This window comes from Lepidochelys kempii, chromosome 21, assembly GCF_965140285.1.
Source record: "Lepidochelys kempii isolate rLepKem1 chromosome 21, rLepKem1.hap1, whole genome shotgun sequence".
Taxonomy (NCBI): Eukaryota; Metazoa; Chordata; order Testudines; family Cheloniidae; genus Lepidochelys; species Lepidochelys kempii.
The window spans coordinates 1761927-1906105 of NC_136400.1; the positions used below are offsets into that span (position 1 = coordinate 1761927).

The window sequence follows — 144179 nt, forward strand, 5'->3', positions numbered from 1 at the left end:
ACACCTCACTGAGATGAGAGGGGAAATTCACCCTTGATCTTTTTTTGCAGACTAAGGTCTTGTCTGCACTGGATATTTCAGCCATCTGTGACCAGTCACTTGTGCAAACACCTCCTCAAGACAGGAAAAAATGCTATAAGCCATGATTTGTACACCACTTTCAAGTAGGGAGAAAGTTGCACTGGTGCAAATAGTTGCCAAGTTGTCGGTCTACACTAAGCTGGTATTCGCATTGGTGCAGTTTAACTTTACGTGAAAGTGCATGACACTAGGTGCCTTTATTGGTGCAGCTGATGGCTGGCCATTGCTGGCTGTAACCAGGGCAAACTGGCCCTACAGGGAGACCTAGGGACCAGTAGCAGAGTATCAGGTCATCCAGCCAGAGCTCTGCCATATATAGCATAGAAAGGCCTTTCTATGCTATGACATTTTAGATCTTGGCAGAGGCTAAAGACAGTAGCTACTCAGAGCTCATTGATTTTTCACACCTAACACTACTTTCCCAGAGGACTATGAAGAAAAGTCATTTTGTATATTCGGGACATTGCCAAGGTATGTCACCATTTTAATCTTGTTTTGCTCGCTGCTTACAAGAACTCCTGCGAAAGTAGAGATTAGGCTCTGGTTTTTTACTTCATGGTTTCTCTGAAGCTTCATGCTCCACGGAAAATGGAAGTAGTGTTTCATACAAAGAATTACAGAACTTTTCAAACAGATGTAAGTGGGTCACACTTGGGGCCCAAGAATCCTGACCATGTAACGAAGAGGGAGCAGTTTACATGTATACTGTCAAGCCAGAGGCATACACAGCTGTATGTAAATGAATGCTATTCACTAGGGTCACAATTTCACTGACATGCCTACACATCCACTTCTTCCCAACATGAAAGGATAGATCTATCCCTGAAGAAACAAGCTTTCAGATCCACAAAACCAAATCAGAACAAATCTTTATGGTTTGATAGCCAGTTCTCAAGATTACAACAGGATGTTACAGTATTTTTGGCATAATAAAAAATATTTACATTACAGCCAACACATTTATGTGTGTCGTGTATACAAAATATTTATAAATGCAAATTTATTTACAACTAGAGCAGCAGTTCTCAAACTGTGGGTCACGACCCCATTTTAATGAGACTTGCTGGGGCCCAGGGCCAAAGCCCAAGGGCTTCATTCCTGGGCAGTGGGATTAAGGTTACAGGCCTCCTGCCTGTGGCAAAGCCCTCAGGCTTTGGGTTTGGCCCCCCGGCCTGGGGCAGTTGGGTTTTGCCCCCCCTCTGGGTAGCAGGGCTTCAGTGGGCTCAGTTTCGGTCCCCCCTCCTGGGGTCCTGTAGTAATTTGTTGTCAGAAGGTGGTCATGGTACAATGAAGTTTGAGAACCCCTGAACTTTACTCATAGGAGCACTACTTTACTCATAGGAGAAAAAACAACCCTCCAAAGTTACCCGTCTGACAATGATGCAACTCCTGCTAGCAGACTAAAGGAAGAGAAAGCTGGCCAAGAGCTGTACGTTTGCAATTACTGGAGAATTCTATGGGGAGCATGAAACAGCTAAACCTTCTGGATAGAATTTTCAAGACAGAGACAGCCTGTGTTGATAGGACATCAGAATGCTCATGCCTTCCAATACTCTTGTAGTGGAGTTCACTTCATTCACCAAAATTGTCCAACCATAATATAATGCTGTGGATCCCCATCTTTCCAACACAAGTAAATCCAAGAGACAAAAGTTTGTGCCATCCTCCCACTCCTAGCTGAGAGAGTCTGTCTTGGTCCACTCAGCTTATAATTGTAGATGTGTATACAGCATCTTTGGGCAAGGGGTTAATCCTGAGGTAGAAAATACAAAGTCAGTTGACCTGAATTTGCTTCCAAAGCTTCACTTTGCTGTTTATGTGGCTTCACCAAATTCCTGAATGTTCTGAGTCCTGTTAAAATCAAAGTTATGTTCACGTAACCTGTGGCAAGGTCTGGGTGAAACAGCCTGTTCTCGGTCACCGTCAATGGCTCCCTCACTTCGGAGAGCTTGAGGGGCCTCCTCATGGACTGACTGCTGCTGTGGGAAGCGTGTGCGCGACAACCCTACGTCTCTGTTTAGTCCCCACAAGGGTAGCTGAAAAGGTTCTGAGAGAGAAGAAAAATGGGTAGGCATTTGAGTTCATGATAAATGCACCAGAATTCTAAACAAGGATTCTTTAATCTCCATGTGATTTGGCAATATGACATTCTTAACAAGATTATTTTCTATTTAGCTTTGAGGGCACATTTTACTGGAAGCCTTCCCACTGTAGCAATCTGTTACTATAACCAGCTACAACATGTCTGCAAGTTTCTCCAAAGGTTCTCTGGAAGAGTCACAAAAAACCTTGATTCTATTAAAATCGACAATGTATTTTTTTCCTCAGGTGCTTTGAAACATTAGGAATTCTATTCAGTAAACACATAAAAGTGCTATTTGGATTTCCTGAGGGATATCTGTATGACTCTAAAGCAAAGACAATGTTGGCAGAGAAATATACTTGATAATATTATATATGCACAAGACATTAAGTCTCATGAACTTTAAAGAGAGGAATTATAGGTTCAAAGATGCTGCTTTTATAAACAGGGAGTAACCAGGAGCATTTGAACATTTGGTGCAAAGCTTCAGATTTCTCTTCATTCAAAGTGCAGTCTGGAGAGGAAGTGTTCAGTGATTAGATTAACTACCCCACACACAACAACTTGACCAGAAAAATTGGATTAGTCCACTACCAATATATAAGGTAACAGGCAGGCCAGTATCTGGCTTGTGCCGTTGGACTGGAAGAAGAGGATGAGTCATGAACTTACCATTATTTGTCTGCTGGGCTGAGAGTTTCTTCTCATTTATTCTGTCATGATGGGTAAGAAAGGCAGACATTTCTCTGTCTACTAGAAGACGATCCAGAGTGCTGGCTTCATGTTGTGTGAGAGATGGATAGGTCTCCTTGGGCACTTGTACCATGAGACTGGACAATGTATGATCCAGTGAGTCCTCTTCTGTGATGTATGCATAAGGACAGTATTCACGGGTCCTGGAGTAGATGTTTGCATTGTCATAACAATCTGAGCAGATCACTAATGGCCCTGTGCCACCTGACACAATGGGGGAAAACAAAAAATATTCTTTGTTTAAAAAAAGAGTAGGGATGCCTGGTCTCTACAGTTGCTTTTATAGATAGGTATGATCATGCAATATCACCGTGTCATAGTGAGAAAAACACTGACATAGGATTGGTACTGAACTCCACAAAGCATGCTTGCTTCTTTTGAAAAATAAGCTGCAGGAGAAATATGCCATGTTCACATGCATAGCTACCCAAATTCATGTAGCCTTGTAACTCAGAACTTGCCTGGGAGAACAGAAGCTTAATGTGGTGTAAAGCAACCTCATATTGCCTTGTAAGTTCTAAGAGCAAAGGGGTTCCACTATCTAACTAACATGCATGTCTTCCTAATCACATTTGTATTAAAACAGTTCCTTACCCTATAATTACTGTGGTTCTTCAAGTACTTGTGTCTATTTCCCATTCTTGACGCGCATGCTACCCATGTTCTCCAGATCAGAAGCTTTTAGCCAGGTTTTGTTGGGGTCACACCTGCATCCTGAGTGCCCTTTGCGCCCCACCCCCCAAAATCTGAGAGCATGACAGGTGGAGTGGAGCCAAACATCTCTCAGTTCCTTCACTAAAACAGAATACAGGTCTTGTAGTAACAGGGCTGGAGGACAGGCCATGGAATAGGCATATATGGACAACATCTTGAAGAACCATAGTTACTGTAAAGTAACTGCTTTTTCTTTGAGTGCTTGTCCATACGTATTCCACTAGTGGTGATCTTAATTCCTATCTAGCCTCCTGTGCTAGTCCTGTGAAGTTTGACACTTCATGCCATTTTATAGACTCAGACTTGGCAAGGAGTGCCTGGTAATTGGCAATCCTAAAGTGGAGGCTGACAGAGGGCAGAGTAGCTCTTGGTTCAGAGGAGATCCAGGCATTTGAGCTCCTTTAGGTGTTGCCTTGCAGCTCTTCTGTTCTGTCCTCTCCTGAGGAGCAGTGAAAACAAGGGACCCTGGTGTAGGATGAATGTAAAAATACTAGAATGCCAAAGATGGTACCTGGGACCTTCTGTCTGCCTCTTTGGATGCTGGGGGAAAGCGATGCGGGTATCTGCCTCAGGAGCTGCGCAGCTGCTAACTGTCCCTTGTTTATGGCATAGCTGGCACGGAGGTGTACAAGACGCTTAAATTTGTGGGATATCTCCTGCCCTATATCAGTTAGAATCTCTAATGTCTCTGCCATCTGATGAAGGAAGTCAAATTTTTAAAATTAAGATTGAATCCTATTCTAAAAGATCTGCTCTAGGAATGGTTTCAAGGAAGTTCTAGGGCCTGGGTTATACAAGAGGTCAGACCAGATGATCGCAATGGCCTCTTCTGGCCTTGGAATCTAAAAAAAGCATTGTAGTCATCAGGGTGTGATGGAACAGATGGGACAACAGCATGATGGGACAATGAAATGGCAGCAGGGGCAAGTTCAGCTGACTGATGAACTTCAGAGACTTGCAATTGTTGAGAGTCACTAATTGACACCTGCAGGCTGATGCTGTTGGACCCTCCTGGACCCTATCAGAGAGGGAGATCTAGGCTTAGAGGGAGCCTAGGAGTGATATTTCTTGTCATGATGGAAATCCCTCGGTGCCCAGTATAGCCATGAATGAGGGCTATACACAAAATGAATTGGGAATCACAGCAGAGTGTAGCAGGAGGGATGTCTCTGTAGATACCTTGTATTTATCACAGTAACCACAAGTCCTGGATTCTCTATATAAGGATCTTAGAAAGAAGCCTTGGAGTAAATAGCTGAACCGCCCCCACTATGGAGATGAGAGGAATATTCCTCTTCCATTGGTGGAGCTGATGTAGTAGGTGTCACAGAATCATAGGAATAAAGGAAGGGACCTTAAGAAGTCAAGTCCAGTCCCTTGCGCTGGGGCAGGACCAAGTAAACCTAGACATCCTGACAGATGTTTGCAAAACCTGCTCTTAAAAATTTCCAGTAATGGGGAATCCACAAGCTCCATTGGAAGCCTGTTCCAGATTGTAATTATCTTTATAGCTAGAAAGTTTCTCCTAATATCTAACCTAAATCTCCCCTGCTACAGATTAAGCCCATTATTTCTGGTCTTACCTTCAATGGATATAGAGAATAATTGATCACCATCCTCTTTGTAACAGCCCTTAACATATTTGAAGACTGTTACTAGGCTCCCTTCAGTCTTTTCTCAGGACTAAACATGCCCAGTTTTGGGTTTTGTTTTTTTTTATTAAAACTTTCCTCATAGATCAGAGGATAGCAACAAAAGGTTTAGAAAACCTGAACTCTCTCCAATTTGTCCACATCTTTCCTCAAGTGTGGGGCCACGCTTGGACACAGTACTCCAGCTGAGACCTCACCAGTCCTGAGGAGAGTGGGACAGTTACCTTCCGTGTCTTCCATGCAACATCCTGGTAATACACCGCAAGATAATATTAGCCTTTTTCGCAACTGCATCACATTGTTAACTGATTCCATTTGCGATCCGCTGTAACCCCCAGATCCCTTTTAGCAGTACTGCCACCTAGCTAGTTTTTCCCCATTTTGTAATTGTACATTTGATTTTTCCTTCCTAAACGTAGTACTTTCCATTTGCCTTTATTGAATTTCATCTTGTTGAATTCAGACCAATTTGTCAAGGTTGTTTTGAATTCTAATCCTGTCCTCTAAACTGCTTGCAACCCCAGGCAGCTTGGAGTCATCTGAAAATTTTATAAGCACATTCTCCATTTCATTATCCAAGTCATTAATGGAGATATTGTTTAGTACTAGACCCAGGACTGACCTCTGCAGGACCATACTAGATATGCCCTCCCAGTTTGACAGCGAACCACTGACAACTACTCTGAGTATAGTCTTTCAACCAGTTGTGCACCCACCTTATCAGTAATTTCATCTAGACCATATTTCCCTAATTTGTTTTTATGATATGTCATATGGGACTGTATCAAAAGCCTTAGTAGGTCTGGGAAAAATCTTTTGTCGGTACCCAACACACACCTTGTGCCGAAGAAACAACAGTGATTAATATAGCTAGGGGAATGTTTACTGTTATGATAATGGTGACTCAGAAGACAGATGCTACTAGATCTGGTGCTGTGTATCTCAGCATCGAAACCATCAGTACCATAAACAGCAACTGTGAGGTGGATGGGACAGAACATTTGTGCTAACAGAATCTATACCAAAGTAGCTGGTGCTGGAGCAGAAAGCCTTGGTGTCAGTATGGAGTGCTCAACAAGCAGTGTTGCAGAGAGAGACGGATAAAAACTGCTTGAGGGTGCTCTTTGGCCAGTACTGGTATATGAAGAACAGCGTGCAGAGGAACCCAACTTGGGTCCTGTGCTACCCTTGTGAGAGGAAAGTTGCAGTAATCATGCCTCTGACAGGTTCTCAGACAGAAAGCCTGTTCTTCTCCAGAGAGAGGATGACTGCATCCTATTGCTTTCAGCAAATGAAGACTATATAGAAGTGGAAGCAGTAGAGGAGTCCTTCTCAGAAGCTGGGGCTCTAGAGGCAGCCATAACATTCACAGTCAACTGAGTACTTCTGGTGGAGGACTGTTCAGATCTGGGTGGATATTGTTTACTCTGCTCAGAAGCTGATCTCACTAACTTGTCTAGAAGATAAGTTTTAGGCAAGCTTCCCTTGCCTAATGGGTTCTTTTAAAAAAAGATACCAACAAATGGAGCATTTATCAACACTATGCCTCCCAAGGGATACAGCATACTTACATGAAGGACAATACATGAACATCAAAGATTTTTGCTCAGCCATAAGGGCTGAAGCCCAGTACCCAGAAAAGCTATCCGGAATAGAACCCTAATACATGACTACCCAAAGCGAATCACTCTCTGATCTACCCTGCATAGATAACCATGTACAACCCATGCAATTTGTATGATTGCAAGGGACAGGAACATTGCTCTCAGTCCTGTTCCGCAGCCATGGGCTTCTCCACCCTTTGTGCCTCAGGGAGCCAGGAGGGCATCCAGACACAGACACAGTCCCAGTGAATTCTGATCTTGAGAATGTGACAGATTCTGATCTTGAGAATGTGGGGAGCAAGCACCCCCAAAAGTGGAATATATATATACACACACATGGACCAGCACTCTAAGAGGTAGGGTTTTTAAATTTAGAGTATAGAAAATTCTAAAATTTCTAGAGTCTTCTAAAACATTTAACCTTCAATGCTAATGCCATTACCTATTACCCTGCTTTGTGTAATGCTGCGATGCAAAGGGGCATACTTACCATCTGTTCCCTTGTGCACATAGCCATTTGCAGGAGGCATAAGCTGTTGATGGCTTCCTGCCTCTGAGTTGCTGTAGCCTTCCTGAGGTTCAGAAAGAGTTCCTTGGGAGGATAAATAACTGGGAATATCTGCAGGTAAATTCATCTCCTCTGAAAGAGAGAGACAGAGATTAACATTGACTACCTCAACAGTAAGTGATGCTATTCAGCAAACTAATGCAAACATACTGAGAAAAAAGAAAAGGAGGACTTGTAGCACCTTAGAGACTAACCAATTTATTTGAGCATGAGCTTTCGTGAGCTAAAGCTCATTTCATCGGATGCATACTGTGGAAAATACAGAAGATGTTTTTATACACACAAACCATGAAAAAATGGGTGTTTCTATCCCCCCACCCTATCCCCCCACCCTACGTTTTCTATCCCCCCACCCTACTCTCCTGCTGGTAATAGGTTATCTAAAGTGATCACTCTCCTTACAATGTGTATGATAATCAAGGTGGGCCATTTCCAGCACAAATCCAGGTTTTCTCCCCCCCCACCCCAAAACAAACCCACTCTCCTGTTGGTAATAGCTTATCTAAAGTGATGGTTAGTCTCTAAGGTGCCACAAGTACTCCTTTTCTTTTTGCGAATACAGACTAACACGGCTGTTACTCTGAAACCTGTCATTATGCAAGGCACTGCATTTAGCCGTATGGAGTAGAAATCTATTAACTGCATGAAAAAACTCGTACAGATACAGACAGACATCATCTTCCTTTCCAAATGCAAACAGATGGACATCGTACCAAAAGGACTGAAAGTAAAAAATCCATTACAATCTACACACCACACAGACTATGCTGACAGCTTGTGCCACACACTCTCAAAGAAACTGCGGAACCACCTGATCAACATCCTCTACAGCAAACAGGGAAAGATAAAGAATGAGCTCTCATAAATGGATAATCTCTAAAAAAACCAACCTTCCACACAAACTTCCTCGTGGCTGGACTTTACTAAAAATAGACAAGCCATTTACACCACACACTTTGCTTCTCTACAAAAGAAAAAGGACACTAAACTTTCTAAACTACTACATGCCACAAGGGGCCACAGCAATGGCTCCCTCAAGCCACCCAGCAATATTGTTAACCTATCCAACTATAATCTTAGCCCAGCAGAAGCAGCTCTCCTATCTCGGGGCCTCTCCTTCTGCCCCTCCACCCCCACGAACATGAAAAAGTTCTGTGGTGACCTAGAATCCTATTTTCGACGTCTCTGACTCAAGGAAAATTTCCAACACACCTCTGAACAACATACTAATCCACAGAGACCTCCCTACCAACACAACAAAAAGAAGGATTCTATGTGGACTCCTCCTGAAGGTGAAAACAGCAGACTGGACTTCTACATAGAGTGCTTCCGCCGACGTGCAAGGGCTGAAATTGTGGAAAAGCAGCATCACTTGCCCCACAACCTCAGCCGTGCAGAACACAATGCCATCCACAGCCTCAGAAACAATTCTGACATCATAATCAAAAAGGCTGACAAAGGAGGTGCTGTTGTCATCATGAATAGGTCAGAATATGAACAAGAGGCTGCTAGGCAGCTCTCCAACACGAGTTTCTACAAGCCATTACCCTCTGATCCCACTGAGAGTTACCAAAAGAAACTACAGCATTTGCTCAAGAAACTTCCTGAAACCTGAAAAAGCACAAGATCAAATCCACACAGACACACCCCTGGAACCCCGACCTGGGATATTCTATCTACTACCCAAGATCCATAAACCTGGAAATCCTGGGCGCCCCATCACCTCAGGCATTGGCACCCTGACAGCAGGATTGTCTGGCTATGTAGACTCCCTCCTCAGGCCCTACGCTACCAGCACTCCCAGCTACCTTCGAGACACCACTGACTTCCTGAGGAAACTAAAATCCATCGGTGATCTTCCTGATGACACCATCCTGGCCACTATGGATGTAGAAGCCCTCTACACCAACATTCCACATAAAGATGGACTACAAGCCGTCAAGAACACTATCCCCAATAATGTCACAGCTAACCTGGTGGCTGAACTTTGTGACTTTGTCCTTACCCATAACTATTTTACATTTGGGGACAATGTATACCTTCAGATCAGCGGCATTGCTATGGGTACCCGCATGGCCCCACGGTATGCCAACATTTTTATGGCTGACTTAGAACAACGCTTCCTCAGCTTTCGTCCCCTAACGCCCCTACTCTACTTGCGCTATATTGATGACATCATCATCTGGACCCATGAAAAGAAGCCCTTGAGGAATTCCACCATGATTTCAACAATTTCCATCCCACCATCAACCTCAGCCTGGTCCAGTCCACACAAGAGATCCACTTCCTGGACACTACAGCGCTAATAAACGATGGTCACAAACACCACCCTATACCGGAAACCTACTGACCGCTATTCCTACCTACATGCCTCCAGCTTTCACCCTGACCACACTACATGATCCATTGTCTACAGCCAAGCTCTGCGATACAACTGCATTTGCTCCAAGCCCTCAGACAGAGACAAGCACCTACAAGATCTCTATCAAGCATTCTTACAACTACAATACCCACCTGTGGAAGTGAAGAAACAGATTGATAGAACCAGAAGAGTTCCCAAAAGCTACCTACTACAGGACAGGCCTAACAAAGAAAATAACAGAACGCCACTAGCCGTCACCTTCAGCCCCCAACTAAAACCCCTCCAACGCATTATCAGGGATCTACAACCTATCCTGAAGGATGACCCAACACTCTCACAAATCTTGGGAGACAGGCCAGTCCTTGCCTACAGACAGCCCCCCAACCTGAAGCGAATACTCACCAGCAACCACATACCACACAACAGAACCACTAACCTAGGAATCTATCCTTGCAACAAAGCCCGTTGCCAACTGTGCCCACATATCTATTCAGGGGACACCATCACAGGGCCTAATAACATCAGCCACACTATCAAAGGCTCGTTCACCTGCACATCCACCAATGTGATATATGCCATCATGTGCCAGCAATGCCCCTCTGCCATGTACATTGGTCAAACTGGATAGTCTCTACGTAAAAGAATAAATGGACACAAATCAGATGTCAAGAATTATAACATTCAAAAACCAGTCGGAGAACACTTCAATCTCTCTGGTCACTCGATTTCTGATCTCAAAGTGACTATCCTTCAACAAAAAACTTCGAAAACAGACTCCAGTGAGAGACTGCTGAATTGGAATTAATTTGCAAACTGGATACAATTAACTTAGGCTTGAATGGAGACTGGGAATGGTTGAGTTATTATAAAAAGTAACTTATTTCCCCTTGTTTATTCCTCCCCCCCCGTTCCTCAGACGTTCTTGTTAAACCCTGGATTTGTGCTGGAAATGGCCCACCTTGATTATCATACACATTGTAAGGAGAGTGATCACTTTAGATAAGCTATTCATAGAATATCAGGGTTGGAAGGGACCTCAGGAGGTTATCTAGTCCAACCCCCTGCTCAAAGCAGGACCAATCCCCAATTAAATCAATTAAATATTACCAGCAGGAGAGTAGGGTGGGGGGATAGAAAACATTTTGTAGTGATAAACACCCATTTTTTCATGGTTTGCGTGTATAAAAACATCTTCTGTATTTTCCACAGTATGCATCCGATGAAGTGAGCTGTAGCTCACGAAAGCTTATGCTCAAATAAATTGGTTAGTCTTTAAGGTGCCACAAGTCCTCCTCTTCTTTTTACGAATACAGACTAACATGGCTGTTACTCTGAATACTGAGAAAAGGATTTCATTCATGTGTCATCCCCTTTCTCTTGAGATTAAAAATCCACATACCTGGCTAAGAGAGACTTACCAAAAAAGCTAGCAGAACCAATCAAAATCTTACTCGAAGCCTTGCAAGTATTCTCACTCAGACATAAATTTCAAATTCTTATTTACTCTCAACTTTGTGAACTTCATTTGTTTCCCTCATTTCAGAAGTGCACCACGATTGACAAGGTAAAACGTGTTTAATGTTAAAGAATGCACATTTGACAGACAGACTCGAAACCCTGCATATATCCAGTTGACCCTGTACGTAAACCAGGAGGCATTCTGCTGTGACAAACAAAGGCTTTCCCCTCCATTAGGTCTCTTACTTTAAGAAATTATTTCAGTTAGTCATAGGTTAAAACACAACAGAAGTAGAATCATAGAATATCAGGGTTGGAAGGGACCTCAGGAGGTCATCTAGTCCAACCCCCTGCTCAAAGCAGGACCAATCCCCAATTAAATCATCCCAGCCAGGGCTTTGTCAAGCCTGACCTTAAAAACTTCTAAGGAAGGAGATTCTACCACCTCCCTAGGTAACGCATTCCAGTGTTTCACCACCCTCTTAGTGGTAAAGTTTTTCCTAATATCCAATCTAAACCTCCCCCACTGCAACTTGAGACCATTACTCCTTGTCCTGTCCTCTTCCACCACTGAGAATAGCCTAGAACCATCCTCTTTGGAACCACCTCTCAGGTAGTTGAAAGCAGCTATCAAATCCCCCCTCATTCTTTTCTTCTGCAACCTAACAATCCCAGTTCCCTCAGCCTCTCCTCATAAGTCATGTGTTCCAGACCCCTAATCATTTTTGTTGCCCTTCGCTGGACTCTTTCCAACTTATCCACATCCTTCTTGTAGCGCGGGGCCCAAAACTGGACACAGTACTCCAGATGAGGCCTCACCAATGTCAAATAGAGGGGAACGATCACGTCCCTCGATCTGCTGGCTATGCCCCTACTTATACATCCCAAAAATGCCACTGGCCTTCTTGGCAACAAGGGCGCACTGTTGACTCATATCCAGCTTCTCGTCCACTGTCACCCCTAGGTTCTTTTCCGCAGAACTGCTGCCTAGCCATTCGGTCCCTAGTCTGTAGCGGTGCATTGGGTTCTTCCGTCCTAAGTGCAGCACCCTGCACTTATCCTTGTTGAACCTCATCAAATTTCTTTTGGCCCAATCCTCCAATTTGTCTAGGTCCCTCTGTATCCTATCCCTGCCCTCCAGCGTATCTACCACTCCTCCTAGTTTAGTATCATCCGCAAACTTGCTGAGAGTGCAATCCACACCATCCTCCAGATCATTTATGAAGATATTGAACAAAACTGGCCCCAGGACCAACCCTTTGGGCACTCCACTTGATACCGGCTGCCAACTAGACATGGAGCCATTGATCACTACCCGTTGAGCCCGACAATCCAGCCAACTTTCTACCCACTGTATAGTGCATTCATCCAGCCCATACCTCTTTAACTTGCTGACAAGAATACTGTGGGAGACAGTGTCAAAAGCTTTGCTAAAGTCAAGGAACAATACATCCACTGCTTTCCCTTCATCCACAGAAGCAGTAATCTCATCATAGAAGGCAATTAGATTAGTCAGGCATGACCTTCCCTTGGTGTATCCATGCTGACTGTTCCTGATCACTTTCCTCTCGTGTAAGTGCTTCAGGATTGATTCCTTGAGGACCTGCTCCATGATTTTTCTGGGGACTGAGGTGAGGCTGACTGGCCTGTAGTTCCCAGGATCATCCTCCTTCCCTTTTTAAGAAAGCTGGCCCTGTATTTTACCTACCTGTGTTAGTGATGCTGTAGTCTTCACTTTTCCTTCGCATGTGATATATAACTATAACCCATACTAGAGAGGTGCCCACAACGCAGCAGACTACAACAATAATCACAATGCCAACTGTCGTCCAGCCATCTTCCTCATGCAAGATACCACTCTGGGAGGAATCACAATTTGGGGAAGATAGAACATTTAGGTAAATATGGCCACGCTCTGTGCCAAGTGTGTTGGACATAGTGCATGTATATTTCCCAGCATCCTCTAACCCAGCATCCACAATGATAAGGAGTTGATTGGCAGCAGCAAAGAAGTGTCGTTCTGTTACTGTCAGAGGCCCATCATCTTTAGTCCAGTTCAGGCGAGGGGCTGGACTGCCACCAGCTATACATTGCAACACGGCCGTTTCTCCTCGGGTTACTGTCCTGTCTTCTAGAGGCCTAACAAATGAAGGAGTTTCTGGATATGGTGGAAAGGAAGAAAAGTTATTTTAATATTGTAAAGTCAAATATAATTAAAAAGATAATTGCACAGAATTTCAATTGCAGCCTTCCTATGTGTATCAAATGATATTTAGAATCCAATCCCACAGTTTGAAAATAGAGATGGGCAAAGGAGAACAGTGGCCAGGAAATACTGTGACAGATCTGATGTGATGGAAGACACTTCCATGAATGGTGGACTCACTAGAACTGATCTGGACAGAGCCTTGCTGAATACACCAAAGGTAAGACTGTATGGGGTGATATGAAGTCTTTTCCATTTCTATAGTTTATATATGACCTTAATGTAAAAAAAAGGGTAGAGGATCTTCAAAAAAAACAAAAACACCACACCAAAAACAGCCCTTCTGGTGGTATTTCCTTCCTATACCAGCTCAGCATAGTCCAGGTCGCCTGTGATTAAGTTCAGCTCCCTGAGTTAAAGCTGGAATTATCAAATCTATAAAATCAACCTAATCAAGAAGCGTTCCCATAATTCTCTCTTCCCAAACCCATACCAAAATGTACAGTAAATGAAGCTGCAGACTAGCTGCGCAGCGAGTGACTGATGAGAGGTTATTTCATGATGCAGACTGATATGGACAACAGAAGAAGGGCGCAGCATTAGAAACTGTTTCCAAGTTTGGCATTCAACTTCCCCAAGATAATGCAAGCCAACAATAGGGAACTCTGCTGTAGCCACACACATTAACAAAATACATTTCTTCCATTGTTCTTTACCGCAAACCACCACCTACAACCAGGTAAGTCGAACACTGGTCCTTTTATAGCTTTGACCCATCTTGAAAAATGTGATTAACTGCTACCTACAATCAGAGAAACATGCCACTCTGGTAGCACATTAACTCACATCCAATTCATTTAGATTCCCTAGCAACCTCTCATGTAAGTCAGCTACCATCATCACAAAGAGAGATAAGTGAAAGGATCTGTACAGTCCCAGAATTGTGCTTTGCTTACCTAATACAGTCAATGTGGCATTTGCTGATAGACCTCCTGCGATGTTTTGTGCCATACAGCTATAGATTCCCATATCTTCTATTTTTACATTTGCGATGAAGAACACATCGTCTTCAGGCATAACATGCATTCGCCTCTCTCGTGCTGCAGGGAAGTCTGTGCCACCGTCTTTCTGCCATGAGATCTGTGGAGGGGGGTGGCCCTCGGCGGCACACTCAAGTCGGGCCATGGCCCCAGTACGGATAGTTAGATCCATGGGGGTTTTCAGAAAGGAAGGCAGCTCTGCAGTGGAGGAGACATTATGGACTGAATGTGAAAAAATTTTCAGTTCAGGGCATAATTAAGTTCTTCTCTATACTAGAGGAGTCTCTGAACTGCAGCAGATCTTACAGACTGCTACAATCCTTTTAAAGGATTGTAGGAATGATACAAATGCAGTATATTCTTTTATTTAAAATTCTGTAATGAAATAAAGAAAAGGAGTACTTGTGGCACCTTAGAGACTAACAAATTTATTTGAGCATAAGCTTTCGTGAGCTACAGCTCACTTCATTGGATGCATTGTGAGCTGTAGCTCACGAAAGCTTATGCTCAAATAAACTGGTTAGTCTCTAAGGTGCCACAAGTACTCTTTTTCTTTTTGCGAATACAGACTAACACGGCTGCTACTCTGAAACCTGTAATGGAATACTAAATCTGCAATACTCCATTAAGATCATCTTAGTGGGGGACAAATGTCCCAACCACTACCTCTCAGTAACAGGTGAAAGCAGGACGGCTTAGCTTAATTCTCAAGTCTTTATTTGCTCATACTTTTCTGTCCCCTGTAAAAGAAGAGGTGAATTATAGCTTAATAGCCAACAGCAGTATCATACATGGCTCTGCTAAGAGCTCACAAGCTCTTTACTCATGAGGAGTCAGCCAGTGCCTCTGGAGCAAGCCAGACAAACTCGTGTCTCCTAGAATGGATTTCTGCTCTGGACGGACAGTCCCCTCCACTTATCTAGTGTTCTCTAAAGGCTTGGTTTAACATGGGTTTCTTGGCCACCTTCTTTCAGATCATGACAACAGAAGGCTTAAATGGGGCTGAAATACCTCAATACAATGGTTGTTTCCTCAGTTTTATGTGGTAGATCTACTTGTGTCTGTGTCCCTCAGCTTTGCAAGTGTTTATAGGGGAAGGGTGGGTGGCTCACTCAGCCAACAGCGGGAGCTTTCAGTTTAGAAACAGTAACACTGCACCCATTTTGCTGGACTAGAGAGAGAATTACACATATTTTGACTAGAGCTTGGTGAAATGTTTTATGTTTTCAAAATTTTATTTATTTTTGCCAAAAAGTGTTGCCAATTTTTACCACTTATGGAACGGATAGGTTTGATAACTATGATAAATGCTGAAAATATCATGCAAATTTTTCAGCCAGCTCTGGACATGACTCCTCTCCACAGACCCATTATAGGAGTTTTGTTCCTGCTTTTCTGAGCCTCTTTATGGAGTCTGAACAAACATTGGAACAACTTCAGTGAGGAGGAAATCAAGCTCTTGTAAATCTCAACTAGCTTCAAAAGCATTTTTCTAGATAAAAGTTTAATTATAACCTCAGATGAAAAAAAATAAAGCTTCTCTTTTGTTAGCATAGCTGCTTACCATTGACAGTCAGTTTGGCTTTGTTGGAATAATTGGAACCAAAGTGATTAGTGACAATGCACTGGTATTTCCCTTCATCGGTGAAATTCACATTGAAAAGATGCAGGACTGTGGTGTATTCAAGGACCTCCCCATCTTGCTGCTGATACCTGGCAAAATTCTCAATGTCTGCATCATACAATACTTCACTGTCTTTACGCCATGCAGTGGATATTGGTGAATCACTGGTGCTTACTGCAGTGCAAGTCAAAGTCACATTCATGCCTCTTAGAGCAATTGTGCTCTCAGGATGTACTCTTATCTGTGGTTTAGGAAAGTCATCTGAAAAGGGATAGCAAGATTAATCAGGTTTTCCCTTCAGCATGCAGCTGATGTTGCAAGAAAAATATTGAAAAGTATTTTATGTGGAAACAAACAGTGCTGTTTGTATCGTAGGTAACATCTGCTTCCACTGCTTATTCCCCGCATTAAATTATCTTGAGTTTGACATCAGTCAGCTGATGGAGAAACGAAGCTGTGAAACAAACAGGTGGGGGCCACACAGAATAAGCAACAAGAACAGATGAGGTGAAAGACACCTCAAGGTCTTCACCAGGAACCTGTATTTTCCATAGTTACCTGGATTTGTTGCAGATTTTATACACAGATGCATAATTGTGCTGCATAATCTAATTTTATTTTGTAAGGGATAGAAATTCTCATGGCAGCAAAGACATCTTTACAGGCATCACACGATGTAAACTGATGGCTTGCTGCAATATGTCTGCATGCAAACAACCTAAAGAAATCTCTGAGAAACATGAACTGTCCCATTCCTCCCTGAAGAGTGTTGACTGATGACAATTTATATGTCAACATACCTATTTCAATGCTTATTGTTTTTAAGCAAAAAGCTTCAGTTGTGCTAATCCATTGGCAGATGTTAGGTTGGGAGCACTGAGGTAGGAATGAGGAGCTTAAGACCCACCAAAGATTGCTACCGACCAAAAAAGGAGGTAGGGTGTTGCGGAAAACAGACATGTGGATGGATAAGGATGGCCAGGTGGTTAAGGTGCTAGCCTGGAACCCAGGACACATGGATTAAATTCTCAGATCTTCCACAGAGTCCCTGTGTGGCCTTAGACAAGTCACAGTTTCCACCTCAGTTTCCCCATCTATAAAATGCAGATAATAGCACTTTCTTATCTCACAATTCTTTTGCAAGGATTAACGCGTTCAAGTTTGTGAGGCACTCTGTAACACTTATTTGGGTTCCTTTGTCATAATATCACTCTCCAGGATGCCCAGACTATCCTGTGCATACAAAAAATTTAAGCTACCCATGCCCTCCTAGGTACTAAGAGAACCACTATTACAGGGTTCAACACCTTCTACAAAGCAGACAATCAAGAATTTGAGCCACATCAAATTTTTATAGTAAATTAAAGGATCTTGTCATAGGACTTCCCCTCTTATATAATCACAGGACTGGAAGGGACTGTGAGAGGTCATCTAGTCCAGTCCCCTGCACTCATGGCAGGACCAGGTATTATCTAGACCATGCCCGACACGTGTTTGTCTAACCTACTCTTAAAAATCTCCAGTGATGGAGATTCCACAACCTCCCTAGGCAATTTATTCCAGTGCTTAACCATCCTGACAGTTCGGAAGTTTTTCCTAATATCCGACCTAAACTGCCCTTGCTGCAATTTAAGCCCATTGCTTCTTGCCCTATCCTCAGAGGTTAAGAACAATTTTTCTTCCTCCTCCTTATAACCACCTTTTATATACTTGAAAACTGTTATATCCCCCTCAGTCATCTCTTCTCCAGACTAAGCATACCCCATTTTTTCAATCTTCTCTCTTAGGTCATGTTTTCTAAACCTTTAATCGTTTTTGTTGCTCTTCCCTAGACTTTCTCTAATCTGTCCGCATCTTTCCTGAAATATGGCACCCAGAACTGGACACAATACTCCAGTTGAAGGAGAATCAGCATGGAGTACAGTGGAAGAATTACTTCTTGTGTCTTGCTTACAACAATCCTGCTAATACATCCCAGAAAGATGTTCACTTTTTTTGCAACCGTCTTACACTGTTTACTCATTTAGCTTGTGATCCATTATGACCCCCATATCCCTTTCTGCAGTACTTCTTCCTAGGCAGTCATTGCCCATTTTGTATGTGTGCAACTGATTGTTCCTTCCTAAGTGAAGTACTTTGCATTTTTGTCTTTCTTGAATTTCATCCTATTTACTTCAGACCATTTCTCCCGTTTGTCCAGATCATTTTGAATTACAATCCTATCCTCCAAAGCACTTGCAACCCCTCCCAGGTTGGTATCCTCCACAAACTTTATAAGTGTACTCTCTATGCCATTACCTAAATCACTGATGAAGCATCTCTTACAGTAGACTATACAGTGCCTCAGTGCAACAGAAACCAGGGAACTTGGGAAAAATATATAGCCATGGAAAGAGCCAAACCAAAAAGCAATGGTAGGCCAAGTGATGCATGTACACGCAAATTAATTCTTTGTCTCCATTACTTAGCCCAATAATCTCCTTCAATTCAACATGAATGTCTGGTTTCCAAGAAGGGTGCATTTCTACTTAGGTACTGCCATACCCCTAAGTCAAAGTCATTAAGAATACAAACCACAGACAAAGTCTTCAGGATTCACATTGAGAATGCTTTGTCCAGCTAACCATTCAGGGTAAGCACAGCTAACATTTACAGCCTGTTGTAAATGGCTGTCAATGAGCCACTGAAGCAGCCATTTCAACTGGCAGTCACAGAGTAGGCTGCTGGTGTTCAACATCCTGCAGAAACAAGGTTAAAAAGGAAGAGTCATTCATTTTATTTACTTATTTCACATCTCTGATATTGTGGTGACAAAGTAGCTGAACACCACTGGCACATACATACAAAGCACCCACCACCATTGTATCCGGATCTTAGGAGATCTATCGGCTGCTGTCAGTAAATGCCATATCAGGAAGTCTTTACTGGACTGAAAAAAATTATTCACTCCTTCCGGAGAGTGAATCTGGGGATTAGTGAGTTAGAACCAGGAAGGGCATGTACCAAAGAATAAAGGGATTCCTTTCAGCAATATCCACTCTTGTCCATGAACAACCACCACCATTTTAAAAACATACAAGATAGTGAATAAAGTCTCACATGGGTGCCTAATATAGAAAGCATGTCTCACTACCTTCCTTCTCTCAGTGAAGCTTATGTGAAACTCAATAATGGCCCATCTGGCCAGGATTAACTAAATTGATAATTTTTTTTAAAACAGATTACATGATATTCAGACCTCATCTTCTATAGAGCTATGAATTATATACTCCCATCGAATATCACTAGGTGTGTGGGTCTCAACATTATATAACGTTCTACATGTTTGCTGAAGTTTATACAAGGCCGGGGGGGTCAAAACATGATGCTAGTCAAGCCCCCTGGAAAGATTTGTTTGGCCATTTCTCCTGTTCACTGGCCAAGTTCCAAGATGTTTTGAATTTTTTATATGGGGAATATCATCTGAGGCTTTTCGTCTCTTAATTGTCTGAAAACCAGGCTAGATTTTTGAGCAGACAAGTCAACAGCTTTAATTTAGTCTCAGAGGGGCCACAAGAAGCGTTTAATTTTGTAATAAAGGAGTGGGGTACTGCTAAGAGCCACATTAATGACCATAACATCATCAGTCTGCATGTTGGACCATTAAGGAATATAAAGACTTCCTCTGTGTTCTATTTCAAAGCAGACATGCAAATATTAAAACCTTTTTTTAAAAAAAATTCCCCCATTCTAAAATGTTTTCAGAACATTCCTCCCTTTACATTTTTAGTATATATTTTACAGCAGAGAAATTTGATACCACCAACCCTGGTAGAATACAGTCCTGATTTGCAACCTGGTTCCATGCATCACAAGGGATTGTCAAACAGAGAAATGCAGATAAAAATTTTCCAACACTAAGTGACAAAGCCAATTATAGACGCCCAGGAAGTCTTGGCTCCTGACATTGTGGGGATAACAAAAGCTAACCCCAGCTTTTTATTAATCAGAGCACTGCTTTAAACACCCAGACCCCGAAGCAAGAGTTCTCATGAACTGCTCTCAAGATGAAAGAGCAAAGGAGTTGGAAAATCACTGCAAGGAAGTATTGTAGTTTATAGTAATTATGTTCAGGAAGAGAAGATATAAAATTTTAGCAGGCATTAGATAAACCCTATAGCCATGGATAAAAATTTAATTTTTACATAGAAATTACCACCACTAATGCCTACTTTGTTGTATTGATATTTTGTAACAGAGGTGGAACATATTTAAGCAAAACTGTAGGGAAGTCTATAAGGGACACAATATAGTCTAACTTGTAATAAAGAAATATACTTACAGCTCAGTAAAGTGAGTCTGAGCAAAAGCATTTTCTTGGATAGACATTATTGCATTGTTGTTCAAATCTCTGTAAATTAAGCAAGAAGAGTCACAGTGGGAAAACTTCATTTCATATTCTAACTCTGAACAGTTGTGACATTTGCATGTTTGAAGAAGAGACTTGTCTGAGATTGCTCAACAGAAAAAGCTACAAGAACTACAAGACAAAGTACTTACAGATGTTCCAGTGCTTCAAGGCCAGAGAATGCTTTCTTTGTAATTGATTTGATCTGGTTTCCTTGCAAGATTCTGAAAGACAACCCCCCACCCCACAACACAGAAGACTTTAACAGACAAAATATTTTAATACAATATAATGTGGTGTAGCGTCGGCCAATGTGAACAAGGGTTGCTAGGTCTCTCCTTATCTGGATGTAAGTTTCCCATTAGTATGAAGGAGTTCTGCATGCATACCAGTGACACCCCCTCCCAAGAACATGGTAACTGCTTTTCCAAAAGGATTTTAAAATAAAGTCAAATATTCTGACAAGAACCTGCTGAAGTGAACCAAAGGGCACTAACTAGTAGCCCTTTCAAAGGATGAAATCTTTTACCTGAAAATCTACTGGCACTTAAAACTTTCCTTAGGTATAGCCCAGACAGTAATTTTAGAAAGCATAACAGACTTCAGGTCTCAAATCATGTTTTCTGAAATGATACCGGAAGTGATTTTATCCTACAAGTACTTCCATCATTCTCAATACTAGATCAGAGACACCCACTCCTGAACACTATTGCCAAGCAAGAGTTCAATTTCCTAGCCTTAGTCTAAGTTACTTAGTACAGGGACGATACTGAATACAAATGCTCTTAACAGAAAAGGCTTTTCTCAGACTTAATTATATTTGTGTTCATACTATGCACTATTAAAAATATTTCTGGCTTCACTTCTATTCTAATGCCTTGGAAAGAGGTCACTTCCAAGGCTTGTAATACATACAATTTGTTGAGTCTGCTGAGACCTGCAAAGGCTTCATTCGAATCTTCTATGGCCCAAGAGATCTCGTTGTTCCGCAAATCTCTGCAAGAGTAGAAAGGCCTCATTTACATGCCTGGGAAAAATTATATTCATCATTGCTAGTTACTAATGACTGGGGATACAGAATTTCTGTGCGTTTAAGTAGTACTGTGCTACTGCATAGTACCTTCCAAAAGATTCTTAAAGTGCTTTACAAACACTGAGCCTCAACATCCCTGTAGAAAGATAAACACCCCATTATACAGATGGGGAAACTCAAAAGGTTCAAGGTGGGTAAGTGAATTGCCTGAAGTCACAGCATCACTGGCTGAATCACAAAGAAAACCAAGGTTTCAGAGTAGCAGCCGTGTTAGTCTGTATTTGCAAAAAGAAAAGGAGTACTTAATTTGTTAGTCTCTAAGATGCCACAAGTACTCATAGAATCATAGAATATCAGGGTTGGAAGGGACCTCAGGAGGTCATCTAGTCCAACCCCCTGCTCAAAGCAGGACCAATCCCCAATTTTTGCCCCAGATCCCTAAATGGCCCCCTCAAGGATTGAACTCACAACCCTGGGTTTAGCAGGCCAATGCTCAAACCACTGAGCTATCCCTCCTCCTTTTTTCTTTTTTTTAAAAGAAAACCAAGAAGCTCTGAGGTACAGTCTCTCGACTGGCTATTAGGTAAAGACCAATAGTCTGGCTAGTGATCACCATGTGACATTGACTATTTACTAGAAACTGGAAGGGGCTCCTGAAGTGAATTGGTTTGTGTAAGTAAATTAAGCAATATGTTCATAGTGTTAATCTTCCAAGTGACAGGCTTGTGATAACATTAGCATATTAAAAGATTACATACAGGTTGTAAGCGTAGGGCTGCCAAGCATGAAGTAGTAGATTTGCAATACAGTGCCGTGTTCTGCTCACAAATCTTGTTACCAGCTAATGGGATTTTTGCTTGACCCTGGCACAGCACTTCTGCCCTTACAACTTAGTCTGCTGTTCTATACTAAAGCCAATACAGCACTCCCTGGTTCAGGAGGGATTATTAAATGATTCACTGAGGGGTGGGGGGAGGATAATAGATTCAGTAAAGTTCCTTTTAAACTAAAAGTCATAGATTTACCTGGAATTTTTCCTTTAGAGAGAGACTTCTCATCTGCCTTTTAATATGGCAGCATATAAAGGTATTTGCAGATATACCACTGAGTTGTGAGGGAGAAATATTAATGCAAAACAATTGATGTTTCATTAAAATATAAACATTTATCAGTCCGACAGCGCTCATGTGCAATAGATCAACTGCCATAAGAACACTAAATAAAATTAAGAACAATAGTGAATAGGCCTCATTTAATATAAAAAAATATTTCTTTTGCTGTATTTATGGTGAAACAGAACCATTTTTAGCATTGCTTAGAATGGAAGTTTTACTTTATAGACATTAATATACTGAAACAGACCAAAAGTCTACCTAGTCCAGTATTTTGCCCGTGGCAGTAGCCATTCTTATTCATTTTGTAATACTGAAGTAATTGGTTCAGCACCTGCAGAAACACGTTCCACAAGTATGAGCCATCTATTAACTTTCCCTTTTAATCCACTTTAAACTTAACTTTAATTCAGGATGCCCAGAATTCCACCATTACTAACGAAGAGCTAGACTGTGCAACTTTACTTACACTGACGAGTGCTGCTGCACACAACAGACCCACCAACTGCAATGGGTAGCAGGGCTCACCACTGGGAACAAAGACTGCATAATCTAGACCCAAAATAATTTTGATGCTAAATTAGAGAATTTCCCTTTGAAGACTTGTTTAGGGGTAGGCAACATACACATCCCTAAAGTGAGGTTCTAATCAGAAAGTTGTACCAAGTAAGTGACACTGTGGTTACATGGGAATAAATGTAGCACAACACAGTAGTAGAAATACTTACTTCTGGAATACTCTCTAGGTTAGCTGAGTTTACAGCTTTGGATGGTTAATGCCCAGTCAGACATAATATTATAAAGTAAACAAGGTGATAAGATTTAAGACTTTGGAACTTTTGTTCTGTTTTTAGATATAATCTGATTTCTATTTTGCACATATTCTTAATCCATTGAATTTATAACCCATATATCATCTGCAGTTTTTGTGTGGTTACCCTACAAGTTTACTATTTTTAGAAGAAGCATTTAAGAGCATAGTGTACAAAGAATAATACTTAAGTCAATCTTAACACTAACACACTGGATAGATGGAGGACTAACAATGGAAATTATTTTAACTATTAAATTGTGTCTTGGTGACCATATACCTGTGCTATTTGGACCAATCTGGTGTTTTGTTTTTGTTGGTAAAGCATCAAGAGGGAAGGGAGAGGGGAAATAGAACTTCATTGTATGAGCTGATAGAATTTGCTCCTCATGCTCGGTGAGGCATGAATGTTCAGAGCCTTGTTAATCACCATTGCTCCCTTGTCTGCGACATTCCTGACCCTGAACCAAATGGCCTGCCTGTTAACTGTTTGACGCCCCTTAAAAACCCAACAAAACCTACTAATTAATCTGCTCTTGTTCTTTTTCATGCTACTCTAAATCTAAGAGATTAGTTTTAATTGTTTCATTAAAAGGTTGCATTAAGGTTAACAGAATATGACTGCTTACATAAGTGTCCAGTGATTTCACCTAAATAGGCGCTTTCTTAATGAACTGACAGAAGAGTTATAAACTTGCACACTTTTCCAACTAGTTTTGTGTGGAACCATTAGAAGTGTTCAGCTTCGAGGATGTTTTTAGCAAGAACCAGGATTGAATCCTTTTTGCTGGATAAATCCTGCCATAGTTACATGTATTAATGAAGCTCTTAAAATACGTGCAGTTATACCTTAGAACAGAGGTGGCAAATCTTTCTGCACTGTTATGTTATATATGCATTGTGAAGTGAGCATATGTGGAGGGCAGAAAAGGGGGAAGGCTTAAACAGTAATTTTTATGGCTTACATGTTTACTCCCATGGTACCCAGTCACTGTGAACTGAGTAAGTTACAGGCAACATTTGGGCCCAAGTTGACAAGGCATCCTCACATCTGATACTTGTGTTGACTTACTGAATGAAAAGGAAAAGGAGTACTTGTGGCACCTTAGAAGCTAACAAATTTACTACAGCATTAGCTTTTGTGCACTACAGCTTACTGCATCGGTTACATCCGATGAAGTGAGCTGTAGCTCACGAAAGCTTATGCTCTAATAAATTGGTTAGTCTGTAAGGTGCCACAAGTCCTCCTGTTCTTTCTGCAGATACAGACCAACACGGCGGCTACTCTGAGACCTGAATGAAAAGGGTGATTAGACCACCTCCAGTGGCCCCGGCCGGGAGGTAGCGTCTCCAGAGCAGGTTTTCGAGCAACCTGGTCAGATGGTGTGCACTGACTCTTGCTGTTGGTTAACAGGATATTCTCCAGGGCTAACAAGCTGCTGCCTGCCACCAGCTCTAAAAAGTCAAGCTTTTAAAAAAACAAAACAAAAAAAAACCACTAAGTCTCTGGGCAGCAATTACTCGTACAGACAAACTGCTCCCTCAATCCTCCCATCCCTTCAAAGGCAAGATGGCAGCACAGCAGGGACTAAGGCTCCTATTGAAGGCTTTACAGGCTCCAACTGCCAGTAGCAATCACAGCCCTTGCTTTACAACTAAGGAAGCTAGCAGAAGTAAACAGGAGTTTTTAAATTGGAACCTTTCTGCACTTACAGAGTTTGAAGATTTGACAGCCATTTAAAGACACCATCGGCAATGTGAATGATTCTGTTGTCACCCAGATTTAATTTCTCCAATAAGCCAAGTCCCACAAAGGCAGACTCATCCAGGCGGGTCAACTGGTTGTATGACAAGTCTCTAGAAACATTAAGTGTACACAGTAAGGAGAAGACACAAGAGAGACTTACTGAAGGCAAGAATATCAGACGATGAGGTCACCAGAAACCAAGACTCCCTGTTCAGATTTATTTTCACTTAAACATTCTATTAGAATGTTTTGACAAAGGCCTAGCAAAAAGAGATGCAGCATTTTGTATGGATGTTCTAGCCAATCTGTTCTTGGTAACATCATGAAGTCCCCACTGAAATGCAGCCCAGCACTTACAGTTCAGAAAGTCTTTGGCAGAATTCCCATGCATCTGGACTGATCCTGTTAATGGCATTTTGGCTAACGTAGAGTTGTTGCAACGTTCGCAAGCCATACAACCAGCCCTTGTTTATTTCTGTCAGGTTATTATGTTCCAGTTCTCTAAAGATTTAGAGAAGAAAATGTTTTCTAAGTAGACATTCAATGAGGAACACATTTTTACAGCACTTCCCATCAGTTGATCTTAGTGATTTGCTAACATTAAGCCTTGTAGAATGCATGTGGGATAGACAAGATTATACCCTTGTTATAGAGGCCAGAGGAGTAAATGGATGCCCACAAAAAGGGTAAATGACTGCCCACCGTCACAGTGAACCAGTGGAGGAGTCAGAATCCTGGCTTCTATCCTTAACTCAAAATTCTCTGTTCTATCCACTAGAACATACGGCCTCTTGTTTTAAATCAACTCTATTAAAATCTCTTGGTAGCACTGCTTAGGTCATCCAAACACTCAGACACCTAAAAGTCAAGACCTTATAGTTAAGCCACTAACACAAAGCAAGTCCAGGATTATTAGCACTCTCACTTGTACCTAGGTATTGTAAGAGACTCCAGGTCGCTCCCCTGCCCCCCCCCCCCGTCCTCACTCCCGTAACATGCTATGGGAACACATTTTTAATGAAGTAGTTTGCACAATTTCATTTCTTAGTTCTGCATATGATGGCAAGAGTAGTAAAACTGAGTGAGTCTGAACTTGAGATTCCCTTGGAAAGTTTCTGGGAGACTTCTCAATGGACACTGAACTTACGGGGACACCAAGCTTTAATATCAATCATACCTTAGTTGGAAGGCAGTCCTATCTGTAATGCCATCAGATACCCAATCAGAAATGATGGTTTCATTTCTATATTCTTTGGAGAACAATGGTTCAGGGATAGGTTGGGAAGGCAACATGCATACCTAATCATAGCTTTGACACAGCACCAATAGCTGGGGCCACAGGAACAGGTTGAGGCTGTCAGGATTGATATGTAACTGCCATAAGGATACAGTTTACTCAATAGCTGTGCATTACAGTGAAAAGACTGGAGAAATCTTAATATGGAAACAGATTCCATCAATGGAGTAGCGAGAGCGTGACACTTTCTGAATCACCTTGGTGGATGGAGCTAAGCTGGTAGAAGGGAGAGAGACAGTAATATCTTTATTCCTCTTTGGAGTTACCATGAAAGACGTGAAGCCGTAAGCTTCCCCAAGGAAGAACAGAAATGCAAACATTTTCTGTACTTCTCATCAACTATTCCAGTGAAGCCTGGCATCATGAGAGGCACAATGAGGACCCACTTTCCCCGTTGGTGCCTGAAGAGGATATCTAACAAAATGCCATGAGCAGCCATACTTACAGTTCTTCCATATTATCCAATCCAAAGAATGCTCCATCCATTAGTTTGCTAATACCATTGCGCTGCATTTTTAATGATTTTAAGGATTCCAGACCCTGGAATGTAAGACTTTCCACTATTTTAATCCGGTTCCTTTTAAGTTCCCTTAAATAAAATAAGTTAGCCATAAGTGTTTAGATATCTTTCACTAAGAACACATTCTCAAGCAAATGATACAATTTTAAACATGGTTCATGGAGTTTAAGGGACATCACTTACAGGAACTGCACATGAGGCAATTTGAAGATCTTTGGTGGAATCATACTAATTCTGTTTCTGTTTAGTTTCACCACCACTAGAGAACTGGACAAATTATCAAAGCAGCCTGCTTCTAGGGTAGTTATTCTGTTGTTACTCAGATTCCTAAGAAAGGAGGAGAAAAGATTTTCTCAACATGGAAAATTCTACTTTAAAATTGCATAAGAATGTCTAACTAATATTTGTATTAGAACTAATTTCTTGTAAAGTTATTTGGTCTCATCAAGTCTCCAGTTTCAGGAATTCAAGTTCTGGTTTCATAGTTTAACCTATTTAATCCCAAAAGGACAACAGGCAAGAGCAGGCATGACAAAGACAATCAAATGACCTGGCCAAGATCAGCAAAAACTAGGGTACACTAGGAAGTAACCCAACGCTGGCTGTCAGACACAGGCATGTTAGTGTAGGAAACAGTCATTGCTAGTGTAGATGGGACAAAACCCTTTTCAACACAACCTGAGAAAGCATGATTATGACTAGGTACCATTGTGTTTTAAGTGATTTTGTCCCATCTACATTACCAGTTGTACTATTCAGAGGGACACATTGCTGTATGTAATAGGTCAGTACCCTACTATAGATGGGACCTTTCAGTGTAAGGCTCTTTGAGGCAAGAGATCGTGATTCCTATCAGTTTGTAAAGTACAAACACGTTTATAACATTGCCTACATAAGCAGCACATGGCTAGTCAACAATTCAGCCTGGGTGGGGAAAAAGAATCCTTCTACTCTCAACCCCAGCCACTGGTTCTCATCTTTTTTTACAGCGGGGGAAAAAGGTGATGTTAGGTTGTACTAAAACTATGCACTTTTAGCACACTACAGATCAGTTACCTCATTATACTTACAGGTACTTCAACTGCATTCGTGGGAACGAAGAAGCTTTAATTTCTGATATGAGGTTAGAGCTAAGGTCTAGGTTCTCCAACAAAAGGTAAAGTTGGAGCTGCTCAGCATTTATCTCTGGAATTGTATTGTGAACTCTACAAACAAAAGAAACAGCAACATGAGGACGATCACCAGACCATCACTAGGGATGAGCACCACAACTAGCTATAATTGGGGGTCCAAGGATTAGGATTAATAACCCATGTCTGAGTTAAAAAAAAAAGTAACGTACTGTTCTGGGTGTTAAGATCGATAAAACCTTATTTCAGGTCCTGGCAATGTTGGAAGTCCCCTTCCCACAACCATCTTGACAGTAAAGGTGGTTTTTCCAACAGTCAGATTTTAGCCCCTGGGGGGCTGGAAGTAAGCGGTTTCCTGTGTGAGTCCTTGAGTCTGGAACAGACACCCTTCCCCTTCACCCCTCCCTCTTCAAAGAGCCTCAGGGCTGTTTATAAGAGTGCATGGCAGAAATCCCCCACTTTCTGCTCTCCCCACCCCCACCCCGCACTCCCAGTAGCTTGCATTCGCTGGTGAGTTACAGTTACCTTTTGGTCAACTGTGTTACTAATGTCTTTTGTGGGGACGTGTGCTTTTAAAAAAAAATAAAAAGTGCTGTACATCTGCCTTGAAGCATTTTAAACAAAAAGATATTTAAACAAGTTTAGCTTTTAAAAAATTAGCTGCTTTCAATTCCTTTGAGACAATCTTTTTCACTTGCTTATAAGAGAAAGCAATTTTTTCAAGTCTTTAAATATTTACTTACAATGAGAGAACAGTAATATTAGAAGTTGGTTCTCCAAAGTAGGGAATTTCACTTAGCTCATTGTAATTCATCTTCCTGAAAAAGAGATTTCTTTACTGACACTTCAAAAAGGGAAAAGCCATTCTAAACAGCTGAACAACTTAAACATTTCTCTTGATACTATAACGTTGTGAACATTTTATCTACATTAATGACATTTTGCAGTGGACAGTGCTGGTAGACTCCCTAAAAGCTAGTTTAGTAACAAAAGTTTGGAAGATTCAGCAATCCAAAACACAGAACTGCTTTAGGTAGTTAAATTAATGTAATGGCAACTAAAAATTAGCTACATTCAAAACAAAGTGATGCCCTGTTTCTATTTTAAAATAATGGAATGAGTACTAGATTTCTATGCTTCCTGCTGAAATGTGGTTCTGAGGGTTGAATATATCTCTGCCTTACATGTACTGTGCTACTAAAATAGGACTGTCAATTTCTGCTACCTTGATTCAGATATTTTTTAGTAATTCAGACAATCCTGATGTGCCTTAGGAGCCAGAGCTTAGAAATTGACAAGTTAAAATCCTAAATATGAACATGTAAGAACTCTGCAACAAAATGTTTAAAATAAACAATGATGACTTAAATTAACTTACACTTCTTGCAGTGTGTGAATAGACAAACCAATACTCCAGTTAGAGGACTGTAAGTGATTATGACTTAAATCCCTGGAGAATAAAGAGAAATAAGAGATTATTCTATAGTCTGAACCCAAGTAGTTGTGTACTCTACATTACAAGTTGTTTCATCTAAAATTCACAAGCATTTTGAATCCATTTTCATAGTTTTTGGAACATATTAGTCATATTACACCAAACAATAAAAAAGGTTTCCTCAAGCTTACTATATTAACTACTTGGGAAAATCTAGCTCTTTATGCCACTAATGGACTACCTCTGTTTTAAAAAAAAAAATGGGTTGACAGGTTAAGAGATCATATGAAATATTTGCTAGGAGCACTTTTTGGAAGTTTAATGGCAGTTTTCCAAAGCTCACTAGGAAAGGCTCCCCATACCTTCGAAAGATGTATTGACAACACCCTTTTAAAATTCCAGCAATGCCTCTGAGAAGGTTTTTGCAGTAGTGACCCTGTTTTCTCACCCTCCCCAAGGGTAAAACCCTTGACAGATTCATATATCTTAGCAGTTAAGGGGAGTTATTTTAAAGAACAATCCCTGCACAAAGAGCACATAAGCAGGAGTCAAACAAGAGGTAGGAAAAAAGGAACTGGGGCACACTCAGAAGCACTTTTTAGCTCCAGTTTGTTTTCGTTTACAGAGGACACTAATGATGAAAAGGGAGGACAAATGGAACAGTAGGAAAGGAATGTAAGAGTTTGGTAGATAAAGAGACAGGAAAAATTAAGTCTTATCCCAATTCACCTCACATTTTGTAAAATGCTCTGCTTTTGTCTCAGACCTAACACGTCAATTGTTATACAATGGGGCCTACAAACCCAAACTGACATTGCAGCCCCATCATGCGGGACATTGTACAAGCATATAGTAAGACTGTAAGCTCTTTGGAGCAGGGACTATCTATTTTGAGGCTGAAGAAACTTACAACGGTTACCAAAATCATGCTGACAAAAGAAATGTGGTTCTAGCCTTAACTATGGAGAGAGAGAACGGTCACTCCATAATAAGGTTGTATTAAAATATTTTTTTTAAAATCCATCTCATTAATGCATTTTGGCTTCTATCCAGGGCAAAGATGAAACCCAGGTGGCTTGTGCTGACAGCCCAAACACGGTATATTAGAACAGGGCTGGCAACAGCAGCATTTTTGTGAAACAGTAAAGATAACAGAAATGGGTAACGGTTTATCTCACCCTAGCAAGCACATCAGTGACATATGCCTACATGTTTCAACAATGTCTTTACTAAAATAGAAAGTTCTGTTTCACTTAGCTTGAGTCACACCTGCCTATCAGGGAAGTATTGGATACTTTCACCCTGAACTTTCATTATAGCTTTACCATGATACAGTTAAATTAAGGTGGTATCAGCAATAGCAGCTCTCCTTTTGTGGAGCTCCTCTGATATAACACACACAGTCACACTTTAAGTGATTAACAGAGGCTACAGATGTATTACAGACATAGGCTGTATGAGTTATAAGCACATCAGCAAGAGGTGGCGCATATGGTTATAAGCAATTTGATCTATGGAACAAGCAACTGCTTAGTTTATAAATGGTGGTCTAATGGCTATTTCTAAACAGAACCTTAAAGTGCAATCACACATTCCATGCTTAAATTAGGCTTGCACATTAGTAGCTAAGAGTGGGTTTTGTTTTTGTTTAAAGAGAAAGGATGATTCTCTTTATAAAATACCAAATTTGAATGTAAAATTATTTCCACCATTAAAGTGAATTCCATGATTTCACAGTCCTTTAGCATTTTAACAACTTTCCGGTTTGAGTGAACTCACATCTGAAAACTCATTTGTTAACTTTTCCCTACATCACAGAAGATAGTTGTCGTGGACACTAACCTTATTTCCATCAATAAAGAGAGATGGGATAAACACCGGATGGGATCTTAAAATCCTTATTGGATTCCCCAGAAAGAACTTCTGTGCTTAATTTTATGCCAGAATCTGGGAACAATTTTTATGCTTCAACAGTGAATGGGACACACTCTAAGATGCGTGTAAGAGATGCATGCACTTGCTTGAAAACCTGGTTCTCTCTCAACTCAGAATTTAGTTGAAGACAAAAAAAGGCATTATCTGAAATTATGCAGCTTTTTTTGAATGATTGAGACTGCTGCATCCAAAGACAACAGCTGGCCTTAAATCATATGGGTACCTGCTAGAGAATGGGGAGGGCAGGGCATGGTGCACACAATGTCACTAAACACTTAACCGTAAAACAAGCACATATCACATTATATAGAAATATTAACAAGTGTGGGGGACGTCAGAAAGACTGATAAGTGCACTCAAGCAAATGGATTTTTCTGGCGTGCAAGCTTGTCAGAACTTCCTACACTCAAGCTAAAACAAGTGCAAAGATAAGTTCCAGTTGCCACACATGGAAAAACTGACCACATTTTTGCAGACTGATCAATCACATAGTGATCTTTACCATTACTTCACTTCAATTTTCTCATGAACAGAGAGTGAAAATGCCGTAATCATTGAATCAGGAGGGGCCACAGCAGTTACAGAATAATTTACTTATTCTAAAAGGATAGCCTCTCTCTCAAAACTGATGTTTACTGGCTGTTTGTGCTCTGACCATCAACATCACATCCCCTGTGGACTAAAAACTTCCCCAATTGTTTGCTAATTCAGGAAGTCAAATGTGCCAGAGGACTAGAGATTCAGGATACTCAGCTAGACTATCTATTGTGAGTGGCCAGTCCCAGCTGCTTCAAAAGAAATTTCAAGGAACACCATAAATGAGAATTATGAATAACTGACTCACATGGGACATTACATCCCAAATCCAGGTGCACAGTGGCTGTAACCTGAACCGTGATGGTGTACATCTCTTACAATGTTTGTACTCCTATCTAGTGTAGCCGTGGATGTTTCATGCCAAATTTTTTTAATCCTGCTAAATTCGTGGCCACGACACCTTGTAGTCATGAGTTCCATGTGCCCGAACTCACCACACAGGTCTCAGCACCCTTATTTAAGCTTCTAAGTATGCTTGACCTGCCATAGCTGTCTCAGGCATCTTCCTCGTCAAGAGCTCCTACAATGTAATCAATATCCCTGATGAATTTAGTCCTTGTAACAACACTAGATTGTTGCAACATAGACACTAAGTTACTAATGAATCTTAATTTCTTTCACCACTCCAACCTCTAGAAACTCTGATGCTATTCGAGTATTAATAGAGTGAAGAACGAAAACGTCTTTGTGAAGAAAAAATGGATTTTAGTGTTAAGAAATCAACTCCTAATCATGCTAAATCATCTATAGTGACACAGGTGTAAAAAAAATGACTTCTAAAAATTCTAGATATCATGCAGTCAGACATGCTGTTAATGTCGCTCTTTAGTATCATTGGGATGCAAATAATTTAGATAAGGCATGCAGAAATCCAAACAGGTTTGTGAACGAGAATTTGGTGCTTCAAAAAAATTCAGAGATACCCTCAGAAATAGATGAACAATACAAGTGATATTTTTCTCCTTCTGCAGAGCCAGTGAAGATGAAATACAGGTGAAATCCTGTCCACATGGAAACCAGTAGAAAGACTCCCCGTCAACTTCCATGGGGCCAGGATTTCACTCTTCATTTGTAAGAGAATTATAGACAACACATCTGTATCCAGCATTTTGTAGCATTACTTGAATACTAACTGAAATGCCAGTGGCTCCTGTAAGAGAACTCTCCTTTGCAGAATTGTTTTCACATGGAGTTTCTGCAACACATATTGCTTGTCAATAGTAAGAGTGAAGCCGCCACCATTTAGACCTTTTCTTTTAAAAAAAATTTAAGCAGCAAAATATTAAGAACTAGATGAACTGCCTTTTCTTCCATCTGATTTGTATGGAGTGCAACGCTCTCTGGCACTAACAGGTATGCTCATCACAACAGTGCTAAAAACAACACAGCAGATGAATTACGAACATTTTGATCATGGCAATTACACATACAATGGAAGAACAGCAGAAAGCAGACAAATTCAGTCCTGTAGGTTTATCCACTCATCAACCTTGTACTCATAGGGTGAAATCCTACTTTTCAAATCCAGTCAAGAAATTAAGAATAGTCTGGAAATTGGATGGTTTGAGCAACTGATACTGGGTTAGAACCTGTTGCTCAATTCCAGCACAGGTCTGTGGTCACCTAGAGCTTTATGAAACGTGTTCAGTGTCTGAAAGAGGTCTTGTGGCTTCAGTCTGCTTCCAGACAAGCAGAGTTGACACACAAAAGCCACCACTTGAGTGGCCATCAAAGACAAGGAACCAGGAATTGACTAGGTCATGGGAAACTGAACAAGTCTTGTCCCTTAATTTCAGGCATATTTTAGCAGTCATTACCATTAGTTTCTGAAGTCAGAGATTATGTTTAATGTCATTTGAAATCTGTGCCTCTACACTTTCAGGGAGGACATAACAACAGCACTGGTTCATAGTGCTAACAGCCGGAGATAGTGACTGGCACAAATGATAATCAGAATGATGTGAAAAAGATCCTACACCTTGGAAGCACATTATTTTACAGCAGAGTTTAAAATTTACTCTTTGGGCTACTGGTGTGTAGAGAGCTGCCTGCTCACATGTTGCTACCTCTGCATTTCCATGCTGTAACTAATATTAGTAATAAATAACTTTCTAATATCACCTTTCCATGTCAGCAATTGTTGTAGTTGCTCTAGAGAAGTTTTTCAGTCTTAAGTAGGATGGGAAGAGGGAGATCACCACAACATAATCTCTGTATTAGAAAGAGGGCTACTTTATGAAGCAGTTTGAGTACACTTGTCCTGATGGTTTACTTCAAGTCTTACTGGTTCCTCAAACTAGCAGTGCTTTCTTGGCACTGACAGAACTGGAGCAAGCTCCAGACCTTGTATTTTTTTGTTCTCTGGGGCATTCATGTGTTACCATGGGAATGTATGCTAATTTCAGTTAAAAGCTACTCTGAAGCTGAGACTCTGTTAGATCAGTACATGGCATATCTAATACTGTGCTGCAGCTAAATAAAATCCTCTTCCGCCCCCCCCAAAAACCCCAACCCAAACCCACAACACAGTTTCTGTACTCATCTTACACCGTACCTACAAGCGTGAGAAATTCTAGGAAAGCCACAGTCCAAAGGAAGCTGACGAATTCCTAGTGACTTAAGAAATGAAAAATTAGGATTGTCGCCCTAAGCCCACCGCATTCTAAAAATACAGATCTTTATTCTGCACTTGAGGAAACCTGTGCTGTAAGGAGCATAACCTATAGTTACCAAAGACTAATGGATAAGGAAAGTAGAAACCAAATTTCTGGTCTCATAGGAACCAGCTTACATTTCCATTGAGCTCCTGGCTGCAGATTCAGTATCCTTGTTCTTTTAACATAGACTATTTCACTTATTTTCAACCTTTGCCATTGGACCATTGAATTCTCCCAGTCTTGGACAAACATGCCAGTCTACAGCAGATTTTTTTTGCTTTCCCATCAGGAACCATCAACAAAATCCCTTGTATTCAGGAGATGTGAAAAGAGTAAAAAGCCCCTGAGATGGAACAAAAAATCTAGCCAGGTATAATCCAGTGTATCAATCTTGTGGTTCAAGAGTCCAAGGTACTTCCTGAGCTTTCAATGCCAGGATGCAGTGGATTAATCATTTAGAGTAAGCCAGTTCAAAATGAACATGGGCACTGCAGAATGGCCTGGTTAATTAATAGCCACAACTTGCAAGCAAGCTAGAACAGTTCATGAAATAACCAGGCATTGAGAAAAAGCATCTAGGAAAGCATCAATGTGGATTTACCCCGCTTGGCTAGGCTGGAAAACTCTAGCCCTTCTATAGATTTGTGTAGTTCATCAGTGACTAAATATGTGAACAGAGACTTCTCACCTACTGTTATGCTATCAATGATACTAGCTTGAATCATTCCTCACTTCATTAAACTCCCTTAATTTTTATATTTGATTAAACTAATTAAATGAATCCTGGAGTGCCAAAGCAGGAAAGTTTATGCTCATAAAGTTATAAAATTTAAGGTAATGACACATTCAAATGTTTAGAATAACTATATTCCAGCAAATAATTCAGAAGATATTGACTGCAGGAATACGTTGGGCCTTGCAGCAGGACAATAAACTTGCATTATAATGGGCAGAGGAGATTAATTACAGCATAACAGCAAATAGTTTATCACCTTGATTATTAATATATGATCTGACACACAACAAAGCCCATAGTTTAACTAGTCAAATTCTAATGTCTGATTTGTCTACCAAATGATATTATGCTGAAGCCTCTCTCATTAAGATTACTGTGAAGATATAAATGTAAAGTTCTAAAGCAAGGTGTTTTATTAAGAAGGAGATCCAAATTGCAAAATAGGTTTTCACTGACAAGATACTGAAGTAAGACTACCTGCTTTTTCAAGAACTTTTGCATTTGGTGCATTAGAGCATAATTTTGGACACTGTTTATAACTAGTCACCAACTATTGCTTATGCCATTCATTTTCAAACGGATCATTTGGTTTTTCTAACATTTTACATTTAGTGATCAAACAAGTCTGACTTTCCAAACAAGGGGACAAATTATTCAGGCACACAGGTAAGACTTTCTGCTTCTTTCACCCTAAACTCTAAGTATAATTTGTATTTTCTTGTCCTGAAAAAATCTGCTTGGATTTGCACTGTGAAGTTCCTGTTTTGCAGCATGCACATTGCTCTGTGTAATCACTGTATTTTAAAGTTTCATCTTGTGTGGTATATAAGTCATCTAAACATTCACTGTGAGCTGAACGATTTTTTATCTGTTAAGTAAATAAGAGGAAACGCACATACCAAACTGAAAAGGAGTACTTGTGGCACCTTAGAGACTAAGCAATTTATTTGAGCATGAGCTTTCGTGAGCTACAGCTCACTTCATCAGATGCATACCATGGAAACTGTATCCACGTGCAGTTTCCACGGTATGCATCCGATGAAGTGAGCTGTAGCTCACGAAAGCTCATGCTCAAATAAATTGGTTAGTCTCTAAGGTGCCACAAGTCCTCCTTTTCTTTTTGCGAATACAGACTAACACGGCTGTTACTCTGAAACATACCAAACTGCTGCCTTTATAAGCCCTGGAGAACGGTCCAAATCCAATGTAACTGAATAAGTAGATGCTGGAGTTTGATATGACTACAATATTCCCATTGCTTAAGTGTATAATGTTTAACATCTAATATCATTTAATGATATATCAAGATACAGTCTAAAGTCCATACAGTGTGGAAACTGTACTGTAAGCTCGATCTGATCACAACTATATGAACACGCTATACTTTAGATTCACCCTCCAGAAGTGTAGTCTCCAAATCTTCTCTCCAACAATAAAATGGATAGGTATGTCAGTTCACTTGTCGGATGTCAAATCTGGATTACCTGTCAGATGCATTCCACTAGATGGCAGCTCCATGGGTGCCTCCCCCAGCCCCCCCAATAGATTTTAAGGACAGAAGGAATCACCACTGGGATCATCTAGTCTGACCTCCTGCATAACACAAGTCATAAGACTTCACTTAATTAATTATTGCTTCAAGTCCAATAGCTACAGCTGAACTACAGCACATCTTTCAGAAAACTATGGATGCTCTTATAAATCAGGTTTTAAGTAATGGAAAAACCACCACAGCCCCTGGTAACTTACCTTGACTTAAAAATGTGTACCTTATTTCTTAATATGTAGTCTGTTTGTCTAGCTTCAACTTCCAATCATTGGATCTTGATATATCCTTTGTCTGTTGGATTGAAGGGATCGTTATCAAATTTCTATTTCCCATTTAAGTTCTTATAGACTAATCAAGTCATAGAATCATAGAATCATAGAATATCAGGGTTGGAAGGGACCCCAGAAGGTCATCTAGTCCAACCCCCTTAACTATCTAAGTCACCCCTTAACGTTCTCTTTGATAAGCTGAATGGACTGAGATCCTTGAGTCTTTCACTATATGGTATGTCCTTTAATCTCTTAAACACTCTGTGGCTCTTTTCTGAACTCCCTCCATTTTTTCAACTTCCTTCCTGAGTTGTGGGCACCAGAATTGGACATACTATTCCAGCAGTGTTTTACCAGTGCCATACAGTGGTAATAAGATCGCCCTGCTTCTATTTGATAGTCCCCTATTTATATATAATTCTTTGATGTTAGTCCTTTTAGTCAGAGTCACACTGGAAGCTCATCTTCAGCTGCTTATCCATCATGACTCCCCCTTCCATCTTCTTCAGACTCTGTCCCAGGATTGATCTTCCCCCTCCCCGTACATATGGCCTACATTCTCTGTTCCTATATATGACCTTGCATTTGGCCACACTGAAACCAGAGCTGTGAGAAGAACCAATTTTTTAGCTTGCTGGCAATTCTGAAAATTCTAAAATAAGTTGTTTCAAGCTGAACTAAAAAAAACAATTAAAAAAAATTCAGTTAACTGAAGAGTCAAAAAATGTGTTTCAAGTCATACAAAATGTTTCATTTTAAAAACCTAAATGTTTTGGCTTTGACTATTTTTATATCTTGATTTTTAATACAATTAAAGAAAATTTTGAAGTGAAATTCATTTCAAGTCCAAAAACATCAAAATATTGTGTTTTGAAAAAAATGTACAAATATATCCAAAATAACATTTCCTTTTTTCCAGACAAACAAGTCATTGAAATCGATAAAGACACAAAATGTTTTGGTGTTGCCAAACCTGCATCTTTCTCCCAAAACGTTTTGGCTGAAAAATGTTACTCAGCATTAATTGAAAAAACCCTTTAAAAAAACAAAGCCAAACCCTGTTCCCAGTTTACTGAGCAGCGACCTGTCTTCATTATTTATCACTCCCTCAGTCTTTGAGTCATCTGCAAACTTTCAGCAATGATTTTGTCCCAGCTCATTGATTAAATAGTGTAGGGCCCTACTAGAAACATACTATCCTAATGAGGATTCCTCATTTGCCGTTATATTATGAGATTACTGCATTGTCCAGTTTTTAATTCATTTACGGTGTGTCTCATCTCTAGTTTCAGAGAAGCAGCTGTGTTAGTCTATATTCACAAAAAGAAAAGGAGTACTTGTGGCACCTTAGAGACTAACCGATTTATTTGCGCATAAGCTTTTGTGAGCTACAGCTCACTTCATCGGATGCATTCAGTGGCAAATACAGTGAGGAGATTTATATACACACAGAACATGAAAAAATGGGTCTCTTGATTTTGTCTCATTCTAGTTTCTTAATCAAAGTGCCTCACGATACCAAGTTAAATGCCTTACAGAAGTCCAAGCATATTAAATCAATACTATTCCTTTTATCAAACCTGCAATCTCAAAATGTGATAGATCTTATCAAACTATTTCCCATAAATCCACATTGATTGACATTATATTACCCTCTTAATTATTGATTAATGGAGTCCTGAATCTGCCATTTCATTATTTCCCCCCCTCCCCCCCCGCCGCCGCCCCAAGATAGGCTATCAGGCCTAGGTAGCTGACCCTGTTTATCCTTTTTAAATACTGGCATAATGTTAGTTTTCTTCCAGTCCTCTTGAACTTCTCCAGTGTTCTGAGAGTTCTAAATGGTCCCTACCGCTCCTCCAGTAGCTTTTAAAGCTCTTTGGTAAGAGTTATCTGGACATGCTGATTTAGAGATCTTTAGCTTTAGTGCTTGTCTTCCACACAAACTGTGGAATCTAATCAATACTAGGGATATTGCATCATTGGTAACCATGTTTTTCCTCCCTTATGTCCTAAGAGAAACATTTGGAATGATGGTTTTCTGAACACTTTATCACAAGCCCACATTTTAGGACTGACCCACTTACCCAGGGAAAAAAAAAAAGCAGCCTACTGGAAGCTATATCTGCCAATAGTTTGCATAAATTTTTCCCAAAGAATAAGATAAGAATTTCTGGTCCTTTAAAGCAATAAGGGGCAGAACTGATGTCAAAGTGCATGGGTGTTGACATTTATTTCGTGTTAAGAGATTTAATTCTTAATTTACACAACAATGCAGGTAAATAACTGAATAGTAAATGGCTTTTGTGCATTATAGCTTTTTGTTTCGACCAAGAACATTTAGAGTAGTTGTGGAAGTAGTTATGTTCCCCACCCCAGATGCTTCTTGCGCTAAACTCCTGAAAACCATAACAGAGAACATATACTTAATTATTGTTTACAGCATTTGTCAGATTGCACAATCTTGCAAAGGAGCCAACAACACTTCTTCCCATTGCATTCTGTATGAAAGTTTTAAACACACCCCTTTATCTGCTTGGAGAACGACATAAGTACTTTCATAAGCTAGAAAATCTGCCCTCATTAAATAAAACAGATTTTTTTGTTTTGTTTTTGTGATTAGCTACCTGATGAACTACAGTTATTCTTCAGGAATATTTTCCTTGGAGAAAGTCTGAGTTAAGACATTCCCAAATAACACTGGCAGAGGTTTTCAAGGTTTGTTAAATCTTATAATAGCCTGGTTAGCAGGCTGTATTTGCGCGCTGAATTCAACTTTGTAGCTTCCCTTTATCAGTTCTTATTGTTTATGGCAAGGAGGGAACATACCTTTTGTGTTGCATTACCCACCTACAGGATAGTGAGCAGAAGACAGAGCATGTTAACTGAGACATGCCCTACTTTTCACAGTTCAGATCCTTGTTTCCTCCCAAAGCTACAGCTTTTCACAGGCAATTCCTGTTTATGACTATATACATAAGCTATGGGATTCCAGAACTTGGGATTCCAGTTATAAATATCTGAATATGGGTTTTGCATTTATCTTCCAAATGGATGTTAAACAGTTTTGAGCATCTGAATTCTCCTTTCATCAATCCAATGCAAGTCAACTGGGCCTAATCTACATAGGGAAATACATAGAGATGGTTTTGGTCCAAGATAAGGTCTGCCCGTTCTTTTATACACAAGGACATTTGATTTCCCTCAAACTCAGTCCCAGATCCACAAAAGTATTTAGGTTCCTAACATCCACTGATTGCAATCAAAGTTAGGAGCCTAAATACTTTTGTGGATCTGGGACTTTACCCCTTCTCTTCCAAATAGCAGCAAGTGTTATGCAAAGGTTATTAGTATTTATGTTTAATACAGTGGTGTCTAAGGATAAGACTTTCAAGGACATAACAGAGCAGTCCCACCCACCCCCAGTCTGACACATTCTGTGCTGTTAAGGAGGATGAAAGTCATGTGGAAGGAGAACATTAATCTGGAGTGGAGGGAAACCATCCCATAGTTGGGACCCTCCTTAAAGATGATGTGCTGGTACCCTCTCCCACTAAGGATACCCCTCCTGGGGAGGGAACCCTAGTTATTAGGAAGACCCAGGTAATAATAATTAGGGATTTGATCATTAGAAGTATAGATAATTGGGTTTGTGATGACCAGGAGAACTGCATGGTAAATTGCCTGCCAGATGCAAAGGTTATGGATCTCAAGAGGCATCTAGACAGATGTGCAGTGCTGGAGACGAACCAGTGACATAGGGAGAGGTAGGAGAGAAGTCCTGGAAGCCAACTTTAGGCTGCTAGATAAGAGATTGAAGTCCAAGACCTCCCATGGGAGCATCCTCTGAACTGCTTACAGCTCCACATGCAGGGCCAGAAAGACAGGCAGAATTGCAAGGTCTAAATGCCTGGAGGAGACGATGGTGTGGGGAGGAGAGTTTTAGATTTATTAGCAACTTTTGGGAAAAGGAGGAGCCTATTCAGGAAAGATGGGCTCCACCTAAAAACAAAAACACAAACACAAACAGATCCAGACTGCTGGCATGTAAAATTGAAAAGACTGTAGGATATTTTTTAAACTAGGGGAAAGCTGACAGGTGTGAAGGAGCATATGGTTCAGGCAGAGACATCTCTTGGAGAAGAATTTATTAAAGGGGGAAATCTGAAGTAAATATGAATATGAAGTAAAGAGGATAGGAAAGAAGTTGGTAATGTACAGGTAGAAGATAGAGTGGAACAGTCAAAATGACTGCAACACCACACCTATGATTGCATATGTTGCCACCTGAAGTGTGAAATCCATGCAAATTTCATATAGTCATATAATCTGTCTAGCTTTATAGAAAATTTATAAACTCTTACAACCTATACCAGGGGAATTTGACACTTTTTGGCTTACCTAAAACTATCACTTTTAAACTAATCACAGATACTAGCAAATACCTTGATTAGCCAAATAAAAAATTAAGCAGTTACATTTTCACTGCGCTCAATATTAGCTGCCCGTTAAAATCTGTAGATGTCCAAAGAGGATGTTCCAATAAAGAAGTCAATTGCATTTCTATAATACCTTTAAATCTACAACTCACAGGATCTCAGAGCTTCACAAAACATGTGCATTCAGCACCACTGAATTGCAACCACTAACTAGCACAGGTGGTGCAGGGAGAAGAAATAAACTGGCAAAGAACAAGTCAAATCCAATTCTTTAGAAAGGACCAGTAGCTTTCTAATATATTCACATGGACTACACTGGACCCCAGGTTACAAGGTGATATTGAAAAGTTAACTGCATGAATCTCAGTTTCTCTCTTTCCAGAAGATGAAGGGCAGAATCCACTGGGATCAGAACTGGTGTTTCAAATCAAGTCATTACCTCATACCATGGACTGTGAAAGAAAGATGTTATTAAACAGTTTGGAGCATTTAAATTCTCCTTTTATCAATCCAATATAAGACAACTGGGCCTAATTTACATCAGGAAATTGAGACAGTGTTTTGGTCCATGATAGGGCCAGCCTATTCTTTCACAGCTAATGGCATTTATTTCCCCTCAAACTTTGGCCCAGATCCACAAAGATATTTAGGTTCCTAACGTCCAGTCTTTTCTCGGTTAGACTAAAACCAGAAACTTTGCACAATACACCTCTCTTGGCAGTCAAGGAAAGCAAATTTGCACTTTATACCAATAAAATACTATTGATTAGATTCACTTTCTCATCTGCAACAATACAATGATATTGTTCCTTTCCCCCAGATACCAGATTATATACGTTGTGGTTCAGTTTCTACGAAAGCATTACCTCAAGACATCTCTTTCTATTGCTAAACTATTCTGTAGTACATACTCTACAAGAGAAAAATTGCAGTTCCATTATATAGTTTGGAAGATCAGCTGTCACTTAAAGTCAATTTCCAGGCTAAATAAAGATCAAGAAGCAGGACACATCTGAAAATGACAGCTTTCAGAAAAGGAAGCCCTCTAGAACAGGGATGCTTTCCCAAAACACATCCTGCTTACTAAAGTTTATTTCATTTCAATCAAAAGGACAGAAACAGCCACCTGCTTTAAGAGCGGACCTATTCAACCTAACATGCAGCAAGAAAGCGGTCTCCTGCCGAGCGCTCAGCAAGCCCTGCCCGCCCATCAGAAGCCGCCGACAGGTTCAGTCCAGACCCGGCCAGCCGCCGGCCCGCCGAGCTGGACAGCGTATCGTCCACCCCGAGGCGGCCGGAGCCGGAGCCGGAGCTTCCCTTCGCACCGCACGGGCCAGGCCCTCCAGCAGCTACTGCCCCCGACCTCAGCGACCGGGGCACCAGGCGGCTGCGTCCCCTCGCGGGCTCTGAGCGCCAGGGCGGCGGCGCCGGCGACCCACCGGGACGGGCTCTGCCCCCGGCCTCGGGGCCCAAGGGAGCCGGCCGAGCTCACCTACTTCGCCACCCCAGAATCCGCGGGCGGGAACGACGGGGCGTCGCCAGGCGGCCCGGCCCGGCCCGGCCCGGCCGCCCCCGGGACTGCAGCGCCTCGCCCCGGCTGGGGCTGCGAGCCCGGCACCGGCACCGCGCCCCGGGGGCGGCCGGGGCCGGGCCGGGGCCGGGGCGGGCCGGCTGAAGCCCCGCGGGCCGCGCCCCAGGGGGCCCGCCGGGACCGGGCTGTGCGGCGCCGCGAGCCCCCCAGCCGGGGCGGCCCGGCGCGCAGGGAGGCGGGGCAGGGCCAGGCGCCCTGGCAACCGGCCCCTAGCAACGGCCGCCCCCCCCCGTACTCACAGGCCCGTGGTGCCGGCGGGCAGCGGCGGGATCCTCCGGCGGCCCGCGCCCGGCCCCCCCGGCAGGCGGAGGCGGCTGCAGTCCAGCAGGCCGCGGCGGCAGGAGCAGGGCGCGGCGCAGGCCTCGCCGGGCGGCCCCCCGGCCGCGCACAGCCCGCACAGCAAGAGCAGCAGGGGCAGCGCCCCGCGCCGCCGCCGCCCCGCTCCTCGCATCCTGCCGGCCGCGGCCCTGCCCCAGGCGGCTGCGGGGCGCGCGCAGGCCGGCGGAGCCGCGAGCCCCGCCCACCGCGCGCGGCGTCCGCCCGGCCAGGTGACAGGCAGCAGGGGGCGGGGCTACGAGCTGGCACCTGAAGGGGGAGGAGCCAATAGAAGGAGGTGAGGCGACAACTCGCGCGCTCTAAGGGGTGGGGCTAGAGCGTGACCGCTCACGTGGGAGGAGCCAGCCTGGGGAGGGGGTGGGGCTTCTGTCCCTGGGCGGGTTCTTGGCTCCCACGTGGGAGGACAGTGAGCCAGGCCCCTCACAGTGGGGAAGGTGGGGGAGCCAGAGCGCTGGGGAAGATGTGGCCGTGCTGCTGCTCTTGCTGTACCTGGTCCGGGGGTAAAGCTCGCCAGGGCTCGTCCTCCGGCCCGCGCACCAGCCAGAAGCTCCTGGGACGTGTGTCATTAACACGCCATAGCAACCAAATGTAAAATTAAAATTGAATGCAACTTCTAAAGCAGGGGACAGGGGAAAGAAAACACAAGACTCAGCCATTGAACAAAGCTCTTCTTAAAACCCATCCAGGCAAAGGGATGGGGGAGGGGGGTTTCTCATAGAGCAGCTGGGAGGGGGAACAGCATCTGGAGTGTAGGAAGTTGTGATTTATTATTATATTATGGGCACATCCAAAGGCCCAAGTTGCTACCTTTAAAATGATATTTCATTTGTATAATGAGCAATAATCTCCCCCGCAGAAATGCTGAGCTGATCATATGGTTGAAATGCAATTCAATCAGTGGGATATTGTCAACTTAAAAACCGCATTTCCATCTGAAAATTTCCTTCTATCTGTCGTTACAAAGAACCCCTAGGATTTCTATAATGAAGAAAGGTCAGAGAGACTTCTCTATTTTTCCCTACCTTTTTTCAATTTGTTTACTTTATGGATGGTCCACTACACTGTTTTACAGATGGTCAGTTGCATTTCCTGTCTCTGAAGTGGATTGGGGCTGTGCCTTTAAGGACTGTGGTTCCCAGACTGGGAGTCTGGGGGGTGGGCTGTGAAGCTCTTGCTTTTATGCACAGTCAGTTGGAACCAGACTCAGAATAATGCAGATCTCTTGCAAGCATTTTAAGCATAGTGATCACTCATCACCACCTCATACAGTAGCACCATGGCATCACAATACTCATGCTCTGTGTATGTTCTTCCTCTGGCTGCGCAAGCGGGTGTAATCAGTAATTGTAGGGGGCACAGTGCCCATCTATAAAAAGGGAAATAAGGCCAACCCAGGAAATTACAGACCAGTCACCTTAACTTCAGTAGCTGGAAACATAATGGAGCAAATAATTAAGCAATCAGTTTGCAAACATATAGAAGATAATGAGGTGATAAATAGCAGTCAGCATGGATTTGTCAAGAACAAATCATGTCAAAGCAACCTGATAGCATTCTTTGACAGGGTAACAAGCCTTGTGAATATGGGGGAAGCTGTAGATGTGGAATATCTTGACTTTAGTAAGGCTTTGGATATTGTCTCGCATGATCTTCTCATAAACTAACTAGGGAAATACAACCTAGATGGAGCTACTATAAGTGCATAACTGGTTGGAAAACAGTTCCCAGAGAGTTTCCACTGAATGCATCCGATGAAGTGAGCTGTAGCTCACGAAAGCTTATGCTCAGATAAATTGGTTAGTCTCTAAGGTGCCACAAGTACTCCTGTTCTTGTTCCCAGAGAGTAATTATCAGTGGTTCACAGTCATGCTGGAAGGACACAATGAGTGGGGTCCCTCAGGGATCAGTTCTGGGTCTGGTTCTGTTCAATATCTTCATCAATGATTTAGATAATGGCATAGAGAGTACACTTATAAAGTTTGCGGACAATATCAAGATGGGAGGGGTTGCAAGTGCTTTGGAAGATAGCATTAAAATTCAAAATGATCTGGACAAACTGGAGAAATGGTCTGAAGTATATTGGATGAAACTCAATCAGGACAAATGTAAAGTACTTCACTTACGGAGGAACAATCAGTTGCACACATACAAAATGGAAAATGACTGCCTAGGACGGGATCTGGGAGTCATAGTGGATCACAAGCTAAATATGAGTCAACAGTGTAATGCTGTTGCAAAAAAAAAGCAAACATCCTTCTGGGATGTATTAACAGGAGCGTTGTAAGCAAGATAGGAGAAGTAATTCTTCTGCTCTATTCCACACTGATTAGGTCTCAACTGGTTGCCAGTTTTGGATGGGCATATTCCTGGAGGTTTCTTCAGATGACATAATCTTTAATTAAAGATTAATCTTTTCATTCCCCTGGAGATGCCAGGACAATCCTGGAAGGCTGGTAACCCTACCAGTTGGCTGCAGCCCAGCCCTGCAGGGAGAAACTAGAGCTTCTAGGGGTAACCCACACTGAATCCGGCAGTTGGATCTCAATACAGTTTCCTGTAGTTTTACAGGTTGTTGGGCCTTATAGGTCTGCAGCCATTATATGTTGAGATGCCTGTATAGTTCTCAGTCCCAAGAAGGAAAATAAGTATTTGTTTATACAGCAATGGGCTATAGTTAAGGGGATAGGGAAGTCTGCTGCTTGCCTACAAGGCTGGTGCCTTCCTCTTGTTATTCTAGGAAGCAAGTTTAGAATTAAATAAGCAGGGCAGTTGTGTTTGTATGTGTATAATTGAGATACAATGCAAACAATTCATCCGAGTGCAGAGAAGGGTCAGTTAATCTCTCAGGGGAATATGTCTGTCGGGTATTCAGAGATAAACACCATCCTCCTGTAGCAGAGGCCCTCACTTTCACCTCTCTTTAGGTTGAGGGTACATCATGAAGTCTGTGCTAATCCATCTGTGTCCTGAGCTGACTCCTAAGAATGGAATGGATTATGTTATCACTGCTCCTGGGATATGTCTATCCTGCTGTGGCCTTATTAGCCTGATGGTGGTATTGGTGGTAAAGACAAGAGTGCCATCTAGTGGCACAATTGGAAAGCTACATCTTGCATAGAGCAGTGCAATTAGAAATCATTAGTACATTCCCTGATCTGAACCTTGCTCCCCTTGAGTACGGTGCAAGATCAACCCCAGGGTGAATTTAGTGCTGGTGAAATTGGTAGCCCACGAGACTGAATCCTCTGTTTATCCAGAGAACAGCTATAGATGGACAGTGGCAGTGCAAGACTCCCACATTCACCTTCCTTTGCCAGTGCCTCTCCCTGCCCTGCCCTCCAGACACTCATTCCATCTTTGTGCCTCATTCATTCACAGGCATTTCAGCAGGGGGCTTACCAACAAATCAGCACCAAATTAGATGGTGGCATTTGTGGATGCTTGGCCACTAGGAATGGTACTGAGCGGCCCATGGTGCTGCTGCTTGGTCACTACAGACTTAGGCTGGATTTGAGGTGCTGTATTCCATGATCAGTTTGGCAAACTCTCCCATCCCCTATAAGGGATGCTCTTTAATCTGGCACCTTTTGTAACACTTGCTGAGTTCTCCCCTGGCTCTGAGCAGTTGCTGCTGCCAGCTCGTTTTCATACAAAGTGGCAGTACAGTCTATTTTACTCATTGCACACACACAGAGTCACTGTCGTTAGCAGTTACACATTTTATCAGGCAGCCTGAGAAATAAGTGCTTGTGGCAGGTTCTAGTGTGAAGAAAAATCAGACCAAATAACAGTTCCATTACGATATTATTTCCTAAATGGACTCATTTCTGCCCACGTATGCCGGATACATGTGTTGTGTTATTGTTTTTTTTCCCCCTCACATCTTAATTGGAGTGCAAGCTGACTACATTTATACTGTTTATGTTAAAACAAGAACAAATCTGCTTGATAACAAACCCACACAAATGGAGATGTTTCTTTTCCCAAATCTGTCTTCTGCCCCTCATTTGAATGATTTTTAATCTAGTTATTTACAGTCTAGGAGCAGGTTTCCAAAGGGGCTCAGTACACTGGTACAGAGTACATATGAAAAACTGGCCCCAGCTTTGCTGAGCATTTGAAGATCTAGCCCTGGACTCTTGCAAAATTGGACTCCACAGACCTGATTCTCCACTGCCTTGTATTTTGTGTGGTCACTCACACCTGTATAAAGTGAGTGTAAAATGCTACCCAGTCAAAATAGCTGTGTTTGAAAACAACTTTGAACAGCTGTAAATGAGTCCTCAAAGGGCCAAGGCAAAGGAGAATGACACCATTGACTTCAATGGGAGGCGGGTCAAGGCCTCAGTTTGTAAAATCAGGAAGTGGCTGCAATCTGCAAAGAGCTATTTAATAAACTGATGATAAAACCAGGGACTTTTTTGAATGCATCCGATGAAGTGAGCTGTAGCTCACGAAAGCTTATGATCAAATAAATTGGTTAGTCTCTAAGGTGCCACAAGTACTCCTTTTCTTTTTGCGAATACAGACTAACACGGCTTTTACTCTGAAACCTGTTGTGAAGAACTGTTTTTCTTGAGAAGAATACTATTCTTGGGAGAAATTTCCCAACCCAGAGAATGAATTCCAGCTCCTGACCTCTTCTAGGACTAGAATATGGAACTCTTCCCCTAGGGCCAGTACTGGGTGGGCATTTTGCTTGATCATTGTTCCCTGAGTTCTCTTCTCTAAGTCACACAACACAATGAATGCACCCAGCCAATCAGAGCCATTGAATTTGAAGAATGGGGCCCGCCTGTTATATCATATCTCCAAATTATCTCTTGGATCCATGTCCACATCTGACACAGTGATTAGCCAATTCACCATGAGCAAGTCTCCTGAACTGCAGTCCAGTCTAGGGCTAATTCCTAGCCCTTAGAATGGCAACCAGGCAGTCCTTTGTCTGCATTCATGCCGTTCATTTTTCGTTGGTGGTTTTCCCTTTAATTTCATTGGTTTCTCCCTCCATTTCATATGGGAATAGTTATGAGAAAAATATCAATAATGGGTCGCACTAATGACAGCATCCTTCCCGAGGAAGCCGGGGGTATGTAGGCTGCTGTCTGCCATCAGTCTCCTTAATTAGCTTTGCTCTACAACCCTGGCACTTTCCAGCCATCTTGGAGGAGAATAATGGGAGCTGTCATGGAGCTTTGTCCATGAAGTACCTTACATCCAGTTTACTTTAAAAGAGTCATGATTCCTTACAGTTAGGGTGATATGTATTTGCTCCATAGAACCTCACCTACTCCTTGGAACTAAGAGGCTGGACCCTGGCATTCCACACATGTTCAGTCTTGGCAGGAAGCTCTTCTGAAAACCTGGCTAGGCCCCAATGGTGGGTGCTGGGAACTTCTGACTGGCCCATGCCTGGGAGTGTATGACCTAGCAGCAATTGAACCCACAGCTCACAAGTCCTAGTTCAGGGCCTTACCCACAGGAGCAGCTTTGGCTGGCCCTGCTTTGGCTGTTGCTATTGCTTAGGCTTTGGAGGCAGCCACAGTCCAAGAGGATGCAGAAAGCTCAGGTTCAGGGATTGTAATGAATGTGCTGCAGGCAGAGGGTGCCTCTCACATTGTTCGGGGCACCCTTTGTCATGTGCCCTAGCTAGGGAGGAGCCCATCCTGGCAGGCAATAAAAAACATTAAAAGATATAAGTAGAAATAGCTGCACCATCATTCCTACAAGGGCTGGGAGTGTCTCTTGGAGGTTGGTCTCGGTTGCTGTAGCATCGCAGAAGGCAGAGATGGAAAAGTGCTAATCACCTCTCCCCTCTGCCTGGAACTCAGTGCAGGAGTATCCCCTGAAGTGTATTTTCTAAGGCTTTCTCCAGGATAGTGTTAAGGCCAAAATCTTCAAAAGTGGCTTCTGGGTTTTGGGTGCCTCCATTTTTGGAAAGTGCAGAACACCCACAGCCCCAAACCCATGCCTAGTGCTCAGCACCTCTGAAAATCAGGCCCCAAACATATCCCCAAATCAGCGGTCACTTCTGAAAGTGTGGTTATGTGTCTAGCAATTAGGGGGGGGGGGGGGGGCTGGGGAGGTTCCATGCCCATGCCTGAACCGCCACCTGATGGTCATTTGGAAACGACAAGCTGGTGAGTTCAGGTGTGTTTTACAGTCGGGGCCTGATTCTCAGGATGCTGAGTACCCACGGTTCCAGTTGAAGTCAATACATCTGTGCTCAGCACCTCTGAAAATCACGCCACCTGTCAGTTGCTCTCAGAGACTGGCATATTCACAGCAATCTCTGAACATGAACAGGGTCCGTAGCTGGAAGGGAGTTGATTCTGCTAGTTCCTCTCTGGTGCAATGGACAGGTGGCTGTTGTAAACAAGCAGGCCTGTGTTGTCAGTGTCCCTGGAACTGCCAAGGAGAAGAACTGTGTTTACAGAGCCTCTGGGCTCTGCACACAGAACTTTGGACAGGCAGCAACCTTGTGATTCACTGTTCGAAGGAAGCAGGGTATTGTCAACCACAGCCCATGTTCAGCAGAAAGGTGGTGGGGTAGTGCTGGTAAAAGCTCCCTTCCTCCTTCCAAATGCTGTCTCCAGGGATTAGGAATACAAGAAAAACAAGCCCTGTCCTAATGCCTCTGCCAGTCTGGACCCTGCTGCTGACAGAACACCCACAGTGACTCTTTGCTCAGCCTGGTTTTGCCCCGTTCTTGCAGCCCACAGGGTGCATGATGGACAAACAGCACCTGCTCTGGGTGCCCCTGACGAAGGGCTGTGCAATGTCCAGACCCATAGGATGCAGTCCCCGTTACACTGCTCTGCTGAGTCTCACCCACCTGAGATGGAAATGCAAAGATATTTCATTTTGGGGGTTCTTCTGGCTCCCTGAATTTCTGTGATTTTCACACCCCTGCCCTTACTTCCCTTGGTAGCTGAGCACGAAGTGTCGAGGTGCAGATCACATCAGCACCTCTCCAGGCTGAACATGCTTCTCCCACAGCACTCCCTGCTCCTCCAGCCTGTGCAGCGAGGATCTCCCCCCAGCTCTGGGCACTCTGTCTCCACAGCACTCCTAGCTTGCCTGGGATGCAAGAGGCACACTAGAGTTCAGGACTGTGGTTCCCACCAGCCAATGCACACACCTCTGCATTCACCGGCCAGTGATGCTTTGTCATAATCCCCTGGCTAGCACCTTCTACTGGAGCTCACTTGGACTGTGCCAGTCTGGGTGAGGGTTTACACTTGATAAACTCTGACTCTTCCTCCAGCCGCAGGAGCCATTCAGATTTCTGCTTCTCAGAGCAACATGAAACACAACACTGGCCATTCCCCGCGTGTAGGTTATGGGTCGGAAGACCATGATCTGAATGGAAGCAACCCTGAACATTCAGAGAAAAGTCACTGCAGAGGGTGGTTGAGTTCATTGCTCCTGGCAGGTATCCTAGATCTATGCAAACCTGCAGATCATATTGCAAAGGCAGGAGCTGCTCAGGGAGGGGCAAAGTCTTCTCTGTACCAACTAAGGAGTTGCTGAAACTACTTGGCTAATCATTCCAGGTTTCTCAGGCTGTTGGAGTCTCACAGAAAGAGCCAAGTGGGGAGGAACCAAAGCACAAGGAATGCAGGTCTCTTTAACAACCCTTCCCTCCAGGATTTGCATTCACAAAAGCATTGCCGTGGCAGCAGGAATCTACATCTTAATGGAAACCCATTCCACATGTTCAGCTGGTCCGGACCTGCAGGATGAGAAATGGGACTGCTCTGTTACACCAGCAGCTTTAGTCTCAGCTAAGCCAGTTGTCATCAGAGGCCCTGCCTCTACACAGGAGTTTTTCAAACAGAACAAGCCTGATTCTCCTCTCACTTGCAGTGGTGTAAATCAGGAGTAGCTCCATTGATGTCAGTGTAGTCACAGCGGCATGAAACCTCCATGGGAATTTTGCAACTCTGGCTTCGCTTTTTATGGCAGGCACATTGGTGCGTAGGATGCAGGGTTGGGGAAAACCAGCAGCATGGCTGGCTGAGGATGTGCTTCCCAAGCCCCTTGCTCCAGATCTAGTCCAGTGCTGAACTTCAGGAATATCTAACAGCCCATGCTCAATGTATAGGAATGAGGGGCAGAGCATGGAAAAGCCAATCTAGCCGGGAGTGTGTCTTCATGAGAAGAGGTGCAAACTGAGCCCTGGTCTATACTGCAGATTTAAACTGATGCAAGGCAGCGTCTGTCACCCTAACTCTGTAAACGTCTACACTAAAATGTTGCTCCCACTGACATAACTTGCCGTGTAGGCCGACTTATTACTTCCACCGCTGTGAGAGGTGTGGCGCTTAGGTTGGCGTAGTTAGGGTGATGCAGCGACTTGCTGCCTTTTGGAAGCCGTCCCACAGTGCCCCACACTGGCAGTTCAATTGGTGCCTGGTGAGGACACGCTCCGCCAACACAAGGAGTGTGGTGTGGACGTGCAACCGCGATTTAATGACTGCGGTGGCTGGACGTTGACAGAACTTAGGTTGACATAATTGTGTAGTGTTGACATCCCCTAAGATAACCGTAACCTCACCCGAGAAGGACCCAGCCTAGAAAGCTCTGTGACTGCGCAGTGTTAAGGGACAGAGCTGCACCTTGGGCAGCAGCTGCTGGCTTTGCTGGAGGCTCCCTGTGTAACCTTGAGCCAGGCACCCGCTCGTCTATTCGTTATTCTCAAAGGGAGCTGAGTACGTGTGGAGATCCAGCCCTTTCGTGAAGGTGTCTGTGTTAGAGCCGCGCTCTAGAGCCAGCTCTGAAGCGCCCCGCCTCAGTTTCCCCCATCTGTAATGTGGGGATAATGCTCCTTCCTGACCTAGGAGGGCCATTGAGAGGATGAATACCATGACACTGTGAGTGCCTGCGGTGTGGGACCATGGGAGTAACCAGACAGAAACCAAGGGTCTGATTCTCCGCTCGTGCTGACACTTGTGCAGCTCCGTTGGCTTCAGTGGCGTGACTCCTGATGCACAATGATGTGAACGAGGCTGTGTTTCAGAGGTATGTATCTCCTGGGAGGGGACCTGGTTTTTACATCCAAAGGCGGCATATGCGCTGCCCTTGGAGATGTTGGTTAGCGCCCTGCTGGGCCAGGTGCTCAGCTGGTGTGATCGGTGTAGCTCCAAGGAAGTTGACAGAGCTACACCAGTTCACATCAGGTGAGGATCTGGCCTGATAACTGCGAAACCACTGCTCTAGGGCAGTGTTGTGAAGAGTTGGCCCTTTTAAATAGTTGATCAGAAGTCCAGCTGACCCCTTTGTGCCCCCCCATGACTGTTCCCTGCCCCTGTGTCACTGTGGCCCAGGGTTCTTGTTTTTTCACTCCTGATCCCCTCAAGTGTTTGTGCTGTTGCCGGTATTGACCTGTGCACATATCTACTGGCATCTCCCTTGTGCAGGGCACTCTTGTCACAGTCTGTCTGTGGTTGCACCTCCGCCCTCAGCTGTTCTATGGGGCCCTACATGAACGTGCATCTTGCTGCCTGCCTCGGCCAGTTGGAATGACAGACAAGGCTGCACTAAAGCCCCCGGCAGCCCATCTCTGCCTTTGCTCTGGGCCTGGCTTGGTCCCACTGAGACGCACTGGGTGTCCTGCTTCCCCTGTCTCTGCCCCAGCCGTACCTTCCTGGCTTCCCTCTGCTCTGGCTCCAGCCTGCTGTGGTGGGGGATGGATGGAAAAGGGACCAGGAGGCATCCGTTGCTGGATTTGGGGGGTTGTTTGTGTCCCTCGTCACATTTTTTAAAAGTGGGAGCTGCCATCTGTGTGACTTTCCACACTCAGGACCCTTGAAGTCCCTGTTCGTGTGAGATCCTGTCGACCTCCATTCTCCCTTTGATCCAGGCTGCTGTCAGACGCGCTGGTGTCAGATTGGTGGTGGGCACGCTTCCTTTGTGATAAGTGGGGAACTGTCAAGGTTATGAGGTGAGCCCACATGGGGGACCCAACACCCAGGGTGCCTTGGAAAGAGAACCTTCCAACTGACCTGAACATGGCTCGTTTTCCTGCCTCCACTCAGGATGTGCGCTTTGGATGAGGACTGTGCATTCTAGCTACACACAAGAATGAGCTCTGAGTGACCAGCCATCACCTCAGGAGGTACGCACCTCCCACACTCATGCTTGGGAAGGGGCAGACTCCTGAGGGTCACCGAAATCTCCGTCCTAACTGATAAGCGAGCTGTGTTAGAAGAGCTGGGCAGGTGATGGAAAGAAGGGCTTGTGGAATGTTTTAATAGGGACACTCATCAAATTAATTATTTAGGTCAAGATTTCCAGGAGCAGCTACTGGCTCCAGGCATCTTACGGGGTTTTTCAGTGGTGGGTACTCAGCACTTGCTTGAAATTTGATCCCTTTCAGATGTCTCAAGCTGGACACAAAAACTGAGACTTCCAATCCACTGGTCACTTTAGGAAATCTTTACCTTGATGCTTTTTATTCAGCCAGCTCTAGTGAGGGCTGCTGGTTTACTGAGGCTCTCGGCAGATGAGATGCTTGCTGGGTTTAGTGGGTGGTGGTGGTTGGTGATGTACAGGAGGTCAGACTAGAGGATCTGCTCGTCTCTCCTGCCCTTAAACTCTGTGACTCTCTATGGACTCCCCACAGCACTGTCCTGGAGTATTGTTGGACATAGTCTCACATCGATAGCTAATGCATGAAGCCAGTCACACCTGGGGAAGTGATGAAGTGAGCTGTAGCTCACGAAAGCTTATGCTCAAATAAATTGGTTAGTCTCTAAGGTGCCACAAGTCCTCCTTTTCTTTTTGCGAATACAAACTAACACGGCTGTTACTCTGAAACCTACTAGGAACTAAGTGATACGTTGCATGTAAGAACACTGGCCGTGGACACATTCCAGTTAACAGCGGCCATGCAGTCACCTGGCTGTGCCCAAGGAGGCTAAGGTAGGCTCCTGTAGGAAATATGTGAGTTCGAATTTCTTTGCTTATGGGGATTTATACTCTTAGCCTTCTGGAGCCAAATCAAGTACAGAAAATGAAGTATTTGTTGTACTTGACACTTCTCCATTCCTCTGAGCACCACTAGGTGACGGTAGCATGCTAAAGTTGATGGGGTGCGTGAGGCCATGCAGACAGCAGCTGCCTCATACTGGCCTAGTTTATTGCTATGCCCATTATGATGAAAGTTAGAGAAAGCACTTTCCATCATCCACAGAGCCTGCAAACAGCCCTTTGACACAAAATAACAAAGTTCAGTGAAAAGAACCTACGTGTCTGAGAAGTGGCAACTGCCTGGCAGGGGAGCTAGTTAACTCTTTTAATTAAAAACAGCACCAAAATATGAAATTTGTATTATCTCCACTTCTGATCCTGGGACTTTTAAGAATGAAATTTGGTTTAAAGGTCACAGAATAAAAACATCCCAGTGCCTGAAATGTCTGGTCTCAGTAACATATGCAGCAGTGGTGTGTGTAAAAAGAAAAGGAGTACTTGTGGCACCTTAGAGACTAACCAATTTATTTGAGCATGAGCTTTCGTGAGCTACAGCTCACTTCATCCGATGTGTGTGTGTCTCTACACATGCGTGTGGGTTTCTTTACAGTACAGAAGCTTGTGACTAATTTGAAGCACACTTTTTTCAGCTGGATGCAAACCTGAGGCCCTGATATTTGTGGGCAAGAAAGTTTCCCTGGCATTTGCTGCAACAGTTGGAGTGTTGTGTTCCGGACAGATGCGGATATTAGTGAGATTGAGGGAGGCAGAATTGTAGTTTAGAATAGATATTTGGCATTCTTGTTCACTTCTTCTGCTAAATGGTTGTGTACCCTGTATGCTGTTAATCAGCTTCCAGCTCAGTAGGGTCTGCATTTCAGTGGTGGGCCATTGATTCCTGTGCATAGTTTGTATGTTGATTTGGATCCTTTGGGATGAACGTGTATATTATTAGCAGTAATTACCTGTAATGAACGAGAGGTTATGAAGGAATCAACCTGCCTTGCTCGTTTTCCTGCTATGTCCCAAGTCCATTCCTCGACCCTTCCTGATTTTAGCTTAGCTTCTTGTACACAAGCCACCCACATGCTGAGATCAATACGCTTTACAATATCTGCATTTGCAAATTGGATACTATTAATTTAGGCTTAAATAGAGACTTGGAGTGGCTAAGTCATTATGCAAGGTAGCCTGTTTCCTCTTGTTTTTTCCTCCCCCCCCCAGATGTTCTGGTTTAACTTGGATTTTAACTTGAAGAGTGGTCAGTTTGGATGAGCTATTACCAGCAGGAGAGTGAGTTTATGTGTGTATGGGGGTGGGGGGGATGTGAGAAAACCTGGATTTGTGCAGGAAATAGCCCAACTTGATTGTCATGCACATTGTGTAAAGAGTTGTCACTTTGGATGGGCTATCACCAGCAGGAGAGTGAATTTGTGTGGGGGGGTGGAGGGTGAGAAAACCTGGATTTGTGCTGGAAATGGCCCACCTGATGATCACTTTAGATAAGCTATTACCAGCAGGACAGTGGGGTGGGAATAGGTATTGTTTCATATTCTCTGTGTATATATAAAGCCTGCTGCAGTTCCACGATATGCATCTGAGGAAGTGAGCTGTAGCTCACGAAAGCTCATGCTCTAATAAATTGGTTAGTCTCTAAGGTGCCACAAGTACTCCTGTTCTTTTTGCATTGATTTAATCTCTCAAATGTTGCCCATATGCTCAGGATTCAGCTGATCGCCATATTTGGGGTCGGGAAGGAATTTTCCTCCAGGGCAGATTGAAAGAGGTCCTGGGGGTTTTTCGCCTTCCTCTGTAGCATGGGGCACGGTCACTTGCTGGAGGATTCTCTGCACCTTGAAGTCTTTAAACCATGATTTGAGGACTTCAGTAGCTCAGACATAGGTGAGAGGTTTATCGCAGGAGTGGGTGGGTGAGATTCTGTGGCCTGCGTTGTGCAGGAGGTCAGACTAGATGATCATAATGGTCCCTTCGGACCTTGGTATCTATGAATCTGTGTTTGCTCATTGTCATTCACTGTGTCTTAAATTAAACATGACAGTCTCAAATCCTCTAGCCTCTACCATTTTCTCTGGCTAATGACCTAGCCACTGGAATCCCTTTCTGTGACTAGCACCGCCCAGCCCTCAGCAGTGACTAACCACTGCTCCAAGGCACAGTGTTCCCAATGGAGTTCCGGGGCTGCTTTTCCCAGAGGATCATTGCAACATGCAAGTGTCAGCTGGAGCTTTGGAGCCCAGCTTAGGGTTTGCAGAGGTATGGTCTCCCACTCCAGGAATGAAGTATGTTCACTTCCTCGAGTGCTTGGCATTCACTGACCACCGTCAGCTAGAGTCAATGGAGTTGTACCACGGAAGAATATGGTCCAGCATTTTTCCAAAAGGCACCGGTGCCGGCAACAACATACTGAAGAAAGGCATCTAAAAGCAGAGCATCTCCCCCAGCAAAAAGGCTTAGCAATAAACCGCATTGGTCCTGGACATGGGGGACAAAGTGCCTGTCACAGGGCGCTGCTTCAGCTACGCTGCCTCGCCTGTTTTCATGGCCCCAGTCACAGACGCGCATGGGGCTTGTCTACACTCAAAACGCTGGCTGTCGTGCTTCAGCGCAGACGCCACCTACACGGCCGGGAGGGGCTCTCCCATCGCGTGGGTAACCCACCTCCCCGAGGGACAGTAGCTAGGTCGATGGAAGAGCTCTTCTGACGAGCTAGCGCTGTCTGTGTGGGGATTTAGGTCAGCTTAACAGTACCACGCAGGGGGTGGATTATCACTCCCCTGACTGATGTAGTTGAACAAATCTAATTATCGAGTGTAGACCAGGCCACAGTCTGTTACTTTTCTACCCCATGTACCTTTAATCCTCTGTTTGCACACAGGGTGGGACTTGGCACACATATACAGTGGGAGGGGTCTTCTGCACAGGTTCGTTCCTCCACCCACCTCACCCTCTGAGCCTCCCGTTCCTCCCAGCTCTATATCCCCCCAGTTACTGAGCCAATGGTCCATCAGCCCAGCAGTATCAGGAATTCCCCTCTAGGAACAGGTTAAGCCCGCAGCCTTCTTCGTGTTGCAGAACCTTCAACAGCCAGCACCCTCACAGTGCCCACGATCCCACATGCAAACCTCCGCTCTCCGGGCACAGACACAGGTGAGGCTGTGAGGACACCAGACGTACACCCCTTCCCTTCCCCCCAGGCCTGCTCCGAGAGGGTATGGTGCCCACTGGAGGAGGATATTTTTTCCCTCTTAAACAAACAGGCAGCTCTGAATTAGTGGTCTAGTTATTTTTAATGGTAGGGACGGCCCTCTTCAGAGACTATGAAATTAAGCATTAACGATCTGCCTAAATTAGATTTTATGAGCAATAAATTAGGAACAATTTAATATTTATCCCAGTGCTGAGGCCAAATACAGTGATAAATTTAACAGTAAAACGTGGCCATTATTTTGTAATCTTTAAACGATATTTAAATTCAGTGGCACTTCAGGAAATTAGTCTTTAAAAATTAAAAAAACCTTTCATTAAAATTTGCATTTTCAGCTCCAAATCAGGCAAAGCATCTTTTAAAAAATTTATTTTACGGTACTTTTTAGACTTCCGTACATGGTTAGGACCCATGGTTCTGTGTTTTTGAGAGGCGTTCACCCTCTGACACATGGGATTGTGTTTTTGACCTACTAGGTTGTTGCCATGTGCCTTCTTCCTCGTTATCAAAGATGATTTTGGACTTCAGAAATGGCCCTTCCCTACCCCTTCCTCCCCAAATCTGCTCTTTTGATTGGATCCTGCAGTGAAGTCAGAATGTTGGATTGGTGACAACACAATCATTTACATAGCAACAAACTGTGGTGTCATCACAGGATCATCATTCATCGCAGGATCTGGCACGGGAAGGAGCCTAGTTCAAGGGAGACATGCCCTGCCCGGGGCTTTGCTCGTTGGATAATCGTCTCTCTTTCCCCATTTGCCGCAGTCTGAAGGTCTCAGTGTAGGGATACAATGACTGCAAGCCCTCCACATGTCTCAGCTGTGCTGAGGCAGACCCTGCAGTTTAGGATTTGTTGGGGATGCTTTGAGATGTGTTTCAGACACTAGCCCCACTTCTGACAGGTTGTGGATGAGGGCGTGTGGGACTGGTTGTTTCAGGGAAAGGAGCATTTAATCTTAACTGCAAACAAAGGTGGGCTTTTTGAGGGGCTTTTTGTTAGCAAAAGGCATTAATCCTACTGGCCCTGATCCTGGTCCCGGGGAAGCCAAGGAGAGTTCTGTCGGCAGCCTCCGAGGCAGCAGGATCTGTGGTTTGAAGTCGCCTGAACCTGGAACCGGATCCAAAGGCTGCACCTTCCTAACTGACATAAAAGCTGGAGCAAAGTCCAGCAAAACAGAGCGTGGGGTTTGCAGGGTAGAAGGCAACAACAGAAGCTGTGTCCATTATCTGCTAAAGGACAGGGCAGCACACACAGTGCTGGCCTGATAGCCTCTGCTCCTCCCACCCCTCTCTGGGCCTCAGCCTGCCCTTCTGGAGAATGTGGGCGGCACTCCCACAGGGCTAAGCCTTAGCCAGGGAACAGCAGGTTTGCTCTCTAACCCTGTCCCTGCTGGTGCTGCTCAGAGCCAGACAAGCTTGCAAGGCTTGTTCAAAATGGGTGTAGTTCTCTGAGCGCAGCAGAGCTGGGCTTGCTTTGCTGGGAGGGGGATTCCCCTTCCCCGGCCAAAGGAAAGCTCCTTGACCTGACCTGGCAATTCACAGGCTGCAGTGCCCAAGTGCCCACTTCATTGACATTTTCCTCCACTTAGAGCACTCAGACACTGGCAGCAGCTGCCTCCTGCTCCCAGTGACTCCCACATCCAGCCCCAGCTGCAGCCATGGGAAGCAGGGCCTCTCCACTTTGCTTCTGACTGCTACCGGAGAATTCCAATACCAGATGAATCTTTACACCCACAGGTCAGGGAGAATCTTTACAATTCACAGGCAGGGCCAGGCAGGAGGCTGGATCACCTTTTGCACCTTTCTTGCCTCTCTCAGCTGAGGCTGGAGCTGAAATAGATGTGTGGAATATGGCAGGGAGCCTCCCCCAAATGCTGGAGTTGATAGTGCTGGAAAGACAGATCACTGGACCCAGTGGTTTCTATCATAGGGTCTTATAGTGCTGCCCATCACCATAGTATCTGGGCACCTTCCACATACAATCCATAGTAATAGCTATGTTCCTAATGAACTTCATAGGGTGTCTCACTCTTCTCCCTTCTCAGGGTAAAACCTCAGCTTGGGGCAGGTTGGGGTCAGTGGGTGAAAGAGGCATCTCTGGCATGGCCCTCAGTCTTCTGCAGTGCTGACCTCAGGCTGCAGATAAAATGCAGAGATAATAAATAACGACAGTGCAGCACCGTGCAGCTGGCAGCAAAGGAGCTGGAACTGGGCTGTAGCCTGGTCCATCATTTGCCCTGTCCTGTGGTGGCATCTGTGCTCTGGCATGGCCGGCATTGTTCTGATAGCCACAGGATGAACTAGCACAAAGTCTCCCTCCTACACTTCTTGGCCTTGGCGTTTCACGCTAGCGACGCTTACCTGGTTTAGATAAAATAAGAGCAACTTGGACATGGGCCTGGAATTCAAACCAAACCTCTCCTGGGTCATTTCCCCCTTGTTGTTTTCCATTTTGGTACTGTCTCTGCTCTCCCTGTTGGTGCAGGGAGTGGATGGGCCCCAAACCCCACCATGGAGCCAGCCTGGTTTTGCAAAGAGCATTTCTGGGTGTTTCCTCCAACCAAGCCCTGGAGCATTCTGTAGTTCATCCATCAGTGTGTCTGAACCAGACAGTGAGGCTGGCTTGGAACAGACTTCGGTCTCTTGGCAATCTAGAGTCCTCGATCCAGGACTGCGCTTCAGCATGTATTTAACTCAGTGGGACTTCATGCTTAAGTGCTATCCCGAATAGGGATCGACTTATGTGTGTGCTTAAAAGCTTTCCTGAATCATGGCTAGGTAAGGAATTAGTTTATCCAATCTTGCCATCTTCGCTTAGGCAAAAGTCCCAAAGAGGCAAAGGAGAATTTTGCAAAATTGGGTCCTTAGGAAGGATGAGAGATGAGACCCGAGGAGAGCTGGGGGCCAGTTAGTGACCTGAGGCAGCAAAGGAATAAGTGGGTGAGCTGTGATGAGCGATGAGAGCAATGAGGCACAGCCAGCTGGGACTGTGTGCAGGGGAGAGATTCCCTCTGCTGTATTTGCTCTGTGTAAGCTCAGTGTAGGAATCTCAACAGTCAATTCAGAGCTGTGGGAAGCAGAGTAAAGGCAGAAAATGGATTTCTCGCACAATAAGACCAAACTGTGGTTCTCTGGTGCCAGAAGTAAGGAGAGGTTTCCGTTATTACTAGCATTATCTCCAGTACAATAGCATCTGCGGGTCCCAGTGGAGAATGAGGCCATATCGTGCTAGGTGCTGTACACACAGGGAGCACGAGACAATCCCTGCCCTGGGGCACTCACAATCTAAAGAGACACGGCAAAGGGAAAGTGGTCACTCAGCAGATCAGTGGAAGAGCCAAGAACAGAACCCAGAGCGTCTGAGTCCAAGGCCAGTGGCTGATAATACCGCTCTAAGAAGCCACTGAGCCAAGCTCCTACTCTGATCCTACACCCCACTGGAACAGATTTTTCAGCTCCGCCCCCCAGGGGCACTGCATGTGTTGGGCAGAAGGAAGTGCTGTATGTGGGAGCTGCCCCAAGGACTTCAGGGGCAGAGAGAACACTGCACTCAGTGTGTTCAAATGCGCTGGGGCTTTGGGTGTGACCATGAGTTTGGTGCTTGGTCTGGGAAGCTTGAAGAGTTGGTTTGATGCTTGGAGGCATGTTCCTAAAATGTTAGCATATGTCTGAGAAACGCTGCCGTGGCCCTTGTATCATGGCGCAGCTCCCCTCGCCATCTCTGTGTGCTCCTGCAGCACGGAGTGCTCCTTTGAGGGCCTGCCCTGGAATGAACCAAGCTGCCCAAGGCAAGGCCTTCCAGCAGGCTGGCGCACAGAGAGCAAGTGTGCGTGAGTATCCATGTGTGCGCGCTCAGGCCAAGACACCATCTTCCACAGGGCTTTGTCCACACCATCACTAATCATATCAAGGTGTTCTGCCAAGTTCCTTCCAGTGAACCTGGGACTTTATTCAAAATGACAGGGGATCTGATTTATTATACTAACGAGCCGGCGATCAATAAACATGACCTCAGAGAATCCCAGTCCCACAATTCCATTCTTGTTCAGTTCCTTGGGGGAGATGAAAGGTTTCCTACAACTTCCCAGTGCTACCCAGAATCTCCCCATTTGATCTGCCAAAGCCTTTTGCTGCTCTCGAGCTGGGCGTTTGATTGAACTGACAGGAGCGTCTTATTAATTGTACTAATGAGGGGCTCTGCAACACGGAGCAATGGGCAGAGCTGGAGAGAGCCCAGTGTGGCTAATACAACGTGCAAAGCTGAACGGAGCACCAGCTCACCCTGTTGCTATGCTACCAGCTAAGCTGCCTGTAGGACCAATATGTGAACCAGTCGGTGACTCTGGGAGAAAAATTGCTCCGTAGCTCACATAATTAATAGGACAGTGATGCTTTATTTTCTCAGCTGGAATATCGAATAGGGAAGCTGTGACTGCACATGTACCATAAGCCTCCGCGCTCTGACCCCAGTACAGCAAGAGGTTAGATGCTAACAGCAGAGGCTGGGTGGGAGCTGCACTGCCATGCACCCACATGCCAGCTGGGTTACATTCACACCAGCGTCGGGCCAGGCCTAAGTGGTTCTGAGGTTTGGCTCGGAGAGACCAGTGACTAACTCAGCGCCAGGGATCTTGTGATCACAGGTTCTCTGGTGGCATTTTGGCACAGGTGGTGAGGGGAAGTGCATTGTTTCCAGACCCCAGGGGAGGGCTGGAGTTTGGTGTTCAGACCCTGCTGCTGTTAGGCTCAGCCAAACTGGTTTTCCCAGTTCCAGTCCAAAGCTGAGGTGAACTTCCCTAGGTAGCGTCATTGACAACGGATCCACTCCAGAGTCAGCGGCCTACAGCAGCTGTTGAGTGCAGAACTGGGCCTGGTTTCCCTTGTTAATTTTTCTCCAGTGCTGCAGAACAGAGAGGACACAGAGAACATAATACCTCCGCATCACTGCAAAGGGAAGGAGCAGTAACCGCAAGCGCTGGGTGACTTGCAAAAGGATCAGAATTCTGGTTCACATTGGATAAGCTTTCAGGCTGGCTTTCACACAATTTTACTGGCACTTCTGGTGCTGGCTGGAGAGTCCAGGGGGATGGCTTCCTTCAGGGCTTTCAGCCGCTGGGGCAGAACGTTTCTGGCCCTCAGGAGTGGCTTGATCAAAACTAGTTGAATCTTTCTAATGACTGGGCTCTAGCTCCACCAGCAGCCCTGGGCTGGATGCAGGTGTCGCTGCGGGAGGTTCTGGCCTGTGTTTTGCAGGAGGTCAGACTAGGTGATCAGAACAGTCCCTCCTGACTATTAATAATCTCTGACTATTGAGGGGTAGGATGAGATCTTTCTGGGGAGCAGATGAGCCCACGTCTGCCTGCTGTGGGGTTCTTGAAACTTCCTCTAAAAGCATCTGGTGCTGCTCCTGTCAAAGACAGGATACTGGGTGGGACGGACCCTAGTCTGAGCCAATCTGGCAATGCCTGTGTGCCAGAGCAGGTTCACTTTTGGCCTGTGTCTGTGTTGACTTTGATGGCATATTAGGCTCTGTCTACAGTACAAGCTGCGGTGCTGCCATGGCGTGCTGTAGTGTCGACGCTTGCTGCAACGACAGCGGGGGCTTTTCCGCTGCTGTGGTAAATCCACCCCCTCAAGAGGTGGTAGCAAGGTGACAGAAGAATTCTTCCATTGACCTAGGGGTGTCTGCACCAGGGCTTAAGTTGGCTTAACTACGTCTCTCAAGGGTCTTTCATGCCTAAGGCCATAGGCCAACCTATGTTTTAGATGTAGAGCAGGCCTTAGGCTTTGTCTACAGACAAGCTTGCACCAGTTTAGTTAAACAGGTGCAACACCCTGTGTGGACACGCTTATTCTGGTTTAAGAATGGCTTATTTTAGTATAGATTAAACCTGTTCCCAGTGGTTTTAAACTAACCCGGAATAAGCCTGGCTTAAAAAACCTAGTTAAATTAAACTGGGGCAGCTGTGCAGTTTGCCAGAGGGCCCTGAATCCTCTCTTTGGCCTTGTCTTCACTAGGAGGAAAAGTGTGTTCTTGCCTTGTGTTCGCTAACACGTGGTAACTAACAGGAGGAGAAATCCTAGTGAAGATACAGCAGTGTGTAGTTTTCACATGATCAAGGCAGTCCGTAGGCTCCCCATTGTCCTTTACTTTGACCTGTGAACTGGAGAGAGCAATGGAGGGTCACGCCCAGGGACGTTAACTCTGCATGCCGCTGCGTCAGCACCTCAAGTCTCACAGACAGACAGAAAGAGGAGAAGGCCTCTCCCTCACTGGCCCAGTTGCCAGGTCTGGAAGCACATGCCGTTGTATAATACCAGGGCAGTGAGCAATGTGGGGCTGGGAACATGGCCATACACACCTGTGGTGCTGTATAAATAAAACAGCTTTAAACTGGAAACTACTCCTATGTCCCAGTTTGGTGAGGCTGGTTTCCACCTTCCTGTGGACTTCTCCGATGGCCAGTATACACTGCAACAATGAGTGATCCAGAGGAGCTGGTTACAGTGGCCAGGAATTGTAGTGTAGACGGCATCTAGCTCCAGCTGGGGGGCTGGGTTAAAGCGCTGGACACACCAAGGCTCTGGCACCGTTACAGGCATCTCGGTTCCGTCTGTGCTGCACCTATTGGCCATGCTGTTCCCAGGCCAGTGGCAGCGGTACTGTAGACAGGAATAGGATCCAGCTGTGTCTCCACCACTGAACTTCACAGCCTTGCCCTGTCTAGGGATTTAACCAGGTAACAGACATGGCTAGGTTCCATCTACACTAACTGTTCGAAGGATTTGATGTGTGAATGGAAAAGAAGACAGGACCTTGCCTCTTCAGAGCAAAGAAGCAGCTCAGTTCCCGTGGATCCACTTTATATGTTGTTAAACCATCTCATCTGATTTCAAGAAATGAATTACAAACAGGAAAAAATGAGAAGGGCAAATTACATGGCTTTATGTGCCCTCCCTCCCCCCCGAAGAATGGAGAAGGGGGTTGGAAGCTGGGGTTATCACCACCCAGTGCTTTTTCACAAGCAGCTCGCTGAATTTACGAGCAGCGTCAACAGTTCAGTAACGGCATCCGATAAAAAAAGGTTAATAACTGCATCTGTTTCAGATGACACGTTGTGGCATGCAAGCTGATGGGGGACTTTAAATAACCAGTGGCAGGAGCAAACTGCCAAGATACCCTGGCCTTGGCTTATGCTGAAATTCCCACATATCACCGCCACACAAGGTAAATCAGGCTGACCTGAGCCAGCAATAACAGCCCGTTTCGCCAAAAGGACAAATTGCGGAGCTCTCCTAAGATATTAATTCCTACATGGAGCTTAACATGCAGCACGTGCAAATTTACAGTGATAAACAGGAATATTCCTGATTTGTCTAGGGAGAAAAATGGAAGAGTGACAGAAAATTCTAATCCCGGGTCTTTTTCTTTGTATCTATTTTTAGACACCCATTTGAGGGCTGGATCAGATCTCTCCAGACTGCACTCTGGAGTGGTAACGTTTTCTGCTCAGGTTAGTGCCCACAATCCAAGCTAGGCTTTTAGGTTTGCAATGATACCTTTGGCAAAGGCAAATATTAGAATTAGTCCAGTTATTTTCTTGAGTGCTTCATGCCCCAGCACATGGGAAACCTGGGACAGGAGCTATCTGTACCCACTCCCTGTCAGTACCGCTAGTGTTTTGGGGATGATTCAGGAGGTGAGTGGGTAAAAAGGAATTAGCCATAGGCCATGCTGCTCCTGGAAACCTGGGACTGGCCAGCTACACAGGTGGTTTTGCTGACAGAGTCCTCAGGATATGTCTGTCAGAGCCACTTTCCCCAGGTAGGCATGTTCCTCTGAGCAGCTGCTGTTACAGGTGAGAGAGAAGCTGAGATTATAGGGGGACTGCAGGCAGTCCCAGGGCCTGTATCACTGCCTCAGAGCAGTGAGAGACACCCTGACATACACCCCTGGGGGTGAGAAAGGCTTTGACCCAGATACCTGGCAGTGGCCAAAGACATCTGCTGGGTCATTAAAGGCCACTCTGCCATCCAGTTAGTGTCTCATCACGGCACAGACCTAAGGGCTTCACCCATAGCATGGCTGTGTCTCTGTACTCAGTCTGGGACCCTCCCTCCTGACTCAGTGATACGGGAATTGTGTCTACACAGCAGCTCTCCGCATCATACATGGGGCTGAGTTAGGACTGTGCTGACAACTGCGCTGCTGCTAAGCCATAGCAGTGCATGCTGGGAGAATCTGGGCAGCTCCCCCATCATGCCTTGGCAGGACACAGTGTCCAGAGACATGGACACGGAGCAGCCCTGTGCTCTGGGATGTCCTGCCGCACAGAGAGCTGGGAGGAAGCAGGTCCTGCCAACCCATCATACAGACCTGCTCAGGGTCCCGTTGCCACTGCAAAATAACAGGGTGTGGAGTCAGTTACGGAAAGACAATATGGGCCTTGGGCAGGAGTGACACACTGTTCGCTGCCAGGGTTATGTGCTTGGTGTGCAAACACAAACAGTTCTACACGCCACTAACTAGTGGCCAGTTTGTTTAGAAGTCGTGGAGTGGACAAGACCTCAGAGATCTGCCCTGAAACTTACTCCTGTATTTTTCCTCTGGGTCTGGTTTGGAGGGCGCTCATGTCCTTATAGCGGAAGGCCCTGTGCAGACAATTATCCCCAGTGGTCTAGCGAGTTTACCTGAAAGAAAGCCGTGTTGTAAATGGAATACGGTGGGGCAGGTCTGTTGTGTGTGATTCTATTAGCAGAAGCAATGCTGTGTCTTCCACAAAAAGTTATTGTCATCAAACTATTTTATTTTCCCTTCTTAAGAAAAGCACGGCTGAGTCGTCCCTGGGCAATGGGAGCAGACAACAGTAATCTATAAGCAACATGAATGATATGCTGATTACTCAGTGAAAAGGTCTCCTTTCAAAAGGCTTCTCATTAGTGTCAAAGGAACAAAATGATGTGAAATAGAAACAGTTTTGCCCTGCAATGAAATCACCAAGGTTTTATCAAGACTTAGCAACAAGGCCACACCAAGCCAGCGATTTCGGATGAGAGAGAGCTCTTGTCATAATTTTTCATTCATTCCAATGACTTTGTTTCAAGTATTTGGCTGGACAGGAACAAATAACACAAGAAGACTGATAATTCCATGTAGCAGCAAGGCAGCAGCTGGGTCTGCCCTGGGTTGGGCTGACTTGGAGAGGACGGGCTGGCTAGCCCGGGCAGAGCTGACCTTATGTCTGCCTACCAGAAACCAAACTGCTTTCCTCATCACACCATTTAAAAAAAAATCAGTTTTTATGAATAAGCTGGTTTCTGATTAACCTTTTTTCATCATCCCCAACTTTCATCAGCAAATGAGCAACAGATGGTCAGTAATGTGGGAATATAAGATTTGCTCGACCAGACTGAACACTGGCCCATCCAGTACATACCCTCCGCTGAACCCCATAGTACATCAGGTCAGCTGTGCAATGTGCATCATAGGCAAAATGAGCCCGTGTGTGCCTTCTCTCTAGGGGTCTCCAAATTCTTTATAGAGGTGGGTAAGAATTACTATCTCCATTTTACAGATGGAGAAGCAGAATCACAGACCTGCCTAGGGTCACACAGTGAATTGGTGTCAGAGCCCGTTCTCCTAACTCCCAGTCCCCTGCTCTGATCATTAAATTATACTTCTCTTCACATGTATAGTGCTAAGTGTTATTAGTGCTGATAAAATTACCCAGCCACTTCCTAATCCCTGCCCCATCAGCTGACACAGTCTCCTTTTGGTACAGCAATCTTGGAACAACCACTGTGGTCTCCATGCAGCACCTTAGCAAGCAGCATGCCATTCATTTGCAGCTTCCTAGCACAGTCCTAGTGTCTCAGTGAAGTACACACCTCCCTTTGTGTATTGAAATGTTGGCCCTGGACTTTGATACCAAAGGTAAAAAAGAAACCAAACTCTCAACTTTAAGTTAGGGGAAGGAGAGTGACTGCCCTTTGTGGGTTGGCCAGACCCAGTTTGGGCACTAAGGGGTAACCCCTCAGCTAGAAAAATTTACTGCTACCTCGTTAGGCCCCTATCTGATGGGCATTGTGATGCGTGCAGACCAGGTGCCAGCTCTTGCCATGGCTTTAGGCTTCAGCCGAATGCTGACAAATTTGTTGCTGGACCCCAGTCCAGCTCACCGGTGCGTTAGTATAGTTAAGCTTGAACTTGTGATAATGTGTTTAGTGTTTAGACTTTATGAAATGCTTGTAAGTTGCTACATGTATTAATCCCACTTATAACATCTATATCCCACTCTGTAATGTAATACTTATGTGCTCGTGCTATAGCTGTAAAATGTGTGTTCTGAACTAAGTCACTCACAAATAAGAAAAAACTTCAGCTAGTGCAAAGTGGTAAATCCCTGAGAAAGGTACTACTTCTTGCCCGTCACAGTGTTGCCAACTCTCACGATTTTATCATGAGTCTCATTATAATTATTGTTTTCCTTAAAGCCCCAGCTCCTGGAGTCAAATGGATACGTGATGATTTTAACCTTCTTTCTTAAAGAAAAAATAGGTTTCTAGCCCTCGTGGCTGTGGAGGAAGCTTCAAAATGTGACCCCAGGGCACCCAAAAGGCTCAAAAATCAGCAGGCAAATGAAAAGAACCCCAGATCTGTTACTTCGACATAATCTCATGATTTAAAAGCCAATCTCATGATTTCCAGGGAATCTGACTCACGATTTTTGATCATTTGGGGTTGACAATACAGTACTGCCATCAGGATGAAATGGGCCATTGTGGGGCATCACAATAAAAAGACTTCGCTAATTGTCATTGCACACCCATGAAGCAGCCATATGCAAAAGGGCTCATCCCATCAGCTTGAATTCTGGAAGAAGGAAATTAAAATAGCGGACAAGACATTTTTTCATCTCCTTGACTTGTTGAACTCTCCCAGGGCTGGAGCTAGGAAACAGAAGCAGCAATCCCCAGGGTCAATCCTAAAAGACGTTCAGTGCTGACAGATTACTGCAACTCTGTCACCTTTTGGAACCATAGACTGTAACTCATTTGGGTAGATATGTTTATGTGCTTTAACCTGTAAAATCCTTAGATAGTTTACTACAGGACTGACTACAAGCATTGTTTTTGGTGAGAGAGGTACAAATTGACCTGGGGTAAGTGACTGATCTCTTGGGGCTGGAAGCATCCTGAATATTTTATGATTTTTGGTGTAGGACAACCAACCATCACGACGTGCCGCTTGCCTGGGGGACAAGAGAGACTGGCATGGCCAAGGGGACTCTCTGTGACGCCATGGCACGACTGTTGTTCTGCTTCAGGAGTTCACACTTGTTACTGCGTTGGTGACAGCCAATTATAGACCACACAAGCCGCTTGGCAGTCTGCCCGGAGGTTGGCATTCACGGTCATGAACCACCCTAGGCAGCGTGACAGCCATCAGCAGGGTGGCTGGAGCTGCTGGAAGCAGTGCAATTTCTCTATAGTATGTAATGTTGAAATGTTACCAGGCATCCGATCTGAAAAATACCCACAAATCTAAGAAAGGGCCAAGACTCACAGAAACATAGTTTTATTTTGACAAAAATTGTCAGAAAACTTCTAAATACAATTGATAATGTAGGTGAACACCCAAACCACTGTGCTATGGAGGGCTTCATACTCTTAGCATTTGCTTGGGCCCAATCAATAGTTAATTAAAGGGGAACAGCTTCAACAGTAAAGGCTAAATGTCCATGTTATTCTAAGCTGGCCCAAGGAGAGAACTTTGCCAGGGACAGAATTGCAGGGCCTGGCCCAGCATGGATACCCCCATGGACAAAGGAAAAGAAAAAGCCACCAGGAAAGACTGGGAGGAATCTGGAGTCTTTAAACAGGTCCATAAATGCTTCTTCCTTTCTCAGTGGTCTCCTGCATTGAGCTGAATGGAACCCAGCCACTAAACCACAAACGGAGAGGGAGAGCGCCTTGGCTTCTAAATACAATTGATAATGCAACTGCATACTCCAAAATAGTACTGCTTTGGAAAGCTTGGGAAATAGCCCCCGGTGATATATTTTATGCTTTTTCCTGTACTTTTGCCTTTGGTTAAAATCTATAGTCACATGACAGTATGAGCTTGTTTGTACCATGTAATACATCAGAATATTTGTCATTATTTGTAGAATGGTTTTGAGAAACCATTCTGAGAAACCAGAATTTGAGAAATGTTTTTCTGCATGCTATTTTTATGAAGTTATGCAAATAATAAGAGCCCTTTCTAACTACTTATAATGTTATCTGCTTAGCCAGAGAGTAAGTCTAAAGCACACATGGTAATTATCTTCTTTCTTATTATCACTGAATAAATGATAGTACATGTAAATTACTTGTACACCAGTAATGCATTGGGGCTGCAGAATGGCTTGTATGAATATATTGTGTGAATAACAAAGTATGAGCATGTGCTTTTCTGGAATCCCTGCATATAACCATGAGCTACTGAACGTCTCATGCAACACCCCTTCAAGGTATATTGGCTCACAGAAATAGTCACAGTAATTTGCAGATTGTTGAAACATTTCTACTCCCCTGCAGAGTCTGTGTCTGCTGTGTTCATTAGTCTGTTGCTTGCTCATCACTACCCCAGTTGCATACATCAGAGCACCCAAAGTCTTCCCTGTTGCATTTGCATCTCCTTGTTGCATAGGTACTCCTACAGCTACACAGGTGCAGGACCATTATGGTAGGAACAAGGTGTCATGCTATCTATGGACCATCTGTTGTTGTCAGGGGACGCTTGAAGATACTAAACTGTTGCATGATTCCCTATGAGTGATTGATAACTTGCATGTTTCAGGTGCTGACTGAAGGAGAACAGTGTTGGTGGCAGTTTCTCACTTGTTGGTTGGTTCTTAGCAAACAACTCACAGGGTGCACTAGCTGGCTGCAGGGGGCAAAAAAGTGATTCCTGTTTTTTTAAAAGTGCCCCTTGCTGGCAGATACTTTTCCATAAGCCCTTCATCTTCCCAGGCACAGAGGGGAATAGAACTGACAGCTTTGACATCCCAGGTGAACACCCAAACCACTGTGCTATGGAGGGCTGTATACTCTTAGCATTTGCTTGGGCCCAATCAATAGTTAATTAAAGGGGAACAGCTTCAACAGTAAAGGCTAAATGCTCATGTTGTTCTAAGCTGGCCCAGGGAAGAACTGAACATGGGTCTCCACCTTCTTGTGTGGTTACCCTAGCCACCATGCTACAGAAGGCTTCTTACTTTTGACTCTTGATTTGACCTAATCAATAGTTAATTAAAGTGGAACCACTGCAACAGGAAAGACTGAGGGCACCCACTATTCTAATGTGGCCCATAGAAGAACCGAACCTGGACCTTCAACATCTCAGGCATACACCCTAGCCCCCAGGCTACAGAGAGCTTCTGTTTAGCTTTGGCCCAACTAATAGTTAATTAAAGCTGAACAGCTTAGACTGAGGCGACATGCCATTCAAACCTGGCCCAGAGAAGAACTGAACTACAGTCTCTACTATGGCACATACTTACCCTTGCCACTGCGCTACAGCATGCTCCTTAGGGCTGATACTTGCTTGGCCCTAATCAATAGTTAATTAAAGTGGAACCACTGCAACAGGAAAGACTGAGGGAGCCTCACTGCAGAATACCTCAAAGTCCAGCAGTTAGGCCATTCAATTGCCATGCATGCTTCTTAAAGCCCTTCAGAAAGGGGTTGAACCCAACTCTCCCATAGTCTAGGTGAGTGCTCAAAATACTGAACTAGAGAGCGATTCGTAGGCTCTCTGTGGCCCAATTAATGTTTAATTATTGAATTAAAGTGAAACAACTTCAATAATAGATGAAGAAGAACCCACATCAGAACACTCCTAAGGCCAGTGCTTAGAGCGCTCACTTGAAGAAGGAGAGACTCCATTCACAAGGGAAAGCAACACAAAGCAAGTTCCTCTATACCCCAGCTAAGGTCCCTAACCACTGAGCTAAACAGGAGGTGGTTTCTTCCTTCTCCATCTCCCCTGACTGTTTTGTGTGGTGCTGGGCAGGTCCTTGACAATCTTCCAAGAAACAGTTTGGGCACCTAAGTCACCTGACTACAGGAGAGGGGCTCCTGGCTTTGGCTCTCAAGCAGAGATAGAGACCAAACTCTGTGAAAGGCCGGGCTGATGACTGAAGCCCCACAGATGCTGGCTTCCCTGAGGATTTCTTCAAGCCCACTTTCCTGAGTCACACTGCCTATCTCACCCATGAAATCCATTGCACTATGCATGCCTCCCTTCTCAGGGGGGGCATTGTCAACTTCACTTTGATTTCTCCATTTGATCAGCTGTGCTTTGCGGCAGACTGCTTTGTCATAGACAGCACAGGTCCAACCTTGGCCCAGTGAGAGGAACACATCCTGAAAATATTTCATCACAGTTACACAGTCTTAACATCAGTTGCCAGTGCAGGAATCATTAGACAGCCAATATTCATAAAATATAAAATAGCAGACAGAAAAACTCTTCTCACATCAGTCCATTCTTCAACTCATGACCAATATTCTGATGTATTACATAGCACAAACAAACTCGTACTGTCGTGTGACTACAGACTGCTGCAATGTAGGCAAAAAAGAACGGGAAGATGCATAAAAAATATCGCCTGGAGCTGTACTAGTTTGAGTACATAGTTGCATTAACAAATGTATTTAGAAGCTTTCTGCCAATTTTAGTCAAAATTAAACTCTTGTTTCTACAAGTTCTGGCCCTTTTTGTGATTCACTCCTTTCTCAGCCTGCAAGCCCGATAATGGTTTAACTTTACATGATACAACAAAACTGCATCGATTCCAGCAGCTCCGTCCCCATGGAGACAACCATGAGATATGTGCCCAACGTGTGACAGCCATGTCATTTTTCTAGCTGGGGTTACCCCCACCCATGAATAAACCCCTTTTTAAATCTGGCTGGTAGAGTACAGGGTCATGATAGGGTGACCAGACAGCAAATATGAAAAATCGGGATGGGGGGGTAATAGGAGCTTATATTAGAAAAAGACCCAAAAATCGGGACTGTCTGTATAAAATCGGGACCTCTGGTCACCCTAGGTCATGGCCATGCTGGTGGGAGAGCCGCATCCTGTGTTGGGCCTCTCAGGAGGTGCAGCACAGAAAGCACACCACTTTGGTATGTCCCTCCGGGCTCCTGTAGCTTACGGCAGCCTTGTATGGCTGCCCACGGGCTGCTCTGTCCATTCCCTCTCAACTCCCACCACGCCGCCGCCTACCCTGCATGCCCCTACACCAAGGGTGGTGGCACCAGCCCGGAGTTCCCCAGGGAACTATTGTGGCCACCATAGCTGGGTAAAAGGGGTGCAGCAGTGGCCTAATATTTCTTGACACTGGTTTGAGTTCTGCACCCTCCTGCAGCCAGGGCCTGCCAGGCAATTGCTCGCTCTGCATTCGCGCCTTACGAGGGGATTGCAGGATCCTTTGCTCCTGGGAGAGCAGGTGACCTCACCCTTTGTTGCTCCTTTTAGACATGGCCCTGAGGCAGCTGCCTATATCACTGGGAAGGACTGGCACTTGCCTTCACTGGTGGAGGAGAGAGAGCTGGGCACCCAGTCATGCTACCACAGCCTATGTGACACCTGCACAGCGCAGGGATGCAACACCCCACCCAAGCACCTGGAAGGAGGCTGTTGGGCGGGTTGCCATGAATCAAAGGGTGGGCATGGGGTGAGGGCAAAGGGAATGACAGCCAGCATCAAATGTGCATTGTTCATCCCTGTCTCTGGCTGCAGAACAGTAGGAGGGGAGGTGTCAGGGGTGTGGGATGTGATCAGCGTGGGGTGGAGGGTGGCAATTCTCCAGGTTGTTATCTCTAGGCTCCTGCCAGAAAATGTCAGCATCTCCTATCTCTCCCCTCTGCCCCACTGGCATCTCTCTTCCTGCCACAGAGCTCTCTCTCACTCTCCTCCGACTGGGCTTCCCCCTTGCTCTCTTCACATTCCCCAGCTCCTGTCCCTGCTGGCTGGTTCCTTTCCAGCTCTTGGTCGCTCTCCAGTAACATTCCCCTCTCCTCGCTTCCCTAATTGAGGCAGGATCAGAGCTGCTGCTGCTCTTACTAGGGATACCGAGATTTGCTTCCTCACTGTGGAAAAGTGATTTCTTGTCTTGTAAATGGTTCCTGTTTTTTGACTGACTAAACTAGGGTCACAAGCCAGCAGCTGCAACTGGCTCAGAAGGATCCCAAGTAGTTAGCCCAGAAACTCCATTGAAAGAAACCCCTAAAAGCTTCCCCACCCCCCATCCTTCTCAATCAGCCTTGCATCCCCAGCCCCACACCTCCCTGCAGCTTCCACGTCTTGCCTTTCTGTGGACTATCCAAGGAGGAGAGGCCTATAAACAAGCAGACCCCAGTGCTAGCTGTTATTTCTTCTATGATCATTGCACATTATAGTCCTGCGAGCCACTAAAATGTTACAATGGAAGCTGCAAGGGATCCCTGGCTGCCTTTCCCGGGAGAGAACTTTGCCAGGGACAGAATTGCAGGGCCTGGCCCAGCATGGATACCCCCATGGACAAAGGAAAAGGAAAAGAAAAAGCCCCCAGGAAAGACGGGGAGAAATCTGGAGTCTTTAAACAGGTCCATAAATGCTTCTTCCTTTCTCAGTGGTCTCCTGCATTGGGCTGAATGGAACCCAGCCACTAAACCACAAACGGAGAGGGAGAGCGCCTTGGCAGCTGGCAAGAGCAGCATGATCCACAGCCTTGACTGCGTTAGGAGAGCCACGTAGTCAAGGAGGGGCAGCAGCATGAGGAGAGAGTGGGCAGCTGCGATAATTTATACAAAAATGTGGTGATTGCTTCTGACGATTCCTCAGCCCGAGGTCTCTAGGTCAGGGGACAGAAAGCTCTGGTGTGTGTTACAGTCTGAGGCCTGGCCTGCATTGGGGATTTCTCCGTTTCTAGCTGCAGTGGAGCAGACCCCTGGTGTAGTGATGGTAAGATCCCGGCCCTACCCCATTGTGGCCACTGGCTGCACAGGGAGCAGAAGCAGGCCTGGTCCTGCTGTTGGCACTGGTGAGGGTTACTCCAGTTTCAAGCAGGGGAAAACTGCACCAGTGCAAAGAGCAGGGTGGCCGTCTGCACTCGGGGTTCACACTGGCGCAGCTGCAGTGATGGCTGTGACTGGAGCAGACAAGCAGGGGCACTGGAACAATTTGTACAGTGGGGGGCGCTGAGAGCCAGTGAACCAAACTGTAACCTCTGTGTATGCCCGGGGGTGCAGCCACGCCCCTCATTCCAGCACCTGGGCCGACAAGGCTCAGACTGGAACCCTTTGGAAGTGGGGACTGGCTAGTGGGACGTGGCACCTTTCGAATCCACCTCCATCTCCTGTCTCATGGAGCTTCTGTAGCAGGCAACAGTAAAACTCCTGACATGCTGGGGAGGAAGATGGGGCTGCATCTGTTCAACATTGCACATGTGTTCCAGCTCTAATTCAGCTTAACAGAATCGGCTTCTGCAAAGAGAGCAATACAGTAATAATCATGACTGAAGCAGCATTAAACTGAATTAACTTGAGTTCAAATTGAGCTGAATCTGGCTTGAGGTCAGGCTGGTCACTGTATTGAGCTGAGTTTGAATTGAGTTGAGCTGCAACTGGTAGTGGCTGGAATTTCCTTCCCCCTGCTTTGGGATAAAATGCCTTGCAGGCTGGGCTCTATTCTTCGATTTTTTATGCTGCAGCTCAGCTTGTGGCAGCCAAGACGATATAGGTTTTCCCAGCTCCCCCTACCTTTCCCTGGCTGCTTCCTACCTCTGCTTAAAGTTTGGGAATGGGCACTGTCTACATAGGAAACACTCAGCTTCCAGCACCTCACCACCTATTTACCATCAAAGCACCTGGACTTTCCAGGTATCTGTAAGAAAAAAAGGAGATTTATTCCCCTCCTGCCCCCACAACCCTCATTGCCAGAATGTCACTAGTTCTGACTTCCCACCCCACCTTTTTATCCTAAGTTTGTATTGTGGGGCTTCCGAGTGCTCAGGAAAGAGGCTAGCTTCAGGAGAGAGTCCCCTCTGCCTAACCTTTGCTGCCATCAAAGAGCAGTTTGCAAAAGGCCCTTCGGAAAAGAACTGGCATAGGAGCGTTACCAAACTAGGTCACTGCTCACCCTTCCAAAGCAGGCAAGGCATGACTACTCTAAGACCCTGGGCCCTGAAGTCCATATTCCATTGGGGGAGGGGCACAGTGCTAATGATCTTCATTGCTGGTCCTAGTGAACTTCCATCTACAAAGAGAATTTTTTTGAACCTGGCAGGAAAACACTTAATCAAAACATGAGCTTGGAGCCCTTTTAGACTGTTTACTCCTGTCTCAGTCATTGGCCAGGAGGCCAAATGCCAGACAGCAGGTTTCAAGCAGGTTAACTTTGGACCAAGATGATAACAAATTATCTTCCAAATACACATTTGAAAGCTCAGCGATGTCAGCATGTTTAACTTTGCATTAGCCTCTCCTGCTCTAATATTCCCTGACTTTTTATACCACTCAATACATTTCCTCCCCTCCACTGAGCTAACCTTGGAGCCAACAGGATTTAGGCCGTGGAAGGAGACTTTATCTTGAGATGCAACATGTCTTTCTCCTTGGAAATCTGAGCTCTCTGAACATTAAATCTCACCAAATGCGGGTAAATCCATCCTCATCATTGTATCCACGCATTATACTTCACACCTGAACATAGCCATTATATGAAAAACATACCCCCATATCTCAATGTCTGTACTTTGACCCGTTAACTTTTTACCCCTAATCGGGGATATTGCAGATTATAGAGTAACAGCCGTGTTAGTCTGTCTTCGCAAAAATAAAAGGAGTACTTGTGGCACCTTAGAGACTAACCAGTTTATTTGAGCATGAGCTTTCGATGAAGTGAGCTGTAGCTCACAAAAGCTCATGCTCAAATAAATTGGTTAGTCTCTAAGGAGCCACAAGTACTCCTTTTCTTATTGCAGATTATGTATTCCTTATGCCAGTGCTACTCAAAGTGGTGGTCCGCGGACCGGTGCCGGTCTGCAAGCCATCAGCTGCCAGTCTGCGCGCACATTGGGAAAAAAATTGCCGGTCCCCCACATCAGATAGCTTGACAAGCACTGCCTTACGCCACCCGATCCTAAACTGAACTTTGCACCCCTTGATAATTTGTACCTTATTCCCCGATAACCAGAAACTTCTATGCTTAAACTCTGTACTGTGTTCTTTTTATTTTAACGTCATCTTAATAAAATTATTAAATATGAAGTTAGGTTTGGGAATCAATAGGGAAGCGTATATTTCTTACAGCAGAAACAGACAACTTTATTAACTATTATTAGAGCAGAGTGCATAATTCAGAGTAAATAATTGATCAGGCCTCTTTAGCTTCTTCTGCATGTGGAATATTCATGAGTTCCTCAAATTGTTACTGAATTTATTCAAGGGATTTTCTTCGGAATTTCTTTCCTTTATGAATGGGTCACAAACACAGCTCTGCGTTCATTAGGCATTCAAGTATTTGAAATTCCAGCAGTGTTGCTCAGTTGTGACTGGCTAGGTAGGTCAAACAACATTGTATCACAAGCATTTCCTGCACTGAATTCTTGAGCATGTGATTCACTAATTTGCTTTCTGTGAATACTCATGCCTACTTAGTCACACCAATGTTTGTGTAAAGTGAACACAAAAGGGATGTGAACATGAACTGAAGCAAATTCATTAAACATGTTGGGTAAACATTCACCCACACCTTTTGGCAGGTATTTCTCCAACTCTTGTTATCATTTACATTACACTTGCCTGAAAACAGCACTTTCCAACAGACAGAAGATCCCCTACAAAGCAATGCAGCCCCAGTCTTGACAATCTTGCAATCTAAAGACATCAGTGTAGAAAACAAAAGGAGCAAGGAGAGCTGAATGGTTGTTACTACTGGCTGGGAGGCCTGACAGAGAAGCATGGGTTTCAGATGTGAGCTGTGGGTGTGGAGCCATGGTTGGAAGTGCTGGAAATCAGGAACAGAGTGTGGCAGCAGCCAAAGAGGGCTTAGTGTTCTGGTACGGTAGAGAGAATGGAAAGGAGAAATTGTGGAAGGACGTAAGAAAAAGCAGTAGGATTTGGGAGTCCAAACACTGTCCTGTCCCCTTTCTGGCTCCCTTCTAGGGAAGGCCCCTTCTCTCTACAACACTGTCTTCCTCATTTAGTGCAGGACCCTAGATATTTTGATTGGAGGACACACACACTCCAGAAGAATGCCCACACAGGGAGTGGTATCACCTGAGTTGGGAATAACTAAAGTAAAGGATAACTGCTGAAAAAAGGACAAGGGACTGTTGGCCTCTGAGCTCCTCAGGCCAAAGCAGAAAACCATGCCACAGGTGGAACCATGCGTATATATGTGTTTACACTTCCTCCGAATAGATTTAATGTTATCAATGGGCTTCTTAATGTGACTGGGCTCAGAACCCATGTCAAGCAGATGGATGACCCCAGAGGAGGATATCTGAGCCTTCAAAAGGATAATACATCTTGTAAGAGATTTTCTAGGTCAGTGCAGGCCTAACTATGCTCCCATGGTCAATGGTCCCATTGAAGTCCCATTGAAATCAATGGTCAATTCCCACCCTCTTTGGCGGAGACAGCATTAGGCTCACGCTGAGCACTTGCTTTTGAAACTCTTACCTCTTGTGTCTCAAGGAAACACGCTGTCACATGGATGACCAGAGGTGCATGAAGGTGCAAGACCCAGGCCCAGCAGCAGCCAAAGGGGAACGGAGGATTCAAAACAGCTGGTTAGGAGGAAAGGGCTCTGCCCCAGGACACTGCCCGACTCACTGCTGGCCTGAGCCAATGCCCACTGAGGTCAATGGATGAAATCCTGGACACTGAAGTCAATGGCAAACCTCTCACTCAAGGGGAGTCTTTTGGTTTACTTTGGTGGGTGCTGGATCTGGCCCTGTGTTCATCCAGGCAAATGACCTGAGTCGATCAGCTGGGGTAACAAGTGGGTCACCCTGACATTGGCCCCTAGCTGAGTTTTCCCAGGGAAGCACCTTGCAACCTCCCCAGTGCCATTGTCTCCCCTTTTGGTTCCTCTCCACTGCATTCCCACGTGTCCACTCTCTGCAGACCTTCCTGCTACTGCCTGGGTCTCCTGCCTGTTGGGCTTTGCAGAGACAAAGTGTTACCTGTGGAATGTTTAGCTTGGCAACAGAAAAATAACATGTGGAAGGCAACTCTGGCTTGCCATTTCCATGTGAGGTGATGTTTATTATTCCTGTCAACAGTAAGTATGCGTGGCCCTCTGTGTGCTCCTCTCCAGGGATCATTTGTTTAAATGAGAGCCCCTGAGCAGAGCCTCTCAGGCAGACTCTGCTTCCCCTCAGCCAATCTCTGCTCTTGAGAAAGGGTCGGAGTGAAATGTTTGGAACAAGTGAAAGGAATACATCTCACACATATACAACCTACCGGCTGTGAACGAAAGGGTCAATGCAGTGGCTGTAACTGCTGAATCCTGCTCATGCTGGAGAGAAGATTTTAATGGCAACACAGATTGTTGCAGCTGTGCCACCCAGAAGGAGTACTTGTGGCACCTTAGAAAGACTCACCAATTTATTTGAGCATAAGCGTTCGTGAGCTACAGCTCATGCATCCGATGAAGTGAGCTGCAGCCCACGAAAGCTCATGCTCAAATAAATTGGTGAGTCTCTAAGGTGCCATAACTACTCCTTTTCTTTTTGCGAATACAGACTAACACGGCTGTTACTCTGAAACCAGAAGTAGTGTCCACACAGCATTCCGACCAGGCTCCTGTTAGTCCTGGCTAGCTAGGAGAGTGCCTCGCATGCTCTCGTTCACTTGCAAATCTGCTGGTGTCCAGCGCAGGTGGCTGGGTGGAACTAGTGGGATGGGCACTAAAGGGACGGCAGAGCACAGGGCTGTGTGGTGGGATAACATGGCAGGGTCTGATAGTCTCTCTGTTCCTGTGATGGGACAGGGATGAGGGTGAATGTGGGGTTCCGGGGATATGAAGTTACCGTTGTGTTTCCTGTTGTCTGGGACTTTTCCCAGCTCAGCGTGGCTCTGACCTAGGCACTGTTTCCCACGCTCCCCTTGAGTCCTGGGGAGCAGAGCGTTGTCCTAGTAGCACTATATTCTGACCCAACTCCCAGCTACCCAAACCATCTCCCCTGTCCCTGGGGTTGGGAGCAGAGCGGGCACAGAGCCCATATACCTGCGGGGGAGGCTTCCTGAGGAGGGGGCATTTCCACAGGATATTTCTGCCCCCAAGGCTTCTTCACACATTGCCAGAGGGCATACTGGGGCCCCAGTGTAACTGGGAATCTAGCCCCAGAGGTACAGGGGTATAATGTGTGATGGGCCACAACACAAGATCCGGCTGCCTGGAAGAGAAATCAGGAATGGGGCATGCAGGGGAGCTGGTGTGCATGTTGCATAGAAAGTGACAAAGGTCCCCTCTCCAAGCAGCATATTATTGTTAATTATCTGTATTACCATAGCACTGAGCGATCCTAGTCGTGGGCCAGCCCCTTGGGGTGAGTGGCAGCTTCCTGACAGCTTAGCTAATGGAGCTGCAGCACTGGGACAGAGGTGCCCCACATGGGCAGCTCACCAGAGGGGCGCTGCAGCCGGGCTTTCTTCCAGGCCTAACTACGCCACAAAGTCTGGCTCTGAATTTTCCCAGAGTTTGGTTCCAGGATTTTGGATTGGGCCCAGTCCCAGACACTGGGCCAAATACAAACCTGCTCTACGTGGGTGCCACTCCACTGACTTCCATAGACCAAACGGACCAAACCAAGCTCCGCTCTGCCTATCTCAGGTGCGTTGGAAATGACCCTCAGAGTGCTGCAGTGCGCTGTGCTTTCTCAGCAGAGGCTGGAGGAATGGTGGGGCCCGCACCTCTCCCCGAGAGTGGTTCTCAGCGACAGCGCCGGTTGTCTGTGGAGGGGAGTGTGCACTGGGCGGCCTGGATCTGCATGTGCAGCCTGCTTTGCGGAGGCCTTCATTCCCACAATGCTGCCAGTGGCATCATCTTTATGCACCGCCTCGTGCTAGGCATCAGGATTTCCCCAGACGTGCAGAAAGAGCAGGCTCCTGGACGCCTGTGACCCATGCTGTTCATGTTGGGAAACCCCAGCTGCCAGCCAAGCGTGTCTGGCAGGCTGCAGGTTTAGAAATACTTCAGAAAATAACCCTTCAGCACCAGCCAGGCCAACAGATATGTGGGTGTTGCAGAGCAAATATTGGTAGGGATTTGTTTTTTCTAAGTGCTCTGCAGGCTCCAGTTCTCTCTGCCATTATGAACTGTCCCATCTGCTTGCTGGGGGAGACAGGGAAATGGGCAGAGTTAAGGGAGAGGATCACTTCTTGGCAGTGCAAAGGATGTGCCCAGCTTTGGCTGGGGAATTTGGCTGGTTAGACCTTTGTGGATTTCCATAAGCTGCAGCTCCCACTCCCTGTGCTCCCATGTTAATGGGACTGAGCAAGATCTGTCTGCTGACTCAGTCGGCAGACAGCTCGGGGCTACTGCAAAGTGTGACTTCCAAATCTTCTGAGACTTAAATATTTATCTGTATTCCCACTGATAAATGCAATTAGGGGATTTCCCCTAAAGCAAATGGTTTTCTTTTGTGTGCTCACCACAGGGAAGAAGGCAAGAACAAGTGAGATGGGTTTTAACCAGGTAGCAACTTTATCAGTCAAATTGCATCCCAGGTTCCCTGTGCGGTCCCTTGCACCCCATTCATCCCTTGCCAATTCTTTGAGTGCTCCCACCGCAGGCAGAGCCAATCATCAGACTAGGAGGTTTTCTGGGCACCTTCAATTGCCCATTAGCATCCCTCCCCCTTTCATCCCTTTTGAGGCAACGGGGGACCTCAACAACCCCACTAGCGCCATGGTAAAGCATATGGCGGGCAGTCCTGCCAGGGTAGTGTCCTAACCCATGGTTCACATTTTTCCTCAGGGATTAGATACGTTGCCCCCTTTTGTACGGAGGTGCCCTTAGGATGCCATTGTGGATCTGGAGCCTAAATGAGCGAGTTCCTGGTCCCATTGCATGCAGTGCCTGCCATGCCAAGAGAAAATCACAGTCTGCCTGAGGCCCAGCTGCGAGCACCTTGCTGAATTACACACTCTCTTGTAAGCCCAGTGCTGTGCCTACGGCTGCATACCCTCAGCCCTGGGGATGCTGCAGTACATCCGAGGTGACAGATGGGGGAGGTAAGCAGACATGGTTAAAACCTGCTGTGCTTATGGCCCACTACCTGCCTTGGCGTCCCATCAGGTAGCTGCAGACAGGCCTCATAGGGCCTGGAACGCTAGTGTCCTTTAACCTCAAATGCACTCAGCCCCTGTGTGCAAAGAGTGGGAGTCATATTCTCCCAGTGTCAAGCCCAGAATTACAGCCCTTTCCTAAACACTGCCATGAACTGGAATTTGGTAAGGAAGAAACGGTCCCCGTGCAGGAGCTGGGGACCCTTATGGGGTGGCTACTGAACTGCATATGCCCGCAATGCCCGTACAGGATACAGGTCCCCCTCACCAGAGCGTTGCAGAGCCTTGCTCACCCCAATTTGATCAGTTTTTGATGTGGACTGTGAGCCAGAGAGAATCATCGTGCCAACCCACGTCCTGTACTTTGAGCGTCCACCCCGAAGACTTTCCCTGGGCCGAAGGGCTCACCCACCCGGAAGGGCCTGAAGAAAGCCAATGGAAAGGTTGCTGAGATGAACACAGCCTGGCTCCCCCACATGGCAGCTCTGACATCTCATCTCTCTGTGTCCCCGCTGATAAATGCAGTGCGGGGATTTCCCCCTAAATGGAATGGTTGTCTAACTAGAAGCACATGTAATATGGTTGGCTATGGAGTCACGATGCCTTGTGCTTCATTGGGAAGTGTCTGGTCCCGGGCTCCAGGAGTGGGTGCACTTGGCTCTCGGGACTCTGTGATCCGAGTAAGCAGAATGGCCCTCCCTAGTGTATCTACTCCAGCCTCCAAGTCAAGGCAGCCATTTCCAGCCTGGTTCTTCATTCCTAGGCCACACCAGCACATTGCTGTGTAACCCAAATGCCCAGGACTGGGGAGCGGGGACGGCAGCCGGAGAAGAGAGGAAAATAACGACATTCCTCTGAGCCTTGCAGCTGGATCTCAGGGATGCCAGGCCCTGTTGTCCAAGCACAGAAGGGTTGTGTGAGGTGGGGCCGGAGCAGCTAGTGGCAAGGAGTTGCTTCCTGTTCTGCAAGGAAAGCCAGAGGAAGGCAGGTCTCCTGGAGAGCGGCTTTGGCAGGCTCTGTGCTGGGGGAAGCAGAAGCCCTTATTGTGGTACTGAGTGTTCTACAACAAATCCACCTGCTTGCTCTCTCAGCTGCCCTGACTCCCTCTCTATTCTTCCCAGTTTCCCGCCTCACTTCTCCCCTTTCCTCTTGTCACCACTGCTGACGGCTTTCTTTTCTCAGCCCTGGCCCCAGTGACGGGTCTTTCATCCTCTCCTAGGGGTTACACCTTTGGGCAGGGGTGGGGTGGGAGGAGGTTGGGGGGGGGAAGAACTGTAGGGACACTGACATGCTATCATGTGAATAGTTAATGCAATTTCATTATTGAGCTAATGTGCATATTTGTGGATACCTGAATTTCAGTATAGGACAAAATCGTGCGTAGATGTGGCACTGGTGCAAGGTGGCAGCTCTGGTGAATAAAGGTCTGTGTGAAGATTCAAGGTAAATCAGCTGGACAAGTGTCTCAGATACACACTGCCCTGCCAGGATGCCTCAACCCGATTATTGTGCTGGCAAAGACAGAGAGAAACCCATGGTGAAAATGGTCCAATTCTCATTCACACAGTACACACACTTCCCTCTGCCCCCAGGGCTGATGATACTCATCCAATTCTGCCTCATGTTCTCTGCACTGAAAGGTGCAGCCAGAAATCTGTTCCTGCAGCTGAACAGGGCTCTGACCCATGTAGGGGTTGCTGGGTATGAGGAACCTCCTGTGGCACGTTCCCGCACTCTGTTGGGCTCTAGGCTTCCTTCACTATTGGGTGCCCAGCCGGAGACACCTTTGGGGGAGTGTCGGGATGCTGAGCACTTGTGAGTGCAGCTGAAGTCAGTGGGAGTTGCAGGTGCTCACACCTCTGGAAAATAAAGTTCCAGGTGTCTCAAGTTGGCCACCAATATCTAGAGCCAATTACAAAACGGCTTCTCTTTCTTAGTCCCTTTGACAAACTCCCCAAGGATGAGAAAGGACCAAAGGATGGAGAGGGAGATTTGTCCAATAGCCCAAAGAATAACTGCCATGGGCAAGCGGGGAAGGAAGGATGCTGGCTGGAACAGCAGCCCGGGACTCTGGTCTGTCCTTCACTGATGTTATTCCTGTGATCTGCACAGGCCACATGTGCGATCTGGCTAGAGGGACTGGAGGAAGAAATGCACTGGGAGACTAAAGCAGGTTTTTGCAGGGCAGAGGAGGAAGAACCAGTGACCGTGCAAGCAGAATGAAGAGAACGGAAATCACCCCCAGCGGAGGAGCACAGCTCCACGAGACTGGAGCTGCAAAACCTGGAAACAAAGTTGAAACAATAGAGTCTATGCTAAATAAATACATGAGCAAAGGACTAGACACTGCGAAGCATATACAGCTCAGAAGATGTAGCACAGAGCATGACTCTGATTGCGGAGAGCTAGGTCCCCCTTCCAGGCCTCAGAAAATAAATCTGAAGGACTGGAGAATCGGGACTGTCATCAGATGAAAAGGTCTTGAGAGGGAAACAGCCTACTCAGCTTCTGGCAATAGGGGTGAAAGAGGGTACAGAGAGATAAGGGGCTTGTTCCCTGGGAAGATTTTGGAGAGAGCAGAGTTCAGCAAAATGCAATAAAATAACAAGACATGTGTGGCTGTTCTAAAGGTGGTTCGCCCCAAGCGAGGCATGACCAGTAGGACCCATTCTGATTTCAAGTGACCAGAAAAGAGGTTACTCTGCTCTGGAAGGTTCTGTATTTCTGACGGTTAATCTGCCCACCCAGACCAGTGTTTCCTGCAGCTGCCAGGGGCGCCAGCCACTCCTCAATGGCAGGTATTGTCATCCTGATCTGGGGAAGCTGCCCTTGACTCCCATGGCTGTTACACACACAGAGGCTGTGAATGCCTCACCAGAGTTCAGCTGTATGCATGGCACGGTGCCCAGTTACTGCGGTGTTAGCCGAACTTCTGCCCTGGGGTTTACAGCGGGTGTCAGTTACTCCCTAGTGCTGCAAATGTCAGGCAAATCTCTGCCTGCCTGGAGGCATTGGCACCACTTGCTGCCTGCCCTTTGAAGGCTGTTGGCATGCGTTTGCCAAAGGGAGCATACTTAGCAGAGTGGAGGACTCAGAATTACCAAAAAGATATGCTACCAGGCATTCAGTGGGAAAACCAGCAGGAAGGGAAGGGAAGGAAGGAGTCATAGCGTTGGAACATGTGGCTCAGTGAGGGAGTATAGTCTTCATGCTCCCTGAAGAGCATGCTGGCAGGGACATGGAGCAGTGAGTGGGGAATCGTTGCTAGAAGAAGGTGGGTGCACCATCAATTTCCTGTGACAGCCACTGTATTTTGTTTTCTTATAAGCGTCTGGGCAAACTAGGACACCTGGTGAGGTTCAAGGGAGGGCACCGGGTGCATTTATCACAAGAACTGAGAAACCTAGTGCCCAAGTGTAACTTTGAGTGGTGAACTAATGGGAGAGTGCAATGCCCTTTCAAGTTTAGTTAAGACAAATGTGAGATTTCTCTATTTATGCTCAAGAACTCTAGGCAAGATCACAGAGTTGACTGCCTTTCACCTAGCTAGTAAGCTACTGCAGTCAGACATACTAGGTATGTCATAGCCATTAGGATACAGGATAGTAGACATGTGTAGTGGGGGCCATTCTTTCCTGTGTGTGTCTCAGATGCATCAATCATCAGTGGAGTCCATCTTCCTTAAGATGCTCATCTGATGGTGACAGAGTGACAGAAGACACTACTGGGGTTCCTGAGAGAAACTGAATGGAAATATTTCCTTATTGCTTAGGTACTTTATACTATCCTCCAAGTGGATGTATTGTTGTCTCACCATGTCTTATTAGTCTGCGGTCACACCATCCACATGCAACGGACTTTAATGAGGAATTAGCTCTATCGTCACCATTAAACCCTGGTCAGCATGGTGAGCATGCAGAGCAGGTACGAGAAAAGCACTTACAGATAAATCTCTCAATCACCAACATAAAAATTGGCTGGTTCAGAGATCACTGCATTGTCAGCATCTGCATCTAGAGACCCAGGGCTATTTTGTGGGGATAAAATCTCTCCAAGACCTGGTTTGCTGCCTGGTTTGAGCCTCTATTATGTTGTTTTTAAAATGTTTCCATGCAGCTTGCAGGCATTTTACTCTTCTGACTGCTTCTTTTAATTTCTGTTTAACTAGCCTCATTTTCTGTAGTTCCCTTTTTTGGAAGTTAAATGCTACTGCGGTGGGTTTCTTTGGTATTTCCGCCCCCCGTAAAGATGTTAAATTTAATTACATGATGGTCACTATTACTGAGTGGTTCAGCTATATTCATCTCCTGGACCAGATCCTGTGTGCCACGTTAGTTGAAATCAAGAATTGCCTCTCCCTTTGTGCATTCTAGGACTAGATGCTCCAAGAAGCAGTCATTAATGGTGTCTAGAAATGTTATGTCTATATCCCATCCTAAGATGGCATGTTTCTAGTCAATCTGGAGATATCCAAAATCCCCCATTATTATTGAGTGAAAGATACAGTATTAAAAATGAACCTTCCTTAGCTCTTCGCTAATTGGTCTAAAACTTGAACAAGAATAATTAAGACTTTACAGTTGGAAGGGAGATATTGAATATTAATTGCTAATTTAAGCATTGTATCAGCAAACACTTTCTTCCTCCTCTGATGCTTTCTAAAGCAGATTATTTTCTGTACAATCAGAGAGGTTGTTGCACCACAATCACCCTATACAATATCACATCTTTACAATCTGATAAGACAGACTCAGAGGATTCTCTGTGGATGATTTATTAATGGACTTAATAAAGAACATTTTTGACCAATTGGGTGGATTGCTACTATGAAGGCTGAGCCTCGAAAGGTTTGGAGGCTCAGTTACATTGAAATTGTAGTCAGATGCCACCAGTGTGGTGCTCCGCTCTGTTCAATGTTGATAACAGTCACTGCATGAGTGTGTTCCCTCTGTGTGCTGCCCCTTCTCTGCACATCGCTGGCACAGCAGACCCTGAGAGAACCCCCAATGACCACAGACGCTGATAAGGTACGAAGGCACCCGGCCAGGTTTATTGTCAAACGAAGCCCAGTTCCCCGCAGACACTGCAGGACATACTACGAATATGTGCCCCCTGGCAATGGACCGGCTCAGTCAGTGGGGGGACTCTCCACTGCCCCCTATGCCAGACAAAGATACCGCCCCAGGGATGCATTCTTATACACAGGTACAAACAAGTTACACACCACTCCTGACGTATTGAGGTACAACCCCTTTACGTAGCAAGGTGCCACCTCTCACCTTGTACATGTTGGTTCGAACAAAACAACTCTATCCATCATATTGTCCTTCTGACCCTGTCTTTAGGATGTGTCTGCCTGTTCCTTGTTATCTCTGTGGAATGTGTTCGTACTGGGATGTTCTGATATCTAGTGTCCAGTACCTTTTAGGTATGTATCTTTTTGCAGTATCAGCCCTTTCCTTGCCAGCTTCTGTGAGCAGGGCCTGCTTCCAGAAGTGGTTGCATTTCAGTGGTGGAGGATTGGGTTCCCATTATGATAATTAATAGAAGTAATAGCTAGCTCTTCTGTAGTGCTTTTCATCGCAGATCTCAAAGTGCCTCACAAAGGAGGGCACTATCCTTATCCCAATTCTATATATGGGGAAGCTGAGGTAGAGAGCCGTGAAACAATTTTGCCCACATTCAACCAGCAGGCCAGTGTCAGAGCTAGGAATAGAACCCAGATCTTCTAAGTTCAGCCGGTGGTCTGTCCACTAGGCCATATTATTATTTCACATCACATCATTATTTATTATTGGTATTCTGGCAGGAGATGGAGACCTCATTGCACTAGACACTGTATACAGGCACGCACAGAGGGTGAGACAGTGCCTACCCCAATGAGCCTGCAATCCACACAGGAAAGACAGACAAAGGGTGGGACCGGAAACAAAGGCACAGAGTGGAGGAGGGCGCTCAGGAGCTCAGTGCCAGGAACAGAACCCGTGGGCCGTAAACATACAGCGCCTCCAGTGTCACTGCTTCAGAAGGAAAGGTGCCACAGACACACAAGGTGAAGGGATGTGTTGGTATAAGCTCAAAGCGTCTCCTTTTCTAGCTCTGGCACATCTTATCTTCTAGCAAAAAGCAGTGCTGGGGGCTAGGATGAAAACTATCCCTGCTTTTTAACCCACGCAGATGTTTAAAAAGTCTGTTCAGCCCACTAGCTCTTCAGTGTCTGCTGAGTGTCATTTTAGGAGGTGAATGGAATTGTTATAATCGGTGCATGTGGTACTATTTTCTCTTATGAGGCCCATTCAGTGCCTTGACATGTACAGCGTGCACCTGAAGTGAGCCTGCTGCTGTGATGGGGGACAGTGGTTTTCTTTGGCGAGAAAGGGACTTAACCTCTTTTGGCAGCTGCTCCATTTTCCATCTGTTGAGAGTCCCTGATTTGCGGTGTGTTCTTTCTGAGTCAAACTGAACCATATTTCTCACTCATCTAAAGAAAATTACCAGCTATTAACAATTTATCCCATGAAACAATTAACTCAATTTATCTCACTATGGTTCCCCAGAATAGCTCCATGGTTGTCGGAAGGTAAGTAACATGCATGAGGAACCCTGTTGATGGGGATTAGCTCTCTCACAATATTTGTGACAGGTCCCAGTAAGCACACAGGGAATAAGGGCTATTTCATGCCTTGGTGCAATAGGCAGTTTCCATAATGGGGTAAGCAAAGCCCAACCGATACATAAAGCTATGAAAACATGAACTCTTGGCTTTCTTATCATTCCTGCTGGCTGGCAGTCATATCACTGATGATTTAGCAGCACTAGGAGATGCAAACTTCATTAGACTAATCCCAAACACCCAAGCCACAGGCTGCTGCTGCTTTGGGAAACACTCTCTCTGATTTCCAGACAGAAGAGCTTCATATTTATAAAGAACATTTCTGACCAATTGGGTGGATTGCTACTATGGAGGCTGAGCCTTGAAAGGTTTGGAGGCTCAGTTACATTGAAGTTGTTGTCAGATGCCACAGGTGTGGTGCTCTGCTCTGTTCAATGTTGATAACAAGCCAATCTATCACTTTGGAGTAATCACTGATACAAAAGGGAATCCCAGATATTGTATGTCACCAGGTTCATGACAATAAAATTACTCACTCAGGTTATCTGCAGTAAGCAATTTTCCTGTGAATATGTGAGCACTGTAGTCAGGTTGCATAATGTTGAATATCTTTTAAATGAAGACGTTTTGCTGCATTACCCACTCACATGGGCCTCACAGCAACAACAAGTAGCTACATGAGCGCAGAAATTCAAAAATGTATAGCTCAGCCCTGAAATGTGCTGAGCACCCTCACCTCCAACTGAATTGTCACTCACTCAGTCTGAGCATTTTAGGCCCTGGTAGGACCAGGCTCTTTGACTGTAATCTCTTCGGAACAGGCATTCCACAGTGAATTCTTTAAAGTGCAGTGTAAATGTGCAGAACTATATCACTGTCACATAACAATAAATACTAATTATGACTCAGATGACACTGCTATGGGCAATACGGAGACAATTCTGTAGATGACCTTTTTGCACTAGTAGCCACATCTCTCTCTAATTCATATTCTCAAATATGATTTTCTACAGCTCTAGTGACCAATATATGCCGGCTAGCACATAAATGTACATCAATCATATATATGTATGTATGTTAGTATGCATTAAGCACCAATACCATGAAGCACAAACATTGTACCAGTGATGTAGCCTAAACTGGCCTATCCCATAGTTTAGTTCACTTATGATAAGTTTCCCATAACTCCTTGCATTTGCTGGAGTAAGCATTTGGCGTAAGTGGATAGGAAACTGGTCAAAATCAAGATATATTCCTCCTATGTCTTAGTACAAGCTAGCATAGCACCTTCATGGACAAGTACCTGGAATGCTTGTAAACAAAACGAAGATAAGGAACAGAACAAGTTAGGGAACTGGGACAAACTGATGGGTTGAATTTTAGTGATGTGTAAAGAGAGATGTAACTTGTAAAATCATGATATAAATAATACCATCTGAAACACGTAACTTGGGGGAGCACAGCTTCTGTGTAAGGTGAATGTAACATTGTTCCATGGGATGGCTCCTCAGAGACTGGTATCACATAGAACCTTTTCCAGTACCATATTAATAAACCTGACTGACACTGGTTATTTGGTCTCTTGAATATATTTCATAATGAACCAAAGTGTGGTCAAAAAATTGACTATACAATTTATCAACACCACCTCTTCCATCACAATTTCTATTTTTCTTTAAAATAATTTATTTTAAAAATATTTTGTATGCATTTTTAATTGAATTGTGTTGGATAATTAATACATCTTCTCCTCCTAAAACCACATTTTTCGCTTTAAAACAATCCTAGTGTGCCTCATATTCTTAAATATGTATAATACTGCCAACTGGCGAAGTCACCCATCAGGGATGAGTTGTGTGCTGTGACATGCAGTAATCATGAATAGACTTGAAATCATTAAAAGACACAATCAGGTTAAAAATTATAATAAAAATTCTTACATCCATTACTAACATCACTTCAGAATATTACAACTAAATCATTGGAAACCTTGTATACCTTCTCTTTTTGATCTATTTCCTCATCTAAACAGTAGAAAAAGTCAATACTACCTTAAAGAGGCCATTAGATGGGAAAGTATGCCTAAAATGCAAAATTGCTAATGATGGTTGAGGGTTTTTTTTGTCTCTGTGTCCTAGAAAGAGAGCCACGACACTTCCCCATCCTGTGTAACTCCTAGTTGGCACAGAGACTTGCTAATGGAATGCTGGAATTTTTGCCCTCCCGTTAGGGGAAAGCAGAAGCTTTCTCCTGAAAACTGGACAAACTAGATAGGAGCAAGTTACAAGTGGAGCAAAACAAGAAGCCAAAATCTAGGCCTGCAACAAAGTGAGAGAGAGAGAGAGAGAGAGGAATAAAGCTGGAAGTGAAATTCCAAATAATACTACAGCCTTTTAGAGCAAAAGTTACAAGTGCTGGAGTATAAAACATGTAACAAAAGCCCTGGACTCCTAAGTGCCTGGATACTACAGTGATACACTTATTAGAAATGCCATGGATTAGATCAAATTGGGATCTCTAGTAGGGAGGAATGGATCAAAGTCACAGAATTTATATGCAAGCTTACTGGGGCTCCATTTTAAGGAAGAGTTGTGTGGTGCTTCAGAGTGCCATGCACTTACCTCCTCTTGTTGGGTGGAGACAGAATTTAGTATTAACAGGTAAGGCCCCCATCTTGAATGATCAAGAAATTATCAGCTGCAAAGGAAAAACAGAGTGAAGTAGAAAAGTTTGAAAATTCTGTTTTTCCAGCACCTCAGAGCAAAAGGTGGGAACAGACTGATAAAATAAAACACACTGATAAAATAAAAGAGCTCAAAGGTACAGCACAACCAAGGCTCTGAAAACAGATGCATTGAGGTAAAACTTTCTTGCTTTTAAATGTATGTTATATTGTTTTTAGTTTCCTTGTAAATAAAGACAAACCCCAGACAGGGGTTGAGCTATGACACCAGCAACATGTCTGAGCTGCATTTGGAGCACAATGGGATAATCTAATAATTTAATAATCTAATCTTCCATGTAGAGAAAAAATGGCAGAACAATATCATTGCCTCACTTGTTGCTTATTCATGACATTTTATTTTGTCTCTCTCCCATTTCCCTCTGTTCTTCTACTTAGACAGTAAGCAAAGACCTTGTCTTTTACATGTCTATAAAGTGCCCAGCTAGTTGCAAATAATATACAACTTAAAAAAAAATACTTGTATGTTCCATGGACATTTAACAGACATTTGAAGTGCCTCATGGCTAGCTAACATGTCATATGCCATTAACATTGAGGGATGTAACTAGATATTAATATAACAGGGAATGAGGTATGCTGATTCTGATGAGGTAGTGGAAGCATTAATCTTCCTTCATTCTAAGTACACAAGCCCGATCTGGTCCATTTCCGTGCAAGATGCAGATCCAAAAAATACATGAAGTGCTTTATTTGCTGACAGGTAATATTTATGCATTCATAATTAAACTATTAAAAATGAAGAGTCCTTAAAGCCTTTTGTTCAAACAAGCCACTGGAACACTTCCCACTGCTTACAGTCATCTCTTGAAAGGTGCCCAGTGGCAAATTACCACATAGGAGTCCATTGCCCCCCAGAAGAAGACCAAACCTGGAAGCCCCCAAATGAGCAATACAGCCCCTGGTTTGAAGGCGGGAGGATGATTCTGTGGTCTATGCAGCAGACCTGAGATGTGCTGTAACCAAAGGTTCAAACACCAGCAGGGCTGGCTTGGCTCCCCATTCTGTCACACAGCTAAAATGATTAGGACTGGTCAGGAACGTTTGACTAAAAGTGTTTCCATGGGAAAATGCCAATTTGTTGAAACTGAAACATTTCCGTTTCGACAAAACTTGTGCTGTGAAATGTTTCTAAGGTCCATAATGGAATTCCTGGTCAAAGCAAGAGAGAAGTGAGACCCCTGAATAGTCAATGGCCCAGTGGCTCTGAGACCAGGCAGAACAACTGGGGTCTCCCACATCCCCAGCGTACAGCCTAACCCAGTGGCTCTCAACCTTTCCAGTCTGGAGTCTGCTTTGTCTTGTATACCCCAACTTTCACCTCACTGAAAAACTACTTGCTTACAAAAATCAGACAAAAGTGTCACAGCACACTGTTATTGATAAATCGCTTGTTTTCCCATTTTTTACCATGTAATTATAAAACAAATAAATTGGAATATAAATATTGTATTTCCATTTCAGTGCATAGTATATAGAGCAGGATAAACAAGTCATTGCCTGTATGAAAGTTTAGTTTGTACTGACTTTGGTAGCGCTTTTTATGTAGCGTGTCGTAAAACTAGGCAAATATCTAGATGAGTTGACCTACCCCCTGAAAGACCTCTGTGTACCCCCCGGCCTACAAGTACCCCCACTTGAGACCTGCTGCCCTAACCATAGGGCTGTTTGCTCTCACCAGTGGGGCTCTTTTGTGCCTGAGGTTGTTTGTTTTACAAAAAAGGTCAGGAAGTTTCTGTTCCCATTCCACATCAGAATGAAAAACAAACGTGCAACTCTCCGAGCGCCTCACCGGAGGGAAACGTTGTTTTGCAGCCAGGCCCAGGCCACAAGCCCTGTGCCCGGCCAGGCGGCTCTGCAGGGGCTGCTCCGTCAGCGCTGGGCTCTGCCGGGCGGCCTCAGCCGTGGCCCCACGCGGAGCCAGCCGGGGCCGCGGGCCTAGGTGGGGGCCACAGCGCCGGGGGCAGCAGGGGCCCAACCGGGCCCTCACCAGAGGCTGGAGCAGACCCGCGGTCTGTCTCTCGACTTGTCCCGGGCGCCGCGGTCGGCGTTTCTCACGATCTGTTCTGGAGTCTGGACTTTGGCTCTGCCCTGACCAAGAAGTTTGGACCCTGACAAAAAATAATTGACCCGCGCCCGCGCCCTGAGGGGCCGGGCGTGGGCCGCCCCCTCGCACCGGGACATTCTGGGGTCACAGGAGCCTGGTCCCCCCCCAGCGCCTCGCCCCCCCCCCAGGCCGGCAGCCCTCAGCGCCCCCCCCGCAGCGCCTCGCCCGCCCCCCCAGGCCGGCAGCCCTCAGCGCCCCCCCCGCAGCGCCTCGCCCGCCCCCCCAGGCCGGCAGCCCTCAGCCCTCAGCGCCCCCCCCGCAGCGCCTCGCCCCCCCCCGGCAGCCCTCAGCCCTCAGCGCCCCCCCCCGCAGCGCGGCAGACAGCCGCCGCCGGGCCGGGCTGGGCTGGGCTGGCCTCGCCCCGCCCCTCGGGGCTGGCCCCGCCCAGCTGCGCTCCCTGCGCGCGGGCTCCCGGCCGGGACCTTAAAGAGCCGGGGGGCGGGCGCGAGCCGGCTGGGAGCGGAGCGGCCGGCGGGGACCGTGTGCACAGGTAGGGCCGCCGCCCCTCCACGTGGCGGGCTCGGGGGTCGGGACCGGCCTGAGGCCGGGGAGCGGGGGCGTGTGAGAGGGGTTGGAAGGGCTGGAGTGGGGGTCACGGGGAGGGGTTACAAGTACTGGGGTCACTGGTGGGGGGAAGGGATGGGCGGGGATAGGGTTGCAAGTACTGGGGTTGGGGGCAGGATGAAGCGGGGGGGTCACTGGTGGCCGTTGGAGGGAGTAGGGTTGCAAAGACTGGGGTTGGGGTTAGGATGGGATGGGATGGGATGGGGGGGTCACTGGTGGGCGGGGATAGGGTGGGGGAGGGGTTGCAAGTACTGGGGTTGGGATGGGGGGGTCACTGGTGGGGGGAAGGGATGGGCGGGGGAGGGGTTGCAAGTACTGGGGTTGGGGGCAGGATGAAGCGGGGGGGTCACTGGTGGCCGTTGGAGGGAGTAGGGTTGCAAAGACTGGGGTTGGGGTTAGGATAGGATGGGATGGGATGGGATGGGGGGGTCACTGGTGGGCGGGGATAGGGTGGGGGAGGGGTTGCAAGTACTGGGGTTGGGGGCAGGATGGGAGATATGGGTAGGGGAGCCTGATGTGAGGGTGGGTCACAGGAGACTTACAAAAAGAAAAGGAGTACTTGTGGCACCTTAGAGACTAACCACTGGCGGTGGGGAGGGCTATAGAAGCCTGATATGGGGGAGGGGGGTCACTGGAGTGGGTGCTGTAGGTTTCTGGCTAGGTAAGAGCTCACTGGTGGGGTGTTTGAGCTCATGCCGGCTGATGGATGAGGGCCCCTATCGGGGATGTTTGCTCTCTGTGGCACATGGCCTTTCCTCTCTAGGGCCTCAGTTTTCTCTAGTCCCAGGTCAGGGGGCACTAAGTGGCTAACAGGGCTTGTGGGGAAGGACGTGGGGCCTTTAGCTGCTAAGGCATGTGTTGGAATGGGGTTTGGGAGTTCTGGGAAGTGTATTAATAGGGGACTTTTTGCCTCTAAAGGTATTCCATTACAGCCCCACGCTGGGGGGACTGGCTTTGTTTGGGAGGAATGGGAGAATCAGTCCCCAAGTGGGGATTGTGTGTGGGAAGGCTTTGCTGATGCTTCCCATGCTGTACCTTTGCTACATATGGGCAGAAACAGAGGATTTCTGTTTCAGGGCTATTAATCTGGTGCACTGTACTATCATCAAAATGTTTGTTTTAATGTAGTTGGTTTAATTGGCTGTGGATGACTCTCCTTAACTTTGGCATAGATGTGCTCACTGGGATGAAAAGCATAAAGTACAGTTTCAGCACTTGATACATTACAAAGTTTCCAGGAGGCAAACCTCACTTTTTGGGTACGTTGCTGGTGTTCCCCTAGGAAAGAACTTGTGATTCCAGGCTGCAAAGCAGTGCTAGCTTCAAAATCACCAATATGGCTCTTTTTAGAGTAGGTTTTTGATCGCTGCAAGGGATGTGCTCTGGGTTAGGTCAAATAAAGTTTCTCCATATACTTTTGGAAAGGATTTGTCTAGTGCATCTTCAGTTCTGTAACAGTCTGAGCTTTTGAATTACTGACATTTCCTGACAAACTTTGAAAATGTTCCCTGCTTAGACACTATTCTGCTGAAATCCTATATTCTTTGTTGCTTTCTTCAGTAGTAAGTGTGGTCTAGCAGTTCTGGGTTCTACTCCTGGATCGGCTACTGACTTGCTGTGGGCTGCAGGCAAGTTGCTTAACCTCTGCCTCATTTCCCCCCATTTAGGGAAACTACTTGCCTATATCACAGAGGCACTAAGGCTTAATTTTCATAAAATCCTTTCAAATCCTCTGAAAACTGTTACAGAAGTCAAATGACTTGTCACTTAAAAAATGGGACCCTTGTTCTTTAGGTGCTAGCTTGCTCCCGGAGGCCTGAACTCGTAATTCCATCTAGTAATGATATTATTTTTTTAAAGGGGAAGAGATACAGGAAAAAACGATACAGTGTGGAATCATCTCTCCCTATGATAGAGCAATGGATGTTTCGGCTCTTCATTTGTCTACTGTACCCGACTTGCTAATCCTGTTTCTCTCCTAAATTCATTTTTAAATCTGCTGGATATTTTGGAGGGTCTGCGCACTTACATCCTGAAGCATTTAGAGTGTTGTATTTTTCTTGTCCCTGATTTCTTCCCTTCTTTCTTACTAAGAAAATCTTTGAAACTTTTAAAAATACAAACTTTGCTATCTTAATTTTTTTCTGCTACTCTAACTTAGGACTAAATTTAGGTTGATATAGGTACGATGCTCCAGGGTGTGCAAAATTCACACCCCTGACTCTGTAGCTATGCAGACCTAACCACTGGTGTGGACGCACCTACATCAACAGAAATATGCTTCCACCAACCTAGCTACCATTGTTTGGGGAGGTGGAGTTTCTCCTTCTGTTGCTCTAGTCTGCATCTATGCTATGAAGTTGCAGCAGCACGGTGATGGCTCAGTAACTATGCCACTATAGCTTCTGAAACCTATAGCATAGATATGGCCTTATAATTGACACTTGCTAGGAAAGAGCAGAAGCCCTTTTCCATCATGTCTTTCCTTTCTGTGCCAGTCAAACTCAGAATTATGATTTGGCAGCTGAAAGTTTGTTTTGGGGACTGGAAGGGAGAAGCCCTTATTATTATACAAAGATTTGCAACAACAACAAAGGGGGATACCTGGCTGGCTGCTTCCTGTGAGCAGAATGTTGTGTGTGGGTCACCCTGAATGGTAGTTCCTGTTACAGCCTTGGAGTCTATGGTGTAAAGGATTTCAATGCTGAAACTTGCCTCACTCTACTACTGATTAAGCTTGTGGTCCTAGCACAATGAGGCTGGTTAAGTTAATGATTTTTAGTGGTGGATATTGGCACATATCATTGTGGGGTTGTTGCTTGCTTCTCTCTGTACTTCCCCTTTCACTCCTGCTGATGAAACACTGCACCATTCCTGCACCTCAAGGCTTTCACTGTAGCAATAAGGATGGGTGGATAAGTGAGGGGACTGCTTCCTGCAGCTAGCTATGTCACTGGGGACTTGTGAATTTACCTACTAGAGGGCTCTTCCAAATGAAGAGCGTGAATGAAACATTTCTAAGAATTAATTTAGAGGAAGTTAAAGATGCTCTTAAACTTTTGCTATTTTTATCAGGAACACCCTGAAATGCAGAGTGCATCCTGCTTCTTGATTCTTTGCATTTAACCATGTGCTTGTATCTGCTCTATTAATATAATACTGTAATATAAGGCAGTTCCTGTTTGTCTAGATGGCGCAAGACCTTGCTCTGGAAGGGCACTTCAGCTGTTCATGTTCTTGTCAATCTATGAGTTGTTGGGAGCAATGCTTGACACTGTCTCTCATGACTGTGATGCAATCCAGGGAACAGCACTACAGTCATAAGCTAGTAAAATGTGACCTACTTTGCTTAGTGGCTAATGCTGTGTCCCCATCTGTAAGGGGAGTACAGGGACCTAATTCTAGTTAGGAGTGGGTCTGCACAATATATGCAAACTTCATTTGTACTCTTCAGGGGTTGTTCATTCTTGTCCTTCTAGGTCATCTGTACCCAAAATAACTGCCAATAGCCTCTTTGATTCCCTGTACCAAAAGAAGGAAAATATTGCTGGTTTACCTTTTCTGGGGTTGAGATTTATAATTTATACAGGCTTTTTACTGACTAACATAACATATCACAGAGCATCTCTTCTGCTTATGCTTGTCTCTGGTCTGAGAGCTCAACCTCAGAGGTGAAAGTAAGCCGGTATGCCCCGGTACGGCGTACTGGCAAGAGCTGGTGCATTGTACTGAGGCAGCCTGGCTTCCCTGGGGCAATTTAAAGGGCCTCCAGAGCCCTGCTGCTGGAGCCCTGGGGTAGAGGCTGCAGGCCTCCAGCAGTTATTTAAAGGGCCTGGGGCTCCCACTTCCCCAGGACTCTGGCAGCTAATTAAAGGACCGTGGCAGTAGAAGCAGGGGAGCCCTGGGCCCTTTAAATAGCCCCTGGAACCCTGGGCGGCTGCTGCTGCTACCCCAGTGGGGAAGGAGGGAGGGGGCTGGCTCTGGCTCTTCCAGGGGCCAAAGCTGGACCCAGTGTACCAGAACCGTAAGTCGGTTGACTTACTTTCACCCCTGTTCAACCCCTCCAAATAAAACTCCCACTGACAAGCCTGGTAAGTTTAGGTTTCAAGTGTGAGGCCTTTTAGGTGAGTTGCATCTTAATATCTTGTATATGGACGGAATGGAGCCCTTTTAGTCCACTTGCTGTTACTCCCACAAAAAAAATCACTGGTGATTGCACTCTGTATCTCATTATGTACTGAAATGACCTGTGGAGTAGAGTAGAACTTTATTACTGTACAGACATAGCATTTAACTGGTTCTTTGCACTCTCATGTGCTCCTGGTGCTAAAATGTATGGCCTGATTTATTCATTTTTTTTAAATAGCTGCAGAGCTTCAGGATTTTGCTGAATGGCAGGTGCTCAGTAGTTCTGAAATCAGACCATTGTAGCCCAAATAAACAGTTTGAACCAGATCAGTACTCCCTAAGCAGATCTCAGCGTTTAGTGTTTGTTTTTAACACCGCAGGATGTCTGATGTGCATGTGCTATTGCTTAGGCTGTTTGGTAAGAAACGGCTGCTGCTCTGAAACCTGGTAAGAAATCTTTTATCTTAAGAAAATGTAGGCCTTCATTTTCTAAGTAGCTAGCCTAATTTCTACATACAGTAAAAGAAAATGGCTTAAAGCAGGGCTAGTCAATAGGCAGACTGCAGGCCAAATCTGGACCGCCAGATGCTTTTGAATGGACCCTGAAATCATTTTATTTACTTATTATTATCACTGTTGTTTGTTTGTTTTTTCTCTGGAGTCTAGACCTTGACTATACTTTGACCAAAAAATTTGGATCTTGACAGAAAATAATTGACTGCCCCAGCTTAAAAGTGACTTAACGCAAGTTTTAAAACTTCCGACTTCTGTTGGTTACACGGTAAGAATTAGTCCGCTTTCTTTTTGTACACTTTTAACTTGGTAACATAAAGTATTAGTGCTTCAGAGTGATCTGTTTTTTATGACTGACAAATTGCAAGTGTTAGCTAAATGGGCAAGACTGAATTGTAAAGATCAAGCCAGAGTCAACTGAATTGTCATATAAAAATATTGAGCTTCACCATTCTGACCTAATTGCACTTGGGTTTTTTCTTTTAATGTCCTTGCGCCATTTTATAGCCTTGATACTGAAATTGCTAAAAGGTAATAGAAGCTTGTATGGGAGGAGAATACAAAGAGTGGAGTCCTATCTGTTTTCTTGTTGACTAGTGTATGAATTGGCTGGCTTATTTCCAGTAGACCTACAATAACTCAAAGAACTCCTAAGCCATATAAGGTCTACATTTTTAACAATCAGAGTAATTAACCAGCGGAGCAGCTTACCAATGGATTTGCTGGTTTCTCCATCACTTGCAGTCTTTAAAACAAGATTTGCTGTGTCTCTGACAGACATTATTGGACTTGATATAAGGATTATTGGGTGGAATTCTGTGGCTTGTGTTATGCTCCTCTGGTCTCACCTCCTGCACAGTGATTCTGTTCTGGCCTTAATGTGCTGTAGATGGCAAACAGTTCATAAATTTGGAATAATAATCTAGGAGCCAAGTTTCAGAGGTGTAACTCTATGTAAACTGTACAAGTTCACTGTAGCTGTCCCATTTCGCATTTCATCTTTGTCTCCTATGACCCACTTGCCACTGCTGTATTTTTATTTGTATTGCAGTAGTGCTTACATGTTGCAGTCATGGACCAGGACCCCATTGTCCTAGGCACTGTACAAACACAACAAGGGCTGTCCCTGTCCTAGAGAGTTTACAATCTCAGTACAAGACAAGAGATAGCAGGTGGATACGGACAGACAGACGGAAGCCCAAGGAACTGCTAGTTCTCATTGCTGTATTAAATGAGTGTAGAGATGGTGTTTATGCAGCTTGTCCTTTCCTGGAGGCAGCAAATCTGTTGGATGACCCCATTCAAGTGTGGAGCTGTTCCATTGAGGTCCAGTTGCTGTTCAGATGTTTCTACCATTCTTCCATGCCTTCTCAGATTTGGTGTGACCATCTCCTGATGCCAGTTCTAGCTGATAACCCTGAACACTGATCAAGCTACTTCATAGAAAATCATGATGAAAATAGCTGTTTTTTTTATGAAAAGATGTCTGAAATCTGAATGTAAAACAAGAATTTTACTTTCATTGCTGCCTCTATGTACCTGAACATGTCTTATATAAGTGTAAGAGTCCCCTGCTCATGCTAAATTACACCTTTTATAAACCAATGAATAAGGCAGTTCAATGCAGGTTGTCTGTATTCTTGGGTGCTTTTGTACCTTGTTGTTGGAAGACATGGTATGTGAGGCTACCCTACTGTCTGGGCATAGTATGAAGTGGGAAGATGAATGGAAGATGTGCCAGTTTTGGTTCTGAACGCATGGTACTTGTGATGGAGTGTCTGTAATTTAGATCTCTGACAGCATAAAAGAGGAGAACTCTATTTTGCTCTGTTATTTGCAAGGATGGGGGTGGGTGGAGGGTGTTGTCTCATGCTTGAAATCTACATAACTACATAACTAGATACTGACTTAAAAATTAAATCTACAGACCAATTGCATTGGGCAACTGCATTATATGCTCCCCTATGCTGCCCTGGACATGATCTCAACCTGTCCTGGTCCCTTAGGTACTGGACTAAGAGCATCAAACTTCTCAAAAGCTGCACGTAAGCTAAGGAGAGATTCCACTGCAAGTTAAATCTAATTAAACATTGTGGCACTGGTTTTATTGTTGCACTTGCAGCTTTTATGACTTTTTTCTCCTCCTCCCCTCATGAAACCAGCTTATATGAAGTAGTTTTACAAGGAAATGTGGGTCTCTTCCCACCATTGTTAGTATGACTCATTTATGAGAGATCATTTAGAAGCTGGCAGAGTACAACTATGTAAAATTCAAAGATGTTGTGTGCAGGGTTATATTTAACACTTGGAGCCACTTCTGATCAAACATTGTCACATAAATGACTTTAAAACACTCCCTGATAGTCTAAAGCCTCATCTGTGCTACTATGTTGGGTGAACGGTAAGTCAGCTGGGGTCAACCTATTTGTGCACACGTCCGCACTAAAATTTGTCTCCCGTTGACGTAAGAAACGCAGTAAGACCATCTCCCTCCATGGCACGGAGCCACCCACTGAGCTCGAAATGGTGAGCATTGATACTAACAATTTTCTAGTAGCTGCCCCATAATGCCCATTCTGTTACAGTGAGCACACTGGTCACTATTGTGAATTCCACTTCCTGGGGTCACAGAGTCTGGAAGCCACCTCCATCCCCTTAAAATAGCCTGTGTATTTTTGAAATGCCTTTTCCTGGGTGCCCAGCTCGGCAAGAACAGCTATGGACCAGCCATAGAAATGTGGATGTCTGACCAGCCCTAGTGCAGTGTGAAAGTGAAGAAACTGCATTAGGCATACTATGAGGCCAGGAGCAAAACAATCTGCTTTTGATTATTTCTGCCTTGCAGAGATCTGGCTCTATGCTTGTTAAATACAGTAATTAAATTGAGGGCCTCATATAGTTACTTTAGCAAGCTCTGCAGTGTGGACTGGGGCCTCTATTTCCCCTAGTAGTGATTTTTTTTTTTTTTAGTGGGGGTGGGTGGGTGGGTGGGTGGGTGTGTGTATGTGTTTTAAATCCTGAAGATATTTAATACCTTTTTGTTGTGTGATTTGATTCCTGTTACTGGCTTGGACAGACTTTAAAGATCGCTTAATAAGAAACTTTTATCTCTGTGCAGTTTAACAGGGTCTGATGTGAAGTCTCTGCTATTAGCCCCTCACTTTTTTCTGTGCTACTTCACCTGCAATGTCCTCTACAACCACTAAACTTTCTATTTGCTGAGCCTGGGGAATCTGAGTAATCCACTCTAGTCCCCACCTAGTTAGAAGGCAAATTGGCTGTAGGTGAATTCAGGAAAATGCTTGTTAACAGGAAGTATTTTGGCCAAGAAAGTGTTTCCTCTCCGAATCTTCTGGTGCTCTTAAAATTCTGCTGTAAACCTGCTCTCAGCACTCCTTGTCTGACTCCTCACCTGTCTGGAACGAGGGATTGGCAGTTGTGGTTCATAGTGTTGGTTGTATTTGCTGGGTCACCAAACACTTGACACACAAAGGGTGCTCTTTGGCCATGTCATAGAATCATAGAGATCACAAGGGTAATCCAGTCTAATCCACTCCCCTTTTTTCCCCCTTCTCCCTACTAGGAGGAGCTGAGTCCATCTCCCTGGTCTATGAGAATCTTCTGAATCCGCATCACAAGGTCTGTGAGCCAAGGAGTGTCTCCACAGGCAGCAGATGCTCAAATATAAAAAAGCCTCATTTTTTTTTTTGTGATACCATCCACTCCCCTGTTCCGTTTCTGAGTCGCTCCATTTGCCTCTTACAGTCCCATCACAGACGGGACACAATAATGCATGCAATCCAACTCTCTGACCACATGGAGTCTCAGCCCCAGCAATTCACTCTCCCCTCACTAGGGACTGGGGTAGAGTCCACTTCCACGTTTGACTCATGAGTTCTAGCATGTTTCCCTAGGACGTCCTTCAGAATTTTATTCCAAGCTTAAACAACATCCTGCCCTCAACTGTGATTGGAGAGATTTTGCTATAGCCAACACCCATCGGCTATTTTAGTAAGGGATGGTATAAAGTAGGCAACAGATCAGAAAAGGAATCTGTGCCAATCTAACAGCTGGCCCTGCATAAGGATGTGAGGGTGAGTGGGCAGCTCCAGTACTTCTGATGTATATAGTTTCGCTCTGATAATAGTATCACAGCTTCTGGAGGCTGCCTTTTTGGACTACAGATAAGAACATCTGCTATCTAGTCTGTTTTATGAGTATTGGGTGTTGCCTTTGGGCATTTATCAGTCTGTCACCCTGTGGTTTGCGGATTGGAGTGCATCTCAAGAGATGCTGGCCATTCTTAATATAACAGTAGGCCTGGCTGGGGGTGAGTTGGGGGTGTCATGGTACTACCATTTACTTGTGGGACAAACTAAACTGTTGATAGCATGAAACAATGAGTGTTGTCTGCAGCTCTTTCTGTGGGTTGATGTCCTTAAGTTCCCTGATGCCTGCTGCTGACCTTATCTCACCCCTTGCACAAATACTGTGACCGAGTAGGTCCTCAATTGCCCATTGTGTAGTGCAGAGCCCTTGTGAGTCATATATCCCATGTGCAGCTGGGTTAAACCCCCAGCTAGGGGTATGGAGTGGACTTTTGTCCCCCAACCTAATTCTCTAAATCCGCTTAAAGCCAGCAGAATTGCTGTTTCATTAGCTTGCAGTGAGCCCTAATTCAGCTCCTTCCTGCCCAGGCAAGGACTGTTGACTTTGAAGCAATAAAAACCACTTCCAACTGGAGGAAAGGCCTGTGAGTTGCTCAGGAGCATGCACTCTTGTTGCAAACCAGTAAGGAAATATGCTGTCATAGGGTTCTTCCAGACTAAGCTTATGGCTGGGGGCAGAATTCCCACCTGAATTTACACTGTGTAACACTACCCCTTGCTCTGTGACGTGTACTGCCTGGATGATAGGAAGCGATGTAAACTGATCTAGTGATGCAGAGGTGGTGTGGGGTCAAGTGCTTTGCATTCCGCTAGAATTGGGGTGGTGTTGTATAATGGGTACATTGATTAGAAGATTCAGTGTTTAACAAGTATTTTCCACGGTTTGCATCCGATGAAGTGAGCTGTAGCTCAGGAAAGCTCATGCTCTAATAAATTGGTTAGTCTCTAAGGTGCCACAAGTCCTCCTGTTCTTTTTAGTATTTAACAAGTTACCACAGAGTACCACTTCCTGTAGCTCACTTATTTCTTGCCTGATCTCAGATGTCACTGTTTTGTAACTGCTAATAGCAACCATTACACAATCAGACTTCCCTGAGCAGAGTCCAGATAGTAACTCATCATATTTCACAGCCGTTAGACTTGGCTTTGGTTCTTTAGTGTTTAGTAGGCCTCTGTTTCCATCCTCATAGGAGATTCGCTAGCCCTGGGAATGAGTTTGGGTTGCTTTGCGAGCTCTTTATAACAGAGGAATGCATCTGATTGGGTTCTAGCATGTGGTCTGTAAATTAAGGTGGGATAGAGCATTCTGATACTTGTAGTCTCTCTAGGCTACAAGATGAGGGTGGTTGTAACTGGTTCATTTTATTCAATATGGGGGATGTGCTATGGGTGCAGTTTTTTTTGTGGGGGAAAGGGAGGGCTTGGGGGAGCTGGCATGGTAGAGACTAGTTGTTTATGATACAGGGAGGGAAACTATCAGATGGGACAGATTCAACCTCTCCTGCCCTCTCGCCGGGGGAGGGCAGCAGAGTGTGTGTGGTGGGAAGGGAGCCTGGGCTGGATCTGGCGGAGGCTGTGTGCACTTGGCTCAATTTGTCATTCTACGAGAGAAACTAAATTGTGATTGAAAATAAAGGGTAAGGTTTTCAGAAGTGCCTAAGTTTCTAATTTGGACATGTTAGAGATGCCTGCTGGCTCCTTTGGAAGAATGAGAGTGCTTTTAAAATGCTGCCCGTGGAGCATGCAGATGGCAGTGAGCAGCAGGAAAGAAGCAGAAGATTAAACCAGTTGCATTTTCCATGTGCCTCTCTTCCAAAAGACTGGCTCTTCCTGTCCAGCTCCTGGTGCTGTTCTTAGGAGCAATTAATGCTACACTTTGCTGCTTAGTACACTCTGAATGGAAAGCAGAGCAAGGCTTGCTGAGATGGCTACGCCTCTGCTAATGCCCAGATCTACTGAAAACACCTGTCTCTGAAGCTCCAGATGCCATGTGGCTATTGGACAGATTAAGTTAAACTGGAGGCAGCTGGATTGGCTTCTGCAGCAGCAGGAAGAAGCAAAATATTTCCCAAATGCATGAGGATGTAATCAGTGGGAAGACAGATAAACATAAATAAAGCCTGATAAGAGCATCTTACTCGGGAATTTATTTTTAGAACGCTGACCATGGCTTCGGTAATGGGTCAGTGGCATGCCAAATCTTACGGCCCAGGGAAAAACACAATGTTTGGCTTTAGTAGGAATAGTAGGTAATCCTTGTTCCAGGGGCTGTGGGTTTTTTCTTGTTTCCTCTGAAGTGTAGACACTGAGAATTGGGTTCTGCTTTGCAGTTAGTGCTACAAGGGGAGACTTTCTAAAACAGCAACAGGAATAATTCCTGACTGCCAGCACCTTCTGACACCTTGGGCCAGTCACTTCACCTGTCTATCCCTTCCCCGTCTTGAGCTAGCTTGTGGGTTTAGATTATAACCACTGTGGGGCAGGGACTGTTTCTTGCTGTGTGTTTAGACAGCACCCAGCATACTGGGGCCTTCCTGTTGGCTGGGACCTTCTGTTGCTACTGTATTACAAAACAATAGGTAAAAAGTAAAACACTTGTGTCCAAACGCTGTAAAGCATGTAAAATTCATGTGAATCTCCACCAGGGAATTCTGGGGAGGGAAATTCCCATTGATGAGAGCTTTAGTGGAGAAAAAGGCCTAGCAGCTTCTAGCAACGTGCTACTGTGTTACTTAAACCTTGCTCCAAGCAGTCTTGGCCTCTGTTTCTGAAATAGCGTTGAATGTGGTTTGTCTGAATTTGAAGCAGATTGGTGCTCAGAACCTGTTCAACTGCATACCTATTGTCAGTGACGGGTCACGGGCTAGTCAGACAGCTCAGAGCAGGGTAGGGTGGCATGGTAGTAAAAATCCTTGTCTTGTCTACACTAGAGCTTGTGATGAACTCTGGGAACAAAGTTTTGGGTCCTGCCCACTTGAGGCTTTGTCTCGTTTGCAAGTCAGAAGGGTGGAAGTCTCTCTTTTCAGCCTTCATGGATGAATTCTGATAATTGCTCAAGGTAACATCCTCCACAGCAGAGGCGGGCAAACTACAGCCCGCGGGACTGTCCTGCCTGGCCCTTGAGCTCCTGGCCTTGGAGGCTAGCCCCTGGCCCCTCCCCTTCTGTCCCCCCTCCTGGGGAGCCTCAGCTCGCTGCGCTGCCAGCGCTCTGGGCGGCGGGGCTGTGAGTCCTGCCGGACAGTGCGGCAGCATGGCTGGCTCCGCCAGGTGGCACGGCTGCCAGTCCTGCTGCTGAGCGGCAAGGTAAGAGGGCAGCGAGTGGGGAGGTTGGTTAAGGGGCAGTGGGTACCGGGGGGAAGTCAGAAGACAGGGGGCGGAGGTTCTGGGGGTGGGGGTGCTGTCAGGGGACAAGGAATGGGGTGGGGTGGATAGACGTGGGAGTCCTGGGGGGGCCTGTCAGGAGGTAGGGGTGTAGAGGGTCCCGGGAGGGGGCAGTCAGGGGACAAAGAGTGGGGGGTTGGATGGGTCAGGAGTTCTGAGGGGGGAAGTCAAGGGGCAGGAAGCGGGAAGGAGCAAATAGGGGTCGGGGGGCCAGGCTGTTTGGGGAGGCACAGCCTACCCAGCCCTCCATACGGTTTCAGAACCCCAATGTGGCCCTCAGGCAAAAAGTTTGCCCACCCCTGCTCCACAGTGATGGCTTCTAACAATTCAGCAGATGTGGAAGATGAGATGCATGCTTGCAGGATTATAATCTTATACAGAAAACTAACAACAACAAACACCCACCCTGAGCACTCCCTCCTGGTCCTAGCTGTGCAAAGGCTACTGCTGTGACCTTCATAAAGGGGCATTGTAAGGAGATTTTGCGAAGGGCTTGCTGCAGAAATATTTCATTGCATTTTGCTGTGGTCTCTAAATGAGAGCTTCTGTTTTTGGCTGTGGAATTCTGCCAAGCTGGGCTTTTCAGTATACAGTAATTTACTGCGTGGTAGAAATACACATCCTGGATATTCTGCTTTTATACCTCTAAATAAAACAAAAGGGGTGACTATAGCAGTCCGAAGGACCTGGTGCTAGCTACATGAGGGGACTAGATTCTGGCTTGCTTCCAGAGTCTGCAGCCCTGCATGCCAAAAAGGAATTCAGTCTAGCTCTTATACCACATTTGCTACAGGGGAAGGTGGCGTGCAGGGAGAAAAGGTTGCCTGAGGCGATTCATTCTTGGGATTTATAAAGAGTTTACAACATAGAAGATGCAACCCTTGCAGTCGTTACTTGGTCTCACCAGCCTTAATTACTTCAAATGTGGCTACTTTAATGCCTAAATAGGGCAAACTGTAGCTGACTGCTTGGCAGCTGTGAATTTGAGTTCTAAACACGTCTGACACGTAGCAGCTATTCCAAAACAGAATTGGAAGTGTCATGACTATTACTTGGGTTTTGGGGAAATGTTTCATGTTGAACTGACTCCTATTTCTGGGTGTGGTTCTTTTCCTTCGGCTGAAATTTCTTCCATATGAGGGTAGGAAAGAAATAGGAAAGATAAAACCTGAAACACAGTTGAGAGAAGCCTTTAAAACTGGTCTCCTCAGTGGCTGGAGGGAAAATGTAGCATGCAGAATTGGTAATGCAAATCAGCCCTAATGGTCTCGTCTGGCACTATTCTCTACGAATTTTGCTTTGTGATTTCAGATCTAGTGAAACTCCTACTTCAATCTAGTGTTAGCAGTGACTTGCAGTTTGTAATTCTCTCTTTGCTTAGATTTAAATTGGGAGGGGGGAGAAATAGCCTACTGAGATTTCTGTTGCTTATCAAATGATGCAATCTTAGTCTGTGCTGGGAAGGGGGAGAGGGTTGCTGGGAAAGGGCAAACGAATCCAAGTCTGAGTAAGATCAGTCAACTTAGTTTTCCCGGAGTGGGTGAAAGATTGATCTCTTCGTAGCCTCGTCCTCAAATGTTGCACTGGACTAGTCCAGAATCTTGGTATAACAGCAGCTGAAAGGGGAAGTTCATTGATCCTTATGAACGCTCAATATGACTCTAAAAGTAGGAGATAGTTGGAAACTAGTGCATGCAATCTCCTCTGGAAAGTGACGTTAACTTCTTAAATCATACATTTGTTTAGATGCTATTGAAAGAGTTAAATTGTACAGAAAAAGCTAACAATCCTTATGGTAGACTATCTGCTTTTGGTATTGAGAGTGAAAATGGCCTAAGATGTGGTTTCTAGACATGTGTGTCTTACCCTGCACAGGGCCTTCTCCTACCCTCTCTGATCTCCACTCTGGTTGTAAGCATGTCTTGTCAGCCACGTGAGTATTTAGTCTGAATAGCACTTGTCAGTTGCTAGCCAGTGTGTAGCATCTCATTTTGCTGGAGAAGTGGGCCATGAATCTGTAAATCCTGAGCTCTTTCTCAAATGCCTGTGTGCTTTAATCTGCATTAAAGCTCCAATTTATGTGACTTTCTCTCTGTATTGAGTGAGCTCAGTGGAAGCTGCAGTCACCTGACATAATGAGAAGAAACGCTCCTTTTGGGCTTGGGAGCATAGTTAAACTAATGGGGTTTATTTAGGGGGAATACGTTGTAAATGATTCTTTTGTCAGAGCTACAGTGTGACTTGGTTCTGCTCGTGATGGTCATGTGTTGGCCAAAAAGCTGTCTAAATATGTTTCTAGCAAAAAAGAAATGAGTGGTGGCGGTGTCAAACAGAGACTAAACGAGTTTTAAAGGTTTAATTAAAACAGTCTCCAATGCTTTGTTTCCTCTTGCTGCTGCTGTATGCTGGTTCAAGGCACAAATGCCTGAACATGAACTAGTATTTGGAGGTGAGGTTGTCAGAAGCCACCTGTTTTGATCCAGATTACACTTCCATGAGATCACCATTCATGGTACTTGGCGTGATCAGCAGAAGGTTTCTTGATCTTCAGGAGTCCTGGCTAGTGTTCCCGAGGTACTTCTCAGCTGGGGTGAGTAGACCCAAGGTCCCTTGTAATCTGCAGGTGGATGGAATGAAATTCTGCAGCAGGGTTTCTCATGCTTCAGGCTGCCAATTCTGCATCAGCTTCATTTAGATTAAATAAAAGTTTTTTAATTGATCGTGTATGAAAATGAACAATATCTTCTGTATAGTGGTCTCTTCTATCTTTAGGTGAAATTTAGTCTATATTGCATTGTCCCTGCACTTTCAGTTCTTGATATGACTCATATTGATGATGTTGTAGGAGCCGCTGGAGGTTTTGGCCACCGGGGAAAAGGAAGTTGAGACTTTTGGCACTCTGGCGGGTATCAAGGCAGTGTAGGACAGTGGAATAAGCACACTAGCTGGACGCTCATCCTAAATGAGGGCAGGTCTACACTACGAGAGAAAGTCGATCTAACCTACGCAATTTGAGTTATGTTAGTAGTGTAACTCAAGTCAACGTAGTTTAGATCTACTTGCCACAGGGTCCACCCTATGCTATGTCGATGGGATACACTCTCCCGTCAATTCCCCTTACTCTTCTATTGACTCTAGTACTCCACCGTAACAAGGAGAGCAATCTGCGGTCGATTTAGCGGGTCTTCACTAGACCCACTAAATTGAACCCCCTGATGGATTGATGGTTGCAGCCTTGATCTACCCGTAAGTGGAGAAAAGCCCATAGTCATATGTGAATTAATATTCACAGTTACCATTGAATGAATGCATTGCTACAAATAGGGCCATTTGCCCCTCTTGGAGCCATTGTTTCAGGCTGCTCACAGGTTCAGGAAGACAGTGCTATAGAATCATAGAATCATAGAATATCAGGGTTGGAAGGGACCCCTGAAGGTCATCTAGTCCAACCCCCTGCTCGAAGCAGGACCAATTCCCAGTTAAATCATCCCAGCCAGGGCTTTGTCAAGCCTGACCTTAAAAACCTCTAAGGAAGGAGATTCCACCACCTCCCTAGGTAACGCATTCCAGTGTTTCACCACCCTCTTAGTGAAAAAGTTTTTCCTAATATCCAATCTAAACCTCCCCCACTGCAACTTGAGACCATTACTCCTCGTTCTGTCATCTGCTACCATTGAGAACAGTCTAGAGCCATCCTCTTTGGAACCCCCTTTCAGGTAGTTGAAAGCAGCTATCAAATCCCCCCTCATTCTTCTCTTCTGCAGGCTAAACAATCCCAGCTCCCTCAGCCTCTCCTCATAAGTCATGTGTTCTAGACCCCTAATCATTTTTGTTGCCCTTTGCTGGACTCTCTCCAATTTATCCACATCCTTTCCCAAAATGCCATTGGCCTTCTTGGCAACAAGGGCACACTGTTGACTCATATCCAGCTTCTCGTCCACTGTCACCCCTAGGTCCTCTTCCGCAGAACTGCTGCCTAGCCATTCGGTCCCTAGTCTGTAGCAGTGCATTGGATTCTTCCATCCTAAGTGCAGGACCCTGCACTTATCCTTATTGAACCTCATCAGATTCAAGTATTATATTTGCTGAGCTGTAGCTCACGAAAGCTTATGCTCAAATAAATTACATATTTGCTGATGATGTTTTAAAGAAAGTCATACTAGTGAACTGGTGGAAGTCACTTAAGCACTTGGATTCAGAGACTGTTGAAGTGATAATCTCACTTTTAACAGCAGTAGCTTCTTCTGCCAGTGTAGAAAGAATATTTTCTTCCTTTGGACTAATTCATTATAAATTGAGAAATTGTTTGGGACCTGAAAAAGCAGGAAAGCTTGTTTTTCTTTTCCAGATTATGAACAAACAGGAAAATGAAGGTGAAGACAACCAAGTTAGCTGCAGAAGCCAATATTTTAAGTTTCTCATGTTGACCTGGCTGACATAGTTGATTTAATTTTTGTTTTTTGTTTTTTAATATTTAATTTAACTATTTTAGTTAAAAACAATTTTAACAAAAACAAACCTGATTTTAAAAAACTTGAATGTTGAACTAAATTCAAAAATTCATATGCTTGTTTTGTTAAAATATTATATGTTTGCTGTTGAAGAAAAAATCCATAAAACCGAACGTTGTTTTAATTAAATAAAATAATTTAAATGTCTGTGTGGTGATGTTCTCCTCCTAATACAGAATGGCAAGAAAATCCTCCAAATATTAATGATTAACCTGTTGAACTGGAGATAGTTCACCTCCCAATGACTTCATAAATATCTGCTTCAATTACCTTTGGTAAATGAAATAACCAAAAAATCATTCATTTTCTGATATAGCTGAAAAACTAATCTGAAAAGTTTTCAAAATAAATCACTTTAAAAACGTATAGCGTGTACCTTCTAAAAATGAAACCTACATCTATCTCTGAGTTGTGAAGAAAATGTATTAAGATTATAATAACCAACAAGAATGCACTTTTATGTAGAAATCCATTATTAAATCCAGTCTTCCTGACTAGTGATTTAAATCATGATTTAAATCAATTTGATTTAAATCAAATCCACCCTGGTAGAACCTACTCAAGTGAAGGGGTGGAAGCCCTGGTATATAGGCATTTAAAACATGTACAAGATAAACTCTAGAGAATATATTGCAGGTATCAATTTTGTATTGGCTGGGACACATACAAAATGGATAAAATGACTGCAGTCATTTTATCTTCCCTAAATTGGCTATGTCTGTTTACATCCAGTCAACCTTGAAAAATCGCTAACTACCGACGAGAAATTCTTTCCATCTTTTCATTTAACATCTAGATTGTGGAGCACAATTGCTCAGCAAGGGGTAGATGCTGTGCCAAATTCTGCAGCAGCAGAATACCTGGAACCCTCTCCTCACGAAGTTAATACAAGATGCAGTTTGCCAGAGTAGGATTAATCTCCATATGCTATCCTGCCAGGCCATGCTTATGGGGTCCTGGAAGAGCTTCCCAGCCCTGAGATGCCTTCTTTACAGAGCGTTCTGTTATCACTGATATAGTTGTTCTGCGTTTTGGGTTTGCAACAACTCAGGTGCAGTAACTGTGCTGAGACTCATGGGCCAACTGACAATTACCTGATTTTTAAGGAAGCTTCTGTTTCCTGCTTAAAGCTGCACATGCTTCTGCATTTCCTCCATGGTGACTTTCAAGAGCCTGTCTTGCTGTGGGGTGGGGAGATAAGTGCTCACAAGATTACACTGTAAATCCTTAGCAGGTCCCATGTGCATGTAGGAATGCCTGCTATGTTGTATGTAGCAAAGCTGTTGTTTGAAGGGGCAGGCTGGTTAGTTTGTGGTTCCTGTCTGGGGTGCTCTAATTGTCTTGCTCTGTACCCTGGGTCTGAAGGTATTGGGTGCTGTTTTGAAATGTCAGTATAACTGCAGCTAAGCATGTCAGTAGCACTTGCGAATGTATAAACAAACAGCATTTGTCCTTGGCTCATCTGCTCCTTTCAAGTTCTTCCATCCTCTCCCTGCATTGTTGCAGTCAGCACAAATGTTCAGCACTCGCTCTTGTGCATGATCTTTGTTTCAACTGCTGCTTGTGGTGAGAGGCATTCAGTCAAAACAAGGCCTTTTCATAATATGAAATAGCTATGTCCATCCTACAGCATGGAGCTCTACCTTCCGCATGACATCCTCCCTGCAATCTGTTTGTGAGCAGCTCTTCCTCCTTTAGCAATGCTTACCATGACAAAAGACCAAGGGAGAACTTTAGGGATCTTCAGTCTGTTTTGAGATACAGAAATGTGTCTAAATGCTATTTTCCTTTGACTTTCTTGGGCTCATAATGGAAACTATCTTACAACTACACATTGTAGTGTTATGGCTGCACAATGAAGTCCCAAGTCAGTTCAGTTTGAGATAACAATCAAGGTTGCATCCGATGAAGTGAGCTGTAGCTCACAAAAGCTTATGCTCAAATAAATTGGTTAGTCTCTAAGGTGCCACAAGTCCTCCTTTTCTTGTTGGTATGAGTGTAATTTTACTCAGTGTGGCCAGCCATAAGCATTGAAAAACTATGACCCTTGCCCTAAAATAACATGAGACTAAAAAAAATACATTCTAGCCTCTGTATTTGTCTGCTGTTTCTGAGCCTTTGGCATAAATTTGCTTTATGCATTCAAGCTTTTCTCTGCAACCAGGCTGGCTAGAAATGTACTACTTTAAAAATGAAAGTTGATATACTTTGTAACTACATGATTCCAGGAGCTGGGCTTTACCGAAACCAACGAATAGCATGAGATTTGTGATGAAAATCCTGAGCATAGACAGCAGCGCTGCTTTCCACCCCAGGGCCCAACAGAGGGGGTGATGGAGTAGCAGAATTGTATTTAAGGAGTGGGCCAGAGAGGAGAAATTGGGAAGGATGAACCAAATGCCTAGAAACTGCCAAAGACTAACTGGAAAATCTTGCAGGAAACCTTTGGTGGTTTCAGCCTGTGAAATTAGACTTTAAAGCACCCTGAATTATATGTAATGGGATGGCCTGATAGTGAAGTTGCAACATGAGCTGCATCAAAGCAGACAAGAATTCAAGCCCTATGAATTCTGTGGCAAGCATGTAGGCACCTATTGAAACTTTCCATTGTTATCAGTCATTGCTAAGTTTAGCTGCATTTAGTGACCTTCAGAGATTGCTTCACGCACACGCACAAGCAGAATAGAAGCATTGACATGGTACCTAGCTCAAGGAGAGACGTCTGTTTCTTCTCTGAGAGGCACATTTTAGTCATTTGATATTATTTCTCCTGTCTCTTCCCACTTCCACCTGCCATCCCCCCTTTTGATGGTATTAATCTGACTCTTTGGATATAAGGGGAGAGTCCAGCACTAACTTCTAAAGCAATTTCCTTTTAGTAAGGGCACTAGGGGTGGTTGTTTGGCTGTACTTTGTGGTGGTATTTTGTTATGAAATATACACAAGAGACCAAATAATCAATGTCAGTCAGGTTTATTAATATGGTACAGGAAGAAGGTTCTGTATGATACCCAATTTCCAAAGAGCAGTCCTGTGCCGTGATATTCCCCTTATGCAGAAGGTGTGCTCTCCAAAGTTACATCTCTAAATCCATCCCTGTACACCCTACTTGTTTACCAGTAAAAGGTACTGCATATGTCATTTGAAACTGGATTTAATTAATCAACTATCTATCTTGTTTGTTTCTGGTATCATGGTGTACCCCTTTATCTTTTGTTCTGAACCCATGCATTCCAGGTCATGATGCTCCCTTATTTTTGTTCTGAGCACATAGATTCCTGGTACTAAGGGGCATGAAGGCACCTCTTAGATTTGCATGGGTGACTCCTTTCCTGTTGCTATGAAGATATCTGTCCTGATACTGACAGTTTTCCTATCTACTCAAGCCAAGACTTACTTTCATAGAATCATAGAATCATAGAATATCAGGGTTGGAAGGGACCCCAGAAGGTCATCTAGTCCAACCCCCTGCTCAAAGCAGGACCAATTCCCAGTTAAATCATCCCAGCCAGGGCTTTGTCAAGCCTGACCTTAAAAACCTCTAAGGAAGGAGATTCTACCACCTCCCTAGGTAACGCATTCCAGTGTTTCACCACCCTCTTAGTGAAAAAGTTTTTCCTAATATCCAATCTAAACCTCCCCCACTGCAACTTGAGACCATTACTCCTCGTTCTGTCATCTGCTACCATTGAGAACAGTCTAGAGCCATCCTCTTTGGAACCCCCTTTCAGGTAGTTGAAAGCAGCTATCAAATCCCCCCTCATTCTTCTCTTCTGCAGGCTAAACAATCCCAGCTCCCTCAGCCTCTCCTCATAACTCATGTGTTCCAGTCCCCTAATCATTTTTGTTGCCCTTCGCTGGACTCTCTCCAATTTATCCACATCCTTCTTGAAGTGTGGGGCCCAAAACTGGACACAGTACTCCAGATGAGGCCTCACCAATGTCGAATAGAGGGGAACGATCACGTCCCTCGATCTGCTCGCTATGCCCCTACTTATACATCCCAAAATGCCATTGGCCTTCTTGGCAACAAGGGCACACTGCTGACTCATATCCAGCTTCTCGTCCACTGTCACCCCTAGGTCCTTTTCTGCAGAACTGCTGCCTAGCCATTCGGTCCCTAGTCTGTAGCTGTGCATTGGGTTCTTCCGTCCTAAGTGCAGGACCCTGCACTTATCCTTATTGAACCTCATCAGATTCCTTTTGGCCCAATCTTCCAATTGGTCTAGGTCCTTCTGTATCCTATCCCTCCCCTCCAGCGTATCTACCACTCCTCCCAGTTTAGTATCATCCGCAAATTTGCTGAGAGTGCAATCCACACCATCCTCCAGATCATTTATGAAGATATTGAACAAAACCGGCCCCAGGACCGACCCTTGGGGCACTCCACTTGATACCGGCTGCCAACTAGACATGGAGCCATTGATCACTACCCGTTGAGCCCGACAATTTAGCCAGCTTTCTACCCACCTTATAGTGCATTCATCCAGCCCATACTTCCTTAACTTGCTGACAAGAATACTATGGGAGACCGTGTCAAAAGCTTTGCTAAAGTCAAGAAACAATACATCCACTGCTTTCCCTTCATCCACAGAACCAGTAATCTCATCATAAAAGGCGATTAGATTAGTCAGGCATGACCTTCCCTTGGTGAATCCATGCTGGCTGTTCCTGATCACTTTCCTCTCATGCAAGTGCTTCAGGATTGATTCTTTGAGGACCTGCTCCATGATTTTTCCAGGGACTGAGGTGAGGCTGACTGGCCTGTAGTTCCCAGGATCTTCCTTCTTCCCTTTTTTAAAGATTGGCACTACATTAGCCTTTTTCCAGTCATCCGGGACTTCCCCGGTTCGCCACGAGTTTTCAAAGATAATGGCCAGTGGCTCTGCAATCACAGCCGCCAATTCCTTCAGCACTCTCGGATGCAACTCGTCCGGCCCCATGGACTTGTGCACGTCCAGCTTTTCTAAATAGTCCCTAATCGCCTCTATCTCCACAGAGGGCTGGCCATCTTTAGCTAATGCAAAGTGTTATGGGATACTTAGCATAAGTGTACTGGATTATAACAAAGGTACAGGGCAATCTGGGCTATATAACTGCTACATTAATACTTCAAATGCTTAGACTGTGTATTGCAAGTGGTATTATCAGCGTAATATATGGATGCTAGCCAGCATATATTAACTTCCTATAGAAAATGAAACCAGCTTCCCAAATTATTTCACACTCCAGTCACTTTTTAATTTGCCCTGTCCACTGCTCTAACACTGTCCTTCTCTGTGGTAAGATCGGTACCTCCCAAGGCTAGTCTGCATTTCCTGTGCTGCCCTACTTTTGCAGGAATATATCTTGTCTTCCCCCTCACTGTGATAGATAGTGAACTGATAATGGCTCTGTGAATGTTAAAGCTTAGAAGAGGAAGTGGATACTAGCCAGGTTGGAGGCTCAAAATAGTTAATTTGAAAAAATCCACATAACAGTATTTTAAAAAATAAATGACAGTGCATGATTGTGTTTGTACAGTACGTTCCTTGTAAAATCCCATGGCTCTACAATAACTGAACAGCATGCGCAACCCCTGCACTTTCCAGAAGCAAGACTTTCAATGCTGCCAATAACTCAGCACTGCTGACCAACCCCACAATAAACCTGTGTGACTGATCTGTAGTTGGCAAGGAAGCTGCCTTCTATTTTCAGCTTTCAAAGGGTTACCTATGCTTTTAATTCACTGCTTATAAATATCTTAAGGCAAAGCCCTTCAAAAGCATCTTTTGGTTGACTGTCTTGACACCTTTCAGGAGCCTGAATTTCTGAAAATGCTGAGCACCCACCCTCTAAAAATCTGCTCTGTTCAAGGTGTTGCCGGTTGGGAATCTTAAAAATCAAGGCACCTGGAATTGTTAATCGCTCTTGAAAATATTGCCTTTTATTATTTTAAATGGGTGGTGGTCTTGATCCTTGTTGAATCTCTCAGGTAACCTCCTTGCCCCCATTCTAACGCCCTTAAACAACTTCTGAGTTTCACGTGAGTGTTGCATCTATTTCTGATCCATCACTGATGGGGAATTCTTCTGTGTGTTAGGGGAAGCCAAGAAGGGCGACAGTTGGACAGCTCCAGGGACCTGCTTCTTCCTAAAGACTCTAGAGTAAAATGCTGTTGTATTCTTTACTAAGTGCTGATGTCTTGTGTTCTCTGCAGATCTTTGAAACCCAGCTTAATCACCACAAACTTCACTCAAGATGCCGCCAGCAATTGGAGGCCCTCAGGGATACACCCCACCAGAAGGAGGATGGGGATGGGCTGTGGTCATCGGAGCCTTCATCTCCATTGGCTTCTCCTATGCATTTCCCAAATCCATTACTGTGTTTTTCAAAGAGATTGAGGTCATCTTCGATGCATCTAGCAGCAAAGTCTCCTGGATCTCCTCCATCATGCTGGCTGTTATGTACGCAGGAGGTAAGCAAGCAGACGAGAGACAACAGGGAGGTGATTTAATGGTCTCCTATTGTATTGCCTTTCTCCAAAACACGAATAGGGACTGACTGTTTCCCATTTGGGTGAAATTTTCTAAACTGGTTTGTTTGGAAAAGTTTGGCGTAAACTTTATTTAATGCCCAAAGTGTGAAAATGAGGTTAAACTGTCCTGCTCCTCTGCAAAGCTATAAGTAAAATCTTTCCAAGGAATTAGGACTTGCGTAATTCTGCACTTGCCCTCGTTAGAATGTACCTGTGACATTTTGTCTGCTTCTAATATCTTCTGGAAGGCTGGCATACGAAGCTATGGTGAATGCAGGAGTCCCTACAGAGAGTCGTCATAGATGAAAGAAATTACAGCTTGCAGAGCTGATTCTATACCCAGCAAATCAATAGAAGTATGCACTGTGGTGTGGCCAAAGGTAAAGTGATAGATCTAGGAACAAAGAATGCAGACGAGGATTTGGGGGTCATGGTGGATAATATTGGAACATCAGCTCCCAGAGCACCACTCTGGCCGAAAGCGCTAATGTGATCCTGGGATGTATAAATGGGAATCTTGAGTAGGAGTAGGGAGGTTATTTTACCTCTTTCTTGGTCACCAGTGTGACCCCTACAGGAATAGTCTGTCCAGGTCTGATGTTCACTGTATAAGAAGGATGTTTAACTGGACAGGGTTCAGAGAAAGGGCATGAGAATGATTAAAAGACTGGAAAACCTGCCTTACAGTGACAGACTCAAGGAGCTCAATCTATTTAACTTAACAAAGAGAGGGTTAAGGATTGACTTGCTCAGTCGGTAAGTACCTACGTGAGGAACAGATATTTGATAATGGTCTCTTCAGTCTAGCAGACAAAGGTATAACAAGATCCAATGGCGGGAAGCCAAAGCTAGGCAAATTCAGATTGGTGATAAGGCTCAAATGTTTAATAATTAGGATAGTTAACCATTGGAACAATTTACCAAGGGGCTGTAATCTACTGACAACTTTTAAATCAAGACTGGATATTTTTCTAAGAGAGGCTCTAGTTCAAACAAGAATTTGGGGAGGTTCTATGTCCTGTGCTCTATAGGAGGTCAGACTCGACTATCAGTGTTCCCTTTTGGACTGATCTGTGAATTTGTTCCAGCTGAGGATCTGGCCCGAACACTAACAACACAGCTGCTCTTCCTTTATTTTCTTTCTTTTCAGTGTGTTTCTCTCTTGTAGTGCTGAGAAATCTGACCTGGTCAGAGCGAGTCCTGGTCCTGGGCTAACTTTAGCAAGGGCATTTTGCAAACCTAGCGAAAAGGATTGTCTCAAACTCCCCTTTTAACAGCAGAAAGATGGCAGCAGGGACCAAAAGTATAGGAAAACAATTGGACAAGGCAAACAGCAACTTTTTTTTTTTTTTAAATGCTGGTGAAGCCCCCCTCTGCCACATCTTGGGGGTTTGGACTGATGGGGGCAAGACTCCAGGCCACCTCCAATCTTACATTACTTTCCTTAAATAGGTAACTTCTGAGTACATGGGGAAGGTGGGTTCTTACCACCGTCCTCACTTCCTCAGTATTCTGTAGCAGCCTGTGAATGTGCGTGGTAGACTACGTGGCTAAAAGAAGCTCCCACTGTGACAGCCATAGTGTCCACCCTGGAGGCAGCTCTGAGTATTGGTGATTGTCGTGCTGCCGCTGTCCCAAACTGGCAAACCGCCTGACGCATATTTGCATTTGTGCATCAAAAGCCGCTACCGGCAGGAGCTGGGCATGAGGCTTTTCCATGGGGGAACAGTCCCTGCTTTGTCCTAGCTCAGCTAGTGAGGCAGCCAGCACATTTCCCTGCCTCCATGTTATAAAAAGCTTGTAAACTGTAACTGACTTTGTGGGACCTGATCTAGGCCATGCCCTGTCCGTCTCTAGTGGCCCTGTGAACGTGTTCTCCTGAACGCTCTTGGGAGCCTGTATGCAGAAGGATCAGTAATGGCTAACAGGGACATGGCAAGACGGAACCAGTCACCTGCTCTTGGAATGAGAAACACTTATTAATCTTTTTCGAAAGTGATTTGCCTCCCTCTCCCAGTTGCCAGGCATTAGGGGAGCTCCTTCACAATGACAGCTGCAGAAGTCTTAAAATCCCAACAGCTCACTCGTGCCTGGTCCTGCAAACTGGTTTGTTGATGTGTACGTGACCTAAGTGCTGTTTTGCGCTATGGCCCAAGTTTGAAACTATCTAGAATTTTCCAGAGCAGGAATGCTCCTCTGTAATAGCTTTGGTGTTTCACTTAGGGGTGGCACAAGTACACGCAAGGACTGCATTACTGCTTTCAGGCTTTCCACAGCCTTTTACAGTATGGGCCAAGAGCTTGTAAAGAGATAATTAAGTAAATAATAAACTGTGTTGCCTAGAGTTAAGCGTTAGTCACCAGATGTGACATCAGTCCCACCCTCTTTCCCCAAGTAACTCTTTTCTTGTAACCTTAGGATGTCTGACTAACTCTCATTCCAGGAAGCAGGGGTGCTTTGCATACAATATCTGCTTCTGAATATATCTTTGGAGGAAGTTCTGTGTGTGTGTGTGATGTTTGCAAAGGCAGCTCCGCATCCTCCTGCCACCCCCACCCCAGACAGACTGTACTATTGCTCTGCATGCTTTTTCACAAATCTGCAGAGAGCCAGAGAGAATACTAAACTCTGCTTGGCTGAGCCTTTTTTGAGCAGCCACAATGCATGGTCTGTTACTCCCAGACTCATTTGGATCCTGAAAAGCACATTCTTGAAGGAACTCAGTTTTCTTCATAGTGTCGAAAGGATGCTTTATTCTGGTGAAAGCTGCCAGATTGACCAAGTGACATGGACTTGGTCTAGCTCTCCCCAGAATAAGAGGCGAATGGGCAGCAGCAAAGCAAGGCCTAATTCTGAACTCTTGCTAGTTTGACACTGTTGTGACTCATCTGAAGTTAATGGTCTACTGTATCTGTACTGTATGGTGTACTGTATCATGCACTACTGTATCTGATCACTGTTTACTTTGGATTAGGGTTTCTTGTAATGAAGCATTATCTTAAGGGTCAGAGGATAATTGGGCCTATGCTGGGGAGGGCACTTGAGTTCAGGTGCTGGTTTGTAGTTGTTGCTTTTGATTTTGGTCCAAGTGAGTTAAAGGGACACAAGTTAATAATTTGAAATGACCTTGTCTCAGTTACTAATAAAATTAGGAAAAAACAGATTTTAATTTCGCTTCTTGCTGTCTTTTCTCCACACTGAAAATAGACTAGTCAGTATTTTGTTAAGTTTGTGGCCAGTTTTAAAGGTGTGTGTGCTACAGTGCTACCACAATCTTTGAGCTTTTGTTTAATCAAAACCAAAGATCCCCTTCCCCATTGTGAGGATACTTAAGCACTGCCAAGTGTCTCATCCAGCACAGAGCACTTTGGATCTGGCTCTTGCCCTGAGCAGTTTTGGGTTTTTTATGAAGCCTAAATTTTGGGCCCAACTTGATATGAACGTTGCTTTTTGCCACAGTAAGAGCTAATGTCATGAAGCCAAGCTTAACATACTGCTCCCTGACAATATATTAGCAGGCCTTCAGTCCTACTATTCCCTGGTATGTTGCAGTGCTGTCCTTAGGATCTGCTCCAGGAACATCAGGGAGTGGTTTCATGTTCAATGTGCAAATCTTTCAAACTTTGCTAAACTCCTGGTGTGTCTCTACACAGTGGGTGGGTGGGTGAGGGAGGGAGGGAGCGTCCCAGCCTCCAGATGCAGTGCTGCGGATGTGAAAAGGAAGAGTCAGTCCTTACGGATTTGCATGGGGCCTTGGCTCAGTTGCAGAGGTTCCTTACGGGAACTGTACAGCACTCTGTGCCTGCTGGGAAGTACCTGCACGGGCCCTGCGTGTGATGGAGGGCATAGGCCATTTGGAATACCGCTGGGATTTCTGAGTGCCTTGGCTCCAGGTAGGAAGCCAGGCTGCTGACACAGCCACTGGACTCTCTTCAAACATTTTCTAGGTTCTGCTCAACTAGAGGTGAAATGGTCAAACCACATCTGAGTAGCCAGGAATAACATGTTGACCTTGCTGTCTGTTAATCGTGAACCCAGATCTGTTAATGTTCAATGGGTGCTCATTCAGTTTATTTAATTACATTTTAGTGTCTGTAGAGCATGCACTACTGTATCTGATCACTGTTTACTTTGGATTAGGGTTTCTTGTAATGAAGCATTTTAAACTGTGGGTGCACACAGCAATCTGACTTCTCAAACATTGGAAGAGTAATTAAAATAACAAATGAACAAAAATCCCTCCCCTGCACATGAAATATTTCTGCTGGAGGGGCTTTGGAGCTGTGGCTACTCCCTGGTTGTGCATTCAGCACACAGCTAGTCTGTGCTAAACATCCTGTTGTTTTTGTTACCCATCTGTGCTCTACCACCCGATTCTGTGTTTCCTCCTCATATTACGCCTGAGCTGTAAGCCCTTTGGGGGCAGGGATGGTTCCTACATTTCAGAGTTCCTGGCATAGTAGGGCCCCGATCTGGCTGACTCCCTTAGGTTTTACCACAAGATAAACGATAGATCAAATTTTGGATGGTTGAAAACAGGATAGACCCACATAACCCAGTTTGGAAAACTGCAGTCTGATCTTCAGGACAGAAATATCCCTAAAGAGTGGACAGCATCACATGCAGCACAAATAAACACAAGCTCTCTTGTTTCCAAGTAGCTGTGGGAAAGTTTCTTTACAACTGCTCTGCATCCCCACTTCTCTGCCCGTCACTTCTTTTCCTGGGTAGCTATAATGAAAGTTCATGTTACTATTTTCTTTGGGTATAAAGGGGGGGGAGGGATTTTTCTTGTGCTGCCCTCCAAGCCAGAGGAGTAGAGTATGTACAAGTTTAAAAGGTTTCTCCTCGGACACACATGAGCACATTTCACACTGCTGTAGAGAAAGATAGTACTCTGCGCTAGTGCGACTAACTAGTGCAGGGGATGAGTCATGCTGATGTTTCAGAAGCTCTGCTGGTCTGGCGGAGGTGGTCACAGCTAGCATCACAGACTGAGTCAGATGTCAGTTGGTCGAAGGCTTTAAAGAGCAACTGATGACTCTTGAAAACGTGGGGAAAAAACACTTAGTTTGGGGACCATCCTGCTTTTTCCTTTCCTAGATTGGTAACATGCATGCAGACAAGATCTCCATGTGACTGTGGCTTTTGATGTGTAGAATTCCAGTGGAAAATAAGGAGCAGGATCTAACAAAACCAATCATGGTATCACACTATGGTCTCTGGGGCACAGTGGTGGTGGGATGGCTTGACTCAAACATTCAAGTTTCCGTTGGGCTTCTGTGGCTGAAGCAAAGTGAAACTTTAAAACCACGAAAAAACCCAACATTGACTCAATTTAAACTCCAGTCTCACTTGAGCTCTGTTCTTCTTTCTGTTCTGACTCACTAAAGCATTTTACAAAATCCCTTCAAATCTCCCTGTTTCTGCCCCCACGTGCACTTGATATTTTGGTACCAACAACATCTAAATGTTACTAGAGAATCTTATCCAACATACAGGCTTTTGAAAATATCCGTTCTGTACATCATGACCCCCTCCTGAGGGGAAAAAAATGACCAGCTTGTTGCATGCAGCATATTCATGGGTGTTTGTGTGGTGGGTTGTTAGAGCCACGCCCAGAATAGCTAGAGTTTGCATTAGGGTTCAGAGAATAATAAAAATAACTAGCTCCTATATAGGGCTTTGCATCATTAGCTCTCAGTGCTTTCCAAAGGAGGTCAGCATGGTACCATCACTGTTTTATAGATGGGGAACCTGAGGCAAAGGAAGGGGAAGTGACTCATCTGAGGTTACCCAGTTGGCCAGAGGCAGGAATAGATCCTAGGAGTTCTGAGTTCCAGCCTAGTGCCTTATCCATTAAGCCACACTGACTCCAAAGGGATGGGTGGGACCAGATCTTGTGTGTCAAAGCTATTGGGACAAATTAATCTGTGGTATAACACCACTGAATTCCCTGGAGTTACACCAGGGCCTAATCTGTCCCCTTGTGTCTCTATAAACTTGGGGAGGCAGAACTGAATCCATTCATATTTGTGAGGCTCTCTGAAACCCTACGGACTTAAAAACTTTCTCAAGCTCTGCAAAAAGCAGAGTAGACAGGCTCTTATGGGGAGCCAGTGCGATGTTCCACTGTGAACTGTTTCAGTTTGGATTCTAAACCGCCTGGAACATGGTGCTTTGGAGTGAGATGTCCGAGCACTTAACCCAACATGGCCTTATGTCATCCACCTTGCTCTCCTGCGCTTCTATACCACCCCCCTCCTCTTGACAGGAGAGCCATGGCTAATGCTCCTCTTGATCACCCATGCCCAGCTTTCACGGACTCCTGAAGCTAAACCTCTGTGCACTCCTATTAGTGTCCATCTGCTTTGTAGTGCATGCATGCATACCACCCAGAGATGTCTCCCCTTTGGTTAACTCTCTTTTGATCTCTTCTAGGTCCCATCAGCAGCATCCTGGTGAACAAGTATGGCAGTCGGCCAGTAATGATTGCTGGGGGCTGTCTGTCCGGGTGTGGCTTGATTGCAGCCTCTTTCTGTAACACTGTGGAAGAGCTCTACTTCTGTGTTGGGGTTGTGGGAGGTGAGCGGTCTTTTCATGACTCCTCATGTTTAGGGTTAGAATCATAAAAGTTCATCTTAGCCTTGTCCTAAGTCAGTATATAAATTGCTATATAACTATACACGCTCTGAATCTGAAATCCTCCTCAGCAAAGGATGTGTGTATCAAAGGATGTGTGTTCTGGTACTTGGACATCCCCATCTTATCTCAAATCAGACTTATTTCACACTAGTAAACTTCATTATCTCTTGTATCCTGGAACTCCTTCAATTCTGGCTCTAAAAAACAAACCCCCAATAGTTTGCTCACTAGCAAAATTGGCACCTTCTTCCTATATCACTGAGAATCTGCAGTAACTGGCCAAATCCTGCCATTAGTTACTCCCTACATAACTTCTGAGATCAGTGCAAGTTAAATTTAGTATAACATGAGAAGAACTCGGCCCAGTACCCAATCCATTAATCCCATAATCTACAGATGTGTAGAGATCTCTCATTTTTAAACTCACATGTATGTATTCTCTTATTTTCCAGGTCTTGGGCTTGCATTTAACTTGAACCCAGCCTTGACCATGATTGGCAAGTACTTCTATAAGAAACGTCCATTGGCCAATGGATTAGCTATGGCAGGTAGCCCTGTATTCTTGTCTACACTGGCCCCCCTGAACCAGTTTTTCTTCAGTATATTTGGCTGGAGGGGGAGTTTTTTAATTCTTGGTGGCCTTTTGCTGAACTGCTGTGTAGCCGGATCTCTGATGCGACCTATAGGCCCCAAGCCAGATCAGCTGAAGAAAGAGGTCTCAAAAGAAGTATTGCAGGAAGCTGGGAAGTCCACTGTGAAAGCGGATGAAGGAGCTGGCGATGCCAGTATGGACCTTATTGCTGGAAAGACGAAGAAGCAGAAGCTCACAGTTTACCAGACTATTAACAAGTTCTTGGATTTGTCCCTGTTTACACACAGAGGCTTCTTGCTCTATCTGTCCGGCAATGTGATTATGTTCTTTGGACTGTTTACTCCCTTAGTCTTCCTCAGCAATTATGCCAAGAGTAAAGAGTTTGGTAATGAGTCTGCTGCCTTTCTGCTCTCCATTCTGGCCTTTGTAGACATGGTGGCTAGGCCTTCCATGGGACTGGTGGCAAACACGAAGTGGGTTAGACCGAGGATCCAATATTTCTTTGCTGTCTCTGTGGTGTATAATGGAGCGTGCCACCTCCTGGCACCCTTCTCCACCACCTATGCTGGGTTTTGCGTCTATGCTGGGTTCTTTGGATTTGCCTTTGGCTGGCTCAGCTCTGTCTTGTTTGAAACATTGATGGATTTGGTTGGGGCTCAGAGGTTCTCCAGCGCTGTCGGGTTGGTGACCATTGTGGAATGCTGCCCTGTGCTCCTGGGACCACCTCTCCTAGGTAGAGTATTTTTATGTATCTCCTGGGGTGCCTGTGTACTGTGAGAATACCAAGGTGGGGAGGGAACAACTACTGCTCCTTCCCAAAGGGCACTTGCTGGGAAGGCTGAGAATTGAAGGCACAGAAGTGCAGAAAGGCATGAGTGTAGCCAGAACACACATGGGAGGGCTCTTCCCAACAGGAATGGCCAAGTGATTATAGACATACTAGAGTGTGTGTGGATTATATCCCAGTGCAGGGAGGGTCTTCCCACAAGGAGAGCGTCCACACTCTCTTTCTGTATGAAATTTCAGGGTCCAAGCAAAGTTTGAGTGTTTCCCCTAGAGCAAAGCAAACTTTGGCTTTTAACCTTGGGGAGATGTGACTAGAGGAAGCTACAGTGACAGCTTGGATACCCTGGTCAAAAAAGAGTGTCACCTGAAAAACAGGTTTTCTAGGAAATTCTGGGGGACTCCTAGACAGTCTTGGAAAATGGCTGGACTTTTTGGTCTACCCAAACCATACCTGAACAGCCTCTTCCTAGTGGGTTTGCTTTTAAAATTTAAGTGGACATTGATCAGAGCTTACTGCCATGTGCATTGCCATTTTACCAGCACTGCATTTGATCAACACTTAGGTCAAGCTTTAAAAAACCTGAGCTTTTAAGCAGAGATTGTTCTTGTGGCCAGATGCATGTGCATGAACACACATTACGGGTTAGACATCTGGGGAGAGCTTATGCATGTTAGCTTAGAGTGATTCCTGCTGTATAATGGGAGATGGTCAGCCACATAATGCATTGTCCTCTCTGGTCCATCAGGTAAACTCAATGACATGTACGGTGACTACAAATACACATACTGGTCCTGTGGAATCATTTTGATCGTCTCTGGGATCTACCTGTTTGTGGGAATGGGCATCAACTACCGGCTGCTGGAGAAAGAACAAAAGGCAGAGGACAAGCTGAGAAACAAAGGGAGAGAGGAGGAAACCAATATTGATGAGGCCGAGAAACAAAAAGAGGCTGAGAAACAAAAAGAGGCAAACAATGATGTGGCTAATGCGCCACAGAAAAACACAGAAGATGGCATAAAAGAGGAGGAGAGTCGTATGTGAGGGACTGATTTTAATCCTGGAGGATTGGAGGAAGTGCTGTTCCTCTAAAATAGTGTCTGGGGAAAATGCTGTGCTGGTAGTGAGCAGTCATCAGAAGTGTATAAACCAAGTGTTCATTTTTAAACAAAGCTCTCAGTTGTTTTTCCATCTGGATTCAACAGAGGTAACAGCTAAATGTGCCATATCCTCTTACGTGGGTGGGAAACTTTTTTATATTCTGGCTTTTTTAACAGTAACATGAATGTACTAATAGGTGCCTTAAAGTTTCCACCTCTAGACTACTCTGGAAGAGCCTTAATACCACTCTGTAAACCATGTTTTAGTTAAGTTTTTTGTGATCTGTTTAGGGTATGTCTGTTTTTAAAGCCACAAAAAAGGCTACTGGATATTTTGAGGCTCAACTGGCTTCAATGCTGAGTCTAAAATGAATACTGCTTCACATACTTCTTAACTGCCAGATTCTTAGTGGAAGTTGGGATATTTTTGAGGTGGGTTAGTGGGAGGGGTGGTCTTAAAATATGACAAAGTCCAAACTCCTTTGGATGACAGACACAACCTGGCTCTATTTGTAGGCTTTTCTAGCACCTCTTGAAAACATTTTTAGCTACTGTAGTTTTTTAAACCTCCCCACTTTAGTTAAATTTTCATGGAACACTTGGGTTGGAATTGATGACTGAAATTAGTGGAAGGCTTTTTTTAAATAACTATCTTCACTCCACTCCTTTTGGGGTGGATCCTCATTTTATTGTGATCATCCCATTTTCATAAAGAACACTTGCTGATGCAGGAAGGATTCAGGTTTAGATCATCCCACTTTTCCTAGGCAAAGAAATTTCCAAACACTCTTTGTGATGCCTCTCTTCAAAGTAACACTATGAAACCAAATGGGTACAAATGCAGAAAGTTGAGTTGTTTAGTTAGGAACCTGCTTTAGTCAGAACTAAAGGAATTGATGCTGGTACATATCGGGTCTGTGCATCCATCTTTCCCATTCTATTACTGAGTTTGGCTTTGGAACTGGAAGTCTTCCACTGCTGCTTCATTTAGGAAATCAGCATCTCTACCAGTGTTGGCCAGTACTATGTCCCTTCCTCTTCCCTAGCCCTGACCCTGAGCTTCCTAAGAGGTGGCTTCTCTGTCCTGAAGCTTCCTTTAGATTGTGCACCCCTCCAGGAAAATAGAGTATTCTATTCTTTATGGAGCTCTGTTCCAAACAAGATGTTGCAAAGGCTTGCTGGTGTTCTAGGGTGGATGCAACTCACTTCAGTGGGAGTGGAGTTGGCTTTTAGCAAGAGGGTATCAGTTGTGTTACATATTCTCGGAGTCTGTCCTGTGTTCAGAGCATGACTGGCTCCCTTACTGGTATGGATGTGGTCTTGAGTACGTGGCATATTGTCCTGTGCTCTGAGGCCTATTATTTTGCACACTAAATGGGGCCAGATACAGTCAAATACTCTCATATGCCCATGAGGTAAAATAGCTAAAGCTGCGTAACTGCCCCCTCAAAAAACTCTACTTGCTCCTGTTTAAGTGAGAATTTAAAGCAATTTCTAACTGCTCAGATCAAAGACCCTTAAAGTGGGAAGGGGAGGATATCTTCTGTTTGTACATAATTTATTTTTTTAGCACTGGTAAATATCACAACTTGCGTGAAGAGGGTTAAGCAGATGGCCTGTGACCCGTAGGCTCCTGGTGCTTGTGTTTTAGTGAATGTTAAACAGATATCCTGTAAGAGGCATAGGTTTTTGTTTTTTTTCTCTAATAAACTTTTGTATAATTCACCCATCAAATGTTGTTTTTTTTCTTTTCCTAGTCAAATATTTTAGTATGTTTCATAGCCACATTCTAGAGATGTACCAGTTGGTGTGCATTTGGTAGGTTTTTAAGGGGAGAAGCATGTGGGATATTTGAAGTTACAGATTCTTCAGGTTGGCCCGTAAGAGGTGGTGGTGTAATGCAGTTCACCTAATCCATGAGCACTTTCACAGAGAAGCATGTTGGGGATCATCTGAGCTGCATTTCTTGTGAGATTAAGTCAAAGCAGAACAAAAACAAAGACTTGTAGTTCTCTGTGTGTCTGGAGAGTACAACACACTCTGATGCAAACTCAGTTTAAAATTGAGATCCACAAAGCTCATTGGAAAGTAAAAACACTAAAGGAAGTGTTCCATTCCAGATACTGACTTTGTAGCTCCACTGAGGGCTGAGTGTGTTCACACACCTTAAAAAAAAAAAAAAAAAATTAAAAGTATTAAGAAGTCTCCTCAACTGCAGAAAGAGGTTTTTTCTATGTGGGTAGCTTGTAGCCCCAGATGGTCAGGGACTCCGCACACAGTGATGCCACTGCCTTACTTGGTTTTAGAGAGGGGTTTTTAGGGCTTGTCTACACTTACCAGTGCGCGGCCATCAATGCATCAGCAGTTGATTTAGCAGGTCTCGTGAAGACCTGCTAAATTGACCGCAGATCACTCTCCCATCAACTCCTGTACTCCACCAGATCGAGAAGAATGGGGTCGACATAGTGCAGTGTGGACTCCGTGGTAAGTAGATCTAAGCTATGTTGACTTGAGTTATGCTATTCACGTAACTCAAATTGCGTAGCTTAGATCAACTTTTCCCTATAGCGTAGACAAGTCCTTAGAAGCCGTTCATGCTGTCTTGGCTTGTTAAAATATATAACTTAAGTTTTAAGAAAAAGCCTAAATATAAATTTCTTAACAAAAAACCTAAATGTTAAATCCGACAGCTGAAGGATTAGGGGTTTTTTATGAAACTAAACCTCATCTGGTTCCATAGTTCTATTAGCGTTTCCTCTCTCCATTGTCCTAGGTTTATCTGGTCAATTTCCATATTGAAGAAAGAAACTTTAAGCTATAACTTTGCTGAAGAACTGAGTTTGCACAACATAAGATGCCAGACAAACAGTAGTGATGGTAGTTCATACAGATCTAGGGCTAGTAGGAATAAAGTTGAAACTAATTTTTTTTGGAGACTTTACATATGTACAACATACAGCAGGTGGCCTTTGCTCTGTCACTTGGCGCCCCAGACAGTATTACATAATGAACTGTGAAGTCCTCTGCCCTGTTTCCTTGGCTGCTGACTTAGTGAGTTATTTTTGTTTGTTGTTTAATTTCAGTCTATTCTAAACCTACAAAAGGAACAGGTCAGGGTGTTTTCATACTCTAGAATAACGTTATAAACCCAATAGAGTATTTTGTATAAACAGATTTTATTGTACTGTACTGAGCTGTGACCTTGTAAAACCAAGATATTGTATGTTTATAAATTTCTTATGTCTGTCATAGTTCACATTGCAATAAACTAACCTTAAAGAGCTGCAGGTGTGGTTGCTGTTCTCGTATATACGAGGAGACAAATTACCAGCTGCTACATATTCTTGCACTTGGTTTGTCCTTCCATTGACTGCACAATGGAGTCTTGCTAGGTAAATTGGAAACACTAAAAATGTCACATCAGTGAGGTACCACATTGACCCCTGGAGACTAGGTTCTGTCCCCAGCTGGACAATCTTCCCCACCAATGAGTCTCAGCCATGACCTAGAGGGACTAGTTTTATGGGGCATTGCCTGCCAGGGACCATTCAGTCCCTTACGCTTTCCACAAGGTTGCCACTCACGGTGATGTGAACACCTAGAACTGGGTCACTAAACAGGCATATAGTGACAACTCTTGGTTGCTGCCCCTGACTGGAGACTGGTGCTGGGCTTGCTGTGGTTTCCGTGCTTTTCTCTTGATTGTAGGAGCTGTGAAATGGCTGCACTGTGCCCTTTTGCAGCCTTGGCCAAAGCAGTGTGTTTTCTGTATCTTTAATCTTACACAGTGCCATGAGTACTAGAGCCTCTTAGGCGTTGTCTTCATTGCCAAAAAGCTTGGGGCCTGAGGTGGTGGGGTTTTAAACAAGATAATGCAGGTTAGCGACCCCGCTGTAGAATCCTAGTGGACACTAGGCACCATAGCTCTTCCCATGAGGTGACCACTGCATTGCACCACCCACTGCTTGAGGTGGAGCTTGCCTAGGTTTACCTAGTGGTAAAACGACAGTGCCTTGCCTCCTAGGACTGCGTGGTGGGATAGCAAATGTGCACTGGTTAGCACAGTGAAAACCTACTTCTAGCTAGAAGGAGAGCCCATGATTTTTAAGGAGCTCTTGGCAGATGGGGGTGGAGAGCCTCTTACAGAAACTTACTGTCCAGACCTCAGGAAATTTAATATTTAGCTAACGATCGGGCTGTTGGACTTCCTTGTGGGATAAGGCCAGGCTGCTACCTCTGCTCCCATTTCCCAGCACTGGCTTCTGCTCCCTGCGTTCTCATTCTCCCAGGTGTTCTTCCACCGAGATGTCCGTAACCTAGTCAGTGAGTTGGGCCTAGTCAGGCAAAGCACCTGTGCACAATAGAAGTCCCTGTAAAGTCCATAGGGCTACTCCTGCTTAAGGGCTTTGCTGTATCAGGGCCTAAAACATTTTTAGCCTAGAAACTAGCTGAAGATGGAATCTGTGTAGATGCATGTAGACTCAAGATGCTGAGTCTATTTCACTTCACAAAGAGAAGGTTAAGAGGTGTCTCGATTAGTCCACAAGTATCTACACCGGGAACAAATATTTGACGATGGGTTCTTCAGTCTAGCAGAGAAAAGGATAACATGGTCCCAGGGCTGCAAGCTGAAGCGGGACAAATTCGGAGTGGAAATAAGGTGTAAATTTTTAACCAAGAGAGTAATTAACTATTGGAACAACTTGCCAAGTGTGGTGTGGATTCTCCATCTGACCATTTGAAAATGGAGATTGGCCGCTGCTCTAAAAGCTCTGCGACAGGCCTACGCTCATGGTCCTAATCAGCGGCAATGAGCAGTGACTCAACCTGCAGTAAGCTGAAAAACAGCGATGGCACATTTCTGCAACATGCCAAGGAAAAGTCCTGCCACTGTCCTCTAGGCCCTTTGTTTGGAGGGGGTTGTATTTGGTTTAAGATTTCCCAGGACTTAATTTTTTTATAATAATAAACGAACTTCAGTTCCCTTGACTGCATGCCCGGGTTAAACCTGGGCGATGGGGGGTGGAAGAGGTAGAAGCCGCGAAGGTCCCTAACAGTCAAATCTCTTCATGTGTCCACCTCTTCCACTTCCAGGCCCATGTGGCTGGGGACATGGCAGCGCTCTCCTGCCCGAGCGGGGAGCGGAGGCTTTCTGGAACCACTTGTTTTTAGGACTTGTGCAGTGAGGTATGCAGACGGGGGAGGTGTGAAATCGTCCGCCATGTTGCTTTACTGTGACGGGCAGCCTTGCGCTTTCACTTCGGCTAGGTCAGGAAGGTGCGATTCCTCCGCGCAATAGAAATAGTGGTGCTGGACTAGCTCAGCTAGCCGCACGAGTACGTGCGCAGGGGGGCCAGCTGGGTGCGTATTCAGGGGCCTAGGCCGAGCTGCACTGCTATTTGTAGCATGCCAGCTGGAGCAGAGCTCGCGTGGGTGTGCCTGCCCGGGCTGGGGATCGCTCCTCCGAGCTCAAATGCGGAACAGAACCTCGGACTACTTTGCTCTTAGCAGAAACACCTGGATGGAATCAGAAATGTGGTGCTGGAAGGGACCTTAAGAGGCTCCCAGCCCCCCGCACTGAGGCAGGACCAAGTAACTCTAGACCATCCCTGACAGCTGTTTGTGCAACCTGTTCTTAAACCCTTTCTGTGAGGGGGATTCCACAGCCTCCCTTGGAAGCCTGGTCCAGAGCTGAACTCCCCTGAGTTAGAAAGTGTTTTCCTAGTTAATAGCTAACCTACATCTCCCTTGCTGCAGGGTAAGCCCATTACTTCTTGTCCTGTATTTACTGGGCATGGAGAACAATTGATCCCTGTCCTCTTCAAATACGTTAAGGACTGTTCTGAAGATTTATCAAGTCCCCCTGGAGTCTCCTTTTCCTAAGACTAAACATGCCCAGTTTTTACTCTCTCTTCACAGGTCAGGTTTTCTAACCCTTTGATCGTTGTTGTTGCTCTCCTGTGGACTCTCCAGTTTAGCCACTTTTCCTTAAATCTGGCACCTAGAACTGGACACAGGACCCCAGCTGAGGCCTCACCAGTGCCGAGTAGAGCAGGACAATTCCCCCCATGTCTTACATCTGATGCTCCTGTTAATACACCCCAGATTATTAGCCTGTTTTGCACCTGCATCGCATTGCTGACTCTCATTCAATTTCTGATCCACTGTAACCACCACATCCTTTTCACAGTACTGACATCGTGGCAGTTATCCCCCATTGTGCAGTTGTGCGTTCGATTTTACCTGCTTAAGTGAAGTACTTTGCAGTTGTCTTTGCTGAATGGCACCTTGTTGAATTCAGGCCAGTTTTCTGCCTTGACATTAATTTGTATGTTAATTTAATGCACTGGATTTTAACATAATCAGTATTATCCTATGCTTGAAGGGTCTGACAGTGGGGAGAAAATTGGTGGTTGTTTTTTGTTTTTTGTTTTTTTTAAAAAAAAGCTTTTGTAACACCTCGGACTGAAGAATCTTGATTATCCTACATGTTTGGGAGCTGTCCAAAGAGTGCTTCTAGCTAGTTAGACCAAGGAGTTAGCTGCTGCCAACTGGAGGCAAGCATGGGTGAGTTTTCACTAGCCAGATGCATCCAGCCCCCATTTGGCCAAAGGAAGAAGCCCTTGCAGGCTGTTAGAGATTTCCTTGGAATGCTTTTTCAGGCTTTCCCCCTCCTTCTTGCCTGGCGGTAGCAAACAAAAATTCTCTTCATAGCAGGCACAATTGTAGAAGTAGCTGGAAATTAACTCCCGCATGGTTTGTTTTCCCAATCTTCTTCCGGGCCGTCTGCCAGAAATGCTTTCACAATGGTTCTGTGCAGGGCAGGTCAAAGTGTTCTGAAGCAACTGCCCACGCACTAGCAGCGTCTGGGCGCAGGCCGGACTTGCCAGTGCCTGGCTAAGTCCGGCCATGCAAACGGCTACAGTAGCCCAACAGGGTAACCCGGCCAGAGTGAGGCTGAGTCTGCATGCACCTGGCACTGGAGGCAGGGGGACAGCTGTGCTGCAGGCTAAGACTGACGCTGTACAATTATGTCTTAATACACTGAGCCCAGGTGACTGGTGTTAGTGTAACAGCACAGGAGAGCGAACGTCTGTTGCTGCAGCTCAGAGTGAGTTAGTCCAACATGCATGTTCCTATGCTGCCCCTTTCCTGCATGTGTCGGCTCTTGTCCATAGGGGCCACACGTTAGCCTGAGATTAGTCCAGTCACTGTGGCATGTTCCAGATGTCACCTGACACAGCCACCACAGGGGGGGGGGAAACATGAGAGAGAACTACAATCTTGAGGAAGTGGACAGGGCCCTATTTCACTTCACACAAGCTGCCACTGTGTCTGGCTGGATATAATTGCAATGCATGCTCTCTGGTGCAGCTTGTCTTCAGATGAATAAATGGTCCTTTTTTAAAGCATCAGAACCTGTTCCATAGCACTGAGAAGGTCCTGAATATATTTAGCTTTAACAGCTGAGCTGTGACAAGAAAATGTCTCTAAAGCAAGGCCTTCCAAAGCTCATCGGCTTGCTGTCAGTATGTGGCTAGATGGAAACTTGGCCTTGTTGGACCAACATTCTGTGTGCACAAGAGAGAGAGACACACACACATTCAGTCTCCTGGCTAGTTTAATGGAATTGATAAATAGTCCCAACTAAACTTCTCTCTCTCGGTGCATGGGAAAGAATTTTGGGGATTAAATCTGAATCTCCCAGGCCAGTTCCCACTGGAGTCACTGGACAGGACTCTGATGTGTGGCTGGGGAATGTTTCTTCTCTCAGCTCTCTCACACCCTGAAGACGTACTAGAGCACGCGGTACAGCTGCAGCGGTGGAGAATACATGTCAACTCACTGCAGCCGTTAAGGCAGCTGAGTCAAAAGTAACCTTCTCCACTCATTAAACCCGAACATTTTTAATTTTACAAGCAGCAATTTTACTTTACACCACTAGATTTATGTAATAAAATGAGCTGGAAACTGATGGCTCCTCTATAAAACAAATGGCCTTGCAGCTTGCCATTCTTGCAAAGAGCAGCAAGGAGTCACGCGAGCACCCAGAGGAATTGCAGATGCTGGGCAGGTGGCTTTGTTCCTATACCCCTTATCCACATTACCCTGAGACACCTGGTAACAGGAGTGGGCACATGGCCATGCTTCAGTTTTACCCTACTTTCGGGTCACTTTTTTCCTACCTTCTATTTGAAGCAAGTTATCATCAGTGTGGGAAAAACAATTTTCTACTATCACTGCCATAGCAAGGCTGGTACAATGAATCTGCCTTAGTGATAAAACGATACAGAGCTGCAAAAGTCAAGAGAGGTGAAAGCTGCTTTCCCTCTCTGCTGCAACGCGCAGCACAGCACAGATAAGGCTAGCGTTACAGAGAAGGGGGCCCACAGAAAAGCAACAGAAATGATAAGGAGCCTGCAAGAGATTGAAAAGAGGGTCTGGTGCCTTAGAGGGGACATGATAAAAGTGAGTGATCTAGAACAGGGTGACTAGAGGCTTCTGTTCTCCCTGTCTCCTAACACCAGAACAACTGGAAGGTGGCAAATTCAAAGCTGACCAAAGGAAATCCTTTTTCACATGATGTATAACTAGACTGGAATTCACTGCCACAAGTTGTCATTGAGGCCAAGAACTTTGCAAGCTTCACAGAGGGACTGGACATCGATGGACAACCAGACTATCCAGAGCTAGAGTAGTTTATGCTAAGAAATTTTAGAAGGGAGATAAAACTTCCTGCTTCAGGGTTTCCAATCTCTAACTATTACAGACCAGAGGGAGACCATCCTGGGGGTTGATTATCCCACATCTGCCCATTGCAGGGGTTCTCTTTCTGAAGCAGCGACTGCCTTTGTCAGAGACAGGATACTGGGCTAAATGGCCCCCGAGGTTGATCCAGTCTGGCCATTCCTGGCTAAGCTCACCTGGCTATCAGTGCGGGCTCAGCCTCTGCAGCTGGTTCTCCTGCCCTGCCTGCAGAGCATGGTGCCCACACCCAGGTCCATTCCAGCAGGGACGGAGGCAGGTTGCAGTATAAGGCAGCATCTTCCCTTGTGCCAGTCCTGTTCTTCTCCCACAATCCCTGGAGCTCGCCCACACTAAGTCATTCAGGCCACCGTCAAATGGCCTAAACCCTCCATAGCGCACTGCAATCCATGTCCGAGACAGATGGGTTCAGCCCAAGTAGCAGAGCTCATTCGTGTGGTGGGCTGGAGGAGGGGAGCTGCATCCCTCCCTGCTCCCCAGCTCTGAGTTCAGGGCAGTTTGTTCCGATTTTCCAGGGCATTGGAGCTCTGCTGTGTCTGCAGCTCTGCAAACACTCGTTTCTATTCCAAATGCCTCTGTGGAGATGCCAGAGTGAGTGCCATGGAGGAGCGCAGGGACATGAAGGGTGAAAACACCGCTTATCCAGAGCTCAGTGACTTGGAAAAACAAGGCCCAGGAAACAGAGAGACATGCTGAAACCCAGCCTCAGTGGCTAAGCTCCCCTCTCAGCTGGCCTGTAACTACCCAGCCCCAGAGCCATGTCCCCCTCAGCCCAGTGCCTTTGGAGGTGCAGCACAGATGTTCAGGGCAGGGGAATGTGCTGTGGCCCTGCGGCTCTTGCGAGGAACTGCAGGGCCCCAAAGACATCTGGAGGGCATGGGGCGGGGGGGGGGGGGTCACTCATTGGGCTGGCTGAGCCAAGGCAGCACTGAATGGATCTGAAAGGGCAGGTGGGCATTGGGGGCCGGGTAAACCTGTGGGGTTGCCCTGGCAGTATTCTAACCTAAAACAATGGCAGGCCATGAGGGTCCCAGGGCAGCGGATGACAGCCAGATGGCTATCCAGTCAGAGTACCAGGAACCCAAGTGATTCTTGTGCCCTGACCTGGGACACGGCAGCTTTTCCCTTGGGATGCATGTTGCAGTGAACACATCTGTAGGAAAAGAGACAGCCCTGGCCCTGGTCTGACACTGATATTCCACTGAGTGTCCATGCGGAGCAAGGGCTTTGTCTTTCCTGATCCCACCCCTGGGCGACTCTGCCTCTCCACCCCGTCCTTTCCCTGCACACCCCTCCCTGCCACATCTAGCAGTGAGGGCATCATGTGCACATGACATCATAGTCTGTTGTCATGAAAATGACTGACTTCACAGTGCTGATTTCCCTGCAGGATCCAGTGCAAAGCCCATGATGAAAGGTCTTTTTCTGTGGCTAAAAAAAGGTTTCCTCTTCCACCTATTAACTGCTTGATGCTTTCAACTGAGTCTGACTGAAAAATCACATAGTCATGTCCTGCATGGGAATTTGCGTCACAGCAGGAAGTGAGGCAAGTTTTCCCTTCAGTGATGATGCACTCAGACCTCACTCTGTCCCCCAGGGGCAGGCTCTCATGTGACTATGTTCCCCAGGAAGTGGAGCTGCAAACTGCCAGACTGAGGCCTCAGACAGGGTCAATGAAGCCCGTTTCCTAGTGCCTCTGTGGCAAAAGCAATATTTAAAGCAAGCTGCAAGGAAACCTGGCACCGATTCTCTGCTTGTGCTGAATCCAGACGGGCAGGGAAAGTGATGCCAGCCAGCACAGAATTCTAAGCAGACAGCTGTGTTTGCTCCTGCCTGGTGAGAAGCTGTGTGGAGAGAGGCTTATTATCTCCTGTAATATATTAACAAAGCAGTGTCACCAAGGACAGATAATTGCTGCAAAATGGCCATCAATGATTCTCACTGCACATTATATTCTATTAATGAGAGTCTGCACTTGTGTCCCACGTCCATTATGAGCGGTAGACGGATGCTGTGTGCCTAGTGCCGGGCAAGGAACAGCGATTCCACCCATCACCACTTGCTTCCCCCTATTCTGGACAAACGGGTTCTGGTGGCTCGGTGCCTCAGCAGAGGGAATGCAGGAGGGTGGGTGCCCGAAAGGTCTTTGTTCTTGCTGATAAGCCCCATGGATTCGTTGTGCTTCCTGGGCAGAACTTTGTCACCCTGCAGCAGAAGGCCTGTTTCCCTGGCCTGAAGCGCTTCTGGCAGTGCATGGCTCTGGGTGGGGAGCATGGGGGTGGTTCGTGACCTGCCACTCGGGGCTGGCATCTGCAGGCAGCGTAAGCACAGTGGTGCTCATTACGATGTAGCACAGAGGCCAAGCCTTGGGGGAAGCCCTATCCCTTCATCTCCGTCTCTGGCAGGAGAGCAGGCATGTGTCAGTGGGTGAGGCTGGCATCATGGCGCCAGGCCGGGTGCAGACATGTTCTGAGTAGCTCCAGGCCCAAGGAGCCAGCGTAGGTGTATGTGAGTAAGGTTAGCCTGAGGCTCTGCTGGGCGCAGGCATGTCCTGCATGGTGCCTTTTCTTGTGTATCCTGGGGGTGCATGTAACTCACTGCTCACCTGCTCTCTATTTCAGTGCCAGCCGTTAACCCTTTGCGACACTGTCTGGTTCTGGGCTCTCACAGCCCAGCTCCCGCTGCTGTGTCTGGAACCGTTGCATTCGAAACATTTTGCTAGAGCACTGGGCTGTGGGACGTAGCTCCCCCGGAGGCAGCGGTGGCCTGACCCAGCTCCAGGTCTCTCTGGTCAGTGACAGCAGTGAGCAGTGTGTTCTCCTCCCAGAGCCGGTCAGTTGCAAAGCTTTGCATGGAAGGTGAACTAGGGAGCAGCAATTCAGGGTGAGATGCAGCACCCCTGTGACTGCAGTCTGGGGAACACCCCATTTCCCCCAGATCCGCTAATGCCCATTGGCCATGGGACCTGACACACAGCTCTGCCCATCTCCCCCCACCTTCATCGACAGCAGCAAGGCCAAGTGCTCGCAGCTGGGATTAATATTGGCACACATCCTGTATGCAGCTGAAACAGACACTTCCCCAGCTCCTCCCTTTGAACTCAGCCAGCTCTGGTGCAGCTGGGGTGGCCAAAGTGGCTGAGTACCCCAAGGCCGTGCCTTGGGCTGGTGTGCGTGCCCACCCCGAGGGAGGGCAATGCTGCGTTACAGCACATAGCACGTACAAAATGCTGTATAGCACTGACCAGTCCATCCTCACGTCCACTGGGGAGCTCCCTTCCAGCCCCCTGGGGCTCTGCTCTCCCCAGGGGAGGAGGGGAGCTGTGGCCGTGGCTCATTCTGGGCATATGTAGATCGCCTCTCCATCATGGCGATGACTGAACTTGCCGTAAATTCCCCCAGCCATGCGGGGAGCTTTCCCCAACTGAGGCCTGTACACAGAGAGTCCCCGTTCATCTTCCGCTGTCGGCCTCTGGGCAGCAGCTTTCTCGCCAGCTGTTCCGTTACATTCCCTGCTGTTTGATGTGAATTGATTTATTGCTATTAATCATGGCCAGTGATGCCAAACCGGTGACTACAGAGCTAGCCACTGGGCTTTCTCGCCAGAGCAGCTGGGCGCTGTTAGAATGAAGATGAGGGGAAGGTGTCCGGGACCTACAGCCCCCGACCCCCATAGGCTCACCCTCCAGAGCAACTAGCTAGTCAAGCAAGGAAGGTTCCTGTCCTGGGGGTGGGAATGGGGAGGGGCAGGGACTGGGAGGGGAATGAGCTGTGGGGATGTTCTAGCACTGGGGGGTGCCAGAATGGGACGTTTGCTGCACCAGGGGCAGGGGGGTGGCCCTCTAGGGAATGTCGTTGTATTGGGGGAGAGATGCCTGGGGGATGGGCCATGTGACCGTGTCCAGCCCCAAATGGAAATGCCCTTACAGGCCCTTTGGTGCATCTGAGCCTTTTCCCCCAGAAAGGCCAGCGAAGGGCTCACTGGCCCTGCAGCTGCCGAGTGAGAAGGCTGGGATGCCCTTGCCTTGGCCCGGGGGCGAGGTCTCCGTACTTCACAAGACGCCCCAGTGCTGCTCCCAGACCTGCAGCTGTGCCAGAGCCCGAGACATACCCCTGCTGGGATGGACGCTCCAGCCACCCACAAATGGCCCCACTGGCCATCCTGTGAGTCAAGCTGAGTATGGGGCCTGCTGAGCCCTGGAGCGCGGTGTGCTTTCCTGGAAGCAGGGAGGGCGCAGGCTGGGCTGCGATGTAACTTGAAGCTAACTCATGCTCCTAACTCAACCAAACGGGTGTGCGCTCAGCCAGGTTTAGCCGCATGGGCTGCAGCTCCCAGCATAAAAGGCCCCACTCGCAGTGTGTCAGGGCGTGGTCATTTGTTGCTCGCTCTCAAAGAAGCCTTTGAACCTCACAGCTAGGGCACGTCTGCTCATTGCAAGGCTCGGCTTCGCAGCCCGAGGGAAAGGCTAATTAACTGAGAGGCTCTGGTGGGTGGCTGTAGCTCAGCACTGGGTGAATCCTGAGAAACGCTTCACGGCAATAGTCGGGGGAGTTCGTAAGAGAATTTGCTTCATTCATGTTCAAACCGCCTTCTTTTTCCACAATGTGACCAAGTTTCATTGGCACAAATGTTCATGGAAACTATTTGTGAAATTGGCTCATCCAGGTATTCAGAGAGGACGGGCCTGTGTAAGCCATTGGTCCAGCATGTCACATGCTCACCTCTAGCGTGTGGTTCACACTGAGGACAACAGCCTACAGCTGCTGCAGCCTAACGGAGTTATTCATCCAGCTCAGGCTGCTAGTGGTGAAGTGCCCGGCATTTACACACCCCTATGGCCCTCAGGGGTGGTGCCACTGGCATGTTTGTCCATTCGAGGAACAGAACAAAACACCATGTGACCTAGCATTTCAAATGCTTTATGGGAGACCCTCAACAGTCCAAAAGTGAACTGTGTTGCTTAGTTGCGATTGGCTGGATATTTGCTGAGTGGATGTGGATGTGATGCTATTATTCCAGCAGGAAAAGGTAAAATTCACTGAACTAACGATTCAAGTTGAATTATCCCCTCTGCTTTCAAAGGGGACTGGCTCCCTTGCCATCCCCAGGCATCTTTCCTCTGACGAAGAGAGAAGCAGGTAGTTTGGGGACCTATTATTGTCTGTGGCACTGATGACCCCACACCGCTCAGGCCCTGTTGGCTGGACCGGCTGATCAGGGGGGTAGGTGAGAGGCAGCAGCATCAGACCCCCCCACTCGCATTGGAAAAATGGGAGGAATTTGGTTTTGGAAGTCAGGCAGATTTTGCTCCGGGATCTCCCTGCATCGGGAGATGGATTGTCATCAGTGGCCGGATGTCTGAGCACAAGAAAGGGCCAGGGCCAGGGTCCTGGGGGAGCTGCAGGGAGCCCAGGTAATGACAGCTCAGTGCAATTAGGAAGAGAAGTTACTTTCCCCAAGCATGATGGCTTGGTACAACCCAGCAGTTTGAGCGCCCTCTCGTGGCCAATGGCTTCAACTTCACCTCCCAACATCTGACTCGTGCTGCAAGCTCAGGAGCAGGGGGATGTTGTCTCAGCTCACTCCTGCTGCTCCTGCATCCCGTCCTGGCAGGTAACATTCTGCATGGTTTGCTTATTGCAGAGCTGGCGCATGGACCAGGCTGGGCCCAGGCTCCCGTGGGTCTTTCTGCATGCATAGCAGTGTGTGTGAGGCTGGGAATGAAGCCAGGAGAAATAGCAGGTCCCTGCCTGGAGGTGTCCCAGGCGGAAGGGCCCCATAAGAGACGCAGAGCGCTGTGTGCCCCCCTATAGCTCACACCTGCCTGGGGCATGTGGAGACTTTGCTGCTCCCAGCCCAGGGGGCAGCATGAACCTGGGACAAATTCCATCGCCTTCTCAGGGGCCGTGCAGCAAATGGCTCCAGACACAGCTACCGTAGGGCAGGGTGACTCTCCGTCCCGGGCTGGCAGGTCTCCGTTTCTTGTTTTGCCACCTTGTACAGAAAGAGGAATCTGAACATCTGAATGCTAATGCAGGGCTTAGCTTGGAGGGACTGTTGCTGCATATAGTTAAGGGATAACCACAGATGCCTTCAAGAGGGGGCAGAATAAATGGCTCCCTGGCCCCCAGCCTCTTTGTCTGTGGGTTTGTGCAGGAGAATGGCAGTGGCTGATTTTCTCTGAGGCATTTTACAGAGTTGTTCTTCCAGGGGTGTGGGGGATGTTTGCTTTAATTTGCAAGGTGGATAAATAAAGATCCAACAGGATATTCCCAAAGATGTGAAGGGAGGTCTGCTGCCCAGGGCTTGGATCACTGCACTGGAGCCCTGTGTGTGTGTGCTTAGCTCGCTAGCTTCTAGTCGTCACATTGTATTATACAACGTGGTGATTAACTCAAGTCCTGCAGCATTTGGAGACAGGAACTTCCCTGTCTGGAAGAGCAAGGTTGAGGGGCATGGGCGAAGAGCCCAGGATGGAACAGCAGGGGAGGGGCGGGAATACAGATCAGCAGGGTATCAGCAGAGCTGTGTCTGTGTGGGAAGCCTGGGAGGGAATAATGAGGGGCTGAGGGGGGGGCACACTGAGTCAGGACTGAGGGGCATTGCTGGGCCCTACACAGGTATGACTTTTCTTACTTTGTAGGTGGGCAAGGGCATGTAGAGACGGGACTCTGTGGGGATCAGGGCATCTGAGCGTCTCGGAACCAGAGCCTAACAGAACAGCAGCATGGCGACCGGGCTCAGGAGAGGTGATTGCCGGAGGCAGGCACACAGTGGGGGCTGGGGTGCCCTTTTTGTTCCCACGTGGCTAGAGGCTCTTGCAGCAGCAGCAAGTTGGCCTCCGTTCTCTGGCTTCTGCCCCATTTGGAAATGGAGATTTAGAGAGAATTGTGGCAGGACAGGTGGCCTGTGGGCTCTTCCGAGTGGACCAGAGCGCAGACATCTCCACTTGTTTATGGGTCCTCCCCTACAAAGGCCAGTGCGGGATTGTCCCCTGCGTGCAGGTAGTGGGTTCCCCAAGGCTTTGGCGTGAGGTGAACTCACGAGTCACATGCTTCTAGGGTAACACTCCGGTCCTGGAGAATCAGCCTCCACCAAAAAGTTACTTCCTGAGAGCTGGAGACTAACTGTATTAGGAAAAAATAACAGTACATAAATCAAAACAGTATGATCCCGGTCATAATTAACAAAGTATTAATTAATGACTTACTTGCAGAAAAGTTAATTACTTTTTACAGAAAATTAAGGGGGGGCAGAGAAAATGAAACATGTTTAAAATTTAATTAGCACTGGCACGCTGTGCATGAGAATGAGCCTGTTTCTTGTGAATGTAATTGTTTGCAATTAAAGATCAGTGTCTCATTTTCATCTCCTCCCTGTCAGGCAATTAGCTGCATCCCTTCTCGCACAGCTCTGTACATCCATTTCGCTCTCCTTTCGGCTGGCAATGAAGCAGAGCACACAGCGGCTGATGAGTATCGAGCAGTGGAGCAAGTGAAGGGGAACGCTGCCAGCTCTCACCGGACTCACTGCTTGGCAAATGTTATTGCTGAGTAATGGCATCACCTTTCTATGCATGAAAAGGCTTACCATAGCTGCATAAACAAACCAGCTGGGCAGGAGTCTTCAAGACAAGCAGCAGATTCACTGGACTGCCCAGCGTGGCTGGGAACATGCCAATCTCTTGGGGGGTGGTTACAGGTGAGCCATTACCGAGAAGAAGCTGGAGCAGAGCCGGAGCCGGGTTCCTGTGTCAAAGCCGCAGCAGCACTGCCCCCGGTGATGGCGGTTCTATTGTTCCACTTGTTAATTACCCGTACCCTGTTAATTAGCCCTACCCTGCCCCTCCACCTCTGACCCTGGGCAACTGGCTGTTACCTGGCTGTGGGATCTCAGAGGCCTTGCTCTCATGGACCGAGAGAATCCCGGCTAGCCCGTGATAATGGCATCAGGCTGCCCATTTCACCTCAATGCCTTGCTCTGGCACAGATTTATCAAACAACCTGCATGATTTCTCCTTCCACTCCGTGCGGCTATCTCTGCTCCCCCCGTGCGGCCCCTGTTCTGCTCCGGTGCTGACGGAAGGAGCAGAGGGGAGTCTCCGTTCATATGAACAGGGTCCAGGTAGTTTAAGGGGCATTTCTCACGCTGCAGGAGGTGGGCGGTGGGGAGACCATGCGGGAGGCCAGCAGCGCCAGTCAGACCCTGCGCTCACTGAAGGATGGAGGCAGGAGGAGAAGGATCAGTGGTGCTTTGTCATCCCCGGGGGAGGTGCACTCTTCCCATGTCACTTTCATCCAGGGTGCTCTGCTGTCCCTGCAGCCTCATTTAATTGAATTTGGGGGCTGTATTTTAACCAGATTTCTGCAGGCTGCAGAGGGCAAACTTGCTCAGGGTGATGAGGCATGGCTCATGCAGGGCCCCTTCCCACTCCCAATGGAGACAGTGGCACCTCCCCGCACTGCGGGACAACACTGAATACACGAGTGGGAGGGGAGAGAGGCACAGACAGAGATTAAGGAGGTAGGAAATTCCCACACTGCTTGCCACAACTCCCCCAAAATCTGTGCATCACAAAACTAACAAGACAGCATGGATTCAAACACTCTCTCCTGCCTCGAAGTTAACAAAAAGAACTTGTAAGACTACGTGTAACAGTGCCATCTAGTGAAACCCACCATAACCCTACCTGTGGGAAGCATTACCTAATATTCAGACTGAATTTACGTTTGCCTGATTTCATCCCATTACATTTAGGATGAAGATTAAGCATTGAGGGTA

The 144179-nt window shown here is 45.5% G+C and overlaps 2 protein-coding genes and 1 long non-coding RNA gene across 10 annotated transcripts; 1 reads left to right on the plus strand and 2 right to left on the minus strand.

The window, feature by feature from the left end:
• Positions 1–926: 926 nt before the first annotated feature.
• LRIG2 (leucine rich repeats and immunoglobulin like domains 2) lies at positions 927–43896 on the minus strand. 2 transcript variants are annotated; one of them, XM_073320426.2, is made up of 18 exons: positions 43630–43896; positions 29561–29632; positions 28926–29000; positions 28123–28257; positions 27236–27379; positions 26978–27121; positions 25593–25736; positions 25202–25345; positions 21448–21528; positions 20685–20756; positions 20467–20535; positions 18720–18883; positions 16086–16406; positions 14438–14719; positions 12984–13433; positions 7378–7527; positions 2837–3121; positions 927–2128 (listed from the first exon to the last, which is right to left on the minus strand). In XM_073320426.2, the coding sequence occupies exons 1-18, from the start codon at positions 43839–43841 to the stop codon at positions 1896–1898; spliced, it is 3177 nt and encodes a 1058-aa protein (XP_073176527.1). In that variant the 5' UTR covers positions 43842–43896; the 3' UTR covers positions 927–1895. The 2 variants fall into 2 exon arrangements, with proteins under 2 accessions (XP_073176527.1, XP_073176528.1); XM_073320427.2 differs by lacking the exon at positions 43630–43896 and adding an exon at positions 34704–34752.
• A 30351-nt stretch (positions 43897–74247) lies between these two features.
• LOC140901314 (uncharacterized) lies at positions 74248–93875 on the minus strand. Its single transcript, XR_012155818.2, has 3 exons — positions 93414–93875; positions 91500–91575; positions 74248–75449 (listed from the first exon to the last, which is right to left on the minus strand). It is a non-coding gene; the product is annotated as an uncharacterized LOC140901314 (long non-coding RNA).
• Positions 93876–94112: 237 nt separating this feature from the next.
• SLC16A1 (solute carrier family 16 member 1) lies at positions 94113–128366 on the plus strand. 7 transcript variants are annotated; one of them, XM_073320511.1, is made up of 7 exons: positions 94120–94218; positions 99087–99201; positions 102517–102572; positions 117194–117451; positions 123953–124096; positions 124609–125481; positions 126281–128366. In XM_073320511.1, the coding sequence occupies exons 4-7, from the start codon at positions 117235–117237 to the stop codon at positions 126574–126576; spliced, it is 1530 nt and encodes a 509-aa protein (XP_073176612.1). In that variant the 5' UTR covers positions 94120–94218; positions 99087–99201; positions 102517–102572; positions 117194–117234; the 3' UTR covers positions 126577–128366. The 7 variants fall into 7 exon arrangements, with proteins under 7 accessions (XP_073176617.1, XP_073176612.1, XP_073176613.1 ...); XM_073320512.1 differs by lacking the exon at positions 102517–102572 and adding an exon at positions 108899–109073; XM_073320509.1 differs by lacking the exon at positions 102517–102572.
• Positions 128367–144179: the final 15813 nt, after the last annotated feature.

What these genes read in the sequence shown, in the direction of transcription:
- SLC16A1 (XM_073320516.1), top strand. Translation starts at nt 117,235, where the DNA reads ATGCCGCCAGCAATTGGAGGCCCTCAGGGATACACCCCACCAGAAGGA. An exon ending in GGCTGTTATGTACGCAGGAG is followed by an intron (nt 117,452 to 123,952) that starts GTAAGCAAGCAG and finishes GATCTCTTCTAG; the next exon opens with GTCCCATCAGCAGCATCCTG. An exon ending in CCTGGGACCACCTCTCCTAG is followed by an intron (nt 125,482 to 126,280) that starts GTAGAGTATTTT and finishes CTGGTCCATCAG; the next exon opens with GTAAACTCAATGACATGTAC.
- LRIG2 (XM_073320426.2), bottom strand. Translation starts at nt 43,841, where the DNA reads ATGCGAGGAGCGGGGCGGCGGCGGCGCGGGGCGCTGCCCCTGCTGCTC. An exon ending in AATATTACTGTTCTCTCATT is followed by an intron (nt 28,258 to 28,925) that starts GTAAGTAAATAT and finishes TTTTGTTTGTAG; the next exon opens with AGTTCACAATACAATTCCAG. An exon ending in TCCTGAAGACTTTGTCTGTG is followed by an intron (nt 16,407 to 18,719) that starts GTTTGTATTCTT and finishes ATCCCTTTTCAG; the next exon opens with ATGACTTTCCTAAACCACAG.